Here is a 144,179-nt window from a genome sequence, read left to right as displayed (position 1 = left end):
ATGTGCACAGATATATTTAATGGGTTATTTACAGGTGTTCTTGGTAGCACGCGTGAGGGAAATGTGCATCTCCATCTGGGATCTCTCCTGAGGTTGTTGAGGACATCGGAGAATTGTTCATTATGTACTTGACTGAGCTGACATGACAGTATTTAAGAAATGGATGTCACTGAGGAGGCAAACTCAGGTGCAAGTGAGATGGGAAAACAGTGAGCAAAAAAGAAAGGAAGAAAGAAAGGAAAAAAGGAAGGAAGAAAGGAAGGAAGGTAGAAAGAAAGGAAGAAAGGGAAAGGAAGAAAGGAAGAAAGGAAGAAAGGAAGAAAGAAAGAAACAGCACTGATAACTGTCTTGGGAACATGAGCGTTGTTGCCCCTCAGAATGCCACAAGTGCTGCAGAAGTACCTCAGGACAGCATGTGCCTCTGGGCTGGCCCTCCCGAACCAGCGGGGAGCCCTCCTCTCTGGGCACAAGGATGCCCCTTACCCTCAAAAGATGTTGAAGGGCCCCAGCAATTCTGCTTGCTCCATGAGCCAACCCCATTCCCCCCAGCAGCAGCCGGGACAAGCATGCTCACAGCATGGTCCCTAGACACAAATCCTTTCTGCAGCATGAGAGATGCCTTGTTGCAGCCCCAGGAGGAGGAAGATGAAGAGGAGGGACCATTGTGACTATTTCTCTCCCTGTGCTTTAGATGCTTGCAACGAGAAGGGCTCTTCCCTGGTTCCACATTCTTGTACTTCTAACCCTTCGATCCTCATCCTTTTTCTGCCACAAGTTGTCCCCATTCCTGCTGTTTTTCTTTATGCCCCCCCAGCCCAAGCGCCATGGCTCAGTTAGGATCAGCTGACACCCAACCTACAAGGTCGGGTTTTCCCCAGCAGGCCTTGGCTGGAGGCCACACCACTGCAGGCAGCAGGAGGGAACCCAGCCTGGCATTAATGAGGGCAGGAGGTTGTCGTGTGACCCTCTGAGCAGCAGGAGCCTGGCCCAGAAAATGCTGCCACGTGTAGCAAAGCCTAACGCTGTAGCCTAACGCTGACCCCAGGCACACCCAGGGCTCTCAGCATCCCAGCTTTGCTCTTTCCTAATCAGAAAAAGACTGGAGGGTGCTTGTTCCTTGCAGCAAAAACCAAAACGGCTTGCATTTCTGCTGTAGTAGTGTGTGTATCTTGCCCAGCTCTGGAGGTAGCAGTGTCCAGTGTCCTGTTTGCAGGACACGGTTGCATTGGGGCCTGCCTCTGTTCCCTGCTGCCATTCAGGCACCAAAACTCTCATCCTTTCCTTGTGCCAGTGCTTTGGTGAGGGCTGTGTGCAGGCTGTGAGATCCAAAACTCTCTTGCCTGGCCAGGCTCTTTCTCTTGCAAGTCCCACACTAAGAAAACCCTTCTCAATGTAGCTCACTGGCAATTGCACAGCAAAACACTCGGAGCTTTACACTACCAGTGTTGTTCATCCCCACTTCTCCAAGTCGAATACAGCAGGGAGTTGCTGACACAGCTCAGTAAGCAAAAGATCACACTTCTTCACAGCCTTAACTGATACCAGATGTAGGGAAGGCCTGGCCCTACAGCCCCTGAGGTGAATGTCATCAGAAGCAATTATGTAGTTTAGTTATTACTGTACCCCTGCACATAACAGTGGTCCCCAACTGGAAGCCTGGAGGCAATCCATAATGCTTGTGCAACCCTGAGAACAGATTATAATCTTAGGAAGCCGCTGTCTATGCAGGCCAGAGACATCAAAACAGCATATTGCCCACAACATGCTCTCTGCACAGTATTGTTAGCTAAGAAATGACATATAATATGTGGTCATATCTATCATCTGTTTAGCTATGCCAGCATAATTCACACAAAGAAGTTATGCCAGCAAAATTTCCCTGGTGGACAAGCCTCATCATGGTTTTCTGACAACCACATAATACAAAGTTTTTGTACTGTTCAGAGCAGACAGGCAAGGATCAGACCTGGCTCTCACTTTAAGAAACCCTGTGAACAAAAGCAGTATGCTAAAGGGTAGGTCACCATCAAAGATATTTTCCTGCTCTTCTGGATAAGGAAAACAAAAAGGTTTCTGCCCTTCTAGAATGTGAATTCAGAATATTTTTTTTTGCCAGGGACTTCAAAATCATAATTCTGGGAATGCTGAATGACAGACAGTGCTGGGTCTGTATATATCAGGAGAACTTGTATTTGCAACTGCATTTCTGCAGCAGAGATGTGGCTCTGTTCACACCCCAGGTAGGAAGCAGGCTGGTATAGGAGTTTGTACAGAGCGTGTCTGTCGGCACAGATCTCCACTGAAAAACTGTGGTCTTAGGGCAAGGACATCCCATTGTAGCCTCGACAGAATTAACATGTAATCACTGATGTTTTCCAGGTTGTTTATTTTCCATGCAACCTGAGCAGGGACCTGTGAGGTCAACCACAGACCCAAGGCCAGTGAAATGGCTGCTCTGAGGATGAAGGTGAAGCCATGGACCAGGAGAAGGCCACAGCTGGCTGTACACTTGCCCCATTAAGCATACCTGTGTGCATGAAAGGATGTTGTGATGCTGCACTGCAGTTAAAGGGAGACCTTTAGAGGATGAGGCTAGAGTATAAGGTCCTTGAGTGCATGCTGAAATGAAGCTACCTGTGCTGCATCAGCCAAACACCTCCAACATGCCCCAGCCTTCAGCCTGGCTAAGGATTGCTCTTCAAACATTATCTGCAGACATGATTTTGTCTTGCTGTGTCATTCAGGAGGATCTGCAATATTAATGGGCTGACAGAAAGCCTCACATGTGGGAGGGTTGGACTGTAACATCAGAGATAGAAAGTGCAGCAGTGCAATAGGTGAGATGTGGAGCAATGTCACACCATAAACAAAGCTTGGCCTCACCTACGTGGAAGGGATCATCCAGGTTTGCCATAACACAGCCTTGCAAAAGCCATGGACCAAATACTGGCTTTTCACTCACTTCAAGAGCACCCCTACTCAGAAAACAGTTAAATGCAGCTTTAGTTCTCTGTGGCTGAAAGGGATCGATTTTCCTGTAACACGATAAGGGGCACTGTAACTGGCTGCTTCAGGGCTATGGTATTTGTAACAGGGATGGGGCTTTGGCAGCCCAGGGAGTAGGAGGTGAGAACAAGCCATGAGCTGCTTGTGTGCAGCCGCAACAGATGGGGATGGAGGCAAATTGTCCAGATGAAAATTGTCCATGGGTGAAGCAAAGGCCTGCCTGCAAACACCTGGCTGTGTCTGAACTTGCCCACCTGGAGAGGGTGTTGGAGTGTCAGTCCAAGCCTCTGGAAACTCGGTGGTGTAGGAGGTAAGAGTCAGAGCAGAACAGATCACAGGGTTCATGCTGGTGGAGGGTGCAGAGCAGGTAATGGAGTCTGAAACCAGCAGCTCCATCACCCTGTGAATCATGAGGATGAGGGAGTTTTGCAAAGTCACAGCTTTCAGGCCTTTAGACAAAGTTTGCAAACAGGCATCTTGGTGCTGATGCACGTGCATTGCTCCCAGCGACGCTCTGGGAGTACAGAGCAGAGGCAGCATTTGACCCGTCCTGGTTTCATCCCCTCCCTCTCTATTGCCCCCACCACAGACAGTGGAAGGATTGTGCAAAGGGTTACCCAGCTGCTTTCCCATCACAGCCCTCTGACCGCGATGGGAGGTCTAGAAAAGATGACTTGGGTTCCCATTCAATCTGCGGGAGACTGAGAGGAGCCACAGTAATAGGCTTCAAACATGTGAAAGGTCACTGCAGAAGGGAGAGGAATAACCCGCTCTCTTTTCCCACTGCGGGAAAGTCAAGCCCATGTGCCTGAAACACAGCGTGAAGAGGCAGGTCAATGGCACGAACCACTTTTAAACAACAAGTTGAGCCCATCACTTCCTGAGTGGGCTGCAGGGCTGCTAGGGATGTGCCAAAGAAACATCTTTGAGGCATGGGTTAGGTTGAGTTAATCCTGTTTTGGAGGGGAGGATGGGTTGGCTGATCCCGGGGCCCTCTGCTATTCTGTGTTCAGTGGTCACATGAATCTTCCTAGTGCCCAGGGACCGAAGGCTGCTATTAAAAGCTTGTGAGATCCCTAATGGTTTGTGCTTCTTCCACAAAACAAAACACAATGGAAAACAACCAAAAAACCACCACCACCAGCAAAAAAAAAAAAACAAAACAAAACAAAACAAAACAAAACGAAACAAACAACCAAAAAAAACCCACCAAAAAAACAAAATACAACCAAAACTAGATTGACCCATAGTTTATTCGAGAATGAAATAAATATTCCAGGAAGGAAAACATCCTCCACTTGCTCTATAGCCAGGGCTAAAGGGAGGACTGTGGAAGGAACCAGGTCCTGCAATGTTTTCTAAAAGCAAGCAAAACCTTTCCCTCGGGAAGAGCATGAGGGACTAGACATCTGGACGAGGTATCACCTGGGCTCCACCTTAGATTACTCTCCCAGGCAGCAATCTCTGCTTTGAAGCTCTTCTTTAGGACAGACTGAAAAGCACACCATTCAGAAAGGAGAGGACAGCGGGCAGGCAGAGGGAAAAAAAAAAAAAAAAAAAAAGATATCTTTTTGATTAATAACAAGAGGCTGTTCCATAAACCCCCAGGGGCTCGCCATCACCACCGTGGCATTTCTCATGCACTCAGGGATGGAGCTGGCGGATGTCTCAGATGCAGGACGTGGCGTCCTCCTCGGCCATTTGTGACCCTTGCCAGTGTCCCGACGTATGCATCTGGTGACAGTGACGCCAGGCAGCTTTGGCCTCACGGTAAAAGCCTGGTGGTGGCTGCTGCACGTCCCTGGGGGCTCCCAGGAGGTTCTGCTTCAGCTCCTGCGCCGGAGGGCTGGAGCATGCCGTCCTGCAGCACGGAGCATTGTTAGCAGAGACCAAAACGGGCTGTGCTTGGCAAGCGCAGTGGAAATGAAAAAGAGGGTGACCTAGGAGTATTTCTGTTCTCACTTCATTTTTCCATTGCATCCATTCCTTTTTTTTTTTTTTTTTTTCTTCTATCAAGCCCAAAGAGAGAAGCAGAACAGAAAGGAAATATAAACAGGTTGTCTCGACAAAAATACTACAGTAGGGGAGCACTGTCAGAGAGAGGAAAACAAGAGCTTGGAAAACAAGCTCCATCTTTCCACTCACCCCCTCTTCTGCCTCTCATCCCCTGGTCTCCAGCATCCACTCCTGCTGCCACTCAGGGCTCTGAACAGACATTTGCAGTGCTGCCTCACACGGGTACCAGACAAAGAGCTAGAGCATTGGCCCCGAGGACTGATTTTTGGAAGTGCCTCAGCTCTCCCCACAACATATTGTCAACAGATACAATGGCTCAAACATGACAGCAGCTGAAGGCAGCGGGGATGTTATTGTTCTGAGAGCAGGCAGGATCCCACACCACTTCTGACCGCTCAGTGTGGCCAAGCTCCTTGGTGGGGCACGGACACGGCCATCAGAGATCAAACAGACAGTGCCTGTCCCCTGTGGCACCACCTCCATGCTTCTCTTTGGCTGCCAGGAGCTGAAGATCATGGGTGTCTGCCCCAAACTGAGAGACATGGTCCTTGTCAGATGGTGTGGTGTGACCCCTCCTGCGGCTGGTTCAGCTGGAGGATCAAAGGGTGAATGGTCCAGAGAGATGTCCTGCAACAGAGCATGCATGGGGAAAGGTTCCTTTGCCACTGCTCAGGCTGTGACACCTTCCCAAGGGCTGTGCTTGCAGTATGGGGTTCAGGGACACAATATGTCCACCAGGCAACCTGCTTTGCCCTTCTTCTCCAGGTCTCCTGCACCACCTTCCTCCATCCCTGTGCAGCAACGATGACAACACGTGGGTTATCAGTGCTCTGCTCCAGCAGCCCTGCAGCTTTGCCCATTCCCATGACAGCATCGTGGTCTGCAGGAAAAGGTTCACAGAGGACAAGATGACAGGAAAGTCCCTGGAGAAGTTACATCTGTAGAGAGCTCCCTTTTGAGACAGAATTGCACCCATGATGATCCAACTGCCCTAGAGTTGGACCCAGGGAAAAGACATTGATTTTTTCAGGTTTGACTGGAAGTGTTACTGCCCTGGCAATGGGCACAAGTCGGACTCCTTGGCCCACCCCCTAAGCTTGGCTCCCTGTTGCTAGCAGAGCCGCAAGGGCTGGGGAGCTGCAGCTCCAAAAAGCCTGAGAGCAATCGTGTGCTCGCCCACAACAATGAGTTTTTAAGCAAGCGAAGAGTTTACTCAGACCCGCAGGCAGAGCAGCCAACATTTCTTCCCTCCAAAGAGCGGCTCCGAAAACAACAGCCATCAGGAACTACCTTGAAACGGGCCCGTGGCCAAAAGCACATTAGTCCTAATGCAGGGGAGGAGGCTGCAGGAGGCAGCTCCGAGTGCGACCTCAGGCAAGCCGCTGCCACCGCTCTGCCTGGGCTGCCTGCACCACAGCCCTGCCCCAAGCCATCCCTCCTGGCCTTTGCTTTGTGCTGGTGGGTTTGGTGGCCGTGCTGCTACAAGCAGACCCTCTGGGGCAGTGGTCGTGCCCTTTAGCAGCAGCTCCTCGGTTCCAGACGGATCCTGCAATCCTCCCGTGTAACCTGAGCCCAACCTGAGCCTAACAGAATTGGCGCTGGCACAGCGAAGCGGTTACACAACGTGGAGGAGGTGAAACCCTTTTGGCGGGGGGACACTCGAGTGACTGTCTGCCTCCGGGCTGTTGTGCTCCCTGTCCATCCCTCCCATGAAGCACAGATGGACCTGGACAAAAAGGGATGGCACTGACGATGTCAGGCTAAGGCAGTCTCCATCCATGTCTCAGGAAAGCAATGCAGAACCTCTGGTGCTTTTCAAGCCACGTGAGCCATGCAGGAGCATTTTGCCACTGTTAAGTATCAGGCTCAGGAAACCCAGCTAGGGTGCTGGCCATCATGTGCTGCAGCCCTTTGAGGTAAATGGAACAACCCAGGCCTCACCAGGTCTGAAAAGCCACCAAAAAAAAAAAAAAAAGCCACCCACAGAGATGCTGTCACCCCTGCACTTGTTGGAAGAATCACCCCTTGGTGCCCAAAGCCAAGCCAGCCATGCTCTCCCTGCATTTTACCCTGCCTTCTGCCCTAGCTGATACAAACTCAGGAGTTAGCTCCGGGCTGAGCAGGGGCTAACCCAGCCCCGGGGAAGGAGCCGGGCAATGTGCAGCCTGCATACCTCACCGTACAGGTGAGCATGCCGTGCCGTGCCATGCCGTGCCTGCTCCCAAGGGCAGGGCTTGGCTCAGGCAGCCCTGCTGTGCTGGCACGTGCTCGTGGCAGCGCTCGCATCCTGCTCCTTTGCACGGGCTCGCCGGCATGTGCCCCATCTCACAAGGGGGTGACGCCTAGGGCTGGCACCACCCCGCTGCCAGGAGAAGAGCTCTGACCTGCCGGGGCAGGATTTTGCCCACAGTATGGTTTTTCTTCAGCCATGAAAATTAATTCCCTGGTAACTGAGAAGCGTGATCCAACTGGTTCTCTGCACCAGCCACACATGCCGGAGCTGCCGGGGCTCCTGTCCTCCTGCAAATGAACATCCATCAATGTTTTCATCTGCACAAGCCATGCAAGATATTTGGAGAGGGGCCCTGTCCTGGGCTCTGCCCCTCGCTGCCGAGTGAAATTGCTCCCCACGAGCTGATCAGGAAAACACTGTCTGCGCGCCGTCTCTCCAAGGTTTCTTACAGTCAAAATAATAATTACGTGGCCTGGGAAACAATGATTACTGCCCATGAGCCTGGGAATGGCTTTTTGCTGTTCAGCCTGATGGGAACCGATCGGGCTTCTATGGAAGGGGATTATTTACCTAGGCCCTGAGAAAAAGCAGAGGGGCCTGCATGCTATTGTGTTGCTGAGTCCCACGGCGGTGCAGCCGGCGAGCAGCTTCCTCTGGCTGTCATTAATCCTGGATGCTTGACGGCCTCCACACGTGCATCCTTCGGTTCCCGGCTGCTGGGAAGCCGGGCCATTGTTTCAGGGCTTTTGTCCCAGACCCAGGGCTTTCTGGAGCTGAGGAACCAGGCTTTTCTGTTTGGCTGCGGCTGGCCAAAACATCACAAAGTGACCAGATTGCAGCCTGATGGTCGCTTTGGCCCTTCCTCTTTCTCCCAGAGCCAAAAGAAATCAAAGGAGGTTTTTTTTTTTCTTTTATGGGGCTGGTGCCCACGGCATGCGTGTGCACACACGTGCTTAGAAGGAGTTGGGGCATGCAGAGAAACCCAAAGAGGCCCTTGGCTTGCAGAGGCCTGTGTGCTTCCTTCTCCTCCTAAACAACACTTGCGATGGCCGTCAGGAGGTGGGGAGGAAAGAGGAAGATGTGGGAGATGGGTGTCGGTGACTCAGCCGTCACCAGACCGTCGCTGTCGTGCAACAGGCAGGTGGGCACCAAGGGACGCTCGTGGGCAGCCTGCAATAACAAACCTGCAATAACAAACCAGGCCAGCCGTCTGGAGACCTTCAGGACCTGCCACCTCCAGTGACAAAGCAGCACGTTGTCCCCTTGGGTAGCAAACCCACAGAGTGCTGGGCAAAACCAGAAGGAGAGAGGCAGAGATTAACCAAGCGAGTCCCTCCTTTATGGCCACTCACTGCTTCGTGAGGCGTGCAGAGGGCTGAGAAAGCAGCCTGTTCCCCCAGCCGGCTCGCCAGAGGAGCAGCCAGGATCTGGAGAAGGTCTGGCTGACAGCCCCCGTGGATTGAGGAGTGCTGGTGGGGAGCCAGCTCCCTCCCCAGCCCCGCACAAGGCTGCAATTAGCTGGAGGAGACAGCGTGTCTGCCTGCGGTGTGAAGCCTCTGTCCTCCTGGGAGCGGGCTGGCACATCCATGGCCCCGCTTGGGGTTGCTCAAAGGGGCTGGGAACAGGGCCTGAGGATGCCAAAAGTGTGGAGAGCAGGTGCTGGGGTACCCATGGAGGTTTCCCCCGAGGCTTTGCTGGGGGTTTGAGGGAGGAGCTGGCTGGTGGCACTTGGTGCCCACTGTCATGGCTGCATTACCAGCATGCCCTTTGGCAGGATTTGGGGATTTTCCTGCGTGAAGGATGCTACGGGAATACGTGATTCCTGAGCACAGCCCTGCTTTTAGCATCCTCCTCCACACTGTGATTATCCAGCCCCTGATGAAAAACTCGAGTCTGCTGGGAAACAAAGTCCTTGTCTCTGGCTTGGAAAGGCTCAGAATTACCCCGCAACTGTCACAAGTGTTTAACGTGAGCCCTGTTTGGCAGGGGCTGTACAGCAGAGGAGGGAATGGGAGCACACACCATGATGCTACCACAAAGCTTGGCTGGGAAACTCCTTGTGCTTCACCCTCTGTAGACATGAAGGTCCAGGCAGAGAGCTATGGGCTCTAAAAATCAAGCAGAGTGACCAGATCACCGGATTTCCTTTTTTTTTTTTTTTTTTTTCCCCAGTTTGTTTTCGCTGCCCTACCAAAACACAGATGAAACAGAGTTCATGCAGCCTTCCCACGTGATGACAGCAAAGAGAGGTGCTTGAAAAAAGCCAGAAACGAACGGGAGAGAAAGCAGAAAGAGGAGAGCCCTAGCAAGACGACGTTGTTTAGGGTTTTTTTAAAATATCAAATAATATGCTTCAGACTTGCAGTGGTTTTCTGCTTCCTGTTCAGCAGTTTGAACCCAGCCCAACTGTTTTCTTTCTCTTCTGGTCATTTTAAGGTCTTCTTATTTTTTTATTTTTTTTTTCCTGAGGGGAAAATACATGCAAGCAGAGGGAGGAGACCTGCTGCTGCCCTCGCTGTCCCCACCTGCTTGTGTTGTTTTCGTTTCATTTCGAATAAAGGCTTTGGGAATCCAGAAGTCATTTCCGTGGGATAACAATGCTCCTTTCATAAAGGGGCACCGCCAGGGTCTCTGGTATGCCCCATGCATTGGGTGGCTCTGGGTGTCCCTGGGGATGCTCCAGTCTCGTTACCCACTGCCCCAACCTCAGCTGCACCCTTCTGTGAGCCTGGGCAGAGGGGGAAATATCCTACCCTGCCCAATGTCTGTCCCTGCTACACCCACCCGGGGTCCCCCCAAAGACAGGCACAGCCCCAGCAGACCCTCACCTAGCCCCAGCAGCACAGATGCCTTCTGCATCCATCACTGCAAGGCAAAGAGAAACATCCTAAGAAAGTACAGGGCAGGGACCAGATGTGACCAAAAACACACTAATTTAAAAGCTTGCCATGTGTAGAGGTTTTCCAGAGGCTGCCAAAAGTTAATGGCAGGTGGACATGCCCCACTAGCTCCAGTGAAGGCAGTGCCATTACCTGTGTCCACACAGGTGTGTCAAAGCACTGTGCTTTGCTCAGCTCACGCAGAAAAAAATCAGGAGAGCTGGGAGAAAAAGCAGACATCTCGGTTACCTGCTCTCTGCTCCAGTAATACCATGTGCTCTGCTCCTCTGTGCTTCCTAAAGAGCTACTTGCTTGGGCTCTCAGCAGGCATGGATCTGTAAAAAAAGCAAACTTGAGGCTCAGGCTGTTTGCTCTCTTGCAAGCCACAAAAAAAATCTTTCTCTCTCTGCTGGTCAAAAAGCCTTCAAGTTTCAGGCCACTTTGCTTTAGAAGTAAACTATCTTCTGCTTTGCGCAGGGAAAGAATCTGTGGGCAGGAAAAAAAAAAAAAAAAAAGGTTAAAAAAAGCTCCCCTCCTCAGCAAGCAGTGCTGTTTGTCACCCACTTGGAAATTTATAAACTCTTTTCTCTGTATTTATCTAACTCGGCTATTTTGGGATTTGCTGGAGCTGCCTGTGCTGGTGGGGTGTGTGCATGGAGGGTGCCCGTGCCACCGTGCTGGGGCTGCTGGTGGTGTGACAGCCACGGCCAGCAGCCACAGAGGGGCTCAGGTCCCCCAGTGCACCTGCCCAGCTGGGGATGACAGCCAGGGATTAACACCCTGAAGCAGGGCTCCCCCCTAATTTGACACAGGCTTGAAAGACCACAGGCAGCCATGGAGAGTGCGCTTCAGACCCACGCATCTTCAAACCTGAAACGGGGTCGGCGTGGGCTGCGATCTGGGGCAGTTCAGCCCCAGGTGTCCCCATGCAGCGGTGGCACATCTGGGCTCAGGAGGCCACCACGAGGAGATGGCAGCGTGGCTGTCCCATCCATCAGCAGGTAGCTGCACTCTGCCCCAGCCAAAATCCCGGTCACAGCCGCTGTGCATCCAACAACCACGCACGAAGTCGATCCCCATTTCCTGGAGGCTTCGTGGCAGCGACGTTTTTCAGCTCCGGAGTTTTGACGAGGGCTCATCTTCCAGTAGCCAGAAGGTCATGGTGTCTGGATGGATTACAACCTGAACATCTGCATCCTATTACACAGCGATGGTGATTATTTTTCAGCATTCCCCAAGCCTTCTAGCAGTGACAGTAGTGATTAAAGCCCGGAGTGGATTCCTGAGCAGCATTTCAGCTTCCTTTACTTTCGCATCCTGATCATAAACAGGAGAAGAGGGCTTTCCTTGGGTGCTGAGTCAGGAAGCCCCTGTGCCTTATGGTGATGCCGACGCGCTGATGAAAGCCCGGAGATGTCAACGGAGATGTCAGCTGAACAAACCTGCCAAGGGGGATGCCAACAATAGCAGGATGTCACTGCAGCTCGCAGGGAGGATGTTCCCATTCACTGAATTGGCTCCTGCACCACATGCCTTCCACTGGCCCAAGGCATGAAGCCAAGGTCTCCAGGAAGCGACCACAAGCAGACCCTGGTGGGGTCAGCATGAGCAGCGTGGATTTGGTTTCCCATCCTCAGAGCCAGGAAGGGATGAGGATGTGTGCTGAGGGCAGCTGTGGGCACTACCATCAGCAGCTCTTGCTAAGTCCAGAGCTGTTCCCGTGACAAGGGAGCTCCACAGATTTTCTTGCCAGAGTCTAGGGCTTGGGGAAAAATGGGTTGGGGAGAGCAAGGAGCCAAGAGGAGCAGGATCAGTCTAGTCAAGCTCATAGAAAGAGTCTGGAGCAGCAATCCAGCCTCCAAGCAACCACTCCAACCAGGAGACAGGCCCGAAATTTCCCGACCGAGGAAGGATTTTCATTTCTCTCCTCGTTACACAAGGAGACGTTAACGAGCCCACGTTTCTGGGCTGTTGGTTTTGGGCTCGCGCAGGTCAGCGCTCAAAAACCTCCTTTCACGGTAGTTTTCCCTGCAAGATTTTGTAAGGCAGCCAAGGGCAGGAAGCTGTCTATAAATGAGCACGGCTGCCCTGGGTGGGTCTCGGTGCTGAAAGCAGCGGCTGTCCACAGCCTGGATGCGGCCAAGGAGGCGGGAGGAGGGCAGGCTCATCTGGCCGCTCGCCCCGTCCTTTAGGGACAAGCACTGCTGCCCACTTGCCCCTCACCCCCTGTCTCCATATTTTTTCCCCTGGGGGCTAGAGGAGAGTCTGGAGATGTTGCTGGGAGGAGGGATGGGGAAGGCCACATGCCACGCTGGTGGCCAGAGCCAGCCAGGGGTGCTGGTGATGCTGGTACGTGCAGTGGCTGTGTCGGGGGAGATGTAAGGGGAGAGGTAAATAAAAGGCAGGCGCAGCCCTCGAAACAAGATAAAAATGAGTCAGCTCCACCAGCTGATGGCCAGGGGGGTCCTGGAAGATGTCAATGTTCCTGCCTTACTTTCTGGAAAACATCCAGCCTCGCACACATCCCCCAGTGGAAAACTACTGCAGCAGGAGCCACAACCGCGGCCGAGCCCAGCTGAGATGCCCGTGCTGGAGCAAGCTCCACGCTTGATGATTGCTGCAGGAGGATATTCCACCTCCTGCACCTTTCCAAGCATCCCCTGTCCCCAGGAACTCCCCTGGGGTACCCCTAGATGCCCACCACCTCCTCCACTGCTTTATCCTCCCCTGCCAAAGCAGTTCATGCCCACAGACCAGCCCACAGAGCCCACCTGCAATGAAGGCAGCAGGACTTGCTCCTTTCCTTTGCTAGGGGGTAATTTAAGGGCACTTGGCTGCTTCTCCCTCCCCATCCCACAGCACTCCTGGTAGTAGCAGCAGGGAAGCACCAGCAGCCTGGATGTATCAGCCAGGAGGCAGCTGGGATTTTCAGCCTACTTCTGATCTTTCTTCACCTGTGATTGCCCGTACCTGCTCCTTGCTTCTTGCTATCTAATCACATATCCTCAGATGACCGTGTTCGGGCCAAAAGCCTGGCGCGTGGACCGAGACACAACCAAGGGCACACCACGGTCTTCATCACGGGTCAGGAGATAAGCATTCCTCCCTTAATGAGGGCATCGTACACCTGGCACGGCGGTGCCCATCGCCGGGAACAGGAGAGCCTTTCACTCCACGTGCTGGCACGGCCACAGCAGCCGTAGGACAGGGGGTTGATAGCAAATTAATCAGCTCAGCACCTCCAGATGCAGGAAGATGGAAGTGTATGGCTGCCCTTTGCTGGAGGCAAAGCAGGACTTGGGTGCTTCTCGTCTGCTGGCTGCTGGGGCGAGCCCATCCCTGGGGAAAAACGGCAGTATCAGCTCTACCTGGTGCCCAGGAGGCAAAGTCCCCCGGGGACAGGAGCCAAGCCTTTCCTGGATGCATCTGGCCACGCTGAATTACTGAGAGCAGGGATCTTGAGGCTGTAGGTGGGGCAGAGAGGTTTACAGGTGGCTGGCATTCAGAGCCTCTGATGGAGAGTTGCCCCTCTGGTTGCTGCAGCACAGTTTTTCAGCTGTGGAGGAGCACAGGCAGCTGCGGTGAATGTTTGCCCCCGGGGGAATTACTATTCTTGGTAGCCTGGTGCAGCCTTTGGGAGCATTACAGTGAGCCTGAGATGAGCAGATAACCCCCAGCCACCCCCTTCTCCAAGAATATCCACAGTCCAGCCTTTGCCCTTGCTGGGTGAGCCCCAGACAGCCTCTCCCTGCCTCATCAGAGCAGGGAGGTGGATTTTTTCCTCCTTCCCTTGCTACTCTCCACATCCTTTTCCCTTGCAGACAGACAGCGGAGCAGGAACTCATGGTTGCCCCATGTTGGGCCACACACTCAGACTCTGCTGGGATTGCACTGGAAATGGGGGCACTGGGTTCCCAACACCCCAATCACCCATTTGATGTCAGCCCCCAAAGTCCATCACACCAAGCTTTGCAGGCAGAAGGTGGGCATGGTGCTCCCACTGGGAAGGTGACCGTGGTCCCCAGCATCAGCTGGACTCACTTTGTTGGCAGCATGGGACCAATGGGACAGGTCATATCCCTAATCCCACCTCTACAACCCTCTAATTGTTGATGCCCATCACCCCATGCCACAAGCTCCTCATCAGGCTCTCACCAAACTATAAGAAGGAGACCTAATAATGCCACTAGTTATGCCAGAATAAGATAAAAGAGGATGTTTTCCCTATGAAACAGTGTGCCCAGCACCCTGTGTGTCCCTTGGGAACCCTAAATAAGCCCAGTGGGTGACACCAAGCCATGGGGACACACCGTGGCCAGGCACTGCACTTGAGGGACTCATGCAGCAGAGAGTGCAACGTTTTGTCCGTGAAACTTGGGCTCTGTATAAGCAATGAGCAAACCCTCAGATGCCTTGGAACCGGGCTTCTTCCCACCCTCCTGCTTCCACGTGACTGGGATCAGTATAAAAGCCATCTGCACTTTCCAAGCCTCCCGAGTTTGCCAAAATTGGTCTGGGTTTGTGGAAACTGGCTTCCCGATGAGACCTCGGGCACTTCCTGCTTCAAATACCGAGCCTAAAACAACACAGCAGAGCTCTTTGGCATGGCTCTTTTAGCCACGAGTTACAAAACTCATTGATTTTGAAATCTTTAACGTCAGATGTCCCGGCTTCCTACAGGCTGAGCAGCGCAACATCACTGGGAAAAATTTGGGCAGTGGGTGCCTCAAAGAAATGTCAGCTCCAGGTTGCTGACACCAGCGCCAGGTGATCCTGTGCTATTAAACAGCACCCTGAGGTCAAAGGCAGGCAGATTAACACGGAGCAGGCACTAGAGCTGCTGTCCCCCCTGGTGGGGATCGCTGAGAAACCCTTTTAGGGACCTGGAGAGCAGGAAAGTGCATTACAGCTGGCCACGCTGCTGCGTTGGGTCAATGAAGCCTTTGTTCAAAGACCTCGTAATCCAATATAAGAGGAACAAGAAAGATGAAATCATCAGGGCGGAGAGGAAGCCAAGGGCTGGAGGAAAGTGTGATGTGTACCAGAGCTGCAGGGACTGAGGCTCTCTATTCCTAATTAACAGACTCGCTTGTCTCATTTTCTGCCCAAACCACCCTATTAGCCTGTTAAATACAGAAGCCCCCCCTTACCCCCGTGCCGTGTACGCAGCCATCCTGGCACCACCAGCACTGTCGGCTGCCTTGCCACAGGTTGTATTGTCAGAACTGCTTGATGGCTGCATTAACAGCTTCCTTTTTATTGCCAGCTCTAAACCTCCTGTAGAAAAAAAAAAAAAGAATCATATTTGAGGCTCCAAAGTCTCAGGAAAATGGCTAAAATATCACAACTTTTTAAAAGGATTTTTTTTAGGGGTTTTGTTTGCTGCTCGGTTTCAGAAATGTGAGGCTTGTAGGCTCATTTTTTCACCCCCCTCTGTGATCCCCCAGATGGATTTTAAATGAAAACAGTGTGTTTTTGGTAATTACATGGCTGGGAGATCTGGGGTTTGGCTGGAGCAACAGCAACAGGCACCTGCGCAGGGACCATCAGGTTTCAGTCATATTGAAGGTGAGCAGCAAGGTCTGTCCCTCTGTGCTTAGGGCTTGGGGAAGTGATATTTAATATGGAAAACATGGAAGTGATTTACATGTGTTTATGACTGCTGATAGACATTTGATGTACAAAAGAGTATAAATCACATAGTTTGTTTGGAGAAATGATCGCTATCGAGAGGGAATGGAGGGAAATAGCCCGGATTTACAGGTATCCCTGTAGGTAACACAAACACAACCCCAGCAGGAAGCAGAAGGAGGTGCAAACCGAGGGGAATACAAACGGTACGCATGCTGCTGGAGATGGGACAGAGGAAATTAAAAGATGTGGCTTGCTCTGTCACCTTGCAGAGCTGCAGCAAGGCAAAAATTCAGCCAGGAGCCTCCCGTTCCACATTTCCCGTAGTGGAAACACAGCCCCCTGAAGGACAGGGAGGGATTATTTTCGCCTGGCTGCCAGTGCCAAGCCTCTGGCTGTGCTGCAGCACGGCCAACACGCTGGTTTGATGCCGTGGGACTGCTGCAGCACAGCTCCAGCCCCTGCTCCTGGTCCCACCCGGGCGGATTTGGTTGCAGCCACGCTCCCACCGGGGACGGAGCCGAGATGGCTCCTTGCACTTTGCATACTGCAGTGAGTCAGCCTCAGCAACGCCTGCTGTTCTCAGGAAAAGCCGGGTGATGTGACTCATTTTGTCACATCGGTGCAAGGCCAAGCACTTTGGCTGGCTCAGCTACTGGTGCCGCACGGACCATCCTCACCATGCCAGGGCCGCAGGCATCCCCTACAGCCCCTGTACCTGCACCTGGAAGCACCTGGCCGTGCCATGGGGCTGTGCCATGGGGCACAAGAGGTGTTCCCCCTTCCTGGCTGCCATCCAAGCCTTGGGGGTTGCTGCAGCCCTGGTGCTGTGCCCAAGGAGTCGCACCGATAGCCCTCTGTGCTCTTTGTGCCCTGGGGAGCGCTGCCGGGCACGTGGGCTCCAAAAGTCACTTAGCCAGGGCTGGGCTGACTTGCTGACACAGGGCCTGCCCTGGCTCAGCAATTAATTTGGATGCAAGTGGCGTTTGAATGTTAATTGTTCTGCCTAAGTAACACCATGTGTGGAAGAAGAAGAGCGAGCGCTTTTCCCCTGCTCTGGAATAACTCCATTTATAGACGCGCTCTCTGAGGCAGATGAGGCTTCACGCAGCATCGCCTCAAATTGGTCTGAGTGCTGAGTGGGGCCAGCTGAGCCCTGAGGGTCCTGGGGGGGCAGGATCACCCTGCCAAGACATGCAGGGCCCCCCCCAGCCACCCTCACCGCCGAGATTTGTCTGGGCTGGGGCATCATCGCTTCCTCCTGCGCCGCTGGCTGGGCGCGGGGAGGAATTTGGACCCCGTGGCTCTGGTTACGAGCACACGGCATTAAGGAGGGACAAAGCAGACAAGTCAGTGCCAGTAAGCTTCATTGGCCAGCCGAAAAGTCTGGCATTTGGCTGACGGATGGAGGCTAAAGTACCTGGCTGCATCCAGACCCCGTGCTGGCCAAGGGGGGCTGCAAGCTGGAGCCTGCACTGTGCTCCGAGGAGGGGGGAGCAGAAAGTGCCTCCCCCTGCTCATCTGCAGCTTTGAAAGCTCTTCTGGGGAGAAGGAGCAGGGGGGGAGCTGGGTAAAAGGCTGCTGAGAAATATTTCAGTTTCCAGCTTAACTTGAGTCATTTGGAACGGAAAGTTTCCATTGCCCAATAAATATAACACACTCATTTACAGGGAAAAGAAAAAAAAAAAAAAAAAAACAGGAAGACAATTTTGGTGCTGGCTTGAGGGCTTGAGGAAGAGAACAGCGCAGGGCAGGTGCTGGGGCACACCACCCAGCAGGTACATCTTGTTCCCAGCCGAGGAGGTGCACAGGGAGCGGGGGGGGGGGCAGGGGACACCAGGTATGTGTGCCACGGAGGGAGAGCCTGCTTGCTCATGCTGGCAGGGCTCGCAAAGAGGAAAACGTAGGCTTGGATCAGAGCTGGTGAGGAAAGCAAAAAAAAAAAATAAACACAACCAACCAAAAAAAAAATCTAAACCACACAGCTTTGCATGGCATTAAAATGCACGAGGAAATTTTCAGGAGGTGAACACCGGTTGGCACTGAACATGAGGGCACTGTCACCGTGCTTCTGGGCAGATAGATGGCAGTCCAGAGAGTCGTATAGCTGTCTGCACAGGTTGGAGAAACAAAATTCCTGCTAACACGGCTCGTTCTGGTCCATCTGAGAAATACCATGCTTCCAGTCACTGCCCTGCTACAGGACAGTGGGGGCCGGGCGGCAGGAGCGATGATGCTCCCCTCATGACCAGCTTGCACATAGAGCCAGAAACCAACAAAAATATTTACATCCAAGGCACAAGAAATGCTAGGGGTTGTGCAGACAAAGCCCTGCAACTGGACAAGAGACGGATTTGTAAACACCAAGCAGGATTCAAACAAACAAAGCAAGCAAGCAAGAAACCCATATCTATTAAGAATATCAAATATCAGCAGGGAGAAGAGCAGAGCAGCGTCACAAACAACAGCGGCAGCTTTTCTGAGGAGCAGCCACAGGCTCGGGGATGGCTTCTTGGCTCAGCACAGGCTAAGCAAGCAGCAAGGCCAGCAGGACAGAGGGCTGGGAGAGCCAGACCACCCTCTGCATGTCACCTTGGATGAGCCACGTGCTGCCCTCCTGCACCATGCAGCGACACAAGGAACACAGATCACCACAGTCACACCTCCCTTTCCCCCAGCCAACAATGCACAGCACGGTCTGTGCCAAATGGCCACGCTCAGCAGGACAAACCGCAGCTTAAATGTCCTAGCAAATGTTTAGCAAACCCGCCTCGAGTCCTAGCCAGTGTTTGCAGGCTCTCAGAGGTGGGCTGGTGATCACAGCGTGTTCATGCCTTGCCTGACAGGGTCTGGCTGGAGGTCTAGGAGGGTTTGAGGATGCTTTTAGGGATGTTCTATCAACAAATTGAAGGGAAATGGAAGGAGAAAAGCAGAGATCACAGTGATTTTAATGGTCTTCTTCTGTCAAAACACCACTGTGTACCTTGCATCATAAGCATTTCAAATATGACTCTGGCACCTATGTTTTATCTGACCAGGATTTTGTTATGGGGGTTTTCCAGCTTGTAAGAGCAGACCACGGAAAGAAATCAATAAAAGCTACATTTGATGTGTGGCCTCTTACAGAGTGATTTTTAGATTGAGCTGTTGCCCAGGGTACATAGGCAAGAGCCAGCGTTTTGTTCCCCTGTAGCCCTGTTGTCAGCATTACAAGACGCTTGCTGGGCTGATATTAGGGTTTCTGCCCATTAAGCCTCAGAGTTTGGCACATATTGCAGCTTTCCTTCATTATTGTTCACACACCCGGCCGGCCTCTCTGTGAACTGAGAAGGGGATGCACCTGCTCCTACCTCAGAGTTTCATGTGAAATTTCCAGCATAGCACGGGCAGCATGTGGGCACCAGACCAGCCCCTCCAAAAGCCCTGCCTGCAGTGCCCACGGCACAAGGTACAAGAGAAATGGGTGTCAGGGCTCTCCCAGGCTGTTCCCACAGTGGTGCTTTAGGCTGCATTTTAAATATGGAGTTTTGCCAATTTATTTTTTTTTTTTTTTTGAGTTATTTCCTGTTCAGAAAAACACGCACGGAACCCGCTACCCTCCTGTTTACTAACCACGTGTTTTGAAGAGCTCAGTCAGCAGGCACTGGTTTCGAATGATAGCTTGTTTTTCATAAATTACACATATTTGGGATGCAAACAGTGACTATTTATTGAAGCATTATTTTCCTTTTTCTTACTTTGATTGCAGGGTGAGGGTTCAAAGAGATTCCGCCTGAGCACATGAAGAGTGGCCTTTGCTGTGGTTTCCTAAGTAAAAGAGAGATGTTAAACAACATAAACAGGTACGTGGTCCTCCACTTTGCCTGGAAAAATGTACATCCTAGCAAGTGAATGAACTGCTTGCTACAGGTTCTCCGTGCTGGGAGAGCACAAGAACAGAGAGTGCCCGGGAACAGGGCCACGTTACCTGAGAAAGTCCCCAGGGTAACAGGAGGCCAGCCTTTGGCCAGGTCAGCCTCCTCACCTGGCCACAATGTGCTTTGCACCCTGCTCACAGGGTCAGCGGCTTCACCTCCAGCATGGTGCAGGGACAAAGGGAGCCTGGGCTGTGCCCCTGTGACATGTGGCCTGCGTACGCATGGAGAGGGATGCAGGAAAATACAGCCTATGTCTAGAATGCTATGCCCATTGTATAATGCATATCATATCCATACTGCACATGCCCATCACCTGCAGCAAGACCTGGGATGCCTTTGCTGAGAGCATCCTTTTTTTTTCCAGCAGAGATGCTGTTGGGAGTATGTGGTGCCATGCAGGGATGAGCTCGTGAGGTCTCATAGCTGCTTTCACCCCGTGCAGCACTGGCTCAGAGCGCTGCTGTAGCCCAGGTGGGCTTGGCCAGCTGGAGAAGGATTTCTACCTCTGTTCCAGTCCTACCCTTGCTGTGGGCTGAGCACAGAAGCCCCCAGGCACTGCTGGAGGGCTCTGCCTCCCGAGCAGCTTCCCCAGCCCCTCCTGGGGCCAGGAGCTTGCCCAAAAGCTGTGTGTTATGTGGAGGTCCTGGGGACAGCCCAGGACTCCCGCTGGCCCATCCTCCGATCCTGCTGCAAGGTTAAAGAGTGTCACAGGCAGATTTATGCCTTCCCATTGTGCGAGTGCCCTTTCTCAGTTCCTGCCAGGCACCGAGAGGGGAAGACAGCCCGCTGCCGTCTTCTTCTTTTTGTTAACATCAGATGCGCGCTCCCTGAAGCCATACATCGAGCATCTGGCACCGCCACCCCCAGCACGCCAGCACTTCATCATCTGAAAGCAGGGGACACCGCTGGCGATCTGCGTGGAGGTAATTCTTGTGCCGAGCGAGGTGCCGGTGTCTCTCCTCCATCTGCTCCCCTCCTCACTGCAGCGATCGTCTCGGGCGGCTGGAAGGTCTCTGGCTGCTTTCCAGCGGTTCGGATTCAGGATCTCCTCCCTTACTCTGAGGCTCTTCTGCGGGTTTGTATTGTGTTAAGTTTCAGGAAGCACAAGGAAAACGAAGATCTTCCTATGCCAGGCTCCTGCCCTAAGCTGCTTAGTCTCCAGGGAACAGAGAGCAGACAAAGGGGGAGGAAGAGGGCATAATATCTGAGCAAAAGATCAAGCTGGTGAAAGAATATATTATTCATTAAGTGCATCTCCAGGACAAGTAACAGGGAGTGCAGGAACAGAGCTTACAATTGTCTTAGGTACAGTTGTAAAAAATGTATGTACGCGTTTTTATCTCTACTTCCTGACAGCTGTTTACTTCTTTGGGGACAGGAGTCAGCTTAGCCACCATTTCTGAAGGTGGTTGTATTTATAGAGTCCCACTGATTTCACTGGTGATAACAGGACATGCATGTGATGATGTGGGTGCCTGCACCTCCCCCGAGCCCAGAGTTTCCCTGAGAAAAAGCAGTTTTCTATACAGATTTTGCCCCCTAAATGGCTTTAACTCCAGCACAGAGATACAAATTAAGTTGCCAGTGCACCACCTACACCCCCTGGATTTTCCTTCCCATGTGAGCCCTCACTTCCAGTCCCCATTTGGGACAGCAAGCAGAGTGAGCCAGCCCCGTGAGCTGGTGGCTGCAGGGCCACCCCATACTTCAAAGCAGGTCCTAAAGCCTTTCTGCTGAAAACTGAGCCAGGAGCCAGGGGCACAGACCCTCCGTGGCGTCTTCCTCTGCCCCTCTCGACCCCAAGGAGAGGTGACTGCACTGTCGCACAAAATTAAACTTGTGCTTTGTTCTGCAGCCTAATCTCTCCCTCCACAATATGATCCCGAGGTTTAATCTGATTATGAGCCTTCATATCACACGATAACAAACGGTCCCAGCTGCCAGGCTGAGCAGTTTAATGAGATGCCGCGCTGACTATGAAACAAAACACGGAGGAGAAATTTCAGACAAAGGAGGGGTTTGCTCGGTGCCATCCTTGGGTCGTGGTAGGCAGGCTGCAGGGAAACGCTCGTGCAACCCATATCCTGTTTGAGGCAGACCACTGCACGTGGGAAAGGAGGAAAACCTGCTTTCTGCAAGAGTTTTGATGGAGAACCATCAAAAAAAAGTGGTCGTCGCTGTATGGCCACAGCCCCAAGATGCCAACCCGATGCTTGCTGGCCACGGGGGTCTGAACACAAGATAGAGGAAACACCGTTTATCTTTGTTCAGATGTCACTAGACCTAATCTAAACATAACAGTCCAAGATGCCTCACATGACCGATCAATGCCATTGTTTGTTAATCCAAATGCAATCAGACATTATTTTTTTTTTCTTCCTGCCCAGATAAGAACCACGCTCCCCCCTCGGAGCTACAGCCATAACGTAATTCCCTCTCAGCGGCTAATGGCATTCATAAATTACTCTCAAGACCTATTGTTCATTTAATCCTTTTTGCTGCTATTAGCTCTGGTCACTGATCTGTTGCCTCTCCAGCCTACAGTATTGTAATGACGAAGCTAGAAAACAGCCAGACTCTCTGGCTGAGGTGTAAAAAGCCAGATGGGTGTTGCAAGGAGGGATGGACACCACGAGCGACTCAAGAAGCTGGGGAGAAGCTCAGCCCCGAGACAGCCAGGGGCCAGGGAGCACAGGGAGGAACACACCGAAACAGACCGATCGATTCTGGCCAGAGCTCAGGCCTGCAGGAGATGATGAATCTGTTGGCTCACAGCCTTGGGAATTCGGTTCACTTCAAAGACAAGCAGACCACGGCAAGCCTTTCAACCAGCCTAACCTGGTTTGCTGGAGGAAATCATTGACGATAGTCGCTCCTCCTTTGAAGCTGCAGTTATTTTTTAAGGGGACTTGACCCTTTGGTGTTCTTTTCTCTTCAGCACAGCATGGATTAGTACTGTCTATGTGACGTGCCACTATGGGAGATACCGATGAGACCCCATGTGGTTATTCACACTCAGGTGAACTACACCTAGAAAAGGTGCAGAGCAGGACTGCAGCAGATATTTCATCAGAGAAAAAAAGAGACCTTAAGAGTTTGGCATATCTAGTCATGCTCTGCTAAAGCCAAGGGAGCTTATGATTACCCTTGTGATGGCTGTAGAGGCAGCAAAACCTTATGGAGGGAGAACAGCAGCTAGAGTCTGTGTTGGTACAAAACCAGACAATGCTGGCTGTGAACTGAATTTCAGCCTGAAAACTCAAAGAAAGTGCCTGATGATCAGTGTGGCTCTGAAACACTCTGTTTCCCAAAAGAGCTAGGAGTGTCTAAGGACCTTTGAAACAGCTCTTGGTTCATCTGGGAAAAAGGACCAGAAAGAGCAGGTGATGGGACTCAGCGACTGACGAAACCCCTAGCCCAGTGTCCTTAGCCTTCTACAAGGGGACCACAGGAATCCATCACTTGATGTCCATTTTCTTCAAAATTCTTTTTGACAGAGATTTTTTATTTCCTCCTGAGATGCATTGCCATTTCAGGTCATTATTAGCTTAAAACCAGACATTCAAAAGCTCTCTTGAATTAATAAAACTCCTTCCCTGGCAAGTTGTGTCTATCCCCTGGAGTTATGAGGCATGCAGCCTTGCACTTTGGGCTGCCCAGCCACACCAGTGACAGAATTGGCACCGCAGGGAATATGACCTGGCCTTTGCTGCTGGGATATGGTGCAGAAGCAGATGGGTCCAAGGCTGGCTGCAGCTGCCACAGAAGGGATTTGGTTGCCTGGTTTGCTGGGTTATAAATGGTACTCATCTCCTGCAAGGCAACAGCAAAAAAGTGATGGGAAATGGTCCATGGCTTGAGATCAGGTTGCAGAACACCCCGCATGCTAAAGTGGCATGGCAGAAGGAGGCACAATGCAGGTTCCTCTGAGCTATTGGCCCCTACAGCTGCCTAAGTCCAAGAAAGGCTCCTCTAAAAAGGAAATGATGATGTTCAGCTTTTTAATCCAGAAAACTTTAACTTGCACACATCACAGTCATGCAGCTGGTAATTACCACCACCCAAGGGAGCCTGAGAAGTTGCCATTCATTCTTCTAATTACTACAAAGCCTTTCAATCTGATTAATTCTTTCCTTGATGTATTTCCTTGTAATTTCTATTTGTGAGGATGCTAAGGGTAAATTAGAGAATCTTTCCTGTGGAAAATGTATTCTGCACGCTCTCAAAAGCCCTGGTGCCTGGTAGGCTCTGTGCATTCCTCATCACCCACCCAGCAGATGCTTTCAAAGCCAGGCTCTGATTCTGTCCCCTTCTTTCAGACAAAAGGTGTTGCCTGGAGCAAAACTGACAAATACCTGCGTCATGAAAAAAGCATTTTCAATTTCTTTGTGCTGCAACATCTTGGGTTGAACATTTGCCACCTGGAACTGTTTAGTTTTTTTGTGAGACTCCTCATCTTCCTCCAGCCAGAGAAGTCAGACCCCAAAGAGGTTGTGGGCACTGCACTCCTGCTATGGTGATGCCAGGAAGATGTACACATACATGGCAGAGGCTGGCCTGAGAGGGCAAGCAGGATCCCTCCCCCTTGTTTTGAGCACTGGTGTCATGCCCCTTTCTCATGTGATAGCATAAGGGCCTTGGATGTGAGTCCTAGGGGGAAAAAATAATAATAATAAAAAGTGATATTTATCATTAAGAATAGCAATCCTAGCACTGGTGGAGAGGAAAACATCTATCATGAAGGCAGAATTAGCTTGTTATCTTTCTTATCGCTGCAGTGTCCTAGTTTTGCTCAGAGGGGCTGGGCTGCTCCACCAAGAATACTGTTCGCAAGGTAGCCTAACTTCAGTGCTAGGCATCACTCCAAACCAAGAAGGAGCACGAGGAAGGGGGAGATGGTCTGTAATGGACACTGTGTACACACGGGTCCCATGACGCAAAGAAGAGATGATGTGCAGTCAGGGCTGACCATTCCCACCAGAGCTGAAGGAATGGCATCAGAAAATGAGTTGGGGAAAATCTCTCCCGGGGAAAAGGGAGAAAGAGAAAAAGAGGGAGATGGAGATGCCAGGAAGCTGAAGTCATGATTGTGTTGCTTTCTCAGTGGACCCACGGAGAGAAGGGCAGGACGTGCCCGGATGGGGCAGGGCTGTGGCTACTCCCAAATGTTCCCTCCTTCCCAGCACCCTGTCTGCACTTTGCTTGGTGGTGCTCTCCCCAAAACAAGGCTGTTGGGAATTACTGCAAGCCCATCTTCTGCTGCAGAAAGCAATAAATCCATAATCTGGCTCTTGGAGCAGTTCCCAGAGTTTAGAGACTTTCTGCCTGAGTCTTGCTATTCATTAGAAAGCTCCCCCTTGGTCTCTTGCCTTCTCTCCTTTTTGGCAGTGGAATATAGCATTCAATTAATCGAGTTCATTTGTCTCTCAGTCCAACGAAAACTAGTAAGATACCGGTTCTGAGACCAAGCAAGGTCCTGGATGGGTGTGAAGGTGTGCGTTTTTGAGAGCGAGATTGCCCTCTAGTGACTGAAATGCAGTGTAAAAACAGCAGAACATCACAGGTTTCACGGGGTTTCACTTCATAGAAGAGCTACAAATTTCCAACCGAAGTTTCTGCTAGATGGAGCAACGGTGTCTGTGGTGGGTGCTGGGAATGCCCTGTGTCTGTAAGGGGGCTTTCCCTCCAGATGCTCTGAACAAAGACAGAGCCTTTGATTAAATTCAACATATTTATATCTAGATATCTAACATATCTATATTTATCTAGACTTATTCTTATTTTTTTTTTTTAAATTTAAAAATAAAATAAAATGTAAAGCTTACCTGTAGCCAAACCACAATGTGATATCCTTTTGGGGAATAAAAGCGTAGAGCAAGGCCACGATTTTACAAGTCAGACTGGATGCATAGGTAAAAAGCTACTTGCAGAAAGTTTACTATAATAAGAAATGCAACAAGCACCTTTGGAAAAGTCTCTTTACAGCATACCTCCTGCACAACTCTCCCACCGCCACAAAAAACACTCCCCCACTCAATCTGACCTGCAGTGGATGATATAATGCACGTAGCATTCTCCCCAACCATCCCTGAGATAAAATTTTTTATTGCATTCCACCCGTTCAATGAACACAATAGTTTTTCCACCAAAGCCATTTCCCTCACTCTTTTATTAGCAGCCATCCCTGTCTTGCTGTTCTGGAGAAGAAGCTGTGGACTGCTCTGTGCCTTTGTGGTCAGTAGCAGTGTAGCTACCAGGGCAGATTTTAGTTTTATATGGTCAAAGTGATATTTCCTGCAGCAGCATGTGCTAGCTGATGCATTTGCATGTGTGCCAAAAAGAGAGAAAAAAAAAATGACTGGACTTAGCTCAAAGCAGGAGCCCATCATTCTGGGCTGGCTTGCTGGCTTTGCTGATTCATTCCTGGCTGAGCAGCAGCACCTTCCACCCCACAGCTCTGCAAATGATCCCACTTCACAGCAGGCTGTGAGCTGCAGCAGCTGAGGACTCTGCTGCACAGCTGCAGCCAAGTTGGGATAATACCACTGAAAAAAAAAAAAAAAAAATCCTCCCTGGCTATACAGGGAGGTAAACTCTTCAACAGCTACAACTAAACCCAAATAAACCATGCATCAGGGCTCTAAAATATAAAACATGAGAGTTTTAAAGAGTCCTGCATATTTTCTCACCATCCTTTCAAACCACTTTTGCTCTCTTCCAGCTTCAGTAGCTACACCCTACAACCACAAGACAAATCAAGATGAAACAGGAGACATTACTTCATAGCCCCAACCGTCTGACGCTGCTCAGCAGATTGATGTCTCTCTGTTCTTTGTGTGGAAGGTACTGGAACAGCTCTGCTCACCCAAAACAGGAAAGCCATGGTCCAACATGGTGGTGTCATCAAGAAATTGCCACTCGTGCTCCATTTAGAAATGAGCCTGGAGCACAAAGGTTTAGCAGGAGAAATTACCTGTTCAAAACTGTTCCGTGCAGCTTGGTTATTGGTGTGGAAAAGCAACCTGGAAGGTATTTGTGGGGGTGAGATCTGATGTAGGGGAGTGGTGCAAGAAGGGCCACACAGCTGGGATCCTCCTGGCCCTTCTCTCCACCAGTGAAGAACTAACTCAGGACAAAGACCTCCTATACTTGGCCGAGGGATGAGGAACCCAAAGCTTTTTAAGCAAATGGCTGACCCCCAAGGAAAATTAGACATGAAGAATATCCACACCATCTTCTCTAAATATGGCCAGCAACATCAGTAGAATTAATACATAAAGATCTTCATTTTAGAACTCATTAGGGATTTCTAAGTGGTAACCAGGCTGAAATAAGAGGGGAATATACCAGTGCTGGATGTGGATGCATTCACTGGGCTTACCTTAAAAGTAACCCTTCTGCCAGGTGCTTGTTTCAGTAGAAGGCCAACACTTGATCATCTGCAGGTAATCATTTTTTTCTAAAAACACCCTTAATTTATACCAATGCACATAATTGCTCAGGAACATAAGAAACTCAGTGACATTGTCTAAGAGCTCAGGATACAGTGTGTTTTTCTGCTTTGCCAGGAACAAATCATAGTAGGTAAAATTAACTTGGGAAAACCAGACAAGTGAGAAAATCAGACAAAGCTGTGAGTAGCTAAGGAACAAGGTAGTAATCACCTCCCTCTTCTTCACCAATGCACTTCTTCTGTCTCTAGGTTATTGTCCATGGTGAGAGAAGTCTCAGTTTGGAGAGTACAGTTCTGGCTCCCCATGGATAAGCTGCTCCAGCTCTTGTGTGAAAAGTGCACTGAAATTGCACAGGCATGGCCACCCCATCCAGGGAACTGTTTTCTCTAGTAACTGCCCTCATGCTGACATACTCACATTGATCCATGCAGAGTTGGCACCAACCTTCTGCACTAACCTCCAGTCCTCCCTCCCAGATTTGCTTTGGCATCGTTTCTCCTGCTACAGCAGCGTGACATTACAGCATGTGGCACTGGGGAATCCTTTCTGGAAAAGGTGAGAAGTGGGAGTCTCACCTGGTATGCATCAGGTCTACTGCGTTTAGTAGAATAAGGATGGGCAGGAATAAGAATATCATGTGAGATCCTCATATGTTTTACCAAGGCACAAAATCTGTTTTGAATACCCAGTCTTGTGCCTTCTCTTGTTTTCTTGGAGTCATTTTGAAGATAGCTGACATCACAGTTCCTAGCCTTTGAAATTTGTACACCCGAAGTCTGTGTAGATTTGTGCCACAGACTTTGAAGAAATATAGAGAAGATGCAGGGCCTCAGCCACAGCTATCTGGTAAGAACCCAGCAGCAGGAGCTCAGCCAGACCCTGCAGCATCAGGCTCATGAGCACTACAACTCTCAGTTATCTCTCAGCTACTTTTTATCAGAGCAATGGGAGATAACCCGGCAGTAATCACTACATACCCTGAAGACCTCAGTGCCTGTCCTAAATTAACGTTTAGAGTTGTGTGAAGTCAGGAGGGGAAAATGCATCAACAAGATTACACTCATACAGGATTTGGGGGATCTTTCTTTAATAGAAAGTAATACATTCAGGCAGAAACTTTGGAGCCGTGGCTCCGGTTCTTCTGGAAAGTGCTACTAAAGGTGGGGTAGGTAAGGACTTCTGCATCCTCTCCTGAATCCTCCCTGAACCTGTAACCAGCTGTGAGCCTGGGATCAGCACTCCCATACAACACAGTTCCTAAATGCAAGTGGAACTTATTGGTGAGATGGGAAGCCTTCAGAAGCCTGGGTGAGACCCCGGGGACCCAGGGGCTGGACTTTCAGAATGTTGGACTGGGATATGAGATAAAGTAATTCCTGCAAGAGTTACTCCTGTGTTGAAAAGCAAAGCCAGAAAGCAGAGACTACGCTAAAGATGCATGGTTAGACCACAGCTTGACACAAGGGGGAGATGCTCTGCCACAGATGGTCCTCTTGCAGTCCTTCCACCACAGCAGCTCCCTGGAGTATGGGCTGCAAATCCCACCCCTGCTACCTCACCTCCCTTGGCAAAGGAAATACTTACTTTCCTGCACAGGTATAAGAAAAAAGTCCACTTTGGTTTAGTTTCAGTGATTTAATAACATTAAAACCAACATTCTTTATTCTAGAACTCTGTTCTTTTGAAATACTAAAACTGATTTTCTTTTTAAACAAATATAATACTAAAAGCACGGAGGGTTTTGGAGCTAAGAGCCTTTGAAAAATATTCTTCTGTACACCAACCAAAAAGATATGAGTGCTAAAAACTAGGGAAAAGCCTACTCCTCCTCCAGCCTGTTGGATGGAGCTGGGGGTATGAGTGAAATCTGCTCTGGCAGAGCCCCCTGGTTTTATGGCACTAACAGAACTGGCAAACATGAAGAAAATATATTTGAAGTATGAAAGGAAAAATGGAGGTGGAGGAGAAAAAAATGAGGAGGCAGTAAAAAAACAGCTTTCCTCCTCTTGCTTCCCTTGAGCTATTCAAGGCTACTAGCATGGTTATCTTTGTGCTGGAGCAGGATCCCATTTAACTGTTGATGGAGGCATCGCAGATTGTCTCAGAGGAAGCTTCCAGCTTCAGTACACCTCAGAAATCATGCTCCTCATGCTCTTCTGCAGAGCTGGCCTGTGAGGCTGGCAGGGAATTAAGCACAGTGTCCTTGTGAGAATGAGGGAGGCAGCCACCATCCGTGTGCTAGGTTACACAGCGGGGAGGCTGCAGGGCGAGACGTCTTTGCAACGCCTTTCTGCTTGCGTGCCACAAGACTGGAAGCAGAGAACAAGGCTGTTGCCTGCTCTGACTGACACGGAGCTGGGTTTCACGGGCTGTGGCTTCCAGGAAGGCTGTCACTGCTGAAAGTGAACTAGATCGGCTGGGCATCAAGCGATACCTCCATCAGTTTTCACCGCCCACCGCTGCCAGCTTGACACGTCTCTTTCACGCTGCATGTGCCAACTGTCTTAGAAAGTCAGCTGCAACATCTACTGGAAGGACACACGAAGAACAACCACCAGCGGGGAGAAGAGGTGGGGGAACAGCTCATAGCTGGGGCGAGGAGGCCTCCCCCTGCCTCAGTCCAGGCAGAAGACAGGGTTCTCTAAGAAGACTGCGAGCTTGCTGGCCACCACGTCCAGGTCACTGGTGTTAGCGTATTTGAGCAGATTGGTGTTCTTGACGAAGTAATGCTTGAGGAAGTGCTGGCTTACGCACTTGTGCAGCTTCTGCACCAGTCTCAGGAAGGCTTCGCGGAAGCAGCGCCAATCCTTGGTGCGTGGGTACTTTTCACACGTCCAGAATAGCACTGTCTGCAAGAAGCAGATGGGAGAGGAGAGGTGTTAGAGGTTCTGTCGAGGGCTCACAGAGCTTACTAAGGCAATTTTAGTGCTGGTAAATGGCTGGCAGCCTTGGAAATCAGAGAGGCTCGCACTGCAGTCTTCCTGCGCTAACGTTTCTTTGACAGAGGGATCACAACCAACAGCCCAAGGCAAAGCCCTCTCAGCTCCCCATGGCTATCCCATTTCCTTTGCCTTTGTAAACCTCATGGGACATCCTGATGATCCTGCACTGAGAGCTGAGGGAAGGGGGATTCACAAAGGCCAGCCAGGTTTCTCAGGATCCTCAGAAAGTTAACAGGGAGAGAAAGCTTCCTCATGGGATCAGGCAGAGCAGCTCTGTGATGTTCCTGGTAAGGATCTTTCCCCCTGAGGAGCCCCTTTCCATTAACTGCTGCAGGAGCCCAAGGAAACTGGTCTTGCTAAGACAACCTCGCCATCCTCCAGCATGGGTCACTGTAGAAATTCCAGGTGTTTTAGGTGTTAAAATACCCTATTATACAAGTGTAGAAGACAGTAGGTGCAAGGAGGGAGAGAATACTAATCAGGTTAGCATAATTGCTAGATTCAGTCATACTTGTGCTGCAGATGCACACAGATCTGCCTTCCAAGTAGACTGGGATTCCAAGCAATTATTGCAGCTGGAGGGCATGCTTTCTGGTCAAATACAACCTGTTTTGTTGTTGTTGTTGTTGTCTCTCTCCTCTCCTCTCCCTTTCTTTCCCTTCCCTTAATTTTCTGACACGCAGCACAGCATGTGCTATGTTCTATTCCCCCAAGTTTATTTCATGTGGTATTACATTTAGGAAATCAATAGTTAAAATAACGAAATGCACGAGATTATTGCTATTGTGGGATTAGTTTTATGCTGCCTGTGCTGCATTTTCACAGACTTTCCTGTGACTGAGAAGAATGTTCTGGAGGTGCTTATACTTACTGAACCAAAAAAGCCTTACCGACCATCTTAGTCAATCTGACAAACCAGTTCTAAAAGCACAAAGTCACCCTTCTTGGGAGCCAGAATTCCACTAAGTTCTGTAGTGTCCTCTTAATCCCAATTTTCTTCTGCAGATTCAGTGTCCCAAACAGACCCACAGATACAGTGAGACACAGCTGAACTACAGACTTCAATTTCTTTATTTCTTCAGAGGTAGAATTTCATCAAAATAAGCCATCATCTTCTAGGTTGCCTGCTTTTTCCCCCTCCAGTTGGCCTTGCAGTCGCTGTAGTGCTGAGGAATTTCTTCCCAGACAGCTTTTCAAATGTGAGCAGTTTTTTATTCACAGCCACAATAACCGCAAAGACTTCTTTTTAATGTTGCCAGGGAACAAAAGACATAGTGAGGAACTCAAGCTGTAGCTCAGTGAAAGCTACCCCTCGGAGGTTTGCAGAGCACTTACCTTTCATCAACACTAACACCACTTCAGCAAGATCCATGGGCAGCTGTTACAATGAAGTTTCTGGAGGCAAGGAAAACAGTGCTGCTTTTCCAGTTAGGTTACAAGCAGGTGATCTATCCCCAGCATTTACTGAACGGGCCTGAGCTGCCAACTGTCTAAAAAGGCACAGAGGTGGCTTTCAAACTGCAAGTAGGTCTTTCAGAAGGTGAACATCATTCCTAGGAGGGTAAGCACAACGAATGTGCTTACTTGGTCCTCTGAGGCTTTCTGTCCCGTCTTCACAAGTGCTGTTTGTCAAGCGAAGCCATCTTAAATCCTGTAGCATGTCTAGGGAGGACGCTACCACCTTTTTACACCTTTCTTCCCTTCTCACCCCAGGTAAAACAATACCAGAACTGGCACTTAGCCCCTCATTTATGAAATGATGAATTTTGTTTGGTGCACATCCAGAAAGACAAATGCACAAGTTTTCCTGCAGACAGATAGGCAGATATGGATGGCTGGGTAGTCAAGAGGTAGGAGGTAACTACACAAAAACAATAATGCAAAGACTATGTGAAGGCAAGACAGAGCAAGTGCCTCAACTCCAGCATTAATTGCATCTCTGCAATCACGATGCTCCTATAGGATTTAGTTTCTTTTTGAAATACGGAACATGTGCTCATTAAACTTCTTACCACTGGAAAGCAATGAAGTGGTATGGCAATTTTAACAACTACCTTCGAAATTACATAGCAGATGCTACAGAGATTTAAGTTGTGACATTTTGACATTACTGAATAGAAGCCAGACTGTTTCTGAGACCGTATCTTATATCACAGCGATGCCTACCTGAAGGTGATAAGCAGTGATGATAGGCTTATTTCCAGCACACCAGACATCTTCCTTCATCTGCCTCATGACCCTGAAGCACTTCATGCGACAACCACCATCTTCATCGAGGCCTTCCATGAGCATATGCTCAGCACGGGAGAAGCACAGCTGCCAGTGATAATTGGAGCGGGCCAAAAGGTCAAAACCAAGTGACTGTGGACAAAAGGAGAAGTGTGACACCAGATCTGAGGCAAACTTCTCTGAGCAATGCAATGTTACAAAGAGGATGTGTGACATCTCTCCAAGTGGGGCACTGTGTTCTAAACAGGGTTAACAGAGATGGCAAACATGGGTAATTCTCCCATCATAATTCCCAACTGAATGAGCATGCAATTTGTTTTTCTCCCCATGTGGTGACATCAGTTACTCCCAGGAGATCCAGCTTTAGAGCCACCAGGTGCAGTACAAACAGTGCTACTAAGGCCAAGGCACAGATCCACAGGCACTGTACCACGAAGCAGCAGGTCATGCACGAGAGGGGACCAGGACTGGAAAGCAGAACTGGACTTGTGGGAACATGGCAGCTGGGGCTGAGCTGGAGTGCCAGAATCCAGCCAAGAGCTTTATAGGGATAGACGGAATTAGGCTGGCAAGAAAACTGTGAGAAAGTGTCCTATTTGCAGAAGGGTTACATGAGGCAGAGCAGAACAAGAAAGTTGCATTGAGCTACCTGGCCAGAGGTGTGTGCAAGAGACTCGTGCAACAGACAGTTAACTCAGTTTTCCTTTCACAGAATTCACCACCATTAGGGGAAAAAATTCCCAATAAAATCTGACAGAATAATTTGAAATATTGCTTCTCTAGGGAGTACACCTTTCAACCATGCCGTTGCCTGCCATCACCCTGCAGTCCTTCATTTGGGAAACCATTATTAGATGTCTACAAGGTAAATTTCTGCACAGACTTTATAGTTTGTTTTTACACTGCTCACCTTGATGCACTGCACTTTTTCCTGGGAAGGCCAACGCTTAAGGCAGCGAGGCCACCGGGCTTTCTCGGGCCAGCAAGTCGGGATCTCCACAGTAGGGACCAGCTCCACCTCCACCTGGGATTCTGACGTCTCCACAGCTACCCGGACCACTGAGCTGAAGCTCTCCAGCACCGTCACTTTGCCTGTGAAGGAACAACAAGAGAAGATAATAAAGGTAAAAAGATCATTTTCCAGCAAGGGGCTGTCTAGTGCCCATGTCCAAAATGGGCCTTGCAGTACCATTGATCTTAACAACTCTCTTCGATAACATGAGGAGAAGACACACACACAAAATTTATCTCAATCTGCCCTGGGGAATGAGAACAGGAAGAAAATGAACTAGATTCTTAATTTACCTTCAATTACCACACTTTTGTTTTCCCCTGTGGTCCTCTTAGGTCCTAGGATCACCTTTAAAATAGCAGCTGGTGCTTGGTGCAACCGAACTAACATTTCTAATGGTGCAGTACGCTTCTGATTAGAGAGGACCAGACAAACATTTCATATTTAAAGTCCTTAATCCTTCAGAGGACCTGTGATCAGACCAAATGACTTACCCTCGCTGGTCATTCAGAATGTTTTGTGGGGTATGCACAATTTTATATATATATATATATATAAATATATAGTGCCGGAATACATTACCTTTTGTGCATCACTGTCATACAAAAAGGGTTAACTGCCTGTCTCACTGGGAACGACACTTTCCGTGGAAGAGAGAAGAAAGGAATGAAAGTTGCAACTAATGTGCTTAGTGAGGTGTTTCCTGTTGGTCCTGCTGTGTTCATGGAAAAAGTTTCTGTCCCATCTTTCCCTGTCACTTTGGATGGATCACTGCTCCTTCAGCTTTGTCATCTGAGCCAATTGTGTGATCATGCTCTAACCCACTAAAGTAAAAGACAGAGCAGAATACCATACGCGGTTTAAGTAGTAGTGTGTTAATCCACCTCGTTTTGATTGACGTGGGCTAGGGAGCAATTCCACCAGGAACCCACACAACAGACTTGAGGGACAGTGAAGAACATTTGGGATGGCAACTTTTGCTTTCACTGAGGAAATATCTGCCTACTCCCAATGGCAATTTAGCATTTCCTCCAGAACGCACAGTGGAATCCATCCCCACCAGAACTTCATAACCCTCAGTAAAATCTGTGTTATTTCCATGCTGAGCCAAGCCTGGCACCAAAACAGGAACTACACTGCTACCAAGCTCTCAGCAGGGATCCCCAGCAGCTGAAAAGCATTAGAGCCATAGCTGTGTCAGCACATAAGTAAATTCACAGCGTTTCCAAAAGTATCATGACTGTGCTATCTATCTTTCCACCAATGGCAAGTGAGGCACCAGAAATACTCAGTTTCTGCTAGTTCTCAAAGAATTAAAAAGCAAGGAAGCAACGAAATGTGGAAACTCTTATGTAACTTTGGATAAGCCATGGAATGAAGGGAGTAATTACTCCTCCTGGCTCCATCTCACTTCATCTCCTCTGTCTCCATCTCCTCCCAGAGGAGAATTCCTTACAAAAAAGGAATCAGCATCATCACCCCAGACTTCACTCTCCAGGTCCCTTTGAAGTGCTTCTCCTGGCTCAACAACTTGATGAACTGCTTCTAGACACAATGCCAGGTTTTCACCTCAACACAGTGACTTCCACATAAGTAAAGCTTCAGATAAAAGCCCTTTTCACCTGACCTTTTCTGTGAGCCTCAATGGTAAAATTTTATCCACATCACATCATAAGAAACATTTCCTAGAAGAATGCAAGAATTTAGCTGAGCTTGACTTTAACATGTTTTCTCCTGCAAGTAAAATTCAGAGTACAATCAGAGGAGGTGAAATGTGTCTTATTTCTTTGGAATACAGAAGACCCATATCAGGCTGCTGATGAATAAAGTCATCCTGGAAACATGCTGTGAGAAAAGGCACCATAGTCTGAACTTGACTATGTCACAGTGTCTTAATGTGAAAAGATGAACACGGACTATTTGGCTTGGACAAAGCCATGTGTTCATTAGCCGAAGTCTGTAACATGCCTCTAGGATGCTAAGAATTAAATACGAGGATCACTGTTCAGGCAGCATTTTGCTGCAGATGTCACAGCTATGAAAGCATGTTGCATGCACCACTGATTGCATTATGTCATATATAAATAGCCACAGGAAATACACAGGCACTTTGGAATTGCTCACAGAAGGATCAGCACTGCTACTGAAAGCAAACTTCCATGATAGCTGCTGAACGCTTCTGGATTAGCCTGGGCACTGAGGAAATGACAGTACTTGTCCAACAGACGTTGCTTGAAGTCCTAATGAGTCCCTACAACCCCATGCTGGAAATGTACAGGTGTCTAACCTTTCCCTAGAGCATTATCTGCCCTACACATATCTTCAAGTGCTTTTCCCTCCTCTAACTTATGGACTTTCCCTGTGTCCAATTTTCCTACAGTATTTTTCTTGCTAGTTGAGATATATTGCAGATGCTGCAGCAGAATAAAAAGACTTTTTCCCAGACAAATTCCTAAATGCTCTGAAAATCGGGGTTGTATCTTGGCTGAACGGTGAAGGTGATGCTGCTGTAGAACTAACTTACCCAGGTTCCTAAGAAAGGAGCACCATTTGGGTTATGAAGAGCCTAAGGACGACTTAATTCTGTCTTCAGTGCAGGTTTACATTTACATAATTTCAATAGGCTAGAGGCTCCCTGTTTCTTGAAGGGTTTGTTTGTGGTTTTTTTTTTTTTTTTTAACTTCTGATCATGTGAATGTCCCAAACACTTGTGTGTGTGTGGTATTTTCCCCTCCACTAGCTGCGGAAGACAGACAGTTCCCCTTATAGCTGTCCCCACTAAACTCACTGGAGAGGTTACAGGAGATAATCGACTTCTCCACCAGCTCCCGGAAGACGACAAGGACTTTGGCTGGAACCAGATCACCTTCGATGTTCACGTCCGTCTCATGCCACTGCTGAAGGCTTTTTGAGAACTGCTCCACCTCTAGCCATTGATGCAGCTCCTCGGGGTCTCGCACGGAGGAGAGGAGCTTGGCTCCGTGCACGGTGTAATAACGCCAGTGCCGCACTTGGCACTCCCTGTACCCCGTCAGGCCGCGCAGAGGGACTGTGATGAGGAATTGGCTGGGTGCTAAGACCTAGGAGAGTTCAGAGAGATTAAGAGAGGAGGCAAGGGCAGATTCACGGGCCTGAAATGAACAAAAGAGTGTTTAGGAAATAGCAGGTAAAACTGGGGGCTTTGTAGGGAAGGAAAACCACGATGTGATAGGGACAAGTGGAAATAGCCAGGACCTGTTCCATGCCTGTCTGAGGTTTACCTTGCAGGTACACAGAGTAAGAGGAAATTGTCCTATGAAAGGAGTCTGATGTGACAGCCACAGCCCACAGAAGACAAGAGCACACTCTGGCTGATTTGCCACCACACCTACCATAGTTACCCCCATTCCTTGTCATTTCTAGTCTGCAATTGTATGAAATGTAAAAACTAGCAGCTTCCAAGGAGCAGGAGAGCAGCAGAAAGCTTGTTCTGAGATCCAGCCTTGGGAAACAAAATAGTGCAAGTTATTCCCTCAGAATCATTACCAGAAATAAGCCCAGAGTTCAACAATAGTAACAACTACGGCAAAAGGCATATCTTTTTGATCTCTTTCAAACTCCACGTAAAGACATTAGTAAAATAAGACCGTGGCCCTTTCATTTTTACAAGTCTTTTACTCTGCCTGATGGGAAGAGCTGTGCTGCCTTGAGAGAGGGAGAGAGATAGCAGGCAAGTGGCATGCCTGCACCTACACAGGCAGAGGCACTCTCAGAAATAAACCCAGATTTTGGCCAGAACTATATGAAACTGCATCTCCTGCTGAGCAGAAGCCAGAAACAGTGCAAGCATGGAAACAGTAATGACTGGATAACACATCCACAAGCAGGCTTGTTTGCAAGATGATTTATTGGCCTTGCTTCGAGGATCATTTTCCAATCAAACCAGTGCTCAACCAGTATTTGTGGAGAGCGAACAAGGTGACAGACAAACACCACGAAACCTCAGGCTGGTTCAGGACACAGCCAGACATCGTCCAACACTAGTTTGGAAGCATATGGCGAGCTTGGCTCCAGTTGCCAGGAGAGTGGGTGTCCAAGCTCATTCAGACTTTTATGGTGTTGACTCAGAAGCAATTCAACTTCACTCACTACTAAGCCCACCTTACATTGGCATTAATAAGGTGAAATGTGTGAGCAGGATGTAAGGTGACAGCTGTTGCTGGAAAGTGGTTACCTTGAGGTGAATTCAGCACCCTTGTCATTCTCCAGTAATAACCCCAAACATTCTGGTAGCCTTCCTGGTAACTGAGCCTATTTTAAATGTTATTGCAGAGGTCCCAGGGCCCTGAGGGCTCTAACAAGCTCTGGACAGGCTTTCTTGGCCTCCTACCCACACCTTCTGCTGATGGGCCCAGGATCCCTATTTCAGCTCAGCCCCAGGCTGTGCTCTTTCCTGTACCAAATCTGGCTTCTTTTCTCTCACACAGGTGGCAATTATCCCACACAAAACCAGAAGGGCACTAGCGTTACAGGCATGCTACAGGTTGGGAAATAACCAGCTTGGCTGAAAGCACAAGGAGAAAGGCCTTAGGGCACGATGCTGATTTGGGTACCACACAAGAGGAAGCTCTGCTCCACCAGGCTGAAACATCACTTTGAGAACTGTGCTTGGACTAAATTCAGCCACCTGCAGCAAAGGCCAACTATATCACCATCCTTACTGAGGAACAAGGAAAAATAAACCAGCACCATTGTAGAAAACTGGTATTCAATGGCCACCCAATAGGTTTTAAAGGGAAGAGCTGTAGCTGTTATGCAATTGCCTGCAAATACCAGTCACGAGGCTCCTCCACCTGGGGCTTGCCAGGAAATAGCAGAAATCACAAGGCAGGAGATGGTGCTGCAAGGTTGGGTGGCTGTGCAGCAGGTGTCCTCCTGGCCTGAACAAATACCAGTCCGCGCCCGCGCTCTGCAACATAATGGTCTTGAATGGCACATGCAGACCACAGGCTTCAAACAAGTCATGGGTGATGGAACAAGAGCCTCTGGAACAGTTCTGGGACATGTAACCTACAGCCAATCCTGTTGTATTAAAAACCTGCCTGCAGCATGTCGAGCAAATTAAATGCAGCCTAAATTTTGCACTCCTGGCCAGGATATCCCAGAGGTCGGAGCATTAGGTTTGAAAAAAAATAATGTATGCTTTGAGCAAAAAAGAAAACCTCTTGCAAAGAAGCCGAGATAATCACAGAAGGATGGGTTAGGAGGGTGAAGTTGTCTGAAGAAGAAGGTGGGTGAGGAAGAAGCAGGCACCAGGTGTCAGGAGGGCTTTGTACCTGGATGGATGGGTGGAATGGGCGCTTCCCCCGAAGCATAGCTGACCACTTGGCCAGTAAAGCCGGCTGATCCTGAGAGAAGCAGAGAGGAAGAGAAGAAGTACACAGAACAGAGAGAAAGCATGTGCCACGTTGTTCATTCACAGAGCAAAGCCGCAAGCATCCTTCAAGCCTGTTTTGTTAAAGGGAAATCCCCCCCACACACCAGGATTACAGGGTTGAACACTTGGCTGTGCAACTGGGCAGTGCTGTACTAGGAATTACTCTGGACACCAACCTGCTCCTTACGCCTTACTGAAGCCTCTACAGCTTCTGCATCAGCCCTGTATAGAAAACAGCTGCAAAAAAAAATGGTGGGCCAGAGCTAAAACACTTGAAAGCTTCTAAAATGAAATATTTAATTTTGTTTGTTTGAGCTTTATTTCAAGTTCTCTTCTTAAAGATTTTGACGTTTTGCCCCTGGGGTGCAGAAAAACACTGAACATCTATAACCTTTCTTACAAGTCCTTACCCAGCCCAGGATATTTAAAAGGAGTCTTGTTGTTTCTCAACAAATATAGACCCTAAACCAAGTTAAACTAATTCCTTTTAACCAGAAGCTAGAAGTTCTGAAAAGTCACCATAAATTTACTTGACAGAAAAAAAGATGGTGCAAAATTAAACACAGAACAGTTAATATACTGGCTTTCCCTTGACACGAGTCTCCTCTAGGGTGAGTTATCTTGGCAACAATATTAAAGATTCTATTTTTTGGAAGCAGAACAGCCCAAGCCAAAAATATTTTCTTGTTAACCCATTCTTTGTTGCCTCACAACTACAGCACAAAGTTAGCCAGCCCTCCAAGTAGGACTGCCACAGATCTATAGTGCTGGGTTCCGTTAAGTAACAGATCTGCCACTTTTTAAGAAATTATATTTAAATGATTTCTTTTAGGCAGACATTGTCCAGACCAGTCTACAATAAAATCAAGTTACTGCTCAGAATAGATTGCCCTGTGTTTTGTTTTTTTTTTTTTTCTTCCTATTTTCCAGAACAGTCATTTTATCTTGACCCTGGTGTTGTTAGACATCATTATCCAAGCAGGTTTGTTTCAATATGGGAGGTGGATTGTAGACTATGGCACTAAGTAACACATAGATCAGGACATGGCACTGTTTTGTGTCACTGTGGTCATTCTTACCGGCAAGCCCACGTGCCCTGGGATACATGCTATTACAGAAAAAATCTAAATATGAATGTTTGTCCCCAGTAGCCACATTTCAGACTGGATAACACTATTCTGCCTCCATGTCCATGCTCTTCCAGAAGCTTCACAACACAGAATTCTTCCCTTTCAATCCTATACAGCAGCAAAAGTTCCCTCATGCTTTCACATGATATGCTTTGGTCCGCAAGTGGCTACATTTTAGTGTAAGGGTTGACATAGACAGAATATGAAAATGATCATTTTCATCTGTGCTTTGATTATTTCTTATAACCTTACAGTAGTTATTTTTGTAGTCACATGAAATAACCAGTCTTCTCTTGTCACAGCTGGGACAGGACATTATTATTTTGGGATCTGAAGGTTTAAAACAGGGAGGTGGTTCACTTCTCCCACTAATAAGCATATTTCTCCTCAGTGGAAAGGAAGTTCTAGTCCATGACCAATAAAATATATATATACTTATATTTATTTCTGAATAAACTTCCTGTTCAAGCAGAAGAAAGGTTTTTCATTTATTTTTTTTTTTAGTGTGTTGACAGGTTTTCCAGCTGAGAAAAATATGAGTCATAGCTCATGAAAGCATGAGCAGTTTTGCCTCTTAATGTTAGAAAGAAAAAAAATTCTCTCTCAAAGAGTTTTGGTTCCTGCTTGCAGATGACAGCTCTGGCAATAGAGGCTCTTTGTAAAATAAGCAGCTGTGAAAAAATGCTCTGCCTGATTTACCCAGCCCTTTTTGATGCTCCTCTAGTTGTAAGATAGTCACGAGTAAGTCAGTATGATCCAGTCAGTCACTTGAATTCCCACAGTGAAGTGTCAATACATTGTCTGTGGTGTTCGGGGTGAGGTACCTGTCCCTACAGACAATTAAACAATGGAAAATCACTTACTGATTGCCTACTAGCTGCAGAGTCTATACTACATCTCTTGTTCATACCTTAATATTCTCATTGTGAATGCCAGAGTTGGAGATAGCCTGGAATCGTGTGGCCTTGTAGCTGATTTCTGTGGTCAGTTGCTGGATGATTTTCTGCACCTCCTCCACTGTTTTGGAAACCAGATAATGTCGTGGTTCCACCTGTCAGTTCCAAGAAAGACACTTCATATTACGGATAACTGCAGTCTTTGTCTCCCGTGGAAAACAGACAATTGCATTGGAGCACCCTGAAGTATACGTGCCTATGCTTCTCTGGAAATAAAAACTTACTGCTCCCTGTAGTTACAACTAACTTACCGTGAGACAGGGCTCTTGCCAGTGAACGCTGAAGGGACAATATTCCAGACTGCTGATTATTTGTTGATACTCCCGTGCAAATACCAATGGATGGAAGGGAAGGAGTTCATTACGTGGATAAATTTGCTAGCAACTAGCTACAGTCTCGTTCTTTATCTATTTTTGATCCAGGACACCCAGCTATTCCCCTTCACATACTAGCTAATCTCAGAGCCAGAGTAAGTTTACTTTCAAGAGCTGACTTAAGGAATTACAGATACCCTCTGCATTAGTCAGATTGCAGCTGTATGTGACAGTATTTACATGCCTACATAGCACATTGAAAATATCCATACTGTCTTCACATCTAAGTACAGATGAGAGTCCATTCTTAGATGATGACAAGGACTCTTTCCAAAGCTGGTTCCATTGACCGGTAGGTGCTTGTGTGACTTGATGGATAGTCCTTCAATTCAAGCAGTAGTAGTAGTGTAACTATTTATTAAAAAGTATTTCAATGGGAGGTCTGAGATGAAAATGGTCCACTACTTGCCTAAAATCAATTAACAAAGGAAGAGCAATTGATTAACACAGAACTTAATGAGCAGAGTTGGAATACACTCTCTCCCCTTCCAACAAAAATATTTTTGCTAAGCCTGAATAGTACTTGCAAGTGGGAAATACATCAGGACAGCAGCATCATATTCCCTTTGCTATCATCTACCTTTGGCATTCTCATTTTTTGCTGTGTTAACAACACACAGTCCCTTATGTTTATAAAATATAAAAGAAAATATACTGAATATAAAAGAAATATACTGAAAAAAATTAGCTCATGTTCATTTTTACTTTTTCATTTCATTTACAGCACATCTCAATCCGTAGCAAGAATTATTTTCTCTGCTGTGTGTTTCCTTGTCCAGAATTCCTTAGTTCTTATAGCATACCAATAGTCTTGAATTGCTAAAAAAAAAATACCTAATGGTTCCTTCAACAAGCAAATGGTATGAGTGGTAGAGAAAGTTGTCCACATCTATGAGCCTGCAGACAGAAAAATCAGGGTCTGTTTAAAGTATACAATCACTGTTGGTCAGCTCAAGCTGAGGTCCAGGACAGCCCCCTCTACTCTTTGTTCATGCCATGTTATCTCTGCATGGCACCTGCTAGACACACTTCTTTCTATCTCTGGTATCCTGGGAGAATCAATACAACCCAACCTGGCCTCATTTAATTGCTCCTTCATCACCTACTGGCTAGACTAAGCAGTTGGCACATAAACTTTAGGAGAGTACATACTCTCAAAAAACTTAAGGGAGGTACCACTAAATGCCTCCTTCTGCATGTAGCTCTTCATCGTTGAGGCAAGGATTAAAGAACAAATAACAGAGGACAGATGGTGCTAACCCAATTACCTCCCTAATCTGCTACTGGATAATACATAAACTTCCTACAGAACTGGAGCCATAAAAATCAGAAGATGGAGCATGAGTGAGGGAATGCAGCTTCTGAAAGGGCCGAGGCATTTATCTAAGGTGTCGTTAGCACCAGAAGGAACATGTTGGGAAAAGAGACATGTCTTCACTGGACAGCCACTTCTGCAGCCTATTGGCATTTCCATCACCAGGTCTTCACCTTGAAAATTTGCCAGAACAACAAGGTTTTATTAAGGTTTTATTGTGGAGGAAAGAAACGGAACTGGGATTGACTGGGGACTGCAAAGAATGTTTGGGTTTGTTCTTATTTACCCCAGTCACCTCAGCTAGATATGCATTTGAGTATTTCCTCTGCTGGATGAGTGGGATAAGGAAGAAATCTTTGGAATCACAAAGATGCATTGCATCAGGTGGTTGACCTGTTTTGAAAAACAGCACCATTTTGCAGGCTGAACTGCAGCTACATGAAGGTTGAACAGCCTTACTTGGACAGAAGATTTGGGATCAGGCAGAAACTGGTAAGCTGTCTGAGCTGGAAGACTGCTAGAAAACAGATTTTCAGTAAAAGATGACATATGCAGTTAGGACCACCCTCACTACACTCTGCCTCTCTTCCCTGTACTTATGGCAGTCATATGAGCATCTTCCTCTGCATGGCTCCTCTGTAGCACTGCTTTATAAATCTTTAGAGAAGTGTTCACTATTATAGATCACTGAACAGATTCTGATGGAATGATTTTCCAGTGCAAAACACTGAATGGTTGAAAATGAAAGTTTTCATTTCACAGAAATACACATACTTGTCACCGAAACATTTCCATAGATAAAACAAACCTTTCCCACCAGCCCCTTCATGGTTTTAGAGCATTTCATTCTTTTTAGAAAAGATAGCCTTATAGTTTTTCATTGGTAAATGTTTTTTCCACTTAAGTATCTTGCATTTTGTAGGAGTAAACAGGCAATCAAACAGAAATTAGCTAAGCACTGTCATGAAACACATCAGATTTAACAAAATAAAACATTATGGCTCATTTAGAGTTACTTTTAGTGGAATGTACAGTTTTGTTGATGATTTTTATTGTGTTTTACTTCTTTTCATAATGGAAAAACAAACACCACCAACAGAAAAAAACGACAGAGTGCTGGAATACCTTATAAAATGTGGTGTGCTGCCTGTGCTAATGAGACATGCTATTTAGTCATAGTGAGCAGGGAAGTATCCCTAGCTGAGGTGACAGACTGTCAGGAGAATTCTAACTGTATCCATCTCTCTCCGATTCCTGCATGCATCTTTCTAAGACACAGCCCTTGTTATTGTGGTTTTGCTCTTTTTTCTGTCAAGCCGAGTCCAAAGGGACAAGGAAAGAGGTAAAGACCTCTCCTTAGATTAAATGCTGGCAATTACAGCCAGACTTACATACGGAATTACAAAATTGGGAGCAAGAATTCAAGACTTCGGAAGGTAAAGAGGAGAACCTTGGAAAACAAGGGTACCAGCTGAGATCCCTGATAACACTCCGCATAGAAACCTAGACATCTCATTAGAAATACAGTTCTCACGAAACTTCACCCAGTCTTGTCTCAAAAAAAAATGAAGACAGAAGGCAAGCAACTAACTGTCAAATTTGGCACCCTTTAGAATCAACACCTAGTGTGGGAGACAGAAAATCTGGACAGATAAAGCCTTACCTTGCTCTGGATGTAGATTTCTACATCTTCATCTGTGAATGGTTTCATGGCAAGATGGTCTTCGCTGCTCTCTAAAGTGTGAATTCACAATTCACTCGTTTGCCTGCATCTGGAAGTAGAGGGACACTCGGAGCAAGCTGCTCAGAGCCTTCTTGCCCCGTGAAGCTCAGATCACCTAGTTCTTCTACAGATGAAAGAAGAGGAGAGAGAAGCATAAAAGTATGCCTGTTTTTCTGGTCTGAGTTACAACGGTGATACCCAGCTGCTTAGGAAAATCAGCTCAATTCCTATTTTCTAAACTCAATCGTTACTATTCTTATTATCTTACTATGACTACTCTTAAATGGTCTGTCTTGCATGCAGGCATACACAGAAATGTCCCAGTTACTGCTTTGTCTCAGGACAAGTCTAGAATTGCCTTTCAGGTTGCACTGCAGATTCAGTAGGCTTGAGTACAGTATTATTATTCTGTACCACAAGCACTTCCCTATTTCTCTAACCCTTCACTGAACCACTTGTTAAACAGTGTTATTCCTTGTTGACTTCAATCCACTCACTTTCTATCTGAAACTTTTACACTGAATTTTTACACTCAGATCATTCATTGGGGTTGCAGCCTGCAGCCTCTGCTCCCCTCTCCTTATATCTCCTCTCTCTCTCCGGCTGTATTGACAGTAAATACCCTGCTGCTTGTCCCCTCCTGTAGCTTGCTTTGCCTTCTTTACAGTAAACAGACAGAAAGCTGTCTCTCTCTTTCTGCCAACAGCTCAGCTAACAACCCCATATGGATAATTCAGAGAGAAAAAGAATTGATCGGGACTTATTGATCCAATGAGGGTTGGTGGCTTTTATAAAAAATGGTACAGTGGCACATGGAAAGGATTAGCTGAGTATACTGATGGGATCCCACGGTGCTGAGCGTCCCTTATTAAGGAATGCATGCTCCACTTTCCAGTAAAGTCATTATTTGCCCCAGAAATTGAACTTTGACATTCCTTGACTGACTTATTACCTCTACAGCAGCTAGCAAAAAGCAGCACTTGGGTAGGCACTGGGTGCTACCTCAGAGTAGGCTCTGTCATTGCTGGTTATCTTTCGTGACCATTGCCCCTTATTAAGAGCTGAATGCAAGTACATTAATGGAGTACCAATACTTAAGGACATCTGATCCCCCAGAATCCACAAATCAAACTTCTCTCTGTGCCTTCCAGGCACCTGCCTTTGTCTTTTTACTGAGGGATTGGAGGAATATTCACAAACACATGTAGGCATTTACTTCCCAAGTCAGCTTCCATGGGAGCTGAATGGTAAAAAAGATGAGGTCCTCAATTTTCAGGAGCCCTACCTCATCCTTTTTCACTTCAAGACTTACTGGCTCTTTTACCTGAGAGGCCAGCACAGTATGAGAGCTCTGCTGGGGAAGCCAGAGAAAAGGCAGAATCTAAAAGAGTGTTAGGAAATAACCTAGGAAGGACTCATAGGGCCATGCTGGATGGGATTAAGTCTAAACAGAGTGTGCAAAGTGGGAGAATGAGACTTATAAAAAGGTCAGATTTGGCTAAAAGTATGTCCCTAATACATTAACTCCCTTGTGCCCCCCTCAGGTACTGTATGTACAGAAGACAACTTCCTTAACACTCCTGATACCATACATTACTTCAATACCCAGAACATCAGAAGTGTAGTAGGAAGCAGAGAGATTCAGAGTCTCAAGTACTGGCAGATACCCAAAGTACATAGTTTGGGTCATTTTTCTTGCACACACTAACAAACCTTAAGTTTATCACCCTTTTCCGTCAGGATGCACTTCTCCAAGAGGGTCTGGATGTCTCCAACTCCCCTTCTTCATACAGAAGGAAGATGACAACAAGGTCTTGGGACCTGGATTGTCTTTCTAAAATTTATTTTACTTTTTTATTCAATGTCCAAATATATTTAATTTCAACTCTAAAGTTTACACTCAAGTCCAAGGATCTGAGCAACACTTCCTGCCTGCACCTTCCATCTGAAAAGAGTAAATAACTCTCCGTTACCATCATTGATAAGGGGGTACATGGGGAGATGGCTGAAGAAGAAGGAACAAAAAGTCCAGTATAAAAAGTAACATCAAACAATTCTTCTCAACCCCAAGAACTCCTTACTCCAGGTATAAAAGTTTGGTGCTGCTTAATTTGCCTGGATCAGCTTTAGAGAGGAATGAAGAAAAGCTATTTCTTGTTCCTTACCCTGACAAGCCCAAAAGAAACCCCTCTTACTACCTATACACTGTTGTTTTGTACCTGTGACCTTATTTGTTTATTGATATTCTTTTAAGAATACTTAAGGATTTCCTAATACCTCCAACTATAATGAACCTATGATAGATTATCTTCATTCAGGCCTTTGGCATCATCCAGAATAAGGTATGATTTTGTGTCTGAGAAACCCACGTAAAAATATTCTGTGGATATATACCTTAAATGATATTAGATTGGCTCTTGTGTCTTCTGAAGCTACCAACTACTGATGCTTTTCATGCTTGCCTAGTTTTCCTTTCTTCACTCTTTAGTTCTGCAAATATGACAAACGTATTTCAAACATACAATCAAAAATCATTTGAAATGCGAAGAACAACAAAAAATCACCAACATCACATGAATCAGAACAGTAGCATTAACTGTACAAGGAAGTCCAATATTGTGGCATTTGCTGTTTGGAAACTATCTGGAAAAACTACTCATATGGAACAGTAAGCATGTATAAAAAAGCCTCTACTAAATCACACAAATGAGTTAGCCCAGCATACCACTTGTGACTCACACATGATCTGCAGTGACAACAAATAAGCCCAGCTGAAGACACTGCCTTCCAGATGAAATACAACACTTAATTTGCTGTAACTAATGATGACCCATCACTTCTTGCTCTAATTTCCAGAGGCATTAAGTCTGTTGCATTAGCTGAAGTGTGTACTTGGGTCAAGAGAGACTACCAAAACAAATCATCCCTATATATTTAATAATTTCTGACAGTCCTCTTGCCTTCTTAAACTGCTGCCCCTTTTCTCCCCATTAGTGGATTAAGTGACTGTACAAAATGAGTAATCGTAGCTTGAATGCCCTATAACATATTTACGCTGTAACAGTCTTTAGCAGTGATAGTTCAGTATTGTCCAGAATCTCCATTCAGACCACAGTAGCATAACTTAATCAGACTTTTCAGGTGCACAAGTTCTTTGAGGCCCCCCATCCCCAGCCCATTGTCTTTTAACAAATAGATATGGGCAAAGGGGATGCTTCAATGACAAAAGCCTGGGATGGGCTAGAGGGAAAAGAAAGTGCTGCTAATTCACTGTGACAGCATCAGAATCGCATATGGATGACAAATTGAAATGCTTCTCCACTCATTCCCAACCCTCACTGATCAATACTTGGCAGGCTCAGAAGTGCTCCAAATGCCTGTGCTGCCTGTGCTCACTGCCACACGTTCTCACACTACCCTTGGGCCTCTACTACACATGAAGCAAGCTAAAGGTTTATATCCTTTCAAGACTAAGCACAGCATTGGATCAGTTCCAGTGGTTTATCAAGCCTGGTATCTTTTCTCCATTTTTGGCCAGACTGGACATATCAGAGAAAGGCAACTAGGTTTTTCTAGAAAATAGCTCACTCAGCCTGGGAAGTCTTGAAATATAGAATTTAAAAACTGAGTCTTTTTAGGCTGCAGTGTGGTGTTTCCAAATAAAATGATCACTCTGGGAGAACTAGCTGAGGATGGAGGTAATTCTGAAAAATACTGAGACGGGTGATGCTGCCACCTACCATTGACCACCCTTAAACAGCAAATTCATGAGCTCTTAAGAAGCAAACCACAGGGTAACAAATATAAAGCATACCATGGCTTCTAGTATTGCTAAGACCTCTGGTACCCAGTGTGGTCAGCTTGTTGTGAGAGCCTGGAAATTTCCAAGTTCACAATAGTCAGCTAACTGGGTGGTGAAGGAGGCAGGAACCTGGGAGCCCTGGCTGCGTTAGCTCCCTCTGAGCTGAGATGTTGGGCAAGAAAACTGACATTTTGACTTAGTTCTTGTGTTGTCCTCTGGAAGTTCACTGAGATAGTCAAGTTCGGTGCATCCAGATTTAAAGTATTTCATCAGACCACTTCTAAACATCTGCAAAGGATATTTTTCCCCTATCGCTGTTTTATACATCATTAAACTACAGTGACTGATCTATTGTTTCAATCAGGAAGTCCCATCATCTTGAAAGGCTACCTGTAGCCAACATTCATAACATCAGGAGCCTTCCAGCACTTATTTATATGCATAGGTAAATGAACTGAATGCCAAAAAGGAAGTATTCAACACCAAGAAGCTCTCACTGATTTAAACACATGGTTGGGAGAATTGCATCTGGAGGAAACATGGTGTTTGGCAGAGCACAGTGCAACTGGAAAAACACTTAGCACTAGAAGTCATGGCAGGTGAGAAAAAGCTGCCTCACTTTTGATCTCGGCATAGGTTTGCTGAGCTCTTGGTAGACTGATTATTTTCAACTGTCAATAAAAAGATTTAAAATGTAGAGGCACAGTAACTCTAGAACATACAGACCACAGCCAAAATTTAAAAGAGACAAAACAATAAGCACATTTCTAATGATGCTCTGTCTATATGAGGGGCTGAATCAGACTGGGCCACAGCACTTCCAGGAGCTGGTATTTTTTCTGTGGCTGGCCTCCAGAGCACAAACAATGTTAGCTTGCATTATTTTTACACTTTATTGTTGTGTCCAAATTGACCTGATTCAGAACTTATTGCTTGTGTCTGTGGCAGTTTGAAGCAAATTGAATAAATCACCAGCGCTAAATGAGAACAGTCGCTCCCAACACAAACTCACTTGGGAAAGAGAGGCTCAGACTGGCATCCCTGTTTGTGCGCTTCATCCAGTGACTGATCATTAAAAAATGCGTTCACTGAAGCCAGAACTAGAAACTAGGCTTCATACCTCAGCAGCAAGTGACAGCTACAAGGCCACGAGATCTATTGCTTTCTCTAGATGAAAACACAATTACTCCAGAACAAACAGGTCAGCTTCAGCAAGCAGGTGGGAAGGGTCCCCAGGCTCAGAGAGTCTGGTCCTTGGGACCTACTTCTCATGCTGGGAGGTGTATTTGTGTGGGAGGGGGGTGACTAAGGTGAAAAACAAAACAAAAAGGAGTACAGAGGGCAGGACCACCACACTCAGCACGTGCTTTAACAACATTAAAGCATCTGTGGTTTTGTACAACCTTTGTTAGCAGTATGGGCTGATCTACAATAAAAGCTGTCTGATCAAACTCCTCAGCTTGTGTCACATTGTACAGATAATAAATATCAAACACACAACTAGTGAGCGACCCCCAGGATGTTAACTTGGATGCTGCATTGTATTTTGAGGCTAACACAGCACTGAGAACAGGGTGGAAAAGGAAAGCTGAAGAGGCAACCAGAGTAGCTTAAGGAGTGACTGAAGAAAAGCACAGGGAAAGGAGCAGACAACTGCATGTTTTGGATGGAAAGAAGAGAGGGGAGGGGAGAAAAAGATCATTAAGAGGCTTTTTAGTGTGAAGGTCCTGAGGGAAACAGCTGCCAGGAGGCAACAATAAAATACAGACAAGAATGAGAGCACCAGCAGAAGTGAGAAAAATAGATGCACTTTATTAGAAGTACGATACATGTACCACAAAGTAGATCAAGAGATTCAGCAGACAAACTGTAGCGAGAACCAGCCTTGTCTGAGAGAGTATCTTGACAGAGGCTTCAGTCAAGTCTTTTCAAAGGGTTTCTAGACAGATCAGATCATGACCTGCATCGCTACACACTCCACTTCCAATCACTGGAAAATGAGCTAACAGCCTCCAGCCCATGCTGTGTATTGCAAATAGTGGTTATCTTTTTAGTTGGTAACTTCTAAAAAATTGTCATCAGGAGCACGCAGCAAAAGGGGGAATGCAATCACACTTTTTTAAGCAAACACTTCCTCCTCTACTTCAGACCATAAAACTATACAGCTCCAAGCTAATCCCCATAATCAGCTGCCCAGCCCTTTCCACTTTATTGGCTGCTTTGTGCAGTCAAAGCCAAATTGCCAAGGGGCAAAGGGTCAATCATTTGCGCTGCATCTGCTCCAGGCAGTGTTAGGACACAGGGTAGATATTTAGGGCTAAAACTAGTTAAATGCAGATTCAGAGCACTGAAAGAAGGGGTTGAGAAGGAAAAACAATCATGGCATAAAAGCACAGCAAACACGCAGAAAAAGTAGCATGGCTAGACTATGGAGTGACAGCCAAAAGCCATCTCTTTGGTCCTTGGGATTTCTGGAGAGAGGGGAGGGGATGGCAGATACATGTGTGTGGGGAGGAGGTGGTGTTTATGAGGAGAAGCAAGGTAAATGAAGCTACCAGTTGTCTAGTAAGAGAGGGAAGGGCTGTTTCTCCACCTTGCTGCGTTTGGGCCAAAAGTGAAGAGGAAGCAGAGCAGCATTTATAGGAGCACGGGGTCATTCTGTCCCTGGTAGCAAGAACCGGACAAGAGAGGTCTCATTTGAAAAGGTTCAGAAAACTTCTATTGCTTTCACTACAACAAAGAAGAACAAACACCTGCAGCTATAATTCAATGTTTTCAAAGAGGTAAGGGACTCTCAGTTCAGGCAACCCAATATCCTTCAGAAAAGGCTACAGGTGCAAGCATGGCTTTCTCCTACCCTTGTGCATATTGTTTCTGGAAGCCACACCATCCCAAAAGTTTACCTTTCCTCTACATACCATGCAGGGATTAAAGCATTCGAGATTAAATTCCTAGAAATTCTCAGTTTCTCTGTAACATCATGCCAACTTCAGTAGAGATGCACCCGCCCAGCATCATCAGCATAAACACTCGTTGAACATAACCCATGACCCATATAAATTGCATTGGCTCACATTTATAGATGGGAGTGAAGGATTGTAGAAAGCAGCAAACTTGGTGAGAAAAAGCAACTTACCCAGAGCTGGTGCCAATTTCAGCTCTAGTACTCAAAGATTTTGTCCTAATCACCACGTTGGCAATGTGTATGTTGGCAGGGCTTGCAGAGGGTTGAGCAGATTTTTCTCCACTTCCTTTAGCAAGCTATTAATCAAATGTTTCAATGTGAATATCAAACCAGAGAGAATGCATGACCCAAACAGAAAAAGGGCTTGGGCAAGTGCCTGACTCCTACAGCTATTTAACATATAACAGGGTGGGTGTTTGGCATCTAATGCAAATATGTCTATGAGCCAGGATACTTAATACAAGTACACTTAAACACAAGGAGCCAGTTTCGCTATTACAGGAAAACAAAGGTGACTGCAGAGCAGGAAGCTGACACTGTAAAAACGTGCAGGCTCAAGCTGGCAGGGTAGATCTCCGCAAAGGGCAGTGCAGGCACACTGAAGAACTGAGGCCTACTGCCTTCCCGTCACACAAGGGAACTCTGTACTGGCCCTGGCTTGGCTCCTTGATGTAACCAGAGGCAGAATACTTGCTTTCTCTGACAGTTTCTACTTTTTGCTTGAGCTTTGAGTTGGGAATGTAGTGAATTATATCTGGGAAAGAGGGAAAAGTCATCAGTCATGCTAGGAACTGTATAGAGGTGCTATGTACTATATGGTATACCCACCATCCAAAACGGGGTAGGCAGGTCCCACCAAACTCAAGTACTATTAAAAGCATAACACATAGCATAAAGTGAGCATAAAGATATTTACAGGAGATGTTGGAAGAAAGAGCACTTGGTCAAGAGAGGCATTATCCTGTACTGAACTACTTTCTGTACCAGTAGTTTTCACTTGCGCAAAGCACCTACATGCTGCTCATGCTTGTTTCCCTGCTTCCATTAGGCTCACCCACAGGACAGCTCTTTCATGACATTAGTAAAGGTGTCACCCTGCACTGTCATGGCTGGTAAGCAGAGCAGCTGGAAGATCAGAATCAGGAGTCTGGGGTATGCTCATACTGTATGATGCAGCACCTGAGAGCTACCTACAGACACTCCTAAATAAAACAAATAAACAAACATTAGAGCACTCCAGCTCTGGGATTTGGTCCATGGCTCAATCTGTAACTGAACTAAAATAAAACTGAACTAGATTTTTAATGATTCCTAAACTTGCAAACTTCCAAGTAAACCCATCTGCATAGATCAGCCAGCCTTCCCTTTGATGAGTCCTCATGACATTCCTCATTGTAGCTTTGCCAAGGCACTGCATGGATTATACAAAGTGCAGAGAAATGAACAAAATTGCCCACTTATAGCTGCAGAACAGATTGCAGGATTGTCATATCTTAGCTATCTCAGTAGCAAAAGCACGGAAGGGAAAATGAGATCAAAAGGAATGCTAATCTTTTTTTCTAGTGCATATTACCATCTCCCTCCCCCAAAGGGCAGTAAAACTGATCAGTTGCATCTTCATCATTGTTATTAGAAAAAGAAAAGGCAAGAATAAGTCATCCATGAACCACTTTTTCAAAGTTTGATATAGTATTGTATGCTGTTGCCAAGCTTGATCAATAAAAAGTTGAAATTTCTCCCCCTCTTCCCTGCAGCATGGATTGTTCATTGAAGATGCTCCTAAGTAATAGAGCAGGATTAGAGACTTATTCACCAAGACAGAGAGAATTTGGCCACAAGTGTTTGTCTTGTGTAACCAACAAGATGCAAAATGACAATGCTGGAAAAGGCAGAGCAGAGTCTCCCCCACAAGCACACTGCTGGGAAATACTCCATTACTCTAGCAGAAGTTTACTTTGGTTGAACTTCAGTTAAACTAAACTTGCTGTTTTGAAGGACTAAGTATTTTTGCCTGATAGCTGCTTGGTAGCTGGTAGGCAATGCTTATTCACGTCATCACAATTTATACCAGTACTGGCTCTCATTGCCAACCAAGAAGCATCTTTACCAAAATGTCCATGACTTCACAGGATGGCACTTTATTTCCACACCTCCCATTTGATGGCTTCCAGAGATGTTTTCCCCTTACCACTGTGAAAAATTATGGACAGCAGAAGCATCACAAAAAAAAAGCAAAGGCTAAAACTAACAACTAAAAACCAAAACACAGTCATGTGAACCACAGTCTTTTCCACATGTAACTTGCACCAACTTCCCCCATTCTTGGTCTCACCCTGTTTTTCCTTATCTTGGCCCAGCAAACAGTAGAACACAATTGCTCAGTAGTTAAACAGGCTCCAGTTAGGTCAAGATACAGCCAGTTCCCATACAATGCCTAGGAAAGTAAGGCTGTGTTTAATGGCAGCCCAACTTGGCAGTTCTGAAAGAAATGTGCGTCAACGCAAATGAAATCTGCAAACCCTGCCCAAGTGCTGGTGTAAAAGCAAATAATCCCAAAGGCTGCTCAGAGAAGCATTCCATGTTCTCACCAGGCTGTCCATAGATGACATCCAGCCACCTTTCAGGCCAGTAGTTCCCTACATACGTAGTTAAAGTGTGTCTGAGAGGAAGGAACAACAAATTTGAATGGCTATGGGAACTGAGCACATAACTAGACACCTTTGAAAATCAGGGATTTCAATCATTTCCATGGTGAAACAGCAGCAAAAGGGAGAACAAAAGTAAAACCCTATGCATTTCAAGTACCAGAAATAAGTAAGGTTCACAAGAAATGGAAATAAGAGTAAAAGACAGCCTGTCTGGTAACTTTAGATCAAAGAGTGAGCAGTTCAGGTATTTTTGGATACTGGTATATGTCTCAGATTCTAATAATTAATTTTGGAAAGGGTGATGAAGAAAACATTTAAGAGTTCAAAGTCTTAATACCTTGTGCAAAGTCTCAGGGGCTTGTAAGTAGTGTGACAGATGTTTTTCTTTTAATAGTAAGCAAGGGATGCTTTTGCACTGGTCTGTGCCCACAAAGGGTGAGCAGAGTCTGGCTGGATTATTGTTCATAGTTTAATTTTGAGGAAGAGTAAAATGTAACATAACAGAAGGCCCGGTGATGTTATCTACCATGTAGACCACCTGCTTTCTTTAGTGTATACACTTTAAAATACTGATATATGAAGGGCTCTGGCATCTGCTCAAGTCACTAGCTATTTAGGGAGAATCTTTAAATTCATGATGAATATGCAAAGGTATGAAAGCCCTGTTAACCAGCACTTTAAAACAGAGCACTGCTCCCCATTTCCCCCAGTCCTGTTTATTCAGATACTATTAATTTACTGGACAGGAAACATACTTAAGCTGTTTATCACCTCACTTCCAGGTAATGAAAACACAAGTTCAAATTCTGCCATTCCCAAGATGTTTAGGCAGAGCCCCTGAGGACAGGGGGGGCTCTGTTTTCTTGCATTTGCATAGCCCTTTAACGAAGGGGTGTAAATGTCAACTACTGTTTGTGAGCGTTCCTCCAGTAAAAGTGTTAGCAGCAACAACAACAGATATTTTTGTTATGTTAAACCCCCAAAGTGTTTCCAGTCTTTCAACATCAATCAGTACAACCGAAGCCAGTAGTAAATTGATTCTCACATTCCACTGGTGCCAGTTTTTGTTAGAAATGATTTGTGATAGATATAGTGGAATATATTGATTAGTACTGACAGTCCCAGTTTCCCAGGCGCTTTGTAGAGCTGCCATTCCAAACTGACCTGCTTTCCACCTTGTCAATTTTCTTCTGCAGTGGCCGTTATAAATATCTACTCTATTATGAGATAGATTTAATCCCCTCCAGAAAACAAAACAAAAAGGGTCAGGCAAGTAAAATCAGTACAATAAAATAGGTTTGCAGTGTTCCAAAAGAATTTGTTTTTATTGAGAAATTTTTGTGTCAGGGGAAGAAAAGGCACAAAATAAGTTACAAAGACATTATATGAAATGTATGAGTCAGAGGCAGTCTCAGAGCTGTTACAAGTCACCTAAAAGTTGGCTTTCCAACATAGATTAGCCTCTACAAAAATATTACAAGAATAAGTTTATTTCAAACGATCAAAATCATTCAGAAATTAACTGAGAACAAACACCAGCAATATCAAATTTTGACTAAATTCACTTGGGTTTACCATTATCTACCTCCCTAGCTTGGAAGAAATATATCACTGGAAAATATGTAATATTACAGGATAACTTTTTTTTTTTTTAAGCAACTCATTTTATAAAATAAAACCCTGATAGTTACCTTTTGTTCCTCTAGTGAAGTACAGTACACATGGGTAAGGCAGTATGCATAGGAATTACATCAAGAAAACAAAATAGGTAAGTGCAATTAACCTAAATATTTCTACATTTGTTGCTATGGTCCCTCACCTAGTGCAAAGAATATCTTAAAAAGAGATGGACCCAACAGCTGTTCACAGAATACATGAATATACCACCATAAAAGGTCTGTTGCAGAAAAGCTTTGTTTTCAGTTGTGACTTCTCAGACCATGTATTCTTAACACACAGATTTTTCATCAGTACAACTCTGAATTAAAAACAGCACACTAATACAGTTAAAGTACCTTGAAATTTCTCAGTCCTCATTTCAATGTCGGAAGGCTAATCACACTCAGTATTTAACTCATCCAAATTAAATATATAAAAATACACGCACCAGCTATATACAACTTATTTCACTACTGCAAACAAAAATCAATTCCCTGTGTTCCCACTTTCCCGTTACTCAGCTCTGAGCTGACCATGACTTTTTTTTTTTTTTTTTTTTTTTTATACTGTTGGTTCAAGCTGAACTGTGGAATAAGGAAAGTTTACGAGGCCTACAAGATAGAGACTTTAGAAAGATTTGATTTCATGATGATGAAGGCTTGAGCAGAAATAAAGAAGTTTACCCCTTTGGCTGCTCCTCTGGTTAAATGGAGACCTAAGATGTGTCTTCTGAAATCACTGAGGATACAAACATGTCACCAGACACAGAACTTGGCAATAAGTGTCTGATTTTATCCTTAGGAATTTCATTTACTTGACCTAAGACAACAGTAACACAAGGGGAATACAGTACCAAGTTCTGCTCACAGAAACTGTCAGCCCTGCAAGGCCTTGATTCACAAGGAAACCTTGTACTGTAATGCATTAGACATATCTGTCAGGGTTTTGGTAGTGGAGGGGTGGCAGGGTGTTCTTTGTGGGAGGAGGTCAGGGACTGTCTTGTGCTGGTCCAAGCAACAGGCAGCACGGCAATCACACAATGACTGAGGTTGGAAGGGACCTCTGGGGATTATCTTGTCCCACCTCCCTGCTGAAGCAGGGTCACTGAGAGCAGATTGCCCAGACCTTATTCTAGATGGCTTCTGAACATTGCCAAGGACTCCACAACCTCCCTGGGTAACCTGTGCCAGTCATCCTCACAGTAAAAAAGTGTTTCCCTGTGCTCACAGATCCTCCTGCCTTCAGTTTGTGCCCATTGCCTCCTAGGGACAGGGGGCACTGACCCACTGCACCCCAACACTGTGGCCAGTCAGAGTCTGGCACATCTGCAAAAGCATATTTTTAAAAAGGCAGTAAATGCCAGGAGAGCATTATAGAAGGAGGAGGAGTAAAAGAGAGGACCATGCCAGAGCAGGAGTAGGAGAGATGGTAGACAGCTAAGTAGCAGAAATGCCAAAGCAAAAGGTAGCCTGAGCAGGGGCTGAGAGGAGACTCGAAGAGACTGCAGCCAGTGAAGAAACCCACACCAGAGCATCTGGGTAAGAAACAAGGAGCAATGAAAAAACAGCAAGCCCAATGTGCTCATGTCCTGGACCACCTGCTGCCTTGCTGAAGGGCCCGAGAGTAATAGCCAAAGGACTGGAGACACCCCCCAGAACAGCAATTAAAAACACCTTAATTGGCAGTAAATTAAATTGATTAAAACTCCCCAACTCAAAACTTGTTGCAGGCAAGAAAATCTCCTCAACTGAGGTTAGTGTAAGATTAAGGGCTTGCTGGCCTTCCAAAAAGCAAACAGTACACACAAGTGAACCCATAATCTAAGGGTATAATTTTTCATCTCCTTCAAATTTATAAGTTAAAGGCCTTTTAAATTTATCTTAAAGTATAACTTTAAAACCTACAAATCTTCCCTCTGTTTAAACCATGGATTATTACATAAGTAAAAAAAATGGAAATTTCACAGTTTCCTAAGAATCAAATAAATAAGAAATTGACCAAAAAAAAAAAAAAATCAACATAAGGAGGTAGTTTAAAAAACAAAATAACCAGATACAAAAAGGAAAGGTAGTGCAATAGACGCATTCATATGAAAAATATACTTTTGGTTTCTATGTGGCATTCAAATTTTTAACAAGAAAAAAAGAAAATCTGTATTACTTTGGGGAGTGAGGAGCAGCTAGTATTCAAAACCAGTAATTTAGAGGCATACTAGAAGCCACAGCAACCACGATAAATACTTTTATTACCACTCACTCAGTCATCTGCTCTACATAATAACACTTTTAATCAGTTTGCAACACATTTTTCCTGCAAACTGCTATCAGAAATGCCTGCCTCCCAATCAAATTTCCATCACTTTAAAACGTTTTATTTGAACACAGAGGCACCAGATGCTTCTACCAGGCCATCCTTAAGGAAATAAAACTGCTTCAGTATTGACATCAAAGATTTTCTTAATGCCATACTTTTTGCCTGCTGAAGCAGGTATAGTGTAAGCACCTCAGGTGTGTTGGTAGGCACCAACTTGTATGCGAAAGACCTCCTCCCTCTACAAACCTTTTGTAAATGAGGATGAACAAATAGTTATTTAAACATAAGCTTACCGAACAATGAGAGGACCCTGACACCTCATGGTCCCACTTCATTCTGCACATGCAGCGGGGACCACAAATTACTTCTTTTAAACCACTCTTGAGGGCAGCCACCTCTTGCTACACAAGCTTTTACCGACTTGCCTATTTGCTGGCAAACAATCAGCCATGATAGGCAAATTTTGTAGTTGTAACAGGGAGTTAAAGCTCTAGACGTTATACTTAGCAAGGCTTCAAACTGTGGTTTTTATAAAAATCTGCTACATTCTATGAAGCTCCAGACAAGTCATTATTAGCAATGCTAATTTGTAAGGCTGATTAATGAACTAAAATTCAATGTGCAGTTTTGACCAGGTCTTACCAGTCTTTGAGAATGAGCTTTGGCATTTGCAACTCAGGAGCAAACAGGCTCTGCGGAGTTCTCTAATGGCCACATGGTGTAGATTCTGCATGTTCTACAAATCCTACACTTCTTTTTCCCCCAGAAATAACCTACTTAAGTAGCTTCAGTAACTGAGCAACGGAAGACAAGCAAACAAAGGTAACTCTGTCCCTAAACCTCTGGAGATGCTTGTAAATACCAGTTTTAGCCAGTTGTATGGAATAATTCCACATAAACAAAGCTAGAACTAGTTTTGGACCACTGCTTTCCAGCAAAAGCTGTCTTTGGCACTTACATCATCCAATTCTATGATGTTACTTTAAACATAGTCCCCATATCAAGTTGATTGAGGAAATTAAAAAGTTTTTTATAAAACAGGCATTTGCAATAAACTAAAGCAGAAAAAATCCACTACCTATTAGGCAAGAGCTTTCTTCAAGATGACAGAAGAAGCCAGTAGTACCAAAAAAGATGAGAAAGTTCAGTAAATGCAGACTGCCAGGATGAAAATTTTATACAGCTCTATTAGACTTAAATAACTGTAGCACCAGGATAATCTCAAGGTTACCACAAACTGCACAAGGCATTATAAATAGATGGCATGAAAACAATCTGTAGAAATTCATTCACCCTCCATTCTGCACTTGGAGGTTTCCTTCTGTTGGTCTTTCCTCCACATGATACATCCCATAGCAAGACACAAACAATGAGACTCAAAATACAGCTATGCTCAAGTCTCCTGTTTGGTAAACAGCTAAATATAGACATTTCTGACACAGGCATTGAGTGTCAGGACAGACTGACACTCTACCTTCAAATGACAGTACTGCTCATAGGCTTTTCTGACATATTTACTGCCAGGCTCACAACTTGCATGCACAGATGCCTAGATTCAGATGTGTTTCAGAGAGCATGATTAAAGAAGCTTTAAGAGTGGAGGTAAAAGCAAAATAGCACATCACCCTTAAGCTGAAACAAGATACTGACCAAATCTACATTTGGAGATTATGCAGAAAACTCTTGTTCATGAGTTTTAGCTCAACGCTTCCATTAGCATGCTCCAGAAAAAGACTTTGTTCCTCATTTTCCCTTCTTCTTCAGTACAAAAAAAATATCTCTTGCATAATGTTTTGACATGCTTAGATGAAATGTGCTGGAAAACATACAGATAAACTGTTTTTCCCACAGTCCTGTGAGGAATATTCCACTAACCTCAGTACAGCCTGGAAACACTGTCGCGGAGTATGTCATGATCTGCACTGCGAGCAGATCAGCACGTGGCTACAATCCTTACAAACTGGGCTGTAACAAAAGGTGGCAACTAGCTACAACCTGCCCCATGTTAATTATATCTCTTTGGAATCACCGGTAGCCCTCCTTTAACACAGACCTTCTGAATTTGGGGTTATCTCCAACTTCCAGTCCCTAAAAGGTGAGTACTAGGCTTGTTTGCAGGAGATCTATTTTTTATTTTTTTCTTAAAAAAAATAAAATTAAATTAAAAAAAAAAATCACTTTCTTGTTCTATTTTTTCCAGGTAACAAAAATAGCTAGGCAGTAAAATCCTTTTAGAAGTATCACTTCACAAGAAGTTTGGTGACAAGTCTGGATGACATGCTCCTAATTTTCCTGTCTTTCTAAAGTGAAGCTAGTATCTTAAGTGATGCCCAGTTATACAATATTCTCCATCAGAGCGCTTTACAAATTTGTGTAATTTTAATCATAAGCCATCAAATACAAAAGCTGAGTCTAAAAGAAAACTGAAATGTGCCACACATCACCTTGATCAAAAGTAGTGTTTCATCATTAAAGCAGCCACGCTAAACAAAGTTGACATTAGATGGAAGCAATGAAACTAGTGCCCTAACAGGACATCCTGGAACCAACGCTAGCACTGAAAGGAGCTTCAAGTCAACACAAACAGCAAGAAGAGTACTTTAACAGCTACTATCCCATACTTCTTACCCTTGCCCTAAAGCATTTCTGTAGAACCCTCTACAGAAATGTAGAGGAAACAGAAATGTTTCAACTTCCTCTGACAAATTCTCCTCTATGCTGCCCCACATGCCTTGTCACTCCCCTTCACTCCTAGCTGTATTCAGGTATCACCCGTGAGCTCCTCAGACGACAGAATTCCAATTCTGTCTTAGGTGAGACACGCTTAGATGTAACTAATCAGCACCTCTCTCACTTCTAGCACAATCTAAGTCAGTTGGCTGAAAAACAAAACAAAACAAAACAAGAAAACAACTGCAAAACCTAAGGAATCAAAGGAAGGAATTACCATCTTGGAGGTCAGTATCCTAGTGCTTTCACATCACAAAAAAAACAGGGCAGAATACTTAATATACAAGGCTACTCTAACAAGTGTGAAACAAGATTGTCACGCTTCACTCAACTACAGCAAAAACATTGTTTCAGACTCTTAGCATTACTATACATCATAAACATATATAACCAGTGCTGCATCAGTTCTCCAGTAGCTCCACAGGGCAAGCTTACTGCCCAAACACAGATTTTTAAATGGGCCTATGCAGACTGCTTAAATACAAACTTTAAATATATATATATATATAAATATAATCACCAATATATACATAACCATTTAAATATAAAGTCACAAGCGCCGTGACCTTCTGACTTGGGCTTGTAAGTAACATAGTTGTGAAACCTGTAACAGCAAGCACTGTTTGATTAAAGAACTTCTGCTTAGCAATAATGTTCCACCTGTGTACAGAAAAATGCTGACCACACGGGCTACAAAACACTGCACAGCATCTCTCCCCAGCGAAAGCTACATATAGCACGAGTATCTCAATAACACTCTCTGGGAAGACAAAAAGTGATCCTACAGATTCCAGTATCAGAAGGCCAGTTTAATAAAATAAAGCTCTGAAAAATTATATGCGTCTAACTGATTTGGACTTGAGGACACAAAGGAGGGCAGCAAGTGATCATAGCAAACCTGATGCTGCATAGCTGATCTCCAGGAGTGATTCCTTCCTATAAAACTGCTGAATTGATTGGTCCGGAAGAGTTAACAATAGAAAACCCCTACAGTTTACAAAAAAAAAAAAAAAAAGCTACCTTTTAAAATTCCATAGGTGCAAACATGGGACAGATTTGAAGTTTGAAAAAGTGCAATTTTTATGAAAAAATGAAGATATTTTCTTCACTCTTGTTTTGGCAATTTTACCTCTGTATTTAGGATATAAAAGTGCATGAGTAGAGAGGTAAGTTTGATTATAAATTGAAGACTGTCATAACATCCAGCTCAGGTCCTGCAATGATCTCTCCACCTGAACAGTTACACCCTACCGTTCTAATGAAAGCTACATTGAGGTGTCCCATGGCATGACCAGGACCTCCAGTAGCTGGTGACACTAAAACTATGGAGGGAGGAAGGCTAACAGTTCCTGTCTGCTTCTCAAGGAACTTAACTCTATCAACTATCCAAGGAGGGAAAATAAGTATCAATATCACCCCTCACCCCCAAACAAACAAAAAAGTTGAATCTTGACAGCAAGGTGATACTGACAGGCTTACCACCATTTGCCTTCAACTAAATAAGCTTTATGTCTTTAGAAATCAAACACCAAAATCAGTTACTTTTTCCAGCTGTCCATACTTCAAAACGTGAATGCAAAATTATCTTTGAACACATTTAAACACTCCAAGAATTTCCAAGTACCTTATTTTGAGCAATTTTCTTTTATACAGAACAGCCAAATAAGGCAGAAAGAATATCCAACTAGGTTTAAGGGTGCCCTCCTACATCTACAACAAATATGCAACAGTCTGGAAGAAAAAGTGAAGACTGTAAACTGGAATTCTTCAAATAAAGCTCCTAACAGGCAAAAATCACAATACTGACACCTTGTGCACTGGGAGTAAAGTTCCCTGCTTTGCTCACAGGCAATGCCTAGACCAAGTTCTGATCAAGTGGGAGTAGTGCATGCTTGAATCTGTAGCATAGTTGGCCTTTGCTCAGTACTACAGTTCCCAATGAACAAAGTTCAAGCAGCTAGCTGTAAACTTCTGATACTGTTTAGTTTCACTTCCTTTCAGAGTAAATGAATTTTCCAGTTTAACTGGCATAAATTCAGCAGACAGCTTTTCTCTCTCTCTTTATTTATTTTTTTTTAAATCCAGCTCTCACAGAAATGGCTAGCAAGGCTGGCAACTTACTTGCAGTCACTGTGCAGCAGGCACTTCACTAGGAACTCCAAGTATAAAAGCTATTAAATATTTTAAGGAAACCAATCTTAATAAATAGCAAGCCACAGGTGATGAAGATGATAGTGTAATCAAGAAAGCTGAATCTTCCTAAGGCCTCACTGTTGTAGTCACAACATTTCCTTTGTTCATATTTCAAGATTCCATATCCTTCTAATGAAGAAGCTCAGTGTAAACAGGAGAATGAAGTTGTCTTCCTCAGCAAGGTCAAGTAATCAAGTAAACGCTGGCTTAGAGTTTCAAAATTTTATCAAACATGAAAAAAATAAGTAGATTCTAGCAGCTTCCTGGCAATAATCCTACAAAATGTAATAGCAGCCCATAGTTTCTCTTATCACTTCAAAGTTGAGTTTCTTCCAGAAATAAAAACACAACTTGGTCCACATAAATGAGCTACATATTCTAACACACACCTCACATTACACAGTATGTGATAAACACCTCAGCTGTGTCCCATTCATGAAATTATATCCTTTAGCAGATTTACTTCACTGAACAGGCAGAGAAGTTGCTGAGCTTCAGTATTTATGGCAAAGTGAGGACAAAGTTAAAGTAGGCAAAGCTATGGAACAGCAGTTTTAAGATGTGAGGAACATGTGGCAAATTTATGCATAAGACAGCCCAAGAAAATGTTTGGTGGATTAAAAGGTGAGAGAAACCAGCAACATCCTCTACGTCTGCAGACTTTGTGGCTGCTCTTTCCAGAAGTCCCTTCTTCCAGCCTTCCATCATCACAAAGTTCGCACACAGATCATGACTAACCAGCTGCACCCTGTAACTCTGTACAGGTGTTCGTGTACAGAAAGAGACACCGTATGTTCACAGTTGCCTCTCCGCAACTCTATACGTGGAACCCATTTTAACATAAAATTTCTAGAGTTTGCTCCCACTGGGGTAGCACACAGCACAGTGTGACCCCTTTCACTCTACCAAAGCAAAACAGTGGACATTTTCAAATTTATCAATTTATGCCGACTCAAAACCAAGCACCTTGAAAAGAAAATGTGTATGCTGATGATCTGCCCAAATGGTGGATAATTTCCTAGGCTTCAGAAGTGCATCGTCCTTCCCTTGCTCTCTCACCTGGCTTCAAATGTAAACTGTGCATTCTTATTCTGGCCTACAAGAATTTGAATGGCTGTCTCGTATGAAGAGTATCAGTGGTGTAATTAATCTGAACAATACTCAAGCTCCAAGCTCTCCTCCTAGTCAGGAAAGACAAAGGCATTTGCCCAGTTACATTCCCTGACAGATGGTCCCCAGTACTCTCGTCTTAGAGCTGGACTGACTGGACAAGTAAGAAAAGGTATGAAAACAGGTCAGTGTTCCTTCTTTTCATTACTTGATCATATGGGTCTCTTCATCAGCATCATAAAACTCCTCATCTTCACTTCCACTTCCTGCAGAATTGTCCTTGTCTCCAGACTAGAAAGAAAAATGAAGTAATTGGTTAACGTAGAAGACATCAAATCAATCTCAATATATTAGAGCATGAACCATTATATACATGCTGGAATGCTGATAGAGAAAAGGAAAAGGCAGGGCAAATCACTATTAAAACTTTATGAATTAAGATTTGTTTGTGCTCTTGGTTTTGCAAAATCTCTTGGAAAGAGCCCAACTGAATGGACTTTCATTGACTCTACTTACGGAGCCAACATCAATACACTAGAGACAGTACAGGCAGGAGAGAAAGTGTCTAGGAAGGCTTTCTTAATTTAAGTCTAAGGCCCATACTCTCTGGTGAGCTACTGGAGTCAAAGGCTCAGAACAAAATGATTAATTGAGGATAGAGAAACTCACCTAATCAAGTACTACTTCATGTGTAGTATGTGCATTTTATTTAGCAAATTTAATTTAAAAAGATCCCCTTCTAGTGCTAATCAAAGGTGTTATGGAAAAGGGAAAAAAAAATAAAAAAAATTACCAGTTAGCATGTGCAGAAACTAAACTCTTTGATACAGGCTTATTTACTCCAGCCAGAATCCTTCCAGCAACATAATTTACTCCATAAATCCAAACTGAAGTCACCTATTATAGCTAATTGATTTTTATTTGGTCAGAAATTTAATTTTTCCATGAAACCAATGTGGACTATCCAAGTTAAAGAGAGTCCATTGCCAGTATGAATTCCTTTTAGCTTAAATGAGTATTTAGGATTTTTTCCAGTATGCTTACATCCATTTTAAGACTTCTGTCTGCCTAATCATATGCAAAGAAGGGTGAGAGGGAAGGTGAAAAATAGAAAAATGGAAATCATATTCCTGACTGACAGAACCACACAAGCAAAATCTGTATCTTTAGATCTGTCTTCAGTGGAGATTTGCTACAGCAATGTGCGTTAACTGCAAAAGAATTTCAGACAGTTTGAGCACTAGGAACTGTCAGAAGATATAAAGGGAATCATGTTACGCTTTTCTCTGAATTTCTAAAATTATTTGAGGAGAGTCAGATTATCACTGGATGCTGTCCAACTTGAATATCACATTCATGTATGTTAACAGGGACAAAACATCCATTTCAGGCAACCAGAATGCATGTTATCCTGAAAGTGGTACAAAAGGACAATGGATTCCACAGGGGAAATTCAGGGTATGCCAAATGAATTCTGCAGCTTTCTTACAGCGGCTTCATAAGACCTCTCCATGGCCTTGTCAAATAGGGTTAATGTTTAACAGCTTTCCATTTTATCAGCGCTTTCTTTGTTGTAGCTTTAAAATAAATCCTTAATGTGCCACAGACATTCCAGATACAACTTTACTGAAGTTACAGTATTACTCCAATACTGGAGTGAATGCAAAAAAAAATACTGGAGTGAATGCACAGGTATTACTCCAATACTTACAGTATTACTACAAGTTGGGTGCACATTGATAGATAGATGCATAACTGGTTACACACCTAAGGGTGATACTGACCTTACTTGGTTAAAAGGGAAAAGCTTGATTTTTCTCTCCTCTGAGTTAAAATAACTGCATTGTTTGCTAGAATTGCTTTTTGTTAGTAAGCCCTCTGCAGTGTTAAGATGTAATAATAATGTAATTACCAAAATAATAGCTGGTATAAACTTGATGTAAAGGTATATGACGGATTTGAGTTGGCAGCAAGAATATGAAGCCATAACAAGTTACCCAGTATGGTTAAAGATGTTTATATAATGTGCGTGTCAAGTATCAAATTAATGGTTACAGGTCTACCTCTTTCAAGCTTTCTTCAAGGGGGCTTTTGATACTAAACTGCTGTCCTTTCAAGAATTATTAAAGCTGAATTGGGTAAATAAGGTAACGTGTTGAAGCCTGTCAAAGGAAGAAACTGTTCTGATTATAGCAGTTAGTTTTACTCTGCCTCCTAATTTCTGTGAAAATAAATCTAAATTTATATAGAATCTAAATCTGCAAATCTCAGACTGCTTTACTAAAAATTAAGTAACTGAAAGTAAAAGCTTTATACAGATCCTGTCTTGCATCAACTTAACAGGACAAGCAACATTTTGATATGAAAAGAGCTGCCCTTCAAGTCTTCTGACAACTTCAGTTTTTACTCATCCACTGATACTTCGAATTCTGAGACCAGAATTTTTGAGACCAGGATTTAGACATGAAGATAATACCCACATGTAAACAGACACTTACTAATTTCTAGCTACTTCTTTCTAATCCCACACCATTCACAGAAGAACAAAGTAAAAAACCTCTACAGGACAGGAAAAATAGATCCATCTTAATTTTGTCAAACTCCTAGACACTTCTTAAGTTTAAAGTGAAGTGACAAACACACAGTCAAGGAGACTTCACTGAAAAACATTTTAAATAAAGTATTAATAAAGTATTTAAAATATTTCAATAGTTTTAATAGTTTTTATAATAGTTTTATAATTTAAAATAAAGTATTAATAAAGTATTTCTTTATGCTTATACCTGGGAGTTTTGCAGTTCCAACATACTCGGCTAATCTCATTTCCCAGACCCAACAGCGAGAGAGATCTCAAATTACTCTATCTTTAACCCTTTTAAATCCTCTCTTGGGCAGACCCAACAACTGATGCTGTAGAACAGCCAGTGCAGGTCAGAACAGAAGTACAGCATGCTGCCTTTGAGAAGAGTCCATCACAAATGGATGTCTCAAAACCTTCAATGGCCAGCTTCATCCGAAGGCATGCTGCAGGAATCCATCTTAGATTACAGAGGCACAGATATCACCAAGGCCTTTATCCCAAAGGAGACAACTATAAGCTTCTGGGCTTGAAGGGATAAACTAACCCAGCTATGTTTCACCCTGCATTCCCATGGAACATTTCAGATGTGACGGTAAAGATACTAAACCATCTCCTGTATCTCCTTGGGATCTATCCTCCACAGGCCAAGAATCACTTTCCTAGTGTATTTAGAGTGGCATATTTAAACTGACAACTGAAATAAATATGACAGATAAATACAAGGAAAAAAAAAAAAAGAATAAAAAGAATATACCTGTGAGCCATCTAGGGCTTGCAATGACATGGCTTCATCCCCCAGCCTCCAGTACGAGCACACCTGCAGGTCTGAAATCGTTTCTAGCAAAGGGCTGTTTAATGTCTCTGGCAACAATAAACTTAGAAGCCCAGACAACAGACCAGTTGCTCCAAATACAATATAAGGCAGAGACCACTGTACAGATTTCTGTAAACAAGAGCAGAAAGAGAGAGTTAAGTAGAGGTTAATGTAGCTCATACTGCATATTTAAACAGTCAACCTTTACAACCATTTAATGTAGCAGCAATGATGAAATTAAAGTTTTCAGGAATGTAATGAATTCTTAACTTTGAAACCTTGAGTTCATATTCAACTCAACTAAGTTGAACATGAGCCAACACTGTGCCTGTGCCTGTGCTGCAAAGAAGGCTATTGGTATCCTGGATTGAGGGAGATGTTCCTTTCCCTCTAACTCAGCACTGGTGAGGCCACACCTGGACTCCTGTGTCCAGTTCTGAGCTCTCCAGTATAAGAGATGAGGACATACTAGAAAGAGCCCAGCAGAGGGCCACAAACATGCTAAATGTACTGAAGCATTTCACATATGAGGAATAGCTGAGAAGGCAGGGTCTGTTTAGCCTAGAGAAGGCTTAGAGGGGATCTTATTAATGTATATAAATATCTGCAGGGAGGATGCAAAGAGAATGGAGCCAGGCTCCTTCCAGTGGTGCCCAGTGATGGGGCAAGCATCAGTGGGCACAAACAGAAACCCAGAAGGTTCCATTTGAGCATAGGGAAACACTTGTACTATGAGGGTGACTGAGCACCAGCAAGAGGTGTGGCCAGCAGGTCAAGGGAGGTGATTTTCCTCCTCTACTCAGTTCTTGTGAGACCCCATCTGGAGTACTACGTTCAGCTCTGGGGCCTCCAGCACATGAAAGACACAGACCTATTAGAGCAAGTCCAGAGGAGTGCCATCAAGGGCGATCAAAGGGCTGGAGCACCTCTCTTATGAAGGCAGGCTGAGGGAGTTGGGGTTATTCAGCCTGGAGAAGAGAAGGCTCTGGGGAGACCTTATAGTGGCCTTCCAGTACCTAAAGGGGGCCTACAGGAAAGCTGGGGAGGGACACTTCGCAGGGAGTGTCGAGATAGTACAGGGAGTAATGGCTTTAAACAGAGGGAAGATTTAGATTAGATACTGGGAAGAAATTATTTTCTATGAGGATGGTGAGGCACTGGAACAGGTTGCCCAGAGAAGCTGTGGATGCCCTAACCCTGGAAGTGTTTAAAGCTAGGCTGGATGAAGCTTTGAGCAACCTACTTGAGTGGAAAGTGTCCCTGCCCATGACAGAGGGGGGTGGTGGTGTTCATAATTACCTGATCTTTAAGGCCCCTTCCAACCCAAACTGTTCTAAGATTCTACAGAGAAAATTAACTCTGTCTCAGACAAAACCATCGATACTATCGGAGCCACACAGATTTTGAGATGGACTTTAAAAAGAATGCCTGCTGAATCCATACTCAATTCTTATCCATAAAGCATACTTTTTAAACAAAGGCAACACCACTTTGTAACACACAGTCAAAGATGTGTTGGTTAGAAGAGATCTCTGGACAACATCTAGCCTCACCACCAATTCAAAGCAGGGCTACAGCCAACACTACACCAGGCTACACAAAGCTATGGTTGACCAAGTATTGAAAAACACCAGAGATGGAGATTCCACCCCTTGAGCAGGCTGTTCTAGGGATACATTAAGCCTCTCAGGAAAAAAAGGTTTTCCAAGTTTCTTTTGTCTGTAACCCTCAAATCACAATTTAGCTGTTTTAGAACACTCATCCCCAGACAAAAGCTACTGAAAAATGCATTAAAATAATTGAAGAAACTCTAAACTAAAATAATTGATTCCTCAAATCAATGTTAATTTGTTCTTTAAACACACCTATTTTGACTTTCATTGGACACCTTCAAAACATGATGATCCAAGATTTGTCTTCTTCAGTGACAAACCTCCACTAGATAAAATGAAACGGATACCCTGACTGCTACATAAAAGCAGTATATTAGCTCTGCCTGGGAGTCTTGCACCTGCCTTGTCTTTGTCTTTTGTACCCCAGAGATGCTGCACTCTCACCTGCCCTATGTGTCATTCTACAGAACAAAAGGTCCGATGTGCTCATTTACCCTTTGATCTTGATATCTTGATGCAGTTATTCTTTTAACCACCTTTTCTGTTTGTTTTTCTATGCTTATTGTTTAAAATAGGAATCATCAATTTGTTATTTTCAAATGACAATATTGCTGAGGTCCACTGTAAGTCCCAAAATTCTTATAGGACTAAAATATCTTCTGAACTAAATACCGGGATTTTCTAATTACAGATTACATCCTAATGTCTTTAGTCTACCATGATAATGTCCAAGACATACAATTTATGGATATTATCTTATATAATTTACCCCAAATATTCCCACATCTGCAAGCTTCTGATGCATCAGAGCCACAGAACAAAAATATTTAAAACAGTGAGAAGTTCAGACAAACCAATGAAGGGACAAAAGGAGCAATGATTCCACCAACACGGGAAAACATGGAGCAGGCACCCATTCCAACATTCCTAAGAAAAAAGCAAAAATCATTAATCAGTGACATTTGTATAGGATGAGCTAGGACTTTAGAAGGGTTAGAAGTTGCAAGTGCAAGAAAGGACTTAATCAGCCAGAAGCCTCAGTCATGACCCTGACCTCATTAACTGGCAACAAAAAGTGAAATGTAACTGAAAACATCTGAAGACAGGAATTAAAACATCAAAACATACGACTGGAGAGAAGCACAAATACCCTGCAAATTCAGAATTCTAACATATGTCCACATATAAAGAGACAAAGCATGATTTCAGTCAACACGTCTCATCTCTGCCTGAAACTTTGGCTGAATTCCTCTATCCAAATCAGCTGATCTGCCCACTCACAAGAAAAACACCATAGGACTGGTTTCAATCCCATATAATAGGTGCTTTTTTCTACTTGGTCACCACAAGCACAGGGCACTTCTTCCTCTGAATCATCAAGTTACTTTTATAAAGCTTATTGACAGGTCATCTGCAGCATTGTTGGTTAACCAAGCATGAACATTTAAGAGATGTCTGGTTTATAAAGCAGTGAGAAACCTACAGATATCACTCATTAAAAAGAATGATAAACAATTGTATTGTTATCCTCACAAGTGGAGAGAGGGCTGTGAGCATACCAAGCATCCAAGAGGGTTATTTTTACTGTTACAGAGAATATGGTTATGCTGAAGAGAATACTACAGATTTGAGGGAGACAGAGGTGAGGAGAGGATAAGGGAAGAGGTTTAGTATACAAGACTCTACAGATAAACATTGTATGTTAAGTGAACATCTCAAATGAAAAGGGACACTTGATAGAAAAAAGCAAGGCAAGTAAAAGGTGATCCTGATATAAGAACCAGAAAAACGAAGGCCTTAAAATTAACTTGCATTACCTGATCACTGTGGGATAAAGTTCTGATGTGTAGATATAGACAATATTAAATGCAGCACTGATTGTCAATTTTCCCAGCAAAGAAAGAGAACGACTGTTCACCACTGCAAACACTCCAGTATCTGAAAGAGAAAACGTAATTCAGTGTTCCAAAGCATTACAAAGATCACGTCTCAGTAATCACTTCAATCACACAACAGTATGGAGCAAAACAATCTATTGACAAATCTGCTATGGCAGGCAAGCGTTTTTCTATTAAAGACCAGTATTTGTTGGAGGTGATTTGTACCTTCAGGAGAACTCTCAAAACTCAAGAGAATCCAAGGAGCCTTCTTTTAGGCAGCAGTGGCAGAAGTCATCCAACAAAATTTATATTCTGTGTCTATGGATTTATTTTCTTTATCTGTGCAATTAAATTTGTACAAAGAGGAAAAACTCTCCATAAAACACACCATGAAAAAGCAACTCAAAAAGTACATTTTAAATGAATTGTAGACTTGTTCCTAGCCCAACATTATTTCCATTTTATCAAATAAGAGCCAACAGGAGAAAAATGGATTAAATGACAGAACAGTCCCAGAGACTGTGGTAGTGAACTATTGCTCAAGACCAAAAAAAAAAACTGAGAGGTTTTTGTTGTTTCCTTGTCCTCAGTGTTATAATCAGATACATCTCTGTAGAGTTAAAATCCTGCATGAAGACCCTATTAGAATGTCAAATTTTAGAAATGCAGGATAAAAATCCTACAGACATAACAAAAGCTGAAACAAAACAAAAAAGAAACAATGAAAATCCCACACATTTTCTGGTCTACCATTAATAATCTACTATATCAGCTCCGTTGGCATGTTGAAGAAAAGAATGACAAACACGAAAAAAAAAAAAAAAAAAAAAAAAAACTTGTCCACTTAACGTAACTAGAATCCTATTCAGTCATAGTTATATATCACACTACAATAACATGCTTTCTAACACAATTACTTCAGAAGAAAAAAAAACAAGAGACAGGAAGATGCCATACAGAACCGTACCAAATATCCCATCCAGCTCAGTTTTGTCAGAGTGCCTAATGATTATGAGCTTATACCTGGTACATCAGAAGACATTAAATGGCTAACAAGGAAGGCTATAGAATAAGCTGTTACTGCCTTGAACAAATCGTGCTTAGTAAGGAGAGTGGTGCTTGCTTCTGGCAAGCTAAGAAGTTGTTAAGCTTCTTTGTAGTTTTGTTTCTGTCTGACTTTGGCAGTTCAGCACACAGGTGGTTTCTTGAAGTCAGCAGTTCTATCCTCTTAAAAATCTCTCTTTACACAAGTTCTAAAGGGAGCTTGTATTGAAGTGCAGAAACTACTCGATGATTGGCACCAGCCTAACAAGGGTATCTCTAATGTCTGGGCTCTAGCATCTGGAATATTTCTGGGAACTTTAGTTGCACAATTCTCTAAAAATATTTTACCTATTATATTCACTGCCATCTACAGCTAGTTATTTATGTGGACAACAAGAGTATGTGTGTTTAATCTTTTGAAATCATGCTAGTTTCACATATTAGAAGCATTTTCATTCATTGTGACTGTTACACGCACAAATATTACAAGCTGAGGTGAATTTATGTACCTCACTTTCAAAGAAAAGCTGTTCACCGTACTATTGTGTTTCTACCATTTCAAAAAACATATGAAAACTAAGAAATGAACATTAGTGTCTTTAGAAAAAAATACATTGAATTTAAGAACTCTTGTTTCAAAAGATTTTCAGAATACTCTCTGAACTATATGTTATGTAGCCACATGACTAGAACATGACTAGAACCACAATCACACCCTTCTCAAACATTACAGAGCAGCGAGGAAAAGATGTGAACTCATCCCTTAATTCACTGTTTGTACTGACAAATTCATAGCTAATGAAGATATTCCAAGAAACATCATTCAGAAACACTGAACAGGAATGACTGATGTGATTAAAAGTGTAAGTCAGAATCCAAATACAAGTTCAAATCCACACCTTTTCAACAAGCATTTCTTAAGATCTTAGGAAGGCTGCTGCTTATTCTACGAGTTAGCTTTAAAACTGCAGACTTGCATGTGGTATAAACCTAAGGCTCTAACAACAAACAAATTCTTAGGCTGCGAGATGAGGAGTTCTACAACTTCTTACAAAGTACTCCAGAAACAAAAGGAAACATTTACCTTTCTTTTTAGGAAGAAACATGACAATAAGACAAGCCAATCCTCCCAGGAACAGAAATGCACTCAATGTTCGCTTTCGACCAAACCTGATGTCCAAAAAGGGATATAACCAGTGAGTCCTCTAAATTCATGTTGTCTCTTCACTTGCAGCCAGAAATGCTGAACACCATCTCCCACAAACATTTCCTCTCTCACTGTTTTTAAACAAATTGCCGCTACTCTCACTAAGATGAGCACTGAGAAAGTCTCATGCAGCGGCTGACAATCTAGGATTTTTATTTCATTCCCACTGTGTGTACGTATGTAAAGCTGCTCAAGAGACACGCAGGAGACTGGCAGGTGAATTCCACAAAAAATGAAAGACATTCTCTAGAGTACCATGAATCAGGAAAAGGTTAGGTATCAGACTCAACAGCTGTGCTCACAGATCCACACACAGAGCAGCTATTACATGGCACCACACAACAGCTTCAGCTGAGCTTAGGTACAACTTTGACCTAACAGTGAGAATGGGAATTACAAGACAAAGGTGAGAAGAATGCCATCTTGTGTTAGCACAGAGTCAGCACAGCTAGGTTTGACAGATCAGCCTCATCTTTGAACCAAATTTAGACAACTTGTTAACAATAAAACGAGCTGCTGAGAAAAAGTTGAACTGTCATTAAACTGTTACTAGATGTAAAGATCTATCAGTGGCACTTTCAAGTTTAAAAAAAGAAAAAGATTTCTTAGAAGTATACATTGAATTACTAAAATTGAAGCATGAAGCCCCATACTGTGGATATAGAATAGGGGAGACAATATGCAGGAAACTTATCTGTGAGAAAAAAAAACAAACAAAACACATTAAGAGAATTTCATACTTACCATTTTTGGTTAATCAAGTAAATACAGATCGGGTATGCTGGGATTTCTATCAACCCTGAAAGGGCTAAATTGGCATAAATGCTTCCACCTAAGTCACCTACATTAAGGGTAAGACCATAGTAAACCAAGCTGCACACAAACCTGTAAAAGATAAAAGTAGTATCAGAGCTGTATCTTTGACTGCCATGTCAAAGCATTGGTCTGGCACAATGCAGTATATAATATATTTAGTATTTCAGATAATACGCCTAAAGTTTTTCTGCCTTCCTTTAATTTCTATACTCTAGTACACTTTTATTCATTCTCAAATTCTGATTTTTCATGTTTCTTTTGTAACTCTGACTGGCTGACTTCTCTATGGAGATGAAAGGAACAGGTCACTAATTCATTCTGCAGGAAATCATCAAGGCAATCTTCTAACTCTCATTTATGGAGCAAAAAATGACTATTCTGAACTAAGAATTTAGAAAAGCAAAAAGAATATAGCACTACACTGCCTGCTGTCAAAATAATGACTTTTTTCTTAATACATCGTCCCCCAAGAATACACATTATAAAAGCAACTGTGTGAACAGCAACGCCATAGGACTTGGATACCCTATCATACATTTACTTCGAAGTGACAGCATAAAAAGCTCAGGGCTAGTAGAACTCCCCAAAACACAACAGGTACTTTTGGAGAGTTACATTTCTGGTAGCAAATAGCAGTAGCGTCATGGGTTCCTGCTCCATATTACAACTGCTAGCCCTGGCAACAACTGGTAGCCCTTTCTTTTAAGAAAATACACGCTCTCATTAAACACTGCTGGGCCTACAAAGTATTTCAAGTACCAGGTGAACATCATGATCAAGGTGCGTCCCAAGAGAATCCTGTATCGGAACAGATCCAAAAAACTGCCAGCCTCTCTGGGGCTTCTCTCTGCTGGGAGTTTTAATGAAAAAGTGTACTTCTGCTTGCGGTTCTTCTTCGCAATGAGGTAGAGGGCATCTTCTGCTTCATTCAGCCGGCCTTGCGAGTATAGCCAGCGGGGGGACTCTGGAATGAATCTGTAACACACAGTTTCTGATTTTAAAATACATGTATCATAAATACACAGACATATATATATATATATATATATATCAGAGACAGCTTTAGGGCTTTTCTGTTCTACATTGCTAGGCTTGCCTATGGAAATAAGGCTGAAATATGTTTCAACATAACAGATTTTTTTTCAAACAGCCCTTTAGGTATAGAATTCACTTACTGAAACAGACAAAACATGTAGAAAGGAGAGGGAACATGATTCATATGTAATTTAGATAGTGAAAAATTACATATATATGTCTACACACATACATACACAATACTATAAATTGCAATATCATCAGGATTCATTCTAGTGAAACTATCAATTAGAGGCACCATATAACTAAAAGTAAGATATTTTTTGCAACACTGACTAGTTATCTCCTGTTCCTCATGTTTCAGCATTTCCCCAAATTTTCTCCCATAAAGAGCAATGCAGAAGCTGTACAAAGACCAGGCTTTTGTTCCCCATACACAGTGTTTAACTGATAGGTCTATAACTCCAACACAGCCTACAAAACAAATCTCATACTATTTTCAGATTCCCAGAACTAACTTAAACTTCAACCTTTTGCCAGAACTTCAAAGATTCTCTCTGACCAGAAGTGAGATCATTAATTTAAAAGCACAGAATCATCTTTTTTTTTTTTTTTTTAAATAAGGGTTTAGAAATGAATGTGTTTTCTTTCCCATGATAAAACTCTGGTAATAGTTCCTACAAAGAATCATTTTAAAGCAATGTGGGTGGGAAGCAGTGTGAAATTTGGAATGAAAAAATCTGAAACAGCTCTGAAGTCCCATACATAAAGCACTTCAAAAAAATCAAACATATGCAAAAGTTAAACTACAAGTTAAAAGGCCTGAAATGCCACTGTTTTAAGTTTTGAAGTATCAGAAATGTCAAGTCTGCCTTTCACCTTACAACCTTCAAGACCTCTCCCTGAGTTCTGATGCATCCTTTGAAAGGACATTTTGATTGTTTAACACAAAGTTAGTTACTAATGTTACATATGTTGGAAGGAAAGAAACAAGTTTAAACAGAAGCTAAAATTCACTTATTCCCTCAGTCACTAAGTTTTTACTGTCAGAAAATATATGAGAAAGATCACACTGCATCATACCTTTCAGCGTTGAAATCTACAAACAAAAAGCCCAACTACCTTAAGAAGCCTTCTTCTTCTTCTTCACTAATCACAATATTAAAAAAGTAAAAGAAAGCTGCCCATTGTTTTACATGTCACCTTTGAGACTGTATGTGCAAGCAATTTTGATGCTCTTCCTTCCATGTAAGCAGAATTATAAAAGAAATATCATGTTATTACATAAACATATTAATGTTTCTGTATCATTTAGAATGTATATACAGCATCTTGTAGCACACCAGACAACAGTTTAAAGCATCTACACATACCAGTGAAAGATCAGGATGTTCTTCTATACTACTCAAGACTGTTCCCATCTACAGTAATAATGCACAGACAATGCAACATATGCTTAGGTTTTCAGATATTGCAGCACTGCAATTTAAAGTAAGCACAGAACATAGGGTGGTAGAGGTTGAGAGAGATACCTTAGTTACAGCACTTCATACCATCCTAGAAAAGCTCCTTGACTTAATTGTATTTTCTCTCATTTTTGACATCTTCCTTGAAGGACTTCAGTTTGAAAAATAACTTACAGAGAGAGAAGAAAGACTACTGTTCCTTCCAGGTTAACCACAACAGCCAGAGTCCTCCAGGATCGAATGAAGTACCCTAATAAAGCATACTGGGCAATTCCCACAGCAAAGAACAAGCCACCAATAGATCCTAACATAAAATAAAAGAAACAAGAACAAAACATCATTATCATTCCTTTAAGGAGCACTGCTAACTCCCAACATGTGGGATCATACATATACTAACACTTCATTAAAAAAATTAACTCAGCAATACAGGCAAATACACAGCTATTTGACTGAAGAATGTTCTGTCCTTCACCCATATGGAGTAGACGCATTACACCTAATCACAAAGATCAAGACAAGCCCAAGAAACACCCTTCTACAGTCTCCTCACTCAAATCCCTGTAAATAATTAAGTTTTGTAATTCTAAATGTAAATGTTTCATTTTTCTACGTGTAAAAAATACTACAAACCAGTGGAAAATGGTATTTTTTGGAATATACAGTATTCGTTTGTAGCTCTCATGATTTGCAAGATAATCTTTTAAAACAGCCACTGATCTCTCATCAGAACACTTCTTTGCCACTTGTCAGAGACTTGGGAAGTCACTCCAAAAAGAAAGACTGTACCTAAACAGTACAGCATATAGTCATCATATCTGAAGTACAGCTTCAACGCTAGTAAGCAGGGCAGTTAAAGGCATCTGTATCATTTGATCTAAGGTTGATTAACACATGGGACAACTCTTTTTTGAGTGCTAACAATAGTTGTATCATCTTCCCATTATACAAGGTTTTTTTTTTGTTTGTTTGGTTGGTTTTTTTTTGAGAATAGCCAGGAGTGAAATAACCAATATGTATCATATAAACAAACTAAGCTGCTTTGAATAGCCCAAGATCCTGATGGATAGAGATCAGTTATCATAAACCACAGATGCGTATTTAGGTGTGTAACATCCACAGGAGACTTGTTTCAATTGAAGTACCTTAGTCAGTTTGGGTGATGCAGAAATACAAATGGCCAAGTTATCTACTGTGCTTGTCTATAGTTCATATTAAACAAAGGAAGGCTTAAAGATTGTTGTTACACAAATGCTCAAGTGAGTAGAATGAACTTGGCAAATGCTAGTGAGCTTTGGGATCTCTCAAGTGGTGTGCATGATAAATCTAAAAATTCTGAAAATAGACATTGACACTCAAATTTTACCTGCTAACGCCCAGTATGCAGTACCAACACACTCATTCAGAAGAACAAAGGCCACCAGCGACATCCCACCATTCATCACCCCTACCAAGAATCGGGACATGGCAAAGAATTCATATGAGGGTGAGAATCCATTTGCAATGGCAAACAAGATGTCAAGGGCAAAACCTGAAAAACAATGCAAAAGGTTTCATTTCAGAAGAGCATCTCATGTAAAACAGAAGCAATTGTTAACATCTTTACTTGATTTTCAGTGACTTATGTTTTAAGCAAACCCATTCAACAACTGAAAAACACTGCTACATGCCACAAGTTCAGGCAAAAAGTACCCAAAGTCAATATCATAACAGGGGAACATTAGGATTATTATTTGATACATGATTTGCAGTACTACACTTTGAACTTCAGTTCACTGAAGGTTTTTTTTTTTTTTTTTCAAACACTCAGAACTACTGCAGGGCTCCAGCTAAAATGGCTTCATATTTATCCCCATACAAGAGTTTACAGACTAAACATATGACAAAATACCTCTTCTCATACTTGGAAAGCACTCCGTATAGGCTAGAGATGAGAAGCTTAATCAGAGGACAGTGTATTGGAAGTTTGCACTGCATAGCAGGCTCATCTTTATCTGCTTTGAATTAATTAGGTTGCTGCTTTGAAGAAAGCCACTGGTTTTAATTCTACATACTTATCCACTGACAAGTAAGTTTATAAACACACACACAAAACATGAAGTTCCAAATGCTGTTTTGATCTGGGGACAGTAACAAAACCAAAAACTTACAAAGTTTAAAGTGATGAACCCAAATACATGAAAATTAAATTATGCAGCCAAGAGATGAAATGTGAAAAAAATCACAGCAGATTACACATGAAAGAACATTGCTAACAAATTAACATGAATATTTATTGCAACATGAGGAGATCCCACAAGCATGACAACCACTGCATATACTCAGTTCTTAAATGTAAGCTCTAATGGTACACTTCCTAAACCCAGAACATCTCCCAAATGCTCAGATGCTGACTGAACAGTCAAATTTTGATTTCTTGTCCCCAGAAATACACTGGAAGGACAGTATAATCAAGTGTACTGGAAGGACAAAAAAATCACAGCATGTAACTCAGCTGCTGTGTATCAAGCTCTCAGCAGAAACTAGGCTCTTGCCACTCATCTTCAGAAACAGGACAGCTTCACATCATTCATTTTGTTAGGTTACCTGTGAAACAGACCATTTCTGGTTACCTGTGAGATAGACCTTTTTCCTCCCAAACCGGTCTGAGAGCTGGCCAAAGGAAATTGCTCCAACAAACACACCACTGAAGTAGAAAGAACTGGCAGCGCTGACTTTGTACGATGTGTTGCCAATTAAAAACCACTGGATGGAGACAAAAAAGGAGAATGAACCAGAGTAAAACTGGTTCTGCAATAGTTGGAGGGGGATGACATACTTTCAGGATGATAAAACCTTTCTTAAGTCCCCTAAGCATCCCATTCAATCAGTCATCAGTCACTGAAACAAATACTGCCTTACAGACTCTGGATGGGAAGAAACCAAATGCATAGCTCCCCCAAATCAAGTACAGTCTTTCATTCTGAACTCAAGAATAAGTCCCTCATGGGATATTGTAATTTTGCAGCCTTCTTCCCTCTCTCTCCCTTTTATTGCCTTTTCTCATATAATTCTCTTAAGTAAAATCATTCCTACCTCTTGATATATATTGCTGAAGTGTGTAGGCACACCATGCAATATAAAGCATTGTCATTTACATCCAGAAACAATCTTCTCTTCCTTATGAACTGTCTCATCACTGAGAAACACTTCGGTAGTTTTAGACAAGTTTTGTGGCATTGCCTTTTTTTTTTTTTTTTTTTTTTTTTTTAAAAAACAGTCCACTTTCTGTAACTTCTGTAACTTCCAGATCTTTTCTATTCTGAACACACACCTGACCCTCATATGATCTTATAGACTTCAGTGTCTCAAAAAAAATCTCCTCTTTCAGGTTGAACCTTCCTCCCATAAAAATCTAGAATTAAATTATGCTATGTTCTCACTGTTCAAAAACGATTGCATTTTTTTATTCTAAAAACTTGTATTTTGTATTATTTTTCTTGTATCTTGTATTATTTTGTCTTGTCTATTATTTTATCTTGTATCTTGTATTATTTTTCTACTCCTCTTGAATCTCAAAATAATAGTTCCTTTCAGTGACACCCAACTTTTCTTCTTGTGCTGGTAAACTGGTGATGACTTCATTATCCCTGCAATAATACTAATCCTCTCTTTAGTACCTTTTCCAATACCAAAGCCCAATTAGATATCCTATCTAGCTATGCCTATAGTATTTCACATCTCAGTTACAAACTACCTCACCAAGATTAGGGAGCTAACAAAATCATTCAGAAGCTCCAAGAACATAATAGAACATAATAGAACATAATTTGCTTACTCTCAGTATGTGCTTCATTCTGAATTGTCATTTAAGTGGTGACATATTTACTGACAGTTAGTAATAGGGTGTCCAGATTCTGATAAAAATCACTTCTAAAGCAAGTCTTGTGACCACAAATCAACTCCTCTAAGTGTAAAAAATCCAGGAAAATTTATTATAACAGCACATTACAGAATCACAGAATTTCCTAGGTTGGAAGAGACCTCAAGGTCATCGAGTCCAACCTCCAACCTAACGCTAACAGCCCTCCACTAAACCATATCCCTAAGCTCTACATCTAAACGTCTTTTGAAGACTTCCAGGGATGGTGACTCCACCACTTCCCTGGGCAGCCTGTTCCAGTGCCTCACAACCCTTTCAGTGAAGAAGTTCTTCCTAACATCTAACCTAAAACTCCCCTGGCTCAACTTAAACCCATTCCCCCTCGTCCTGTCACCAGGCACGTGGGAGAACAGGCCAACCCCCACCTCGCTACAGCCTCCCTTGAGGTACCTAAAAAGAGCGATAAGGTCACCCCTGAGCCTCCTCTTCTCCAGGCTGAACAAGCCCAGCTCCCTCAGCCGCTCCTCGTAGGACTTGTTCTCCAGGCCCCTCACCAGCTTCGTCGCCCTTCTCTGCACCCGCTCAAGCACCTCGATGTCCTTCTTGTAGCGAGGGGCCCAAAACTGAACACAATACTCGAGGTGCGGCCTCACCAGAGCTGAGTACAGGGGGACGATCACCTCCCTAGCCCTGCTGGTCACGCTGTTCCTAATACAAGCCAGGATGCCGTTGGCCTTCTTGGCCACCTGAGCACACTGCTGGCTCATATTCAGCCGACTATCAACCATCACTCCCAGGTCCTTCTCTGCCTGGCAGCTTTCCAACCATTCCTCTCCCAGTCTGTAGCTCTGCTTGGGGTTATTGCGCCCCAGGTGCAGGACCCGGCACTTGGCCTTGTTGAACTTCATGCAGTTGACCTCAGCCCATCGGTGCAGCCTATCCAGATCCTCCTGCAGAGCTTTCCTACCCTCAAGCAGATCGACACACGCACCTAACTTGGTGTCATCTGCGAACTTACTGAGGGTGCACTCGATGCCCTCGTCCAGATCATCGATGAAGATATTAAAGAGGACCGGCCCCAGCACCGAGCCCTGGGGGACGCCACTAGTGACTGGCCTCCAACTGGACTTGGCTCCATTCACCACGACTCTTTGGGCCCGGCTATCCAGCCAGTTTCTAACCCAACGAAGCGTGCGCCAGTCCAAGCCAAGAGCAGCCAGTTTCTTGAGGAGAATGCTGTGGGAAACAGTGTCAAAAGCCTTGCTGAAGTCAAGGTAGACCACATCCACAGCCTTTCCCTCATCCACCCAGCGCGTCACTCTGTCATAGAAGGAGATCAGGTTCGTCAGGCATGACCTGCCTTTCATAAAGCCATGCTGACTGGGCCTGATCGCCTGCTTCCCCTTCAAGTGCTGCATGATGACTCTCAGGAGGATCTGCTCCATGAGCTTTCCTGGCACTGAGGTCAAACTGACAGGCCTGTAGTTTCCCGGGTCTGCCCTCCGGCCCTTCTTGTAGATGGGCGTCACGTTTGCTAGCCGCCAGTCGATTGGGACCTCCCCCGATAGCCAGGACTGTTGATAAATGATGGACAGTGGCTTGGCCAGCTCCTCTGCCAGTTCCCTCAGTACCCTTGGGTGGATCCCATCCGGCCCCATCGACTTGTGCACATCTAAGTGCCGTAGCAGGTCACCAACCAGTTCTTCATGGATAATGAGGGCCACATCCTGTTCCCCATCCCCTTCCACCAGCTCAGGGTACTGGGTATCCAGAGAACATCCGGTATTGCCGCTAAAGACTGAGGCAAAGAAGGCATTGAGCACCTCCGCCTTTTCCTCATCTCTTGTAACTAAGTTTCCCCCCGCATCCAGTAAAGGATGGAGATTCTCCTTAGTCCTCCTTTTTGTGTTGATGTATTTATAGAAACGTTTTTTGTTATCTTTAACGGCAGTAGCCAGATTGAGCTCCAGATGAGCATTGGCCTTCCTAATTTTGTCCCTGCACAGCCTCGCTACTTCTTTAAAGTCCTCCTTAGTGGCCTGCCCACTTTTCCAAAGCTTATAAACCCTCTTTTTCCTCCTAAGATCAAGCCACAATTCTCTGTTGAGCCAGGCCGGTCTTCTTCCCCGCCAGCTCGTCTTTGGGCACGTGGGGACAGACCGTTCCTGCGCCATTAAGACTTCCCTCTTGAAGATCGCCCAGCCTTCCTGGACCCCTCTGCCCTTCAGAACCGCCTCCCAAGGGACTCCACCAACCAGTGTCCTGAGCAGTTCAAAGTCAGCCCTCCGAAAGTTCAATACAGCGGTTTTACTGGTCCCCTTCCTGGCCTCGCCAAGAATAGTGAACTCCACCATTGCGTGGTCACTCTGCCCGAGACAGCTCCCGACGATCACGTCCTCCACCAGTCCTTCTCTGTTTGTGAAGAGAAGGTCTAGCGGGGCACCTCCCCTGGTAGGCTCACTAACCAGCTGTGTCAGGAAGCTATCTTCCACGCTCTCCAGAAACCTCCTAGACTGCTTTCTCAGGGCTGTGTTGTGCTTCCAGGATATGTCAGGGAAGTTGAAGTCCCCCACGAGTACAAGAGCTGATGATTTTGCAACCTCTGTCAGCTGCCTGTAGAATTCCTCATCCGTCTCCTCATCCTGGTTCGGCGGTCTATAGCAGACCCCGACCAGGACACTAGCCTTGTTGTCCCTGCCGATCCTAACCCAAAGGGACTCGACCTTGTCATTCCCAACCTCGAGTTCTACAACCTCGAAAGACTCTCTAATATAGAGAGCCACACCACCACCCCTTCTATGCTGCCTGTCCCTTCTATAGAGCTTATAGCCAGGCATTGCAGCACTCCAGTCATGAGACTGGTCCCACCACGTCTCCGTGATGGCAACCAAGTCGTAGCCTGCCTGCCGCACGATGGCTTCCAGCTCCTCCTGTTTGTTACCCATGCTGCGTGCATTGGTGTAGATGCACTTCAGCTGGGCCATTGCCTTATCCTCCGGCCTTGCCATTGTTCCCCCTGGCACAGCCCCAACAATCCTAGCCTCAGCCCCATCCCCCTTCCTACCTATATTAGATTAATTTTAACTTGAAATAACACAGTTAAGTTCATAAGAGCTAAAGAATCATTCTCTAATTTTGGTATAAGTGTTAAAAAACAGCCAACACTAGATACTATGTCAATAAATACTTTCTGAACTGTTCAGAGATCAAGGCAAAATTTGGTTGTGGCAAAGCAAGGTTTGTTCTGCAAGTTAATCACAGTGACAAAGAAGCCCTTTAAAGGACTTGAGGCCTCTCTCCTGAAAAAAAAGGAATACTATGCATCTTTTTACATCAAAATATTTTTCAGAGCACTTCTGCAATAGTCAAGTTATTACTAAGCTATGCCACAAAGTAAGCATTAAAAATATCTTCCCCAAATGCAGAAAAAACTTCTCTATACATCAGTATAGAAACCGCTTAGCAATCAGAAATCCCCAAAATAATATCAGACCATTTTGGAAAAAATACTCCAAGAACTTCATAGTTAACTCAGTTTTCAAATGTACCATGTATACAGTTAAATTTCTGAACAAATTGTATCTTAGTTATGGAATACAGGAGAGGCAACAGGATTTTTATATGCATGGGCCTTTACTGAAAAGTTCAGATTCTTCTTTGAAGTTCTTTAATGTACCAGATGTCATGAGATATTTCTTAATTTTGTATTTTTTCAAGTAAACTTCGTTCTTTACCTGCATTTCTTACCTGTGCAACTAAAACGCGTACGTATCTTCACAAAATTTATATCCTAAGCCACTGCTAGGCTCCATGAACATGTCTCACATGTCAAGTTTAAGAGAATAAACAATTCTTGGAGAAAGTAAAAGCAAACCAGGAAAAGGCCAGAAAAGATTTTAAAACCTTTTTGACAATTAGCTTTAAGTTATGCTTAAAGAAAAGCTACTGTCCATTAGGACTTTAATTTCTGTAGTGGCATTAGCACTCATACCCACTTCATTACCAGAATAAGAAGTAATGCCTGTTGTATACAATTGCTCGGTACTATTCCCAAACTGGCAGTTTTTATTAATATGCTCATAACCAATAACATTAAGTACTTTACAGGACTAATTCAAACAGTATTAATGCATTCGGTCAATAGCCATGAATTATCAAGCAGTGCTCTGCTTGACTTAGTTGTATAGTGCTAAATTCAGGTCTCATAACAGCTGCAGACAGATGGGGCTCCTGCACAGAAGAATGGCATTAATAAATACTCAAGGCCGCAAGAATGGCAAGTGTTGAACACAACAGCGTGGAAGCTGCAATCGTTCCTTTAGAGGCTGTGGCTAGACCATGAAAGAGGACACTTACAAAACAGGCCACACTGATAAAGCTAAAGCTTATTTTGGGATAGAACATATGCAATTGCTTTGTCCACCTTGCTCCCCACTGCTGATGTCCTCCCTCATACCTGGAGCAGCAAAGGAACAGTAATTTCTTCTCCATATCTTTACTGCTTGCTAATTGCATGATGGATGCATTGCCTTTCTTACCAAGGAAATTGCAGAAGGTGGCCAGAAATAGCTCGAGATACACACAGGATTTTGAACATATTAGTGCAATTATGTGATTACAGCTCAACTGTGGAACCAGGCTACAAGACCCGAGACGCATCTCCCATGTGGAGAAGGCGGGTACTTTTGGAGCAGAGTGTTGGTCAAGATCTGCATTGCAAAACAAACGTAGCTTTTGTTGCCAGTAAGGATATGAATAGGTTACCTGTTCTCTACCTGGAGGTAGCACCTGTTTCATTTGCTAATCAAAACATGCACTAATAGGGAAGAGAGAAGCAGCAGTACCACCAGCTTGCTCCATACTCCCTGAGTGCCATTTAATACTTACACACGAGGCAGCAAAACACCTTCCAGACTTACCTCAGAGACTATTGACGTGAAGCTGCCGCTGAAGTGTACGTGCTTGTGAACCTCGCTGCCGTTGGCGGTCAGGAGCCATTCCCCAAAAGCCCTCTGCTCGCTCGCTGACTGGTTGCCATGGCTCTGGTTAGCCGAGAGCTCTTCGAGGTCCCAGTGGTAAGGGGGAGTTGCCCCCACCAGTGCAATGAGGATGGCTTCGGTGGCCACATAGAGCTGAAGTGAAAGACAAGAACACAGATGCTAAGTGTACACCCAAGCAATGCTTCCTTTGCAGTTGGATCAAAACAGTATCCAAAGAAAATATGAAATAGGACTCTTCCTACCCCTTTTACCAAAATTGTTTTTTCCTGTGAATCTTTTTTACTATCAATAAAGACAGAGATGCATGCAAATGTACAGATATATATTTAATATATATTACACACCCACACAAGGCCTACATTCAGAAATTAACAGCTGGCTTTGTTTAGGGAAAATATAAATAAAACTGCTGGAAACCCGGATGTTTTAAACCTGGCATGGAGTAGGGTCACTGGTTCTTGCCCAGAAAAGCATTCACAGGCCACTGCTTTAACAGTCTAGAACATTACAACTTCACCTTAAACCCCAGTGTTTTAGACCTCTTTGAACACAGAGGAGCTATGAGTTTTGCCACAGAAAACTCATGGTAAAAAATCTGAGAGAAAAGGAGTTGGTGGCAACAAATCAAAGACCTCTGCCATTCCCCAAACAAAGCTACCTCTTGTCTCATGCCCTTAATAACTCATCACTGTAGCTCCTGACAAAAAAAGGATCTTGTTGCTTCTCCTGACTATTACCTTCTTCATGAAAGAAATCCTTCATGCCACCCCGTCCCTCAAACCCCATTTCAGCCACCTCCTGAATACAGTCCTGGCTTTGCTACCAGCACCTCCTCAGTGTGTTCTTGGAAAGAGCATGCCTCTTGGAAGTGTAGCCTCTCATAAGGCTGCTACACAAATAATACTCAGAACTGAAGAGAATGTAGATAGGATCAATAAATATTCAAAAACTGAGTTATTACACAAGTATTTTCTTTCCATCAGCTCCTTTGTGTTCCACATGACAAACTGCTGCTGCAGTGCTAGGAGGTAAATGCTTCAAAAGTTCATTCTCTTTCCTTTTTAAGGATAAAAATAAATGGAAATCAAAAGGAATTTGGAAGAAAAAGCCACAGTCTGTCAACCATATTACTTAAACTAAAGAACAACTTCTAAACAGATGATGAAAAGTGAAAGACCTCATCTGAGAAAGAAGGCAATGACTAACATTACATGAGGAAGGTGGAGTGAAAAAGCTGAGTGGGTATGTTGCTAGGGATGTGTGGATACAGTACTCTCAAGTCCTCAGGAAGAGCCTGAAATCACTGAGAAATTAGAATTACAGGTCATGATCTGTGGCGCATCCCTATATTCTGACTCACGCAGACAATTCCATGTCAGGACTGAGTGGTAACATCCTTGTTTTTGTCTTCTGAAATAATAAACATTTTTGAAGTAGTTCAGGAAATGAAATCTTCCAGGCATTTGGTTTAGGGAAAGAAAGCTGAACACTTTTCATTTTTGCTCCAAGTGAAGCCCACCCCAGCTACAGAAGAATAAATTGAAAAATAAATGATTGCAGGCACACAAAGAAACATCATATTTTTTTAATAAAAAAGTCAGCCTTAAGCATCCTAGCAGCTGCAGCAAGCAAGGAAAGAACAATAGAAACACTTTGAATTAATATGCTGAATCAGAAAAATATTCAAAGATGGTGACATGCTTTGATATTATCAAACACTATTTTTTCTATATTCACGTTCAATGAAGTCACTGCTGTGAAGAGACTGATTTTTCTAGTGATTATTTGCCTTTTACTTTGGCTAACAGGTATAGTAAATCCTCTTAATTATGTTGCAAAGCAGAAAAAAACAAACACAACACACAGCCTTCCCCGATCCCAGTTTATTTACAATTCAAAAGACCAGAAACATTTTCTAGAAGTGGTATTAAGGACATGACCAAGCAAACTCAAAGCTTACAAAGAACAATAAATATTGAAGCTTACAAAGAACAATAATACAATAACAAAATATTACATTTTTATATTAAATATATAACAAAAGAAAAGAACAAAAATACAATTTTAACACTGAAATAAAAGGTATGGGTTTTTTTTGTTTTGTTTTGTTTTTTTTAAATGAATCTGGGGGTTCTCCTCTTAAGAGCACTAAATGCTGGTGCTTAGCAGTAACACATTTATTTAGACCGGTGATGAATACATAATACCTTATTCTGTTTTGATGGCATTTAATAACAACTTAAGGTGTAATATGGTTACGTTATACTATGTGTACCATGGCAAATACATACTACAAGTCAAATTTATGTGTCACTTAATTAATACCTGCTATTGATATGCCGTATTAATTAGCTGTACGTGGATGCTAACAGCTCCCCACAGACTTCCATGCACTGATCTGCATTAATCAAGACAAACACCAAGCACAAGGGGAAGAGGCAGCGGCACATAGTCACAGATGAGAAAGAGTGAAGTTCTGTTAGTTTCAAGTTTCTTCTGTTCGTTTCTATTCTTTGTAGGTTAAAACTTAGTGTCTGTGTAGATTAGAAATCCGTGATGTATAGAGGTTTACTAAAAGACAACATAATAACCTGTAAGTTTTTGCTTTCTTTGCTACTTTGACTTTCTTGGCTAAGTAAAGGGAATTTAAGTCAATCATTTACTGCTACTTCATTAACAGTTTAACTTAAAATTTTAAAATTAATATTAATAGCGTTGCCTGCAACTTCTTGACTAGCTTTCTCAATGGTCATTTTCCTAATAAATGACTTTGAAGAAAAAAAGTAGAATCTCTAATACAACTAGCATAGGGGGAGAAAGAAAGAGCTTACACAGTTTCATTCATGAAGAACACAAAAAATCATTTAAAACTTAAATATAATTTATCCATGGAACAAAAGCAAGACTTAAATTCTACTATACTGTTTGAAAGCACTTCTTAATCAGCTCACCAGCTATTCACAACCAGGCTAGACGTTTTACACAAATATCAGCTGAAGCATTCACTGCTGAACAAAACAACGAGCAAGCCACTAGCTTCTGACATTTCAAATACAGAAACATTAAAACTACACCTTAAGGGGAAGGCAGAAATTTAGAAGGAATAATGAATGACCTTGATCTGGTAAAAGCCTTGATGAAGAAATTTACATTTTTGGGTTAAAGTCATTTCTCCTGAACACAGTACAAGAAGATGAAAAGCTGGAGGGCCACCTTATTTTTGAAAGCCTGATGAACTCATCTGCTTAGAGTTATTCCAAAAAGGGCAATTTGCCTTTTAATTCACGTGGTTTTTTTTTTTGTTGTTGTTTGTTTTTTTTTCCCCAAATAACCTTTTTTTTGTGTGTGTGTAGAAGAACCCTAGAAGCATTTTCCTGTTGCAAAGTTATTATCTTATGCTGACAGCATGCTGTTCTGTCAAAATACCTTTCTTCTCTTGGTAGCAGAGTAAGAGAAAAAGTAGCACACTACAATTATATGTCCTGTTGTATTTACAAAATGAAGAAGAGCCATGTGCAGAAGAACACAATGTAATCTTTCAGACACTTAACAACTCCAAATCCACTCTGATAAGAAACACTCCCCATGAAAAACATAACCAAAAAAAAAAATTTACCTTCAGTGACAGGTTGCTATTACAACCTGCAAGCCAGATTTCCCCATAGGACTACAGATACACAGATGACAAGTTTTCTGGTAAAGGGTCATCTGTCAGTCCTGTACTGTACCAAAATCTTGCAAGACAATTACTTACAAGACTTACTCAGGGACAGATGAAACAGCTTACAGGATTTGAAAGACCTCCATAGACTCCCCGCCACATCAATCCCTTGAATAAACTAACATCTTGAACGCTACCTACTAAAGGAACATGAAAGATGACCATAAATATATATATATGTGTGTGTGTATATTTATTTTTTTTTCTCCCCAAAACAGTGTAGGAAGTACAGGCAATAAACATAATACTAAGGAGACCTGGAATTTGTTGGAAACCTAGGTTGGAGAACCGAGTGCTACAGGGCTTCTGATGTGTTATAAAGGAAGTACACCAAGCAGAAAAAAAGAAGACTCAGTCTTGCCCTGTAAAGCTTCAAGCTCGGTGTCAGGAGGTTTGCCAGATCTCTGAACCACACAGCAGTTGAATGCACACTGGCAGGCCAAAAACAAGAGGCCAGAACTGCTTTGAGAACAGTTTGAGGCAGCATAGCCTAAAGCATTTGCATTTTCACAGCATGCTGGATGACATACAACACTACAAAGGCAAGCATACCTATCTAGCGTGGGCTCATATGCTGCAGCTCAGAGGGCTGGCACAGGATTCGCCACTGCTCTGACTGGATCCCCTCTGCAAAGGAAATAGAGCAAACCTTGCGTCATAGGTTGACAGGTCTCTGAACATGAAAGAGGAAAGTGTAGTATCAAACTGCTATTTTTCTGCCTTTAAAAACAGAAGGCAGGAAGAAAGGTTTTGCGCCTTGTTAGAATATCCACATAAAACCCTGCAGTTCTCTAAACATTCACACATGGCTAAGATAGAGAACCAAGCTGCAAAACAAGAACTGGTGATCAAAATTATGCAGAGCACTATAAACACTCTTGCACCTTCCTATTTGGACAGAAGTAAAGTTAAATTGTATTAGTGTATTAGAGGCAAAAAGGTGGCAGAGGTTCCTAGTCCAGGTTAGGAATTGACTACGTACCAGCCCAGGACTGAACTGTCTCAATGACACAACGGGATTACGTGAAGGATAAATCAGCAACTGCTGGTAAAGAGGCAGGACTTGTAAACTGGCAGGTGTCAGAGCTTAGCCCTGCTTCCACAAGCGAGATCATTCTTCCATCTGCACTTCATCTTGATCCTTCTTTCTCTCTTTATCTCCCAGCCTGCTTTGGCAATCAACACATCCGAGTCAGGGCCAGCATCAGAAGAGATCAAGGCTCTCACCTTTCTCAGCGTACTGGTTTGGGGCACTGCCAAAGCATCTTGGTCTCACAAACAGAGCACTTTAAGGCTATGCAAAGAGCACATCCTTGGCTGTGCCTGGACCTCCTCTTTACCAAACGACTAAAGCACTTAACTCTGTAAAAAGATGCAATTAAAAGCATACGCTGATCATTTCAGAAGTTTCTGCTATTTAAAGATTCAGATTAAAAGACGCTGCTGACATTTGTATCAGCTGCTTTCATTCATTTAATCATTTCAAGGACTTGCCTGAGGATAAGGGATTTTTAATTTAAATAGAGCCTTGGTTTTAGTGCTACTTCAGAGCAACACGATTTCCAGAAATGAAAGAGTAGTTTCTCCAACTTTGTGGTGGAACTGCCTAAACCAGTGATTTCCAATTTCCAGTCCACAAGACTCAGAAGCCCCTGAATTACTTTTAAAGAGGTTCCGTGAAAAATAATTAAGAAACACCAAAGTGTCAGCAGTCTTCAATTTACTGGGGAAGGATTTCATATCTTCAGTGGGAAGTCTGTAGGGGGCCTGCAAAATTCAAAGAGATTTAAAAGCTCATGCCTTTCTCTCTCTAAATATTTTAACACACCAATAATTGAACAGCGTGCCACAAATTGGAAGCTGGAATAAGCTAGGGACAGAACTCTTCTCAGCTTTCCCTGCCCCGGGATCTCAAAAGCTTCACTGTGCCTCGCAAGGCAAATTCGAAACACCCTTCCTCCCAAACCCACCAGGATTAGGAAAACAACCAAACACAAATACACTGTTTACCCAGGTTAAGTATTGGTGACAGAAGACCTGACTCCCTCTCAAACCTAATCAGAGACCAGACTGTAAACAGGCAAAAACCTAGAGAACAAATGCTATTCCTCCAAAGGGCCTCCAGTCCACTCAGCTGCTGCTTGCAAAGAGCAGAGATTTTACTTTTGGGAATCAAGACACATGAACCACAACGTGACCTATAAACCCAAGTCACTATGTTAACTACTTCCATATTTTTCTTTTAATAAACTCATTTGAGTGCACTGAACTTTATTTGGGTCAAATAAAGAGAAACAATCATGTGCAAACTGGAAACAATTATTCTGAGTCCAACGACACATCTACCAGTTAAGTCAGCTGAGAGAAAAGGAAATCAGACTCTCTAAAATGAGGAGAGAAGTGAGGAGAGCAATGATGATGTGGCTTGCTAGTGGAAAAACACTGAAAATTTATTGCCTACAAAACACGGGAAGATTACAGTGTGTGTACATAAGGGCAGGGAAGAAGGAAAGGGAACTGGTGTGTCATAAAGTAAATATATTTAATCCATAGTCTTTGCTATCCGGTAGAACTGTCTATGATAACTCCCAGGCTTGTCTTCTGAAGGTGCTCAGAGATAGGCTGACTGTTCCAACAGAATTTGCAGGGCTGAAAGCCGTCTTGATTAATAACAGAAGACAGGATTGTTCCAGCTAATTACCATCCCGTCGCACGAAATATTTTATGTAACAGTAGCTTCATTGTTAATAACCCCATCACCACCATCTCCCATACAAGATGGAAAGACGCCAGGCACCGTTGACCTGATGCCTCCAAGTCGCCTTCCGTTCCCAGTCGATAAAGAGACATCCATACCCTCAGCATATTCACTTTTGTGTGTTTCTCCCAAAATTCACGCTTCTTGCTATATCCTTCAGGAAGAATTCTGGTAAGGTCTTTCAACAACACATTGAACAGGAACCTTTCAGGACTGAACTGCAAAGAAACTGAAGCCAGCCTTGTAAATTAGTTTGCAAAAGCTGCCCAGAGGTGTTTATATGGAAATGTACATAAAAAAACATGAGGTTTCAGTGGCAAAGAGTGAATGTAGTGATCAATAAAAGAGCAAGAAAACCTGGGAACTATGCGATGATATGCAGAACCACCTAAAAATAGGAGGTCAACTATGCATGCTTTGTAATTAAGATCCAGCTAATGAAGAGAAGTTCTTAAAGTTACAGCTCATGTTTCTTCTGTGCATCAAGGTTGCTTGGATCATAATTCTGTGTATAAGCATATGTTTAAAGCTTAGCTGTATTGATGATACACTGGCTTGGACTAAGACAAAATCTTGAGGGAAGACAGGTATTGGCAGCTGATACGGAATTTGTGACTCCTACTTCCCCCCAATCCATTTAGCATGTTTGGAAAAAATTATATCAAGTTCACAACTTAACATTAATCAATGAGGACGAAGTTACTGGACTTCAGACTTCTGTATTATACCTGAGAGTTAAGAACCCCACTGTTAACAAAGCAGATCACAACATAACTTTGTTATCTCATGCTTTCTGCAGAATATAATGCAGTGTCTGTAGCAGCTGCACTCACGTTTTCATGTCCTAGCTGCAGTATCAGAAGAGATGAGTGATTGTTTCTTTTAAGGAACAGTTAAGGATCTGAAAGTATTACCGAAAGACCATGCTGAGTCTTGACTATATTTCTGGTTCTTCTCCTAGATAAGAACTCCACTAAAGCATTGGGAAGTCTCAGTTAGCATCTAAATCATTACACATGAAATAAAAATCAAAAACGTGACCAAATAACAACCTTTTTTCCTATAAAAGGTCCCCCCACCCAACTGAAGCAAGCAGTAGGACTGGTCTTTACTCACACATCCTGCCAACTTTCAGGTAGGAACATTTCTTAACTAAATGTGTAGCAATGTGTCTTGCAGTGTAGTTAGCTTATGTACTTCTGCCCACACAAAATATTTTTCCACCCGAACAGGAAAAAGGACCAGACCAAGGCATTATATTCAGAGCTGCAACTATGTTAGAAACCTTCATCACTTCCACAAGGGAAGTAGAAGTCCTTGTATTCTTTAGTATAAGCATATTCTTAAGATACAATGTATGAAATATATGGGAATAAGAAGCTCACCTCAAGAAATTAAAATTGGGACTGTACTTTATCTGTTTGTATTGCCACATTTGAAACCACTTTTCCACACAAGTGGCTGCACACATCTGATGTACATTCTGCAACTGCTTTCCCAGGAAAGGGACTTAAAAATTCTCCCATAAATTTTAAGAAAAAAAAGCAGCCAAATAGTGAGGTAATCAAAGTGAAGGAATGTCACACAGCAATTCCGTACAGCTTTTTTATACCTGTTGCCTTGCTTACATACCTTACAGACTCTAAGACTTTAAGTTGAACTATGTCTAAGTTACAGTGCAAGTAACTCTGGGCAAACAGCATCTGTCATGATGCCCCTGAACACCTTTAGCAACCTATGCTAGCAAGCGTAATTCTTTCCTTCACTTTAAATTTTTCATTACACTTCACATTTGTTTTGTGCCTTCTATTCAGATATGATCCTAACAGTATGCCTCATCAAGGAGGGACTGAACTGTATTAGTTTATGACCAGTTCCACATAGTTCAAAGAACACCATAATTGGCTCAAACAAGCATTGAAAAGATTCACTGACAAGGTTTTATTAGTGTCATTACAGATGCTGACTGATGGTGTGCTCCCACACCTTCCTGTATTTCATCTTCTGAATGAATAAGAAATGTTCTGTCGAGAAAGAGAGTTAAGCCATGGAATCACTTCTGTATCCTATGTGGAGCCAGACACTGCTCCTTCTGAATTATTTCTAAGGATTCAGAAAGAACTTACCTTACTTAAGCTATGTGCCCAAGTACCTGCTTTCCCTCAGAACATTTGTGCAGATGGGCTGGTTAAAGAGCAGCTTTCTGCATCATGATATTCTAATCATGCTGCAACTGCATCAACAATGACTTTGTTTTAACTTAAGGCAAAGTATTCTTCAAGAAACTTGATTACACTAATTCCATCTACACTAATTCTTATTCCATCTTCCCTTCAGTTAGTAATAGTTCCAAGCCAGAGAGAAACAACACCCTAGGTAATTATTCATATCACTGTGCAAGGCACATGTAACCCAACTTTCCACAAAGCATTTGTCAGGCTTGCAAATAGGACCTCCCTTTTTAACTCCAAAAGGTTTAAAGAAGCCTTTTAAAAGAGGCAGAGTCGCAACACACTGCCATTCTTCAATTTCTGTTTCGGTTCAGATCAGATTTGAGCAATCTTGTAATTCAGGTTCACTGGCAAATGCAAGTCTCCTTCAACTACATATATTGAGAGCAATAAACATTTTTTTTTTATTTTTATTTTTTAACACTTGTGCACTCTTCAGGCATCTGATCCAGATGTGAGATTGTCTAATGTTGCTACACACTAAACACAAGACACCACTTTAATAATGTATGGATACATGTAGTGAGCACTTTTCTAGTAATCAATAGGTGTCGAGAACCTACTTTCAGTTCAAAGTAAAGTTGTAAGTATTCCAAGAGTTATCAGCTCACTTTATTCCTCTGTCTAACTGTCTTGAAGATGCACTAGAAATGCAAGACTAATGCAGCCTGCAATTCATACAATTAGCCTAACCCCATATCCTTCAGATAAGTTTGGCCTTTGTCTAATTCTATAGATAATGGAACAAAATATTTCTCTGCTTTAGCTATCATCATGCCACTATAAAGATATCAACCACTGCTACAGAACACATCCAAAAGTCTTCCAAATTCATCAAGCTGGTAGCAAATAAGCCAAACACAGTTCAGTGCAGTAACAGCTCCAACAAGTTAATGAGTAACAGCAGCAGGTAGTAGAGGAACAAAAGAATCAGCAAGAAAGTGAAATCGAATACCCTGCAAAGTTGAACAACAGCAGCCCACAAGACTTTGGCTAATTTTGCACAGATGACATACAGAGACAATTTTCCACCTACAAGCAACCTGGAGGGTTTTCTTTCCAGTGTCAGCTCATCCCACAGGTCTAGCACCAGTTCACTAAAGCCTGTGTGAAAACTGACTGCCATGTGGAAAGTCTCACTCATACAAACTTCAGCATTCAGTACAACTCGTCTCAAAGAAATTCTGTGAGCTAAACTATGTTTGCGTTTTGAATTCAAAGATCAGACGTGAAGGCTTTACCAGGGCATATCAGTAGGGCTACACACAGTTCACTGTAGAAGTTTTTAAGAGAAAAAAAAGACCAACACCGCAAGATGAGGGAAAAGAACTACAAAGTAGTATGAAAGCCAATAGATCAGAAACATCCAGAGATGAAAAAGCATGAATTCCACATGGAAAGCAAAAAGTCTGCAGAGAATCTTAAGGAGTAGGGAAAGCACAGAGTTTAAGCTTAGTACATTGTCAAGACCCTTCATCTGATACAGCCTTAAGACAAAACCGATTTTCACCCTGTGGTATTGTTACTTTTAAGAACATAGAAATATTTTTGTTACAAATATGGTAGGAACACAGAAACCACAAGCCAACTGAGGAAGCTTGTAGGAAGGAACAGGGAAACAAGCAATCAATTGGAACAGTCAGTCCATGGCAGAGGCACTGACAGACTAACACGAGTTCTCTTCCTCTAGCTAGATGGTGTGTCTGAGGCACTGAGAGCCCATGATTACCCAAATCCACATCAAACACACCAAATACATTACTTACACCTTCATGTCTGTCCTTCAGAACTTGACAATAAATCAGACAAGTGACTAACACCAGCCATGGCACCTCCCTTCAGACTTACTCTAGCACATCCCAGTGACACATTACATAACCTGGCACCAATAAAGGAACACAGAAAGCAATCAGCCACTCAAGCAGGAGCCAGTGGTATAAATCTGAACCTACCCACAGACTGAAAGGGAACATGCTTCACATCTAATTCCCTAGTGTTTTCTGTGCTTCACATCTGTGCAGGCATAGGAGTTTGTATGAGCCAGGGGGTGATCCTCATTGGTAAAATTCAGGAATAAAAGATCAAATAATTTGATAATTATAAAAAAAAAATCTGTACACCTGTTCCATCCCTCCCCCCCCCAAAAAATATTCTGAATTTGCCCTGTGATTTGTGAAAATACTTCATGTATTTCCCATGGCAGTCTACTTCTGCCATAGGAAATAAAAGTTAATTCATTACAAAGCAAACAAATAAAAAAGGCATTACAGGACAGTTGAACCACACTACCCAACCCTCTTGGAGTACAGAGCACTCGTTGTAGTTGCTATTTGTTCCAAAACACGGACACCACTGGAAGGAAAAAAGTAAGTATTGTTTCCTTGCTCTCTCAACTTCAGTGAGCATACATGTCATCTAGCCAGTCAGCCAGAACATCAAGTTCTAAGCAGTGCTTAATTTTAAAAGATAAATAAGTTAAATCATGGATGGAAAAAGAGGAAAAACAGTACAAGGAAACTGAAACTTACGAGGCATTTGCCATTCATCATCTTAGCAAGCAAGTACAGAATTCCCAGCTGACAGGACTGGGCATATGAAGTTTCTTTGGTCACCTTACAAAGTTTCTTACTACTGTTATCAATCCCTTGGCTGACAGAAGACATCTTCAGTCTCACAGCTCACGACTGGAAGTTGTAGATTACCAGAAGATATTGGACAGCAGCAGGAGGGATGTTTTTAAGTCCCCCCCTCTTCCCTCCTGCAGCTGGTACGTTCCCACAGTGGCAGTAATCCAGCATTGCTAAACCTAGTTGAACTCACTACCATCAAGTTTTGGACGAGTTAGAATGGAGTCAAGCGAACTTTTGTCAGATTCAAGCTGTACCTTATCCCTTTGGCAAGGTATGAATGTACATGTATTGTCCTCATCTCCCCACGCAACTTTGGGAATGGACATGAAGACAAAGCAAAGCAGGAAGTACGGACGGACTTGCCAGCAGGTCACATCACTAGGTTCACAGGTCCCTGAATATAGTGCTCTGCTGTTACACTGGGCTCTGTTTCTATCACTGAAGCATTTTGTTTCCATCACTGACCTTACAAGCACTTTGAATCTCGCAGGAATACAGACCTGAAAGGCTGAGCCTTGCCCAAACACCTCACACAGAAACACGCTGACGATGAAGTCAAGGCAAGATGACATATCACGAGCAGTCACAGCCCATCAGCTTTTTAGGTGACAGCTCCTACACCCGTAGGCATTACCGAGCACCTTTACCTCTGCAACCCTTCCTGCACCAAGGCACCACCCCGAAAACACCAGCCTAGGCCAGGTAGTACCAGACCTTGGCAGCACTTGTGCCAGCAGCCACCACCACCTCCCAGTCCGGCAGGCAGAAATCCCTCCCTCACCTGCAGCAGCACGGCCAGCAGGACGCACAGGTACACCTGGTAGGGACCCATCTGCCCCACCAGCGGGAACGCCTCCTCCACCTCCATCCCGCTGCGCTGCGCCGGGGCGAGCAGCGGCAGCAGTGGTAGCAGTGGTAGAAGCGGCAGCAGTGGTAGAAGCAGCAGCAGCAGCAGCAGGAGGAGGAGGAGGAGCAGGAGCAGGAGCAGGAGCAGGAGGCGCTCAAGCACATGCGCCGAGGAGGGGAGCGGCCATGGCGGCTGCTGCGAGCATTGGCGCAGGCGCGCCTGCGGGCGTTAGATGGCGACGGGGGAGAGGGAAAGGAAGGGAAGGGGCTTGGGCTTCTCTGGCTGCCATTAGCCTGCCCTCGGGAGGGAGGCGGGGAGGGGCGTGTGAGGGTTCAGTGAAGGGGTCTGTGAGGTGTTTGAGGGGTCCATGAGGGGGGCAATGTGGGATACTTTGAGTGGCTGGGTTGCCTACAGCAAGCAGGCACAGTGCTGGGGAGATGGATGCGGGGGGAGTTGGGTGCTGCCTGTGAGGCACAGCAGCTCCTGTCTCAGCTTTCTGGAAGCAAATAAGGGAAGGGTGATGCGCTGGACCCCTCGAGACCAAGACGGACCTGTGTCAGCATGCTAACTAAATGGGAAGAGTGCTCTGAGTCCCTGCTAATGAAGTGGCTCCCGGTTTTCTGGCAGCCTCCACACAGCACTTTACCTCTGATGCAGTTTCTTCATAAGAGCAAAAGCTCAGTTACAGTCTGTGCTCAGTGGGTTCACACCTTCACTGACCAGTTAGCCCTGTGCCTGAGAAGCTGTACCCACACAGGGCACCCTGCTTAAGGCCTGTAAATTTATGCATAGTCCTGTATCTTGACAGGCCTCAACTGTGGGATATTCTGTAATTATACTTCATAGCATACCCGCTGTTATGGGTGTCTTCATAAAACTGTAGTACTTGTGCTGTGTTTTATGGAAAGTATTTTTTTTTTTTGGAGAGCCTGCATGGTGAACATGTGGGAGAAGTTCTCATTTAGAAGTAATGAGGCTGATTTGTGAAGTAATGTGAACTCTACTGAGAAGGGAAGGGAGATAAATGCATTTGTGTAATACTCAATATTCACTCAAAATGGCCATGAACTTCTTCACTATCTGTTTTCATTCCAAATTCACAATAAACTTTAGAGAACATGCAACAACCTAGGTTGTTGAGGCTTTTTATCCTGGCAATACCAAGAAGCGGCAGTGACATCTTCATGCCTGTTGTGGTTTTTGTCCTGGATACAACAGCTGGGGAAAAAAAAAAAAAAAAAAGGACGAGAGCTGTGTTGTGAGGTGTGACCTTTAGTGCCATGCCAGGGGCCTGGAAAATAATATCATTTCCTTGCCATAAAAATCTCAGCAAATTGACACGCGTCAAAGCAATTTGCTCTTACTATGAAATTCACCTTTGCCCTAAGCATTTCTTTTCATATTTGAGGCTTAGTACAGACTGATTAAAGGCAAAACAGCAAAGGATTTCTGAAATGTCAGGACCTTTCTGGTGTTCATCCAACCGCACTTGTCTCATTTTATTACTTGGCTAAGATGCAGAGGAGGTGTTCTGGTGCACAGGATGCTCAATGTTCCCCCACTCTTCACACCCTCCCAGTCAAGCCAGTTGCACTCTGTGCCAATTGCAGCTTTAACCCAGTTTGTCCAGCACTGGGAAGGGCTGCTGCTTTTGCTCTGAACTCAGGCCACCTCAACTGCCTGTATAGTGGTTTTACTCTGTATTTTACATGCTGCCTTGCAGCTACCCAAGCCACAGGCTCTGCCTCCTTCTCGATCAGTGGTTCGGGCAGGCTGTACTCACCTTCATTCACTGCTGCCTTCCAGATAATGCTCCTGCACAGCTCAGCTGGGATAGCACCCCCAGCTCCTGCAGCCTCTGGTCCTGACTGTGCCAAAATTACTGTGTTTGCTTCAGGCATACCCATACATGCTGCAAAAGGTGATGTCCTGTGCCTGGGGAAAACAGCTGTCAGGGAATCCATCTCCTACTGGACCATGAAATGGCTGAGGGACTGGACCATCTCTCATGTAGGCAATAGGAGGCTGTATGGTTGCAGTCATGAGAGGCTGTATGGTGTCACGGTATTGGGTTCAGCTACCAAAGGTGGTTTGTTCACTTGCTCATTCAGAAGCTCACTCCTTTATGTTGCAGCGGAGCAGAATGCGTGGTGTCACATGCTTCATCTCTTACGTGGGTCTGGTGGTATTCACGTCCCAGGTATTCACGTCCCTCTTCATATTCCCACTGTGTTCTAAAACTTACAGATCTTGATCACAGCAACAAAAATGCGTGACTTTAGTAGGAATTTGGCTTTTTTTTTTTTTTTTTTGGCGCTAAACCCATCAGAATTCTGACCTGACTGGTGGCAGAAAGGTGACGTTTAGTGTCATTGTAAAGGATGGGACTTGGCAGGAGTAGGTGCAAAGAGTTTACCTGTGAGACACGGGCCAGGGACATGAAGCAAGGAGCCCAGCTGAGTATAGGGAGAGGAGAGAAAGAACAGTCTGTGTGAAGTGAAATACCTATTAACTGTCACCCTAAACCCCAAACACTCAGGTCACCTCATGTCACGTTCTGCAAAGACCATATGGTGAACTTAGAGGAAAACAGGCTTCTTCATCTTGCTGATTTTCACTGACAATGAAGGGTGTCTGCCCCCTGAGCCTGCTGGTTTCGGAAAGGATTGGGTGCAATGTTCAGAAGTTTCAGCATTTTACTGGCATAAGGGTAGCGCTGCACTCCACTTGGCCAATGGTCTCGCCTCACTGGAGCCCTCAGAGCTTCCCAGAGTATTATTGTCTGTGAAGTTCATTAATGTGCGATTTGCTCCCTCCTCCTCCTCATTAATAACCATGTCAAATAAGAATAGTCTGAACAATCCCATCTGTGGGGAATTTTTCTTTTAATGAGACTGAATCAGCCTTCTCACTCAGACATAAATATGGTATCCCCAAGGTTTTACCACATCGCTCCCAACCTCCCCCTGTTACTACTGCTTCATTGCTGCTGCACTTTAGATGCTTAGATGTCAAATTCTTGCAGGCACCCCAAAACAGAGACAGAGACAGCCTCGTGGCTTCTTTTTAGCCTTTCTCAAGTAATTTTCATGTATGTTCAGACCCTTTGTCTGTGTGTAATGATGGCCCAGAGCATTCAAAGCATTAGATCTATGTAAATGCAAAAGGATAATCCTAAAATAAATTTCTCTCTGAAAAAAACAGTTAAATAAGATTTCTTAAAGCTAAAATCTCGTTCTGGTTCATTGGCATTGTGTTTCTACATTTGTTGTATTAATTCATAATGGATTCTGACACAGCTGTTAATTTTGCATTGGAGACGAAACCAGTAATAGTTTGAAAGAAGACCTTAAAAAACTGTTCATGTTCTCACTTTCTACTTGGGGATTTCTGACCCATTCAAAGGGTGGCCACACAGATCCTTGATTCAGCATTTGGCACAGCTGAGATCTAGAGCAAATCTGTTCCTGATGGTGGAAGTCTCAGCTTGTCCACCAGCAGCTTAACAAGTTGCTGTGAAGCTCTTTAGCCCAGGCTGCTGTGGATGCCAGAAGATCAAGTGGGTTCGTGAAGGCCGTACAAGTGCACAGAAGGAAAGTCTTCTGAGGTTTATCAAATGCAAAGAGGAAGCACCTTTGGCTTCAGGAAGTCCCTGAGACACAAATTGTTTAGTGCTGATACCTGGAGAAAATGCTTACTCTCTCTCCTTATACGCTTGCCTAAGCATCAGCTTTTGGCCACTGCAAGAGATAGGATTTGGGGCAGAAGGACCTTTGCTTGGATGCTGCACAGACATTTCCATGATCTTGCACTTCAGCAGGTTCCCGTCCCCTCCTGGCCTCCATCCCCTTAACTCACAGAAGCTTTCCACCACATCAGCTAAACTGAATGCTGCATGATTGAGCTCTGACTGAGGCAATGAGAATGACAGCTGCAGGGAGAAGTGGTTCAAACATCTTCCATAAGAAAATAAAAGGGTTATGGTTCATAAATACAGCTACTGTTAAACAAGCCTAGGGCTAACGAGGTTCCCTCCCTGGACAAAAATTACGCAAAGGTTCTTTTTCTCTCCTAGCTTAGTCTGATCCACAGCAAAATGACAGGAGCAGTCTGAGAGGTTGTTTGGCACCTGCCAGAATGCTTGCCTTTGCTGTCCTCCTCTTACAGAAAATGAAGATTTTTCCAACCAGACTAATCAGCTGCACATTGCAGCTGGCTTGCCCCATAATACTATGCAAAGCTAGCATATGGCTCATTACAATACACCCTGACTAAGTGTTCAGCCAAACAATCCACCAAGGCATTTTTGTTTCTCTGATGTGCCCTTTGCACTTTTTGCAAACAAAGCAACAAACAATTCCTTTGGAGGCACTTTTCAATCTTAGATGAGGCTTGAGGATGCTGAATTTCTGGCTGTGCTGTGAATGATGTTACAAGCTGATTCCCTGTCCCTTGCAAGATGGACAGTTGTCTGTTGCAAACCAGCTCCAGTTCAGTTTCCAGAGGGATCTGAGCTTCCCCACCCATCACGTCTCTGACTAGAGACACTAGCTAGTTGCCCTCAAAATTACTCTCCTGGTCATGCCCTAAGGCATGTGTCTAACATGCTTTTTGGCCAATGGTCTCTGTAAGTACATCCCTGATCCGACTCAGTTTCCCATCACTTCGACTTGGCCTGCATTGTCCACCCTGTGGTGGGAACTCTGTTGTCACCACTAATGCCTTCAGGGGTTTCAGGCTGAGAAAAAGAGATTCTGAACCACAATTTTGTACTTAAGGCATACTAAAAAATTAGATGTTAAAAAAACAAAAAACAAAAAAAAAAAAAAAACAGCATTGTCCTAAGAGGCAGGATCAGCCACTATTGTCACCCAACGGTGACTGAGGCACAGATAATAACACTGAGCATACAGGTGAGTGCTTCTGTCTCAGAATGGTTCTCTTGAACTGTTGTGCCATGCTGCCTTTGAGAACCCCTGGGCCCTTCGTGGGCTCTTTTCTTTAGAAGTGCAATCATCGTTTGGCTGAAGTAGTGCTCATCGTCTTGACATTTCAACACTTCATTTTCTGCCTTATCATCAGCATACAGAAGACTTGTTTGGACCATGTCTCCCGCTCTTGATACTGCCAAAGATCCTACAGAAGTACATAAAAGCATTTACAGGTGGCTTGTCTGGTGGAAGCAACAGCAGCACCCTGGATTTGGGAGCAGAGAGGGTACGTGACAAGTAGTAAAAAAGACCTTAATTAGGACTATTGCAAGGATTTCAACAGCTATTCCCACCCCAGACTGACATGTAGTGAAGTATTGCTACTCTGCTCAGTGTATCTGTCTCCCATTAAATTTTCTAGTCACTGCTGCTACCAAATTACCACAGGATCAACAACTCCAAACTGCAAAATAAGGCCTTTTGTCCTCTCCTGCCCTCACAAAAGAAGTGAGGCTACTTAGAGAAACAAACAAACTAACTAAAAAATGAAGGTGTAAGACAGGTAGACATCAGAAAGGTGTTCCTGAGTATCAGGTAGAAGCTCACAGTCAAAACTGGAGGCCTCAGATAGCACTGTGGCAGCAACATGGAAAGTCTCACAAGGCCCTGCCTGTCCAACCTGATGCTACAGGGACTGCCGGGCTCTGGCTGGTGCTAGCTGGGCCATCCAAGGTATGATCTACTGTGTAGACATACCGTAGGGTTCTGCATGAAAAGAGAAAGCAGCCATGGGAGATGGGATTCTGCGTTTTTATTTCTAAACATTGGAGGTAGAGGATGCTCATTATGTCAATTATCAGGATGTAACAGGTTATCTGCAGGCAGCAGTAGGGCACTTTCTCCAGGAAACGGGTATGCACCTTGAGGGAGTTCCCAAGACAGAAAATCCACAAGACCTCTTTCTCCAAAGAGCCGTAGTTCTCAAAGATCTCGGGATATTAATTTGTATTTGTCCACAAACCTCATAGGACTTGATCTTTGCCTCCAAAATTTAGAGCCTGATACAAGACTTCAAGTCAATGAGAGCAATGAGGGGTACTGAAAGAGGAAGGCAGTAACGTGAATCCAAATGAATACATCAGTTAGCTGGATGCAGAAGCATGGAGGCAATAAGTTTTTACCACTCAGTTAAAGAGTACAAGGTAAATGAGATAAATAAACTGACACTGAACTAGTCGCCTGTTACAGCTAGTATGTGCTGCCAGATTTCCGTAGGCACTTGGGTGGAGAAAGGTCCCAAGAAAGGCTTCCAAATGGAGTGGATTTGGACTATGTGGAGTTTCTCTAACAGAGGCAATGTCTGGGGCTGTTGTATCCTGGGTGTGAACGTGCAGACAGTGTGACAGCTAACATTTCAGTGCCCTGACAGCAGGAGAGCTGCTTGACCAGCAACATCCCAAGGACCTCGATGGTTCACTCCCGATGCGTGCCATGCTACCAAAGCAGCATTAGGATTCGCTGAAGCAGAACACAGAGAAAGACGCAGAATGAAGCAAGATGATGGATCTTATCAGAAAAGAGAATAAACACCTATTGTTGATGTATGGGGAAGGAATGCAGTAGGCAACAAGCTATTAAATATCCCTGATGCCGTGAAACGCAGGTGGAGGTAGCCCGAGAACAGGGAATGAGGGCATAATCAGCATTTTATTTTATTTATTTTTTCCTTTCAGAGTGCAGGGTGGCCTTGGGGGCAGGAGGGAGCAGCCCCGGATCCCTCGGGCCTGGAGGCTGCCCTCAGGCTGGGGACAAAGGCCGGAGCGCTGCCGGTCGAGGCCGCCAGGGGGAGGCCGAGCGCCGCCTCAGCCTCCGGGGGAGGCTGCCTCAGGCACCCGGCCTCCTGAAGTGGTGGGGGGCTGCTTGGGGGCGAGCACGCCGAAATATGGGGTGCTACGGCCTGGGTTAAGCTTTGCCACAAGATGAAGGCTGTCCTGGGAGATATTAGTGCACGCATCTCATCTGCCATTCGGACTCATAAGGGTCTAGTTTGTAATTACTACTGCCACCGTCGTATACCGCAACAGGCGTGGAGATGTAACACAAAGCTAAAGCCTAAGGACGTTTTTGCTAGCAGAGCTGAGGGAAGCAGCTGCTTTATAGAGGATTAGCTTCCTTGATGTGGCAATGCTAAGTACCAAGCTTACCGTAGTAAGCACTTACACATGATGGCCATATTTTCCAGACTGCTAGGGAGCATTAGATCACAGTAGCAAGTGCAGAATAGGTGCAGATTTTATGATGGCAAAGTCTAGGGAAGGGGCAGAGAGAGAATTTGGCTGTTCCAAGTCGAAGTCACATAACTGAATTCCTGGGGGTCAATGCATGCAGTCTTTTTATACCTACTTAAGCCTCTGGATTAAAGCACAGAAGCAAATTTGTCTTCTTTAAGTTATCTTAAGCTGAATGGGAGAAAGCATTCCAGAAAACTGAAACAGTGAAACTCAAGTCTTGTGCAGGAAATGCAAATACTTTTAAAATGAATACATTAAAACAAACAAACACAACAAAAAAAAAAAAAAAAAAAAAAAAAAAAAAAAAACACACAACCATCCAAATGATACTGAAATCTGTGAGTCACCAGCCCTTAAATCAGTTTGCTCAGTCCAGAGCTGACCATTTGGAGCAATCCTGTTTAGCACTGTTGCTGTAAGTGAAATGAAAGCTGGAGGGAACTTTTGCTGCCCAAGGTTATAGTGGTGCTGAAGTAAAGCTACGTGTAGCCTTTGTATGCACAGACCCCTCAGTGAAGGTTGCAAGCAGCACTCCAGGAGACCTGTGTGGAGCCAACAGGGGAAGTTTGCTGAACATGAGAAGATTTACACAAGTGGCTCTGGTGGATTCTGGTGACAAACAACGTAAGTAGGAACTGACATCAACTCCAAACCCCAGCAGGCAGCAGCAATAGAGAACTTCCCTTCTGCTGCCTCCACCGCTGCCGCTTGGGGCCTGAGGCCTCCAGTTGAAGACTGCATTCATTCTTCATCACTTCGCTCCTCATTGACTCAAACTGCCAAAGAGGACATCTGGTAGCAAAAGGAGCTGGTGCTTTTTGTAAGGCAGAAAGACAGTATCTTTATTAGCAGCCGCATTTAGACTTCTAACTAATTTCATCTAGGCCACTGAACAGTTGGAGGATGACAGTAACTCCATTGAGTTTTGAGGGTACAAGTGCACCTAAAGGCTTCCGCTGTATGAACATGTTTGGCTACTGAGTGACAGATCTGCCATGGGGTACAAAGTCAGGGATGACATTCTAAGAGGAGCTGGCATCTGTGATCGGTTCGTTGGTCATGACACCTGAGGCAGGACTTTGCATAAGTCTCAGACCCTATTTCCAACGCCTTTAATGATTGCAGTCACTGAAGTGAGTTGTGTTGAGGGGACAGCAGCTCCATTAGAAGAGATAAAGGAAAGACAAGTGTGAAGAGATGCGTTACTCTTTGCTGGGGCTGGGATATTCATCCTAACCTCAGGGTGGGCTACAGAAAGAGCTCCAAATTTCTCAGCAGAGACTAACTTCCTTATCACTTCATGATTTATTTTTAAGCTCCGTATGTAAGGTTATCCCATCCTAGATTACCTGATCTCCTAAGGATGGAGCAAGAATTCAGGAATCAGGATAGGAGGTTTAGGGAAAGGGAGGCCACAGGCTAAACTGATTTCCTAAGCTTTATGAGATAGCCAAGGGAGCCAGCAACAGTGCTAGCAGGAAGTGTTAAGAAGTCTTTTTCCGCGTACAGCTGTGAAGTGGAATGCCACTATGCCTGGTCTTGTTGCAAAGTGAGAATGCAGCAAACAGAGAGAGATAGGATATTTGATGAGGAAGGACCAGAGCACAGCACGGCCTGAGCTGGTACCCCTTGTGCATCCCCCTGCTCAAGGGGATTGAACAACAGGAAACCCAACAAGGGCAGGCAGTAGGACAATAGATCTAGGAGCCTAAAGTAAGGTCTCTACAGGGATGTGGATTTTAAATAATTTGTGAAATGCACAGGAAGCCAGAAGGGTTTTAACAGGGATTGTAAGGACAAACTCATTGCTCAAGCAAAAGAGGATCCTGATTCATTTGATGATTCAGATACATTTTGCATGTTTTCTATACTGAGTGGAAAAAGCAACCCCATTTATTGGGCTTGTCTTGTTTTGCTTCCTGTGCAATGTGTTTCTAAGGATTTTTTTTTTTCTTTGAGCTGGAAAAGACTCCCGGGACAAGAATGGAGCATAGTGCAGTAATGCTAACACACCGTAGCATTTCTAGTACCCTGAATCAAGTATCTCCACATGGCATAGTGTGGACCAACCAGCTAATTCAAAGCCAGTTTACAACTCCTAACCTTGACGGCCACTTGTGTGCCCAGACTGCATTCTGGGCTTTCTACAGGGGCATTTTCTTTTTGTTACTTCACTGAATATTTTTTCCCTAACTGAAAACTTTGTCACTTCAACCCTGTTCAGCCCAGGTTACAGTGATGGGAGAGGGGAAGCTACCAATGTTTGCTTTCTGTACCAGGAACAATAATGTTGGAAGCACTAACGAAGAGTAGGAAGGGTGTTTTTGTAGAAAACATGTTGCCTACATTTGAGCTGAGAATGCTAAAAACCATGATTGCCAGCTCCAAACTTGACAGGTTGCTGCCAAAACAGAAGCATTGCCAATAAAAGCAAGGAGAGATTTGTTAAGAATACAGGCAGGAGACTGCCTTTGCTCCTTGCGAGTAGAAAATAGTTGGAAGTGATTTGTCCACTTAGAACATCTTTATCAGATGTGCCATATGTACTTCAGCTCAAACTCCCCTATAGTTTAATATTTGCTAGTAAAGAAAGAGGAAGAGAAGTGACAAAAAAAGCCAGAACAAGTGTATATACACATCTATGTAGAATAAAAAGGAAAATGTCAAAATGAAAATGGAGAGTCCTTTCTTTGTCAGTCATGCGCTGCTAGAATTACAAACAGTCAGGAAATGGGACTCCAGGATTTGGCCATGGGGAGAAGACAAGAACTAGCCATCAGCCAGCGTGGATAAACTCCTGGGACAGGGAATGCAGCAACAAAGAAGAAATTATCAGAGATAGAACTGCACAGCTCCCTCTTCAAAACCTGCTCTGATTTTAGTATTCTGAGCAGTCCCATGTTCTCCTCTGGCATATTCTGACCCACCTTGACCACTGGTTAAGCTATACGCCAATTACAAAAAGAGGAACCACACTCCATAATTCAAATGATCTAGATTTCCAGCTATTTGAAAGTCAGTTTTGAGAGCTGTGATTAAAGCCAGATCAGTTCAATGCAGAAAAGGCAGCACCTGAGGAAGTCGGTTGCTAGGTTTTGGGTCGAGATCAAGCTTTTCCCTAAGCCAGGGGAAGCTGTGGATTTTCATCCCTTCTGCCAGAACATGCCTGCTGCTGCCCCATCCATCCATCATTACCGCCTTTAAGCATGATTGCTTTAAGTAAACTCATTAATAGCTGATTTCTTTGGAGTTCCAGTTGAGCTTATTGAAAGAGTTTATATTCCATTTCCAATTATCTGTAAATAAAACATAACAGCTACAGACACCAAAGGAGGGGGAAGGTAGAAATGGAAGAGAGAATAGTCAGGGGAGCTTTTTGGATTCAATTAAAAGAAGTTGGCCCTTAATTCATGCTATACCAAAACCATGTGAAGCTTTGGGATTATTATTTTTTTAATTGAAGTTTCTTGAAGTGTCTTTAATTTGCTCTTTAAAGTTTAGCCCATTTCGCATCAACTGAACATCCTCATCCCATAGCCAGTACTTCCTAAAACATATGTATTTACCTAGTGTCAATCTCAGATTACCCAAGCAGCACCAGACAGGCAGTTTCACCTCTCAGCCTCCATTCCCTCCAGCCCCCAAAAGGGAATAGATTATTCCTCTTGTCTACATGCCTGGATTTTCAAGAACCTGCATATTTCGTTATTTTTTGTCTCTGATCTAAAAGCTACTTGTGATCAATGCAAAGATTTCAACAGATTTCCCTGGGCTTTACCTCAGGTTAATGAATACACTCTGAAGTATATTACTCAGACAAATAACACTGGAAACACAGTGTTAATACCAGTGCTTCTTCAGTCAGTTCTTTGGCTGGCAATATTCCCACAGAAGACAGACTGAGCGAAAACCAAGTGTAGAGCTCCAGATTTTCATCCATTGTCTTCTAAAACAACGGATGTGTAATGCAAATTGTACCGCTTTGTTAGGACTGAAGTGCATCGACTCAAAAGGGTTTATTCCCAGAGAAATTTCATGGTAAGCAAGACACATTGTACCCAGACGGTGGGGCTAATGTCCCAAGAAGTTTAATGGCCACAGGAGATCTGGCTTTTTGTTACACCCTAGGTAGTGCAAGCCTGAAGAGAGCATCCCTGGTGAGCTGCACTATCTTTATTTCAGAAGCAGGGAAGAGGAGAGAATAAAAGCTCTAAGCCAAGCTCCTGGCAGACAACAGGAAGCCTCCTGTTAGCCTCAGAGGTGCCCAGATTTAGCTAATGAATCAGTGGCACAGGCAGGAAACTGACCCAAACCTCACATGAATGACAGCAGCTCTACACATTGGCCCCATGACTCTGCTCCTTTTAGCTTTGTCTAAACTCCTTGAATTCATTTAGTAGGGTTGATTAATGGTTATTAGCCTTGGCCATTCATCAGTGCTGATGCTGGGAAGCAGTGCAGAGACGCTTCTGGCCTTTTAGGTCCCATTTGGTTTAATGCTGCTTCTGCTGAGGTCTCTCTGATTAGTGTTCAAGACCCTGACAGGAGTCTTTCTGTGGTGAAGATCCAGCACAAGTTGATACTGAGGAAAAATAAAAATAATAAAAAAAAAAACAGCCAAACAGAAATCCTGCAATATTTCCTCAGCATCTCCCAGGCTATGAGGGTTTACCTCTTAACAAGATTGCTGTGATGAACAGATGTGCCCTGACCTAAAAATTCTCAGCATTTTGATCAGTGTATTAACACAACACTTGAATTGTCAAAATTATTTACACCTCTGAACACATTTCTTTTGCTGAGCAGTTGGAAGGAGTGTGCTGAATGCCTCAATGGCACCAACCCGTATGAGAGACTCAACTGGCTGATCCATTACTACACAGACCCGGGATGTTGACTCCTTTCATGGGTGGGCAGTTTAGATACCAGGGATCAAAGACATTACCTCCAACAGGAGGGATTTACGCACGTACCTGCTTGGCACTAACAAAATAACTACTAAACAAAATGAAGGCTCCAGCCGTTGAAATAAGTGCCTGTCTTAGTCTGGGGCTGAGGGCTTGCAGTTCCTTGGACCTTGTTAGCATTTGAGGATCCAACAAATGACTGGTTTTCTGATGTAGCATTAAGCAGTCAATGTAACAGTCTTAAAATGGGAACGAAGAACTGGGGAAACTTGTAAGTCAGTCTACATGCACATAGTTTAACGCTGGCTGCAGTATCGTAGTAAGGAGACATCTTCGTTCCTAAGAAGACAACTTCTGTTTCATAAATGTAGCCCCTCCTAGTTCTTGCCAAGCAAGCATGTGGCAGTAGAGAAGAAGATAACAACCTTCAATCCTGTGAGATCCACAGGAAGGATGAGAGTGAGACGACACAAAGACAGAAACTTGTGAGAACAGTGCAGAGATGCTCTTCTTTCCAGCCTCAGAGCTACGTGCCCAAGCCTGTGAAGAAATGTCCCTGTTTGGGTGCTAACAGTTGGCCAGGGGGTGCATGGACACAAAAGTTTGTCTCTTCCTCCAGTGGGATGAGAAGGGGGTAAGTGGCGATATACACTTGCCATGCAATTCCCTCACCTGCCTGTAATGTAAGGAAGTCTGTAATGTATTTGGTGAGTACAGCGACCCTGGGGAAATGAGAGCTGTGTTGGGGAATGTTACAACATGTTTGTGCTTATATAATATAGAAGAAACATACTTAGAGCAACAACCAAGACATCTGGCATGAAGACTCATTAAAGATCCCTGCAAATGCTCCCACCTCTGAAGTGTGAGGGCTCCAGTTCATTCAGACTGAGAGCTAAACCTACGGAAGGACCAGCAAGGGCTGCTGAACTGAACCAAAGACAACACCAAAAGAAGGGCTGCTAGAGCAGAACAAGTGCCTCTGCCAAAGGCAGTAGTTTACATGGAGCAGGAAAGCCAACTAATACATCAGAATCCAGCATAACCCACATGAACAATTCAGGAGACTGGGGGATAACATACAAGTCATGAATACGGATGGAAGACATTGGAGAAACAACCCCATTTCTCTCTGCAACAGGGTATCTTCTGCAGAAGGAAGGCATAGCTGCTTACGGAGTGGTAAAGTTATTGACACAGACTTCCAGCAAAGAGAATTTCTACAGTGTGATAACAGAGACAGGCAGATTCACACATGCGAGGCACATCTCTGAAGACTGCTAACCATTCAGCCACCACCGCAGTTACTCTGCTCTAGGATCAATGACCAATTTGATTTCTGCTGGACTGCAGACCTAGCTGTCATGTAATACCAACCAAACTGATAAGCAGGAAAATGAGCTGGGAAAAATACATCCATATGCTGATGACATGCATTGCCCAGCACGAGGCAAATGCAATTCATAGGAAATGCATTATTCTGTCCTTATTGAGAAGTACAAAGAACAGCAACCTATTATGTGATCGAAACAGTTAAATGCCTCCTACTCTCAGGAAGGAGTCAAAGGAAGACACAGCCGTGCCTCAGGAAAGTAGAGAGCAAACCCACAACAGCATGAAGAATTTCAGTATTGATGTGTGCACTTTACCTAGAGCAAACATATCTGGATACCAGCATCTCCCTGAAGGTGGTAGGCATGATGACCTCCTTGTCTCTCTGGGTGTATCACAGCAATACTTGGCTGTTTCTCCTAGCAAGGACCAGAAAACTGACTGTCTTTTATTGCCATGAAGTTAACGAGACAGGACATGCCTGAGAGTACCAGCAGGACACCTGTGCAGGAGCAGCAGGAGAGCCACAGCACAGGTGGGACAGCACCTTTACCAGCAAAACACAGCCCCGCAGTGCCTGAGCAGGGCAGAGCAGTGACAGTCCAGTGACAGCCAGACAAGGTGAAGTGATGTGTCAGTGCAGGTCCCCATCCAAGGAATCCCATCAGGAGCAGCAGGAGACAAGATCAGCGCTGGTCAGAGGTCCCAAATCAGTGCTTCTCAGGGCAATTAAGGCCAATTGGTGCCCTCAGGGTAATTAAGGCCAATTGTTGCCATCAGGGCTCTAATAGCATCTAGAACCAACGCCCTTGTTAAGCAGTGAGTATTTCAAACTTTCAATTTGAAAACCTCATGAAATGAGAGATGCTATTGCTCAGTTTGTAGTACGGAACTGTGGTGGAATGCCAGAGCATCCCCACCACATGGAGAGGGTGAAGAGGTTGTTGGAAATCTTATCCAGCACTCTATCAAAATAGTCCCAGAAGGTGAAAGCCCTGCAAGGCTAAAATAAAGTTAGGTGTTGACCCCTTTGTGCCACTTCTGCTGCCTTGACTGTCAAGCCTGCAAACAAACAAGAACAGATCAGCTTCTATAGCTATCTATAGATATAACTAGATAGATATTTATAGCTGTCTTTAGAAGCTTATGCCAACTTGAAGAGGAAAAGCTAGTGGCAAGACAAGCCCTGGTCATACAGTGAAAATAATACGTGGCTTGCCACTGACATCCCTAGAGTTCGTGGTCATGCATAGCATTAAAATGATAATTTCTGCAAATGTCTGGACCCTTAGAAACTGAGATACATGAAGGATGTGATGGGAACCCAGGACATTATGAGGAGGGACAAGCAGATTCTGCCTACAGCACCAAGAAGCGTACAAGCCCTTGAGCTGGATCACACACAGTGGGTACATCTACTGTGTTTCATGAGTAAATTTGGATATACACTTAAAGTTATCTCACGTGCTTTAAATCAAAATTATCTCATGCCATCAGCACACACCTGAGCATCACCTGCCTTCAGTGCATGCAATGGGAGGCACGCTGTTCCCAGCCTGAGCTGCCACCATGATTTATAAGTACCCTCATAGTGATACCACATGGACAGGGTTGGGCAGAGAAGTCTTCTGTTAGATCCTTATGGTGCCACACATGATAGTGGCCCCTGGAGTTTGTAGGTGGCCCAGGGCTGGAGCATCCTTGTAACAGCATGATTAGAGGAGTCACAAGCTGGAGGTGTACATGCATGGAGCACAGTGAGGGGAATGCACCACAGTTTTTGCTCCTTTATTGGAAGTACATAGCCATAAACCACAAAAACAGCATAAGAGTAGCCAAGGAGCTGCAGAAAGGCTTTTGAAAGGAAATCACGTGGAAGACAACAAGCCTGAAAAGCTGAAATTTGTGGAAATTCTTAAGAGATCCCTAAACTGGTGATGGCCAGGAAGATCCCTTTCAGTTCATTGTGTCTTTGCATTCTTCCCAAGCCAGCTGCTGCTGGCCACTGCTGCAGGCAGGACACTGACTTTGAACTACATCTCATTTGATCTCGGATGGCTCTGCTTGTCAAACGTGTGAACTGAACAAAAAGTGTAGCAGTTAGCAACAGAAAGAGATTTAAAAAAACCGACCCATCTCCAGAAAGGGCCAGAGGCGCTGCTCGTTTTCCAGTGACAGGATAATGAAAAGCCACACAAAGAGGGAAAATGACACCGAAGGGAACGGAAGGGAATCAGCAGACAGCACACCCAAGGAAACAAGAGTCATGTACAGAAATGGGAGAACGTAGTAGCCTCTGCCATCAGCTTGCCTGATGCTGGGAAGAAAAAGCTGTGGGAGCAGCAAGAGGCTGTAGTAAGTTGAGTGGGCCATGGAGTGGTGAGCATTGGTTTGGAGGATGCCTTAGGAAGCCTGTCCAGCCATATGCAGGTACAACGCCTGCTGTAGCTGTGATGCCTCTAATACAGCTGCTGCCAGTGATGCAGAGGCTTAGTCTCAGAAATACTGCATGGTTCTTGCTAAGCAGGGCACGAAATCAGCTCAAAATCTGTGCTCCAGGTTGAATTCACTTCCCATAGCCCCAGAGAGGTTTAAGGCTCTGCTCCTATCTCAAACTGCACCAGCCTCATCTCAGGGCAGGTTTCCACAAGAACCACAGGTGCAAACCATACCAGGACCCTTGATTTTCCAACTGAATTGGCCCTTGGGCTGCTGAGGGTGAGCAAAATTGTGCGATAAAACAGACAGGAGCGCCTGACCCGAAGCCCCTGTCTCCAGTTCTTTCAAAACAAATAGCAGGCAAAAGGGAGCATGTTTTACCCAGCTTTGGTGAGCAGCCAACATGGGCACATGGTTAGCTTTAGCAGGACTGGACAGCATATGGCACAGCGACCTGGCTTGTTGTGAATAATGGAGTATAATAAAACCTGTCAAACTGCTATTGGCAGCTAGGGTGAGGAAAAACCCTGCGTGCACAGACAGTTTGAGAAAACCTACTCGTCACTGCCATGCAAAACATTTTGTAGCAGTAAATAGACATTCGTACGGGGCCTCTCCGCCTGGCGTGTTTTATCCTCAGTTCCTGAATTTCTGCAGGAATACTGTACTACTGCAGGGATGGCAAGGTGGGGAACACCAGCAGCTGGGAGGAACTAAAACCAGGTGCACGGGGAGAGAGGGGAAGGAGAACAGAGCCAAGAAGCAGGTCCAGAAGCAAGAGCAGCAGGAGGAGCTGGAAAAGGTGGCAGGAGGACAGAGAGGAGTCACGGCCACCAGCAGGTGTGCTGGCTGTGAAGCAGAGGGGGCTGCATGGTGGGAGAGGGGGCAATGGTGTGTCCTCAGCCAGGAAAGGCAGGATGGGGCAAGGTCTTCTGCCCTGGAGAGAGAGGGCAGGGCTGGATGGCTCTGTGACCAAGGAGGTCATGGTAGGAGATGGGTGTTTGAGTGCCAGAGCTCCAAGGCAAAGAATAAACAGCAGGATTTCTTTGTAATGCATGCACCCAGGCAGTGCCAACAGGGAAATGCAGAATGGGGACGTGCAGCTCTTCACCTGTGAAAGGTCAGGCAGTGGCTGGTCTCTGTGACATCCCTGCAGAGCTCCACCAGAGTGGCAGAGGTCAGAATTAACCTTCAGTTTTCACCTCTTGGGTTATCAGGCTGAGCTTTGGTTTTAGGCTGCATCTCTGGACAAAGCTGAGTAACACAGGGCTTAAGGGCAGCTTGGTGTGAGCTTGTTCGTGCCCTGTGATGTTCTGTTTCTCTTGGATTTGGCCAGCTTCCGCAGTTGTCCTGCTCCCTGAGAGCATCACAGAGAAGCTGGAGCACCGCTCAGTCAATACATCCTGCCATTTCAAGCATCAGCCTTGTTTTTTTTTTTTCAAAGGCGATGCTGAAAGTACCTTCCTCACAGCCCCAAATGCCTTTAAATGCTGCTACTGCTGTTTAGGGTGGCTGGTGGGTAGTATGGATGGCCTGCCTTAGCTGTGCTAAATGCACCTACGTGGGAGCAATAGCAACAATCTGGAATTCAGAAAGTCTACAAACAGGCAGCCCTGTTTTAATTAGTTGAGTACAGAGACTAATTAATATGCAAATGAGGAGCTTACCAATATTAATCATCTGTTTTACTAGACTGTTTCACTAAAGAGTTTCTAACGAATTTGCAGATGAAGTTTCCATGGCATTAAAAATCAGCTAAACACCTACCTGAGAATACGTGCCACTGAATGTAAGGGAAGAGAGCAAGGGAGAGGGGGGGGCTTTTTGTTTTGGAAGGAAAACAGCAGTGACTAAAACTAATTTTGTCTCTGGCAAGTGTCGCATACGCTGACTGAGTCAACCTTTTCCAAACCCTAATTGAAAGCATTTCGGCAAGCTGGACACCAGAAAGCATTTGGAGCAGTAGCTGTGCATGCATATCTGCGTCTGCCTATGTGTGTACATATGTGCTCGTGAAGTGGAACAAGTGCCTACAAAAATGCCGTCTACCTTTAACATCTATCGATAGATTATGTATGTGGAACATAAACCCTAACTAAAGTCAGGCTGGCGTGGCTCTTCTCTGATTTTCCTGGCTCAATTGCTGTTACTGACGCCTTAAAGCAGGGTAACTGAGATCATGGCCCTGAGCTACGCCACTCTTTTCTCTGCTGCATTTACATTTTGTACTTTGCCGAGCTTCTAGGTGAGTCTGGTGGAGCTTCTTGTCAACTTCACTCTCTGACTCTCATACATTATTTCAATGCAATTGTGTGTAGGTTCCCCTGGCTGCCCCAGGGAATGCAGAAATCAAATAAAGAGTGTTTTCATTTCTAACAAATCCGCCAAAGTGTTCCTGTACCTCCTGATTTTCTTTTCATATCCCTTTACCCCCATGTTCCCTCTATTAAAAGCGGAGCCTAAATTCTTGGCATGACGTGTCCCTTTAAATGACTGAAAAAATGAGAATGAGATTTGCAAATCTCCTCTTGAATCACAGGTGGGACCAAAAATCCGCCAGCAAGATACTTCCAAAAATTAAAGACAGCCTTAAAAATGAATCCGAAAACACTGGCTGGTCTTCATTGCCAGTGAATGGAGCTTGGCGGGTGGTTTGGATTAAAGAGGTTCCTGAGGTTGCAGAGCTGGAAAATGGAAATAGCTCAGCAGCACCTGCCATCGCTCCTGAGATAGGCTTCTCCCTCCCAGCTGACCACGTGGAAGATGCACATTTCATTTATTTAGAAACGAGGCCTGGGCTGAGGCTGCCCTTGCTCCTCGTTCAGCTGCTTTGCAGTGACAGCCAGGGCATACTTCCCTCCTGCGCTGGGGATACTGAGATGAGAGGGATAACTGTGCCCCGTGCTTGCTCCTAAAGCCCCCCCCCCCCAAATCCTGCTGCTGCTAACTGGTAATGGGCTATAGCTGCCTGTAACACGGAAAATTGCTTCAGTGTGAGTTTTTATGTTTAATGCAGGAGCAATGCTCATTCTTCCTCCCAGCATTGCCTCTACTCATCGTTCTTTCTGTGAAGCTTTCAGCTCCCAGCCTCTGGAGCCCATCAAGGGGTGCAGCAGTCAGGGATGAGGGTCTCACCTGGATGAGGCAGCGTCCTGATGGGGGGAGTGACAACATCCCCACTCTTGTGTGGTGTCAGGAGTGTGCTGGGGGAGCTCTGCCTCCCTCCCTGCTCAGCTGCTCCATCCCACCGATCCCCACCTCAGTCCAGACCCCCACCCTGAGACCCCAGCCTTTTGCTCCCGCACACGTCCCGTGAATATCTGAGGCTCATCCCCTCAGGTACCCGTCTCTGGGGCTTCTTCTCCTTCCCTGTCTCTGCTTCTGCCCCCAGAGCTAGCACCCGCCAGTGTCCTGAGGACTGGCAGGTTGCAGTCCCCCAAAATGAACGTTTTTGAAAGCGACGAGTGACTGAAAACTGGCGAATGGAACTAAAATGTTTAGCTGCCTGTAGCTGTAGCTGTTGCTAGCACAACACCCACAGCAGCAGACAGAAAGAAAGCGAGCGCAAGAGACGGGGAGCTATGATAAACACAGCCAAGCACTGCAGAAAGCAAAGAGCTAACGTTTGACTGCTATGAAAACACTAAACCAGCCTCAGAATTTAGGGTTTGCTAAACAAGCTCTTTCTAAGCTTGAGACTAATATGAATATTCCCATGGGGAAAAAGAGATCCCATTCATTGGAGAGATTTTACTTTTTTTTTTACAGGTAAATGTTTTCTCACAGTATTACCAATGCAAATAAGAGCACGGTGCTGGAGTTTGGAAATGGAAGGATGGCATCGTGTTGAAGCCGACTGAGGGAAAACAGAAGGCATGTCGTCTTTCCCTTTTCCATGGAAAGGTAAGCAGAACTGAATGAGACAAAACCAAACAAACAAAAACACAGACAGGTTGTTTCAGGCTATTTTATAGAGGAAATTTCCAGCGTGTCAGTAGCCAAACTCCGGAGGTCATTTTGTTGTTTTTTAAGGGAAAATCTGCAGGTTTTTTTCATACGACTTCATTATTTTTACCAACTGTCAAAAATTTCAGAGGGAAATGAGGATCAATCTTCTCGTTCTTTGAAGGAAGCACAAGGGTAGGAGAAAGTATAGGAAGAAAAGAGCAAGTCTGGGTAAACAGCTGCAGTAAAGTGTCTCATCTCTGATACAGAACCAAGAAAAAAGACCACTGAAATGGCCTTTCCAAGCCCTCACGTCACGTCTCTGCGTAATTCCTTCAAAACGGTAAAAACCTCAGCGATTATTAATATACTTTTGGCTGTTTATATGAATCTTGAGGGGGAAAGGAAGCTTCTGCCATTTTAATTCCTTTGTTAATGTCTTTATGAATGCAATTAGCACTTCATTCACGCTTCTTTGTTTCTGGATCCCATTACGGCCTGGCTTATGCCAACTCCTCTCTCCCCGGAGAGGCGAGGCACAGCGCAGCTCCGCTCAGCTGTGCGGCTGAGCACTGACAAACTCAATTTGCTGGAGGAGAGGCTGAGGTGACACCATGCAGGCGCCACTGGCGTGATGTGGGCAAACGGCCCCTCTCGCTCCAAACAAGACATCACCTATCCGGGGGAAACGCGTCTGTGCATGGGTAAGTGGAAGAGAAACAGGGTTGATTCACCTGACAGGAGAGTAACCTACCACAGCTGGTCTCAAAACTGGAATATCTAATTATTCATCCCCTTTTTTTTCCACTGCTGTACATTGCCTGCTTGCAAGATAACCCACTCTTGCTTTCAGTTTCTAAACATGCCGCTGGAAGCCAGACCTTTACATTGCCAGGGGCTGGAGCTCGCTGGGGTCTGATCCTGACTTCACAATTCATCAGTGTAATGGAGGAGGGAGCCCAGGGAGCCAAACAGCAGCCCTGATCCAGTTGTGTGCTCATTGCAAATGCAGAGAGACTTGGGGTTAATGGAGCACAGCAGCATGCACACATCAGGGCAGGGGATGGAGTCTGGTACACCTCACCTCTGAAACCACTACAAATACGCCTCAAAGGCTGGATGCTTCTCTCCCCCAGCAGCAGGGTGAAGGCAGCAAAGCCATAACTTGTTTCTGCTGCTCTGACTTAGGTGCCAAAAAATTTGGGGTGGGGTGGTGCATGGTGCTGGGGAAAGCTGCTGCATGGTGCTGTAGACCCTTTCTCCTGATCTCTGTTTGTGTTGGTCCAACACAATCTCTGCCTCCCTGTTACCACACCACACTCAGGGTGACACACTGACATCCAGACACCCCCATGGGTGCCAGGTCCCCTCTTACACCACTCCCACCCATCCTGAAGGAAGCTGCTAGTGGTTAAAAGAGATCATTGTTTTCATTAAAAAAAAAAAAAAAAAAAGGAAACGGAAGGAGGAAATGATGGGCTTTAGGCCCAAGGAAAAGAGGCAGGAATTCTTTATCGCTTATTAAATGTGCAATTCAAAACCTGGTGAATAGGGAGATGAAAAGCTCCTGCTGAGAAATGGAGAGAGAAATTGCATTTTGGCCTCGGGGAAACCTGTGCCTATAATATTAAAGATGTGCAAATAAATAAATAAAGGCAATAGCCAGATTTACGTGTCTAATATCCTTGCATGCCGTGATCAATGTCGATATTTTACTTTTTTATGAGGTTCTCCAAAAATCTATGGCCCTTTCCTTTATTAATTGTAGATCCTCATTGCAAAGGTCTTTCGCATGTCTCCAGCAACTAGGTCTTAGCTGTCAACTCCATTAAATTCTATTATAATATGGCATGATTGAATGCTCCAGTGGGATTGGCCAGCCAGTGTGTATTAATATATTATGGAGCACGCAGAGGCAGGCACCAGCACCTTGCTGCATTCACAAAGATGCTGTTGTGTTTACATTTTTTTCCCCTCCCTTACACACGGTTGCTGTTTCAGTGGAAACCAGCTTTACCGTAAATTATCCCTTGCAAAAAGAACAATGTAAACTGCTGGGGAGCTTTCCTGGGATCTGGGAGCCAGCAGTTTTCCCTCCAGTGAGCAGATTCTCATTCTCTTCCTGGGATGTATTTGTATGACTTTAATTAGTTTGTGTTTGTACAGTATGAAAATTGAGGAGGCCCATGGTATTTAAGGCTGGGGAATATCGAAGAGTAGAGGATTTCCTACCCTTCAGGTTAGAAACAGGGATGCTGCTGGGAGGGAGCAAAATTAGAATTTAAATAGACGGGATCACATATATTTTTCTATAAAGTAGGAAACACTGAAACATTACCCCTGTCATAGTACAGATGAGGAAATATTTGTCGTTGTGCCAGTTTTTACTGTGGTTGTGGTGTATTGTGTGGCATACGTTTCTAGGAAAAGGGAGAGGACTTCTGTGGTACAAACACCACATCCTTCCACACCAGAAGCTCTGTTCACTGTGCCCCAGGGTGGAAGAAATACCTGACACTGCTACAAAGCCTGTCTTCCTGATCCCTTGCAAAATATTCAGGCTGATGTTTTGCTTCAGGAGTCAGGTTGGTGTTGAGCTGCATGAATGCCCGGTGCTCCTTTACATCCCCAGAGCAGACAAAAGTGCCTGGCAGATAATGCGCAGTCCTAATGGAAAACCTGCACGTTTTAGGGGCAGAGCATGTAGGCTGGATAGGATGTCACTCGCAATGACACTGTTTAGACAGTTGAATCCCACCCTCAATGCATATTTGCAGCCTGAACTGAGCAACCCAGCTTGAGCACCTTCTGCTTCTACTTGGAAGGCAAAAGAGCAAAGCACGACTGCAGGCTCTGAGTGAAAAACAGTTTAATTCAGATTTCAGGAAGAGAAAAGACATGTAAAGGCATATGCAGCTCTCAAACCATGCGTAGCTCCGTGAGAGCTCTACTTGGCCCAGGATTCACTCATCTGATGCATTTTATATGTAGCAATTGGCACTTTCAGGTCTCTGGAGAGCTGTGCTGGGCCACCAGCCCTTGAGCCCATCACAGCCGTATACATTGGTGCTATCAGCTCCCTCTGGCTGCCCTTACGCTTGACATTTCCAAAGCCTTGCGTGCTACCACGGGCAGGAACATGGCCAGAAAAGCACCAGCCACAGTGCTCCAAGGGATGAGCTTTGACAAGCATTAACACAGTGGCTGTACCCAGAAAACACAGAAAATGTATCCTAATTTTTTGGGGTAGACCATGCTGAGGTCAGCCCAAAGACCAAATCAGGCTTGAAAGGGAACCCCACGCACCAGGCACGGCTCTGTGTACCTGCATGGTGCATTGAAGGCAAACCTTGCAAAATTCCTGGGTTGTTTTGGGGATGGAGTGGGGGATGCCACAGTGATATTGCCTCAAACATAGCTTCTTCCTCCCCTGATCCATCCAGGATCATATTCTGCACTGAGCATTTTCAGTTCCCATGCTCCTGACACACTAATTGTCTTGGTCAGAGACGTTGCCTTGCCCAACTCAATCTGCTTCTAAAGACGAAAAACTCTCCTAATTCCATAATTCATCCTTAGTATCACACTCCACTTGCTTCCAACCAGGAATCATAGTCAGATTGATTGATCTGTCACAACGAGGGCTAAAGACTGCCTAGTATTAGGGGCTGAGGCCAGGGAGAAAAAGATGCCACTAATACTAATAAATTGCGATTCTTTTCCCGGAGGATATCATTGTCTTTGGCCAATTCGAGAGACTAACCATCCAATTTAGAAGAATAAAAACAACCATTACGGTTACAACAGTGACTGGGAGAAAAATGAAAAAATAAAAATAAAAAAAAAATCAAACCTTTCTGAGAAGAAAAAGGGGAAAGGGAGCTGCTTCTGCGTTCCCAAAGATCTGCTTTGTTCCTCCTGCCGCCAAGCCAAGGGGTAGCAGCGTCAAACAGAAGCTCGGGCTATGTTTTTCCCAGCTCCAAGGAAGATGTAAATGCGTTAAAACGTGATGGAAGGGGTTTGATTTCTTTTTTTTTTTTTTTTTGGTATTATTTCTCTCAGGAATGGTCTGACAGCCCCAGGCTGGAGTATGTGTCTCTCCCAACTCCTCTGTCACCCCGGTAACCATGGAGACCATGACGATCGATTAGATGCCATCTGATCTCAACCTCATAAAAAAAACCCGCATGCACACACGCGCCCGTCCGCGCACACGCTCACAAAAACAGGCAGCAGATGGCAACCAGGCCACTAGGCCTGTCTCCAGAGAGCGCAAGCGGGGGAGAGGGCCTGCGAGACACGGGCGGAGAGATCAGGAGGGAGAGGAGAGCGAGACAAAGAAAGGAGAGGCTGGGCAGGGGAGACAAAGGAGCAAGGAGATCAGGAGAGAGAGGGGAAAGAGGGAGAGGTGGGAGCAGGCCCTCAGCTGGTGCAGTTTCTCCTGGGAGCCTGTTTGTGTTGTGGAGTAGTGACCATTTTACGCCGCCTGCAAGCCTGCCTTGCTTTGAGGGTGGACAGTGAGGACAGGAGAGATCAGGGGAGAGGATAAAAGAATAATAGAAAAATATCAGGTCAGATCCAAGGAAGAGCCTGTAGAAGCATGCCTTTGCACACTTATGCCCCTACAACTCATCCCCTCTGCAGCTGGTCAGGCCAGGCAAGGCATCTCTCTGATGCTGATGGAGCTGGAGGAATCATCTCATGTCTGAGGGCCCCTGGGTTGTCTGAGCAGACACTTCCATCAGACTAGAGGTGGCCAGCAGGAGTAAAACTGCTGGAAATCCTTCCCAGCAGGAGCTCTGGTATCTGTGCAATACCTGAAACAACAACTGGGTCCTCCTCCTGCTGGAGGCTGCTGTGTCCAGTAACCAAGTCAGTCATAGTGGGGTCTTGGAACTGCAGAATGAGTGATTGGACTGAGATCCCAATGGCGTCTAGGGAAAAAATGGGGTTTGGACCCTCACTCTATAGGGAGATACCATGAAGAGCCTCTCTGAAGTCTCACAACAAGTTCCTGGGCCCATTTTTCTGCTGCTGGAAAGTGGAAAGGTGAAAAAGCTTTTTTTTTTTTTTTTTTTTTTTAATATGAATTGATTTGAAAATGAGCAGTCCCAGAGCAGAGAAGCAAGGGTGCAAGGAGCAAAAGCTGAAATGAGAGGAAAGCCAGACCTACGCATGTGACTGCATGGACATCAGGGTGTGATTTATTTTATCAACATTGAGTATCACTACTGTGGTCATCAGTCTGGGCTCCCTTTAATATGAAGAAACAGTTCCTTCAGGTGGTTGTTTCACCTCACCCTACCACAAATATCTTCTGTGGCTAGATGAATTGCACCATCAAAGTGTCTCCTTTTCTCCAGTGAGTGTAAAGGGAGCCCACAGGGACTATCTCAGGTGAAGTGTGGACATAAGAAGTTAACTGAGACAAATCCCACTCCAGATGTGTCAGTAGTGCTAAGACTGCTGCTAAGTGACTCATCTTTCTCCTTACAGTTGTCCTTTAGCAGATACATATGATTTCCAAATCCAGTGAAGATTCAATTTCTCCACTACCCATGGGGAAAGTACAGTTATATTGCAATCACAACTCAGCTGAGACATGAGCTGGTCCCTAGGGACACCTTCCCAGGATGCTGTCAAAAATGGTTGGGGACTGTGTGGATGACACCTTCACTGTGAGGACATTGCCAGGTGAGAAAAGTGGCTCATGTTTGAAACATGTCGAGGCAGGTAAGCTTGCAAATTGTTATCAGGAGAAGTGTTCACCTTGACAATGCAGTAACTGACAGCACTTATTCACTAAGGTTAACTGTATCTCATTTAAATCATCTCTTTTGTTGTTTACTCCCTGAAGACAGTACCTGTCTTGTCTTGAGGACAGCAGGGGACTGATCGTTGCCTGAAGAGGGGCTTCTCTGAAACCGGCTATCAAAAACATGCAAACTCACCTCCACCTTAGGGAGTAGGTGAAGAGGTCTAGTTCTGCATTCATGCTGCAGGGACACTAGTTATGCGTGTGCTCTCCCTTTCATGAAGTGTTCAAAACAGGATATTACCTACACCGATATCTATGCTTGCTTCTTATACTGATACTTGCTCTAGTTGAAAGAGCAATCCAAACTTGAACACCAGTTAGTGAAGAACACTAGCTATGAACAATAGTGAATCTAAAGAATAGCTTTACAGACACCAAGGATGACCTAAAGTCCAACTCCTTATTTTCAGACCTGACAGTTTTCCTGTATTCTTCTCCAAATCACTACTATCAAAAGAAAGCTTAATTTACCTATCCCCTCATAAAAATATCAGGGAAACAAATCAGAAAGCTAAGAAGAGGTTGTTGATGGTGAGCTGCATCCATGAAAGCACTTTTTCCTAGACTTCATATTAAAGGAAGATGAAGTCACAACATCATATTCTGTTCTCAGCTACCCCTCTGAAAAATCACATGGAATATTTATGCACCAACAAGATGTTCTAGATTTGCAATGAAGGATCAGAAAAGGCAGTGACAATTCATCACACAGAAGTCTGATCAAGTCTGATGCAATCCACCTGACCACATTGGTTATTCCACTCAGTCTGTCATCAGAAAAGTGTCCTGCACTTTGCTGAGTGTGACCCAATGACACAGGGTCAATGTCACCAATCCAGGAATAAAATTGCTCTGAGAAGGCTGAGAGCCTACCTACCTAATATGGGATCCTTGAAATGGATGGAAAACTGATTAGGCACCCAGAAACTACCCTCATCTCTGTTGTCTTTCCAGGTTGTACCAATTGATGGAGCCTAAAGAGAGGGACTATAGCTTTACCAACATCAATTACACAGTAAGAGATGCAGCAGGGCACCTCACCAGCAGCAAGGATAGATGTATGCCCTAAGAAAGGAGAGCCGGGAGAGAGATTTTTAAGTTGTCATCAAGTTGGGTATAGGTTGCCAGGGTGAAAGTGTGTTCAAGCATTTGCATCTATCTCCCAGCAGAACTGGGTATTCATTATACTCAGGGCTGGAGGGCACCATCATTGCTGCAGCATTTTGTCATCTGGCTACCATGCCTAGAGATGGCAGCACACAACACAGCATGTTAAAGCATATGATTCTAAATCCCACCTGATTAATAAACAAATACAAGTATGGATTCCATTCTACCTCAGAGATATCGCAATAGGTGCAGGGACCGTATGTGACAATGGTCTACACTTGGACTATTGGGTTGACAGGGTTTTAGCTGACAAGCAAGCTGTGTTTCTTTCCTCTGCCTGCTAAAAGATGATTGGAACACCCAGTTTGGAGCAAATCACCAGAGTGTTACCCGGAGAATGTTCTGAAATACACAATAATGGAAATCAATATCCCATAATGATGTAACATAGGAGTACAAGAAAAGTGGTGTGTTTGGTGTCTGTGACAAATTCTGAATGGTTTATTTCTCTGTTCTGGTTAGAGAAACAAAGTTTTGATGAAATATTCCTCTTACATATCCAATCATTTCTTCGGAGTGATCATGATACACATAACAGTGTATCATGGTTTAATATGCATACCAGTGATAATGGTTTAATTGCTATGGATTTTGTGACCATATCCTTAGGAGCAAAGAAAAAATTTTAAAGTGGGTAACTGTAATTAAATTCCCCACAAATCAAGAGGCACTGAAACAAATATGGACTCATCTTCAGAACTGATGGACATCCGTAAGAACTCCAACCTTGGAAGTGGGAGCTATGGAAGATGAATCACATTTTTATTTAGATGGTAGGATCTGAGAGGCTAATTTTATTCATTCAGGTATAACAATATAAGCCACTGTGCTTATGTAGGTAACCAACAGTGCTTTTGGGGATCCCTCTTGAAATGAAGCACATGGAGGACCATCAGAGCTCACTGTTCTTGCTCTTCAGGTAAGATTTCTTCCCCTACTGACTTAACTATGAGAGGAGGCAGATCTCTTCCATGAGGAATCACTTCCCTACTGCCTGTTACCACTTGTCCTCATTTCCAGGAGTCCTACCAGTCAGTCACTTAGCCATAAGCTAACAATAATGTGGAATGTATCTCTCATTTTTGTTGTTTTTTTGCTGTTCTCATCCAAATTCCTGTTTTCCCACAAATCTGTCTCCTCATCCTGCATCTCTTTTTTTTTTTTTTTTTTTTTTTTTACCTGCACACTTAAAAGACTTCAGTTAACCACTTAACTTAAAGACTTTGACCTTTCTGGCCTCCAGTATGCCTTAAGCTACCCCTCCTTCAAATCACTTCTCAAAGCTTTTCCAATTCTCATTTAACAAGCAGAGAAAGAAAAACATTCTTACTGCAACCTTAGTCTCTCAAATTCATAGACATCAGGAAAAGGATCAGATTCAAAGGTCTCCAAAATGAAAGTTTTGCCTGGTGAATTCATTGTAAACACCTGGTTTCCACAATGGCAAGAACAAGCTATGAGGGAGATACTAAGGAGCAGTAAACATGGAGTGTGGTGAGAGGGTTTTACTTTGAGGAAAAAGTGTGCATGGGAAGGGTAGCTGGCTTGGTTAGGCAATGACCAAGAAAGAACACAACATGCAATTATTTGTAGGTACAAGGAAAGTATGGTGGGGATGTTATGGTTAGGAGCAAAAGAAGAAATCATACGTGGCATAACAGTATAAATAAATAAATTTCCTCTTAAATACAGAGGTTATGAAATAAATAAAAGCCTCCCACAGGATATGAAGCCCTTCTGGCTCGAATTTTTGAAGCTAGGCAAAACACTGGTAAAGATACTTTAGTTTATAAGTGCATGCCATGAGAAAAAGGGAGTGGATGGGACCTCATAAGTCTTTTCCATTTCTATTTCTCATGATCCTCTTTTCTGTCATGTGTGGACTTGTGCCTCCATGCTATATACATAAGGAATTCAGCAGAAGAGTGGCCTGACCAGTATTTGTAAAATGTCACTTACACCTATGTACAGTTAAGGAAATAACACCATAATAATAACTATAATAGCGTGAATTTGAACCTCTGAGAAGACCCAAGAGCTGTGACAGGAGAAACAAGGCTTGGGAAACCCATTAAGAGCCAGAAACATCAGCCTGGGCTGTCCTGAATCAGAGTGAGTACAGCAAGCACTATAGACCAAGTTTTGCTTGTGAGTCTGGGTCCTTTTGTTTCTTCTATGAATTTAGTTACAGCTTTACCAGGACTCTGTACTTGCTCAGCTGAATTATTTTTATGACAAAGGGCCTTAGGTTAAAGAACAATAGGACTACCTACTCCAAATTTCTCAGGATGGGCTGAATTCACTAATTTCAAGCCCTTCTTTGCCTGTCCAAACATTGGCTGATATCAGCCATGAAATACATCTTTAGATTCATACTTTTCAATACTGCAAATCCCAAGTTTTGGCTCCATCTCTAGTCAAAAATCATAGAAATTCCTAACTGTGAATGATTTACAGTAGGAGGTGGTGTGAGAGCCACATTTAAATTAATATACTCAGTAAAGTTCTCCGTGTCAAGGAATTTTGAAGCTCAGAATGATCTGATCTTTTCAATGCAGGGAACATTTTTTCCCTTCCTTTTTTCCTTCTTCTTCCTTATTTTCCTTCTTTCTTTCCTTTAACTTCATTTTCCCTCCTTGCAGCACCCTGTCATCTTTCCTTCCCCTTCGTTAGTACAAAGCCCTGCTTTATCTCAACAGAGCAGGATTCAGACAAGATGACCCAGGGCTCACAGCTTCCAAGCCTTTTTCAGACAGTGTTTAGCCCAACAACCCTCTTTTTCATACAGCTTTTTGTCAAGGCTTGCTGTGGATATGATTCCCCCAGCCTTTGGGATTGCATCCCTTCTGTTTGATATAGTGCAAGGCCAATTATTTCAGCTGTGACATGTGAGGATAAAGTTGTGGGGGAGGAAGCTGAATAAGTCCCTGAGAAATCACACTGGCCAGATCCTCAGAAGCACTGAAGAAACTAATTCCCTTCAAAATCAATACTGCAATGCCGTTGAGGAATCAAAGCAATGTACTTGAGCAATAGCAGACCTGAATATACCTGTGAACAAGTGTCCTGATCACATACACCATGGTGCCTGATCTTCTCCCCCTTGCATTATTATAAGTCACAAGGAAATTAATTGCAGTCCATAGGGCAGTGCAATCATAAAGCTTGGGTAAATGAGTGGAGAATCAGGGCCAGTAAAAATGCACTCACATTGACCAAAATGCCCTTTGCCAGTCCATTTTCTCCTCTTCTATTTTTTTTTTTGTCTTCTCTTCTTCATGCTTAACTTCACTTCTCAGTCTTCCTAGCACTATGATTATTATTATTGCTATTATTATTATCATTGTTGCTTTGTGAGCTGAGAGTTGCAGATCTCAAGAATAAAGCAGATGTCAGCAGCTCAGGAAGATCCTATTCTATTATACAGCAGAACAAATGAGTATGTCAAGGAAGGGCTCTCCAATCTAACAAGAAAACAGCGCAAACAGACACAAAATAAATAAATAAAGAAACCCTGCGGGGACAGGCAGGGTAGTTCTGATTAGATATTATGCTAACATGATGCCTACTTTCTACGCTAACAGTGTTTTAATACATTTAAATGATACTGGGGAAATAAGTCATGAAATAGGAGAAGCCGCCTTCATGTCAGAAACGATTAAGATTATCCAAGGGGGCCCAACTGCCTCTCTCATGAAAATGCGTCTCATGGCGTGGGATTATGAATGTAGCCCAAACAGTATTTACATAGTTTGCCCAGTGCTATCTCATTACATTTGCCAATGATTGCTTTTCCCGGCTGCCTGAAGAGCAGTTAGGCTGGTGAGGAGGCTGACACCAACATCTGCGCCACAGGAAAGTCTCAGCCTCTGCTGTGGCTTCAGGAGGCATTGTGTCAGCAGGAGAGATGGGGGTAGCCCCCCTCTTTTGCTGGAAGATGCCATTGGGAAGACACCTGAGGTGCCATACAAGGGGCCTGAGAAGGCCTGGGACCTGCTGTGGGCAATTGGACATGTTGATGTCCATGCTAGACACTTTCAGAGAGTTCCTGCCTTCCTGCTCTCGTGAGGAGGGATCGATGTCCCACATGCCTGCCATGTAAAATCATGGAAGCAACCATGAAGCCAAACCTGGCACCTGCTGATTGCCTGCTTTTGGTAGCAAGGACCACAGAACAGGAGAGGAGACACAGGTCTGGCAGATCCACATCATCTCCAAACGGCTCCACCAGCCCTACCACCCTCTGTCCTCCTACCTGGGACCTCCAGACACCTTCCTTGTCACACAGCCTCAAAGAAAAAAAAATGTGCTCTTCAAGTGGGATTTTCAGAGCAGTCCAGTCTTTGGAAGCACCTTCCTACCAGGCTGGAAGGAGATCTATGGGTCACACCTTCCTCTCAGCAAGCATTTCACAGTGGCTTCCAGCTGAGGCCAGGAACAGCAGGCATTAACCTTTCTGGTCACAGCTGTCCCCGTAGTGCAGATCAGCAACCTTGCAAACATCATTATCTTGGCTAGGTTTTAATCTCATGTCTTGCCATTCTGCTTCTCTAAGCATCCTTTATGCTCTTAGCTCAGCCTCACATTTCTATTTGTTTCCTGCATTGGATGCAGCTGGGTGCTCTTGATCATTGGTGATGCCCAGGACCCTAAGCCACAGGCAAACTGTTCTTTAAGCTGAAGATCAACAAAGCCATGAGTAAAGCTGAACACTTCTGGAATTCACATTTCCCAAGCAAGTCTGTGCTCACAGTCTTAGAAGAGCCTCCTTCAGAAGTTACTAAGAAGATAGAAAATCAAATCTTGCCTGACTCAACCTGTAGTCTTTTTCACCTTCTTCCAGCTGCTTTTTCATGCTCCTCCACCTCACAGACCGGAAGATCTCTTACCTCAAAGGATTTGCATAGAAAGCTCGAATACACTTGTCAAGCTCCATGAAGTGATGTTAAATTCTGCTTGTGAAATTATGACTTTGGGAGACCCTCCATCCATCAAGTCTTCGCGGTCTTGGTAAATGGCCATTTATTAGCTGCAGCCCATAATTTCCTTCCCCCCGTGACCCATCCTGTAGTTTTCCTTGAGATGACAAGCTACAAATGAAAAGTATACTCATTTTTCAGCTATAACATACAAAATATGGATATGGGCATGAAAAATCCTGAATCCATCAGGAAAGAATAAACTTCTCCTTTTAGGACCTAAGGCTCTATGGACCCAGTGCTGGGCTGCAGCTTCCAAACCATGCAAGCTGGAGTCTACTTACACACAGGGCATTGACACCAAGCCCAGTAACCCATCTCTTAATTTACCCATGTGCTCTGACAGATGAACTTTAATGAGCCTCACAGCAGTAGCTGGAGAACTTCCTGGTGATCCTTCTCTCATTATTCCCTTTGCAGATTTGGCAAATGGGAACATGTGTCCTCCCGTGGCTCTTCCATGGCAGAGTGTGGTGCATTAGCTTAAAAGCACTGAGACGCCATATGATGAACTGGAGCTGCTGAGACTTTCTGTCACAGGGGCAATAACTTGTGGCTGATAGACGAGGCAGACAGCTGGATCTGAAAGTAGCCTAAACAGCCACAAAAAGACTTGCCAGCTCATCTGTCAACCCTAAGTGAGCGGTGAATCAAACTGCATTAGCTTCTGCTCAATACTGCAGAGCAGCAGTTGTCAGGAAGATAATACCCAGTACACAGAGTGGGGCAACTCACCACTCAAAGTCCATATTTTAAGTGACTATGGAGAAAGCAAGCTGGGAAGAGACTGTACATGTGAAACCAAGAAGAGGACTTCAAGGTGGCCTACGTACATCTTGCTTTCTTTGAACCTAGACCCTATATGTATAAACTATGCCAGCTGGAGTCCCATTGCAGGCCAACACCAACTCAGAGGTTTGATTTGGTTGAGCTGAGGACCTGGGAACTCAGTGTTGCATAAGTGTCCTTACAAAGACTGTAAAAGCCACCAGTATATACATTGATTCCCTCAGAAATATTCCCTGAACACTGCATCCAGTGAATGTCAGCACCAAGGACCCTGGGACCACAATCCCATTTGATTTAGCAGAACACCAATAGGTTCTACTCCTCCTAAGCCGTATTATAAAAGTAGGCAGTGGTCTGTTCTCCTACCAGATGCAAACTCCTGACATCTGAAACCTAGTAGAGAGAAGATTTGATCACGTTCCTGTCTGTCATCTACCAGATTATATCTGTGCCTGTAATTCATCCATACCCCATTTTATCTTACATACTAAGTAAGACTAATGAAGCTGTTCACATTTTAAAAACATTTTGAGATCAATGGGTAGAAATCTCTGCAAACAGGTAGTATGATAATAAAGTTCTTCAACAAGTGTTTCTTGGGGCAATGGGCACAGCTCCAACAGGGATTAAAAAAAAAAAAAAAAAAAAAAGGCACTTGAGTTGGATCTACAAGGAATCAAACATTTGACTACAACCTACAAAAATGTAAACATCTCTCCCCCCAACCCACAGCCTTCAATATTCAAGCACCCAGGAATGATCTGAGTTCATGAGGAAATCCTGAAGACAGAGGAGGATGTTTTATCTTTCAAGGAGGCTGCATTGTCTGCTTGGATTGAGCCCTGACCGGCTGGTCATCTTGGTAAATCTTCACCTCAAATGAAGGACCACCCAACTAACTGGTTTGAGAATTCTTTATGATGAACTGTAACAAATAACAGCATGGGGGGTAAATAAGAGAAAATAGGGAGTTTAGACAGGAAAGATGACAGCTGTGGGCAACTGACAGATTTCATGTTGAGAAAGGTATGAAGAAACATGTTCAAGAAGAAGATACCAAAACAACACCAGAGCCCACAGCACAAGACATAAGTTCAAAATTACAGGAATAGGAGGAATGGAATATCCAGGAGTTTGTGACACCAACTGCAATAAGTCCAAAGAGAATCTCAAAAACCAGGAGAGCGATGTTACATAGTCTCTGTGAAATGGGAGAAGGTTGTCAATAGAAAGGACAGAGACTGCAGGAGACCCAACACCATCTTCCATATGCTTAGGACTAGAGAGCCAGACTTCTGAAGGATGAGGGAGAAGAAGCTGCTGAAGCACAGAGGAGGATAAAACCTGCACAAAGATGGAGCATAGGAAATGGTGTGAACCTCTATGAGAAGGGCTTTTTAGATTCCTGAGTGTATTCCCTAGAAATAGTTCATTAGGAATATGAAGTATTTTGTCATGCCTGAGTGACTTCTTGGAGACCTATAAACAATCTGTTTCAGCCCAACAGCAGCTTAGGGCATGAGCTGATAAGGAGGTCATAAGAGAGCTCCTCATTGCTAGATGAAAAGTTGGGCCTGGCTCTCCTTCACTCTATCATACACTGCAGGGTGAGGAAGAGGTGTCTAGGCCCTTATGGGCTGCCCTAAATGTAATGGACAATCTCAGGCAAAGGCACAGGATGTAAATCGGTTTGCACCTGAGCCAGGAATGACTATACAACACACAAGAGCAAGTGTAAAGCCAGTTACAGCTGGCTCAAACTGTACAAGTGGAAATAAATTTGTCAGTCTGCACCCTTGTGTACTCCGATGCTAGCAATACACTTGCTGCTCATTCCAGGCATTAACGTTGTTTCATTATGCTTTTTCATTATTAATCATTATTAATCAGTTAGTTCCAGTCCCTGTTTACAAGGGTAATCCAGTGATTGAGAACAGAGCACTGAAGAAGGTAGGGAGAGATGCAAGGAAGATAGTTTCAGCTTCCTTTGTACTAATATAATCAGGGCTGACCCTAATTAACACCGTCCTTCCCTTTCCTGGTAACACTCACCCATAGATCTCAGAGACATTCACCTCATTTCACAGCATTTCTTCTCTGCTAGACTGGGACACTCCCACTTTCCTGGGGACAAAGCTGAGGCACAGAGAGGTGAAATTGTTTGAAACAGCTTTCTGACTCCAAAGAGGGCTGAGAGCTGAGAAGTCCTGGCTTCCTCTTCATCCAGTATCACCCCCAGAAACCTTCAGACCTTTCACCCAGGCATAAAACTACTGAGAAAGAGGACTGAACATGCAGCCACTTTGGGAGCTGACAAGCATGGGAAGAAAGGGGTACATGACATAACTGAAAGCACCATTGTGACACTGTATGAATCTATGATGTATCCACAACTTAGCGAGTACATTCTGGTCCCCTCCTCACTCCAAATGACATAAAATAACTTGTCAAAGTAAAGGAAGGGCAAAGACAGACGTGGATGTAGGCATCCGCTCCCATGCAAGCTACCTTGATCATTTAGTAACAAGTGACTAACAGACTTGGGGTTTCTGGGACTGGAAAAGAGACTGACGAGGAGAGTCTGCAAAAGCAGGAGACTGGGAAAACTGATGCACGTAAGAGAAGAGCAGAGTATGATTGTGCACTGCTTCTAAAAATCAAGAAGTAGGAGGCAAATGAATTGATAGCATGTTCAGAATAAACAAAAGGAAGGGAGAAGGTATATGATGTAGGAAAAAAAATAACAATAAACAAATTTATGTGAAATAATATCATCAGGGACTGTTAACCCCCAAACAAACCTTTTCTAGCCCAGGAAAAAAAACAAGATATAGTTTGCTATAAGACAGGAGACCAGATCTAGTAACGTTACTCACCTTGTTCCCCTCTTCCTCCTCCAAGACTCTGCTATCAACACAGGGCAAGAGTGCCTGTTGGCATAGCACAACAGAGCCACCCAGATGTCTTTAGGTTAACAAATAAGCACCCTTCCACCTGCCTGCCTGATTAAATAGCTCCTAAATGACGCTCACCTGCTTACCATAGGCCACTTGCATTGTGAGACAAACCTTAAAATGACATTTATGACTGCCTTGTTGCTAGGTACCCATTGCGTCTCTCCTACAGATGTGCTCTTAGCCTGTGACCTCTGTTGCATATGGGCACATCCTATTTCAGGTTGCAACACTAGGCATTTGCATCAGCATCTTCAAGAGTGTTCAGTGCAGCCACCAGTGAAATGCCGGATACCGTTCATGGTGGGGGAAAGGACACTGCTCTGGTCTGAGCAGCTGGGTGATCCAGTGAGGCAGTCCTTATGCTGTAAATATCAGATGCAGTGCTTCTTCCTTATCAGCTGGCCTAAACTGTCTTAATATGATCACTGGGTTTCGTTTTACTTCTTCAAAAGGTAGAAAGGAAACCTGGAGGAGAGGGCTGTGTCACATCAATGGAGGGAGAAATATCTGCTTATGGAATACAGGTGGCTTCAAAATCTCCTTTTTTTTTTTTTTTTTTTTTTTTTTTCCACAAGAAAGCGCATTCCCCATGGCTACACACACAGACACCAGATTTAAAAATAACCAAGTTCCACCTCGACTGTGGGGGAGTGAAAGACAGAAGACAGATGCATTGGCTGCCAGCTAATCTTGACATCCACTTTTTCTTTCCTCACCCTGGCAGCCAGCAGTTGCAGACACGTGTACAGGTAAGGTCCTCAGTAGCAAGGCACGCTGTGTCTGCCTTCCCCTCAATCACTAATCGTTCCACCCCAGCCATGTGTGCTTGGGATGCCCACACACTACTTGGCACACCAGGCAGGTATGAAAATCACCACAGTCCCCCTAATTATCCTGCTTAATTCGCAGACTACTCACTGGTTGTTTGTGTGTGTGTTATTTTACTGTCTGCTCCACACAGCTGCTTCCCATGGCTCAAGGTGTACAACACACTTGTGTGCGTGTGCAGGGCTGCTTGTATTTGCAGACCTTGGCCCAGGTCTGAGGTGATCAGCAGCTTTCAAGGAGCCAGGCCTTGCTCTTGCTGCCTTCCCCCTGTTCAGGCAGCAGGAGTTTCCTCCCTTTTTCCCTAACTGGCTGTATTCCACTCGTTATTTATGCTTTCAACCAAATGCATTCATTGAAAACATATGGCACTACTGCCCACGTACTCAACGCTACTCTTCATGCACTCATGAGCAGTAGAAGCCGCAGCAATACAGCAAACTTGCTTAATTTATTTGCAAACATATTTACAAGCATCTCCTTATGTGTTTGCCTAAATTGAATGGCTCACAGAGAACTCCTTGCCATGGAAAATTATGGATGCTGAAAGTTCACATGAATTCAAAAAACAACATGACAAATTCATGGAAGAAAAGATCATCCAGTGCATTAAAGTGCAATTAACCGGATGTCAGGAGAATATTCTGGGGAAGTATCACTATAGGTTTATGCTGTTCTTACACATTTCCCAGGCACTCTCTTTGGTCACTGCTGAAAACAGGATATTTCTGGTCTAACCCACTGTGGCCATTCTTGGGTTTTTAAATGTGTTTTCTGTGATTTTATTGTGATACAATTTCTAATATGCCTGTCCCAGGAGAATTTTGGCTGCATTAAGTTCTTATAGGCACACTGAAAACCATAATATATATTTCTTTTTCTATATTCGGAGCTTAGCATGCTAAGCATCTCATTACTGGACTAGGATTATGAACAGGAAGAATAGGATATATCCTAGACCAGAACCACCTTAAGAGTAAAGCAGCATTCAGACCTGTTCAGTTTAACAAAAAGGGAAAGCTACAGAACTGATATGGCCACTACTAATGAACAGTGACCTAGGAAGGACCAGCAGATGTTTGGATTTACCCAGGCATGTCTTCTCTTTCTGCCAAAAATGCTTGCCCAGGTGGAATTTTCCCATGTGTCCAAAATTTCTGGATGTCTGACCACAGCAGCAGCAGTAGCTGTAGCTAGGCTTTGCTTAACTGGAAAGTCCAAGATACCAACTGGTGCATACAGGCAAATCAGCTCTACAGCACACATGCATTCACCTGTTCACAAGGTCCCAACCTAAACTTGACAGTATGATAACAGACAACTCTGGGCGCAAGAAGTAAGAAAATCCTGTGGCTAGATGCTGATATGACACATGCTTAATTTCCGTATCAGTGTTTTCAAGAAGAGCAGGCAGATGGAATAATTTACCAAGGTTGATAGTGGATCCTTCACCACCACTGATGTTTAGAACAAGAGAGAACACTATTTCTGAAGGATACATGCTCATTTTTGCAGGAACCAACCAGGGAAGTCTTATGGCCTTTGACCTGGAGAGAGGTGCTCACAGTAATCTCTTCTGCCTTTAAAAACTCCACACCATCCTCCATCTCCTGAGACACCCTACCCTCAAGAGAGCTGTGAATGATTACTAACATTGCAAGGATGATCTTTAAAGTCAAACTATATGGCAGTGAATGGTCATAGACAGCCTGGTGATGGTGCCTGGCTCTTTTCAGTAGCAGCTAGAGCTTGGTCTTGATGTTGCAGCTGGTGTAATCCAACAGGCAAAGGAAAAGACTGGAGCCAACACAGAAAACAAGGGTCATGAGCCAAAACCTGGAACTAGGTAAAAAGAACAAGGGTTTTGTCCAAAACCCCCGATTTCAGTCATTAGTTGGCATAGAGATTACAGGTTTAAACAGAGCAGCCGGTCCCAGGGACAGTCACCCTCACACTTGCAAGGGGCCATCTGAGAGGACCTGCCTGTCCATCAGATGCTGGCAGACCTCACCAGTGTTGCTTCACATCCAGATCTAGTAGCTCTGATACCTCTGCCTGTGGTCCAGAAGGGAAGCTCCTTTCTTTTTTCATATTCCCCATTTCCAGGTTGCTCCCACCAGCATCCTCGAGGCTCATGACCAGTTATTAAAGCAGCTTCAATCCCACTGCCTAGATAAAGCAAACACGACTGGTGGAAAACAAAAAATATCACCCAAATGTCCAAGGGAACCACAAACAGAGCCGCTGATCTATACCCAGCACAGATTTTTCAAAAGGACACGGATTTTCATGGCTCAGCGTTCTAATTTGTTTGACCGTTTATTTGCAAGGAACACATCCAAGACTGACAAGCTCCATTTATTTCAATGGGCAGCATATGCCAGCAACTTGAATGGCGTATGCTATAAAAGAGAATGGATGTTCTCTAGCATTCTGGAAAGCTGTCCTTTAGACAGATAGAGGACGTGTCGGTAATGGAAGTATAGCTCTGCTCTGACAAGCAATGCCATAAAAGTGGCATTGAGGGTCCCTGTGTTTGATGTCTCCCCATGTCAGCCCTGCTCTGACTGCAAGTGAAAAATGATTGTCCAAATACCTGATCCAGCTCTGGAGGGCCCAGCTGGGTTCCTTCACTCTTGTGCTTTGCCAGGCCAGAATGACATTTTCTGCAGGACAAATGTTGACACTGGGCTATTAGGGCTGCATTTGTGTGAACTATTAGGGCCAAACTCAAGCCTATTCTCACAAATGACATTACCTACAAACGATCGTGTGACGTGAATCTGAGATGTTCATGCAAGCACGTAGCCCCTTTCCAAAAAACACCATCACGTGGCAGTACTGTTTTCAGTCTTCCCCTTCTGACTCCAACCTGCAGATGCCTCTGTTGTGAATCTTGCCTTTCTAAGCCTGGTCCCACGGGCACCAGGCGTTATGAGTCTCTCATGAAGATTGAACACCATCTATCAGTCAATATTGTTTGGTGACCTGTGATGCTTTACTGATGGGCTGTAAGTCTGGCAGCAGTTGGTAGCTTGTTTTCACTATCTTTAATTAATTAACTAAAATTAGTTCCATGTTAGGTCCCATCTAGTGAGCAGTCTGGGTCACAAGGTTTTACTAGCTTGCCAGCGAGCCCTGGAAGTCAAAACAGAGCTTATTCTTGCTTTGCAGTGAGATTTGTAGGAACAAAGGTAGAATGCGTTTCTGTTCAGAGCGAGTCTTTCTCAGACACGTTTTATTGTCATTAAACGTATGAGTTTGCTCCAAAGAAAATATATGGTGTGTGAGCTGCAATTCCATCCACAGGAATTCAGCTCCACTTCTTCTATACCCCCAGCTCTTTGGGGCAATGTCTCAAGTCAGGTAAAGAAGAAGATTTGCTGATAGCTTCCTTACAGCTCCCTAGCATGGCAAAAAATAACCCTGGGTTCTTCTCCAGGAGATGTCTGCCCACTTGAGCCTCAGGATTCACTAGCATGGATTTGTCTTGCAGTACAGCCACAGCCAAGCAATGCCCCTGGACATCCATGATACAAACTTGACACCCCGTTATGCCTTGTGTTTTTTTTTTTCCTATCCACTTTCCCTTCATCAGGTGCTGCTCAGAGGCTTTGGTTTCACCTTTTATGGGGAAGCCAAACCAATGTTATTCGTGCCATTGAGGTAACCTTTGACACCATTTGGGCATTTCAGTTAGTCTTAATGCCAGGGAGGTTCTTGCTTAGTGAAGAGAACAACCACAGGCTGTGTGGGCCATAACTGTATTTGAGGATACAAGTCATCAGGTGGCCTATGCAGCCTGCTTTGGGACCGTGCTGATTCCCATAGTGTTCACTTGCATAAGGCCATATTCTAATCAAAAAGAAACAGTGAGCTGAACAAAGAGCTTTTGTTGTCCATCCTTTGACAAAATGGAATGGTTTTAGTTTCCATCAACTGCACTTTTGCCCCAGAATTTTGGGTCATTTCTGGTGACCTCCATATCCCAGTCAGTTGGCCCTGGGACTGCTGAGCTGTGACCAGACTCTTCCTCCATGTGTGAGCAGCATGAGGGAGGGGAGATCTTCACGGGGAGGATTTGGCCCTGCTTCTGGGCTCCAAGTCTCTGTTCAGAAAAGGGTCAGGCTGTCAGCTCCAGAATCTCTGACTGTCTTCTTAGGGATACAGAAACTGCACCCTGGCTCCTGCAGTTGATGTGAGATTTGCGGTTTCCCAGCAGGGCAGCTGGGGAGACGCCGTAGGCCTCCCATGCCCAGGGCAGGGTGGAAACCTCTGGGTTTAACACGGCTGGGAGCAGAGCAGTGGGGTAATTGGATCACAGCAGTAGAAAACAGCGCTTTAAGAGGTGTCAGAAATGTCTGCTCGTAACCAAAGGGCATTGAGAAACAACTGCTCGGTCTCTTCCTGGAAATTAAAAATAAAAAGCAAGCCATGTGATGACAGCATCTGCAGCAGGGAGCAGGGTGGCTTGCATGAATTAACAGCTTCCTGGCTGCTATCTATGGCAGCCTTAGCCAAACACTTGTTCCATCACCTGCAGCTCCCATGGGCTGAGGCTTCAGACTTACACCTTGAGCAGTTCCTCAAGGCAAAGAAGCACAGGATGATGGCAATTCGGTGGAATGAGACCTTGATTCTTGCAATGTGAGGGGACAGTGACCTTGAACTGTTCAGATCCAGGTCTCCAAAGAGCACCCATAATGTTTACCTGAATAGGGATGTGCTCTAGCCTCAGTGATGTGCATCTGAATCTTCCTGGCACACTAGCTGAGATTTTGGTTGTTTCTCTTCACAAGCAGCAAAGGAAATTACTGCATCCTTGTGCCTAGGAGCTCAAACACACTCCTGAGCACCAATGTTACCCACTTTCCATGCAGACCTGCTACCTCACAGTAACATTTCTGTTCCCTCCAAGCTCACCAGGGGGATTTATGCAGATGTAGGAACTCCCTTGTCAGGACTGGCATAGAGGTGGGCTCAGGGCATACATGCTTCAGACCCTCCCAGCCAGAGGCTGCACTGTATTTCTACACTCTGACTTCTGCAGTGAGCCTTTGATGGGTCCCATGGCAGCCAAGCTGCTGTAGGGCCATGAACCATGCTGGATACCCATGGATCCAGTGGCAGTAGATGGATTCAGAACACCTGAAGAAGTGACTGTGTCCTGCTGCCTTGTAAACCTATTACGGACAGGTGAACAAAGAGAAATTCTCAAGTTTCTGTAGAAAAAATGTTGATTAGCATTTTCTTGCAGATGTTACTTCTGCTATTCAAATGGCCCTGGTCTAGGTGACATGCAGAGAGGTTGTATTCTTTGCATGAATATCTATTACTTTAAAGAAAAAATGAAAATCAACAAAACCCCAAATTACTCAGGAATTCTACTTATTTTCTTTGAGGTCCTGTGAACTGCAACAAGAGCAGAACCTCTCCCCTTTCAGAGATCTCTCAGCCTTTTGCATGTATTACTGGACAAGCCACAGGGACCCCTGCAATTGTTCTCCTACCACCTCTCCCCTCACACACACACACATCCTACTGTTGGGACCCAGGGAGAGCAGCAACTCTGGGGAGTCCAAGCTCCCAACAAGCTGCCGGAGACCACCACCATGCCCACCCTTCCCACTGCCTCTTTGTGAGGGATCACATCAGCACAGGCTCCAGGAAATTCCCCAGGGAGGAAGGTGTACCAGCCCCCATTTAATGGAAAAAAACGGGGAAAAGGGGTGCAGAGCAGAGAAGGTGGTGTCAAGAAGTCACCTTGGTCACAGGCACCTCCTGGCTCCAGCAGGAAGATACCGAGCTCCATCCACCCTCCTGTGAGCAGGAAAGCCACAGACCCATGGCTGGCTCCCTCGCCTCATTGTCTGTGTGCTGGAAAGGAGGGGGGAGACAGACAGACAGACTGTCTGTCTGTGCTTGCCATGCACCATGGTTAGGGAGGGGAAGGGGAGCATGGACTGGACGTAGGGACAGCAAAAATAAATTCAGTAGAAAATCAGCCCGGCAATTCTCCACAGGCTCGGTGTCCGTGATGCAAATTGATGCTTAAAGCTTATTTATTAGCTTGCATGAGAAATGCCAGCGGTGTTTTTCTAGATCAGTGGGTATCCGATATTCTGGGGGGGGGACGGGGAAGGTGGGAGCGAGCGTGGCTAGAGACCGTATATCCAGAGGCTAGGGTTTATATCATGGGCTGCTCTCGACTGTTATAATTTGTGGCACAGATTCAGCGAGAATCTGATCTGCTGAAAATATTTGGGCTGTGAAAACTCCCACACTGTGACAGATGTCAAGTCCAATTAAGCGACTCGTGTCCAGGTTTCTGTCCAATAGGATTTCCCATTAAATATCAATTTAAGAGGGAAAAAATGCCGTCCCCTTTTCTCTCAGCCTTTATCTCTCCCAACCATCTCTAGGCTAAACCCTTCGGTACCAGGAGCGGATCCGCACGCATCTCCCGCTCTGTCTGGCTGCCCGTCTCGCCCCTGCCACCCTCCGCACCCCTCCTCGGCTCCTTTGCCACTCCGGGAGGGGTGGGAGGAGGAACTGCACTTTCTTTTTGTGCGTGTGAGCGCACCTTTTTCCTCACCGACGTCCTCTCTAGCAGCTTTTTCCAACCCCGCGTCGAGATTTTTGTGTATTTGTTTTCTTTTCCACGCTCGCAGTTCTTTCTTTCTTCTCACCCGAGCGATGCAGGAGGACTTGGGAAGCTCAGGGACGGATGGGGGGTTCGCTTATCCATTTTTCCCCCGCCGCCAGCTCTTGAAGGACCAGCAGAAAAACTAAGCCAAACATTTATTTTCCGACCGGCTCTCCCCCCCCTCTCCCGCCGCTCTCCGCCGGACCAGCGAATTAACAAAACCCCACGTTACACCAAAAAAAAAAAAAAAAAAAAAAAAAAGGGAAAAAAAAAAACTAAAACCCTAAAACCATCAAAACAAAAAGCAGGGGGGAGAAGAAGGAGGGTGTGAAGCATTGTCACCCCGACCCGCCGCGGGCACCGGGCCGGGCACCGGCGGAACAAAGCCGGCACCGGGCTCCGGGAGGAGAGGCCGGGGGGCGGGGGAGAGGGAGCAGCCCCGGCTGGTGCTATCTCCGCATCCCTTTTGTTATTGATCGCCAGGACGAAGAGCCGGGGAGACGGCACTTTCCAGCGCAATTTAATTTTTAATTTTTATTTTTTTTCCCCCCCCCAAACGCGACTCGCAGCTTTTGCCGGCGTATCGTAGCCCGCTGCCCCGAATTAACGGGCGGAGGCGGACTTGGATGGGGAAACGCTTTTTCCTCCCCGATGCATCGTAAGTAACTTAAGTTGTTATTTATACTCCGCAAAACAAGCACGGCGATAACATCTCCCATCTCTGGAGCGCTGGAGGCCGCGGCGAGGGATGAGAGCTGCCCTTCCCCATCCGAGCAGGACACTTTTCCGCTCGTAATTCATTTGATTTGATTTTGATTTTTTAATTTTTCCATGCTCCGCTCCCGGAGGGTCATTTGAACTGTAAAGGAATCGCCGAGGGGGCGAGGGGACCCGGAGACAGCGGCTGTGCAAACGACTCCACCGAGGTAAGCAGCCCTAACAATATATCCCTTTTCCAGGTAGCACGGGCATGGCTTTAGTAGGGGGGATGAGGAGGGGAGAGGAAATAAAAATAAAGTCTCTTTCTGGTTCGGATCGCCAAAACGGAACGTCTGGATAAAACCAAGCAGGAAAATTCAACACACACCGTGGAGAAACCTTTAAGCAACTTTCTCCACGAACCACCTCTGTAATTGCCCGTTTTCCTACAACCGCCCTACAAATCCTCCTTCTGGTAGCGTGCTTTCTCCTCTACCCGCTCACTTGGATCTCAATTGAGAGGTGATCTTATTTTTTATTTTATTTTATTCTCCCTCGCTGATACCGCTGATAGCTGACCTGCGCGCTGGCCGCTTTTATTTCCTACCCGTGCCTCGTGGGCCTGCTTAGTGCAAGGCTCCTTACCAAAACAGAGGGGAGGAAGCCCTTCCGACGGCCCTGACCAGCGGCGGCTCCTTTTGGGGCAGCTCCTCTGCCCCTCCGCCGCCCCGGGGCTTCCCCCGGGGAGCGCTCTCCCTCGCCCGATCGGTGCCCCTCCATTATGCCCCTTATTATTTGTGCTTCTAACGTCTTCGATTTTTTTTATATATATATGTATTTATATTTATATTTTTTTTCCCCTGTGGCCCGAGGTGGGGGACTTTGCCTGGAAACTTTACGTGGCAACACTCGGCGGTCTGAATTCTTGGGGAGGTGGTGTGCCCTCCTCCCCACCTCGCCCGACACCCCAGCCCCGTGCACACACGCACACGCACACACACATTTGTGTCCAAGGTTATTCACGAGGTGCCTGATGTATTGTTTTATTACATGCCGGCATGTCCACGTACGCGCTCGGATTTGTATTGCTGTCTACATGACAGATGGTGCTCTGTGAGGCCGCAAGAAGATACGATTCAATTTTCTTTTGAAAGGCACGTCCGCATTTATTTATTTATTTCCCCTTTCTTTCCCCCCACCCTTTTCGCGCAGGGAGGGGAGAGGAGGGAAAATTTAAAGGAATGGAAAAGTTCGGCCGCTGCTTTGGGTTTTTGGTTCTTTTTATTATTATTTTATTTCTATTTTGAATCCCACCCCTAAAAAACAAATCCCGAGAGCCTCCAGACGTCCCCGTTTGGTCGCTGGCAAACCGCTATCTGAGCACAATTAGCAGCAGGAAAAATAATAATAATAGGGATAGTAATAAAAAGAGGAGCTCACAGAAAAGAGCAGGAGGGGAGCCCAGCAGATCCATCAGATCCCGCAGGTCTGACCAGGGAAATAAATTTCCCCACTGGCCTTGCTGTGCTCGGGGAGCTTTGAGTCTGTCTCCCCTTTTAAAAGCATCGTGCCAGCGGCCCGGAGCCCGAAAGAGAAACGGTGGAGCAGAGCTTGGCAGGGGAGGACGTGCGATGGAGGAAAACAAACCAGCCCGATGCTAAGCCTCTGGACGCTAGTTTATTAGAAATAAATCCGCATCCTTTTTTATCGCTTCCCGGGCCTGCTTCTACACAGGGGGGGAGTAGCGGGAGCACACGCGGGACACGGGGCGGTGCTGCGGGTCGGGGGCGCTGACCCCCTTCTCTCTGCTTCTCTGTCCCGGGAAGGCTCCTCCGCCCCCTCCACGATGATGCTCAGCCCGGACCAAGCGGCCGACTCCGACCACCCCTCCTCGGCGCCCTCCGACCCCGAGTCCCTGGGGGGCGCGGACCCCCGGGCGCTGGGCTGCTGCGCCTCCGACCCGGAGCCGGCCGAGGGCGGCGGGGGCGGCGGCGGCGGGGGCGGCGGGGAGGGTCGTGCCGGGGGCCGGCCGGGGCTGCACCCCCCGCCGCTCAGCCGGGAGGAGAAACGCCGCCGCCGTCGAGCCACGGCCAAGTACCGCTCGGCCCACGCCACGCGGGAGCGGATCCGCGTGGAGGCCTTCAACCTGGCCTTCGCCGAGCTGCGCAAGCTGCTGCCCACGCTGCCGCCCGACAAGAAGCTCTCCAAGATCGAGATCCTGCGCCTGGCCATCTGCTACATCTCCTATCTCAACCACGTCCTGGACGTGTAGCCCCCGCACGCCCGCCCCGACGGCCCCGCGGAGGCCGCATCGGGACGCGCCGCGCACCGGGAGCCCGGCCCCGAGCGGACCCGGCCGGCTGCGGGGCCGGGCGCTGCCGGTGCCGGGCACGGGGAGCTTTCCCCGCACCTCTGCTCCAGAGGCTGAGCCCCGGCGGCGCGGAACGCCCGCGTTTTTCGGCAGAGAGGTGTGAAACCAGATTGTCTCTTCAGGCTGTCAAGTGCCCCTTTATATATATCCAAAAACATCTACTTGTGACCTTAAACGTGTGACCCATGGGTGCAGTTAAAAATAACTATTTTTTATTTATGGTAGAAGGAGTGGACAATTTATTTTTTTCAAGACTTATTTATTTTTCAGAGTGGTGGCAATTTTACTTTGGATACTTTGTGCCAATTGTTTTCTATAGTCGCGTGTTTACACTTTCTCCTGTGGAATATTATGTTTAACTTTATAAGTGTTTGTTGGGATCAATACAGTGTTCCTTTTTCTTCTCTTTTCCTCTTATTTTTTTTTCTTTTCCGATTATATTGCACTTGTGTATGACAGACCTTCCCTTCCTCCCTGTTTATAAGTATATTTTATATATATCAAGACATTTGCGCTTGAACTCTTTTCTTTCTTTCCTTCCTTCCTCCCTTCTTTCTTCCTTCCTTTTCTCTTTCATTTTCTCTTTCCTTCTTTCTTTCCTTCCTTCTTTCTTTCTTTCTATTTTATTATTATTATTTTTTGTGCGTGTGTGTGGGATCAACAACCACTAGCACTTAACTAGAAGAGTTTTTTTAAAACTTGTTGTTATTCTGATCTATAGTTATGTCTGAAAAGTACTTTGCAAATCGTTTATAAGGGAAGTAGTTTTTTGTGGGTGTATACGTGCGTGTGTGCATACCTGTATGTGTGTGGGGTTGAGCGTGGGTGTGTATGTGTGCGGTATATTTTTAGGAAAGGACATTTTTCCTAAAAAAAAAAAAAAAAAAAGGAAGAAGAAGATGAAGAAGAAGTAAATCCAGGA

General features: G+C 44.6%; 3 protein-coding genes across 3 annotated transcripts; 1 reads left to right on the top strand and 2 right to left on the bottom strand.

Moving 5' to 3' along the window:
* Nucleotides 1–29,751: 29,751 nt before the first annotated feature.
* MAB21L3 (mab-21 like 3) lies at nucleotides 29,752–63,882 on the bottom strand (the record flags this gene model as incomplete). The annotated part of the gene is made up of 8 exons (XM_082766553.1): nucleotides 63,862–63,882; nucleotides 44,174–44,282; nucleotides 40,776–40,916; nucleotides 38,635–38,706; nucleotides 36,108–36,399; nucleotides 33,218–33,399; nucleotides 32,245–32,439; nucleotides 29,752–29,985 (listed from the first exon to the last, which is right to left on the bottom strand). Exons 2-8 carry the CDS (start codon nucleotides 44,219–44,221, stop codon nucleotides 29,752–29,754), a joined length of 1,164 nt encoding a protein of 387 aa, XP_082622679.1. The 5' UTR covers nucleotides 44,222–44,282; nucleotides 63,862–63,882.
* Nucleotides 58,378–97,337, bottom strand: SLC22A15 (solute carrier family 22 member 15). Its single transcript, XM_082766541.1, has 12 exons — nucleotides 97,093–97,337; nucleotides 84,891–85,103; nucleotides 78,722–78,854; nucleotides 77,476–77,640; nucleotides 76,284–76,413; nucleotides 74,368–74,583; nucleotides 73,537–73,677; nucleotides 72,670–72,755; nucleotides 70,479–70,599; nucleotides 69,516–69,588; nucleotides 66,989–67,177; nucleotides 58,378–63,944 (listed from the first exon to the last, which is right to left on the bottom strand). Exons 1-12 carry the CDS (start codon nucleotides 97,177–97,179, stop codon nucleotides 63,858–63,860), a joined length of 1,641 nt encoding a protein of 546 aa, XP_082622667.1. The 5' UTR covers nucleotides 97,180–97,337; the 3' UTR covers nucleotides 58,378–63,857.
* Nucleotides 97,338–142,732: 45,395 nt separating this feature from the next.
* Nucleotides 142,733–143,158, top strand: NHLH2 (nescient helix-loop-helix 2; the record flags this gene model as incomplete). The annotated part of the gene is made up of 1 exon (XM_082784751.1): nucleotides 142,733–143,158. One exon carries the CDS (start codon nucleotides 142,733–142,735, stop codon nucleotides 143,156–143,158), a length of 426 nt encoding a protein of 141 aa, XP_082640877.1.
* Nucleotides 143,159–144,179: the final 1,021 nt, after the last annotated feature.

The sequence above is a fragment of the Aythya marila genome (assembly GCF_965140915.1).
Source record: "Aythya marila genome assembly, chromosome: 1".
Lineage (NCBI taxonomy): Eukaryota > Metazoa > Chordata > Aves > Anseriformes > Anatidae > Aythya > Aythya marila.
The sequence above is the reverse complement of the archived record's forward strand: the minus strand, read 5'-3'. Positions and strand labels throughout refer to the sequence as shown.

What these genes read in the sequence shown, in the direction of transcription:
- SLC22A15 (XM_082766541.1), bottom strand. Translation starts at nt 97,179, where the DNA reads ATGGAGGTGGAGGAGGCGTTCCCGCTGGTGGGGCAGATGGGTCCCTAC. An exon ending in TACTTGATTAACCAAAAATG is followed by an intron (nt 72,756 to 73,536) that starts GTAAGTATGAAA and finishes TTTGGACATCAG; the next exon opens with GTTTGGTCGAAAGCGAACAT. An exon ending in CTTTATCCCACAGTGATCAG is followed by an intron (nt 69,589 to 70,478) that starts GTAATGCAAGTT and finishes CTTTTTTCTTAG; the next exon opens with GAATGTTGGAATGGGTGCCT.